General features: G+C 39.7%; 1 protein-coding gene across 2 annotated transcripts; it reads right to left on the reverse strand.

Moving 5' to 3' along the window:
• Nucleotides 1-33,702: 33,702 nt before the first annotated feature.
• Nucleotides 33,703-110,766, reverse strand: MAGED1 (MAGE family member D1). 2 transcript variants are annotated; one of them, XM_043895146.1, is made up of 13 exons: nucleotides 110,691-110,766; nucleotides 39,758-39,831; nucleotides 38,311-39,039; nucleotides 36,997-37,665; nucleotides 36,798-36,861; nucleotides 36,505-36,584; nucleotides 36,217-36,308; nucleotides 35,908-35,987; nucleotides 35,774-35,816; nucleotides 35,430-35,492; nucleotides 34,751-34,865; nucleotides 34,122-34,507; nucleotides 33,703-33,913 (listed from the first exon to the last, which is right to left on the reverse strand). In XM_043895146.1, exons 2-12 carry the CDS (start codon nucleotides 39,800-39,802, stop codon nucleotides 34,130-34,132), a joined length of 2,358 nt encoding a protein of 785 aa, XP_043751081.1. In that variant the 5' UTR covers nucleotides 39,803-39,831; nucleotides 110,691-110,766; the 3' UTR covers nucleotides 33,703-33,913; nucleotides 34,122-34,129. The 2 variants fall into 2 exon arrangements, with proteins under 2 accessions (XP_043751081.1, XP_043751080.1); XM_043895145.1 differs by lacking the exon at nucleotides 110,691-110,766 and adding an exon at nucleotides 40,354-40,568.
• Between the last annotated feature and the right edge of the window lie 11,130 nt (nucleotides 110,767-121,896).

Below are 121,896 nucleotides of genomic sequence, written 5' to 3' on the forward strand. Positions count from 1 at the left end.
CTTTTCCAGCCTGGATTCCTTTCATTTCTTTTTCTTCTCTGATTGCTGTGGCTAAGAGCCCCAAAACTATGTTGAATAAAACTGGTGAGAGTGATCCTCAATCTCATTCTACAAGGCCAACATCACCCTGATAACAAATCAGAAAAAGATGCCCCCAAAACCCAGAAAATTACAGGCCAACATCACTGATGAACATAGATGCAAAAATCCTCAACAAAATTCCAACTAACAGAATCCAACAACACAATAAAAGGATCATCCACCATGATCAAGTGGGGTTTATCCTGAGGATGCAAGGATTCTTCAATATATGAAAATCAATCAATATGATACATCATATTAACAAATTTAAATATAAAAACCATATGATCACTTCAAAGATTCAGAGAAAGCTTTTGACAAAATTAATACCCATTTATAATAAAAATCTCTCTATAAAGTAGGCATAGAAGGAATCTACCTCAACACAATAAAAGCCATACATGACAAATCCCCATCAAACATTATTCTCAATGGAGAAAAACTGAAAGCATTTCCTCTAAGATCAGGAACAAGACAACGGTGCCCACTCTCACTACTATTCAACATAGTTTTGGAAGTCCTAGCCACAGCAATTAGAGAAGAAAAAAGAAATGAAATGAATTCAGATTGGAAAAGAAGTAAAACTCTCACTGTTTGCAGATGACATGGTACTATACATAGAAAACCCTAAAGATGCCACAGAAAATTACTAGAGCTAATCAATGAATATAGTAATGTCACAGAATATAAAATTAATACAGAGAAATCCCTCACGTTCCTATACACTAACAATGAAAAAAAATCAGAGAAATTAAGGAAACAACCCCATTCACCATTGCAACAGAGAAATTAAGGAAACAACCCCATTCACCATTGCAACAAAGAGAATAAATACCTAGGAATAAACCTACCTAAAGTGACAAAAGACCTGTATACAGAAAACCATAAGAAACTGATGAAAGAAATCAAAGATGACACAAAGAGATGTAGAGATAATATTCTTGGACTGGAAGAATCAATACTGTGAAAATGACTACACTACACAGGGCAAAGGCTAACAGAGTTTTGCCAAGAGAACCCACTGGTAATAGCAAACACCTTCTTCCAACAACATAAGGGATGGCTCTACGCATGGATATCACCAAATGGTCAATATTGAAATCACACTGATTACATTTTTTGCAGCCGAAGATGGAGAAGCTCTTTATAGACAGCAAAAACAAGACCAGGGGCTGACTGTGGCTCAGATAATGACATCTTTGTTGCAAAATTAAGACCTAAATTGAAGAAAGTAGGGAAAAACACTAGGTGATTCAGGTACAATCAAAATCAAATCCCTTACGATTATACAGTGGAAGTGACAAATAGATTCAAGGGATTAGATCTGATAGAATCATTTAAGAGCTATGGATGGAGGCTTGTAACATTGTATAAGAGGTGGTAATCAAAACCTTCCCCAAGGAAAAAAAAAGTACAAGAAGGCAAATGGTTGTCTGAGGAAACCTTACAAAATAGCTGAGAAAAGAAGAGAAGCAAAAGGCAAAGAAAAAAGGAAAGATATACACTTCTGAATGCAGAGTTCCAAAGAATAGCAAGGAGAGATAAGAAAGCCTACTTAAGTGAACAATGCAGAAATAGAGGAAGACAATAGAATGGGAAAGACTAGAGATTGCTTCAAGAAAATTAAGAGATGCCAAGGGAACATTTCATGCAAAGATGGGCTCAATAAAGGACAGAAATAGTATGGACCTAACAGAAGCAGAAGATATTAAGAAGAGGTGACAAGAATACACAGAAGAACTGTACCAAAAAAGATCTTAATAACCCAGATAACCATGATGATCTGATCACTCACCTAGAGTCAGATATCCTGGAATGTGAAGTCAAGTGGGCCTTAGGAAGCATCACTATGAACAAAGCTAGTGGAGGTGATAGGATTCCAGTTGAGCTATTTCAAATGCAAAAAGGTGATGCTGTCAAAGTGCTCTACTCAATACACCAGCACATTTAGAAAACTAAGCAGTGGCCACAGGACTCAAAAAGATCACTTTTCATTCCAGTCTCCAAGAAAAGCAATACCAAAGAACGTTCAAACTACCATACAATTGCACTGATTTCACATGCTAGCAAAGTAATGCTCAAAATTCTCCAAGCTAGTCTTCAACAATACATAAACTGTGAATTCCCAGACATTCAAGCTGGATTTAGAAAAGGCAGAGGAACCAGAGATCAAATTGCCAACAGCCATTGGATCATTGAAAAAGCAAGAGAATTTCAGAAAAAAAAAAATCTCCTTCTGCTTCATTGACTAAGCCAAAGCCTTTGACTGTATGGATCACAACAAACTGTGGAAAATTCTTAAAGAGATGGAAATACCAGACCACCTTACCTGCCTCCTGAAAAACCTGTATGCAGGTCAAGAAGCAACAGTTAGAATCAGACATGGAAGAATGGACTGGTTCCAAATCAGGAAAGGAGTACATCAATGCTGTATATTGTCACCTTGCTTATTTAACTTATATGCAGAGTATATCATGGAAAATACTGTGCTGGATGAAGCACAAGCTGGAATCAAGATTGCTGGGAGAAATGTCAAAAATCTCAGATATGCAAATGACATCAACCTTATGGCAGAAAGTGAAGAGGAACTCAAGAGCCTCCTGATGAATTTGAAAAGGAGAGTGAAAAAAACTGGCTTAAAACTCAACATTAAAAAAACTAAGATCATGAATATAGTAAAGTTGCAGGATATAAAATTAACACACAGAAATCCCTTGCATTCCTATATACTAACAATGAAAAAACAGAAAGAGAAATTAAAGAAACAATACCATTCACCATTGCAACAAAAAGAATAAGATACTTAGGAGTATATCTACCTAAAGAAACAAAAGACCTATACATAGAAAACTATAAAACACTGATGAAAGAAATCAAAGAGGACACAAACAGATGGAGAAACATACCATGCTCATGGATTGGAAGAATCAATATTGTCAAAATGGCTATTCTACCCAAAGCAATCTATAGATTCAATGCAATCCCTATCAAGCTACCAATGGTATTTTTCACAGAACTAGAACAAATAATTTCACAATTTGTATGGAAATACAAAAAACCTCGAATAGCCAAAGTAATCTTGAGAAAGAAGAATGGAACTGGAGGAATCAACCTGCCTGACTTCAGACTCCACTACAAAGCCACAGTCATCAAGACAGTATGGTACTGGCACAAAGACAGAAATATAGATCAATGGAACAGAATAGAAAGCCCAGAGATAAATCCACGAACTTATGGACACCTTATCTTTGACAAAGGAGGCAAGGATATACAATGGAAAAAAGACAACCTCTTTAACAAGTGGTGCTGGGAAAGCTGGTCAACCACTTGTAAAAGAATGAAACTAGAACACTTTCTAACACCATACACAAAAATAAACTCAAAATGGATTAAAGATCTAAATGTAAGACCAGAAACTATAAAACTCCTAGAGGAGAACATAGGCAAAACACTCTCCGACATAAATCACAGCAAGATCCTCTATGACCCACCTCCCAGAATATTGGAAATAAAAGCAAAAATAAACAAATGGGACCTAATGAAACTTAAAAGCTTTTGCACAACAAAGGAAACTATAAGCAAGGTGAAAAGACAGCTTTCTGAATGGGAGAAAATAATAGCAAATGAAGCAACAGACAAAGGATTAATCTCAAAAATATACAAGCAACTCTTGAAGCTCAATTCCAGAAAAATAAATGACCCAATCAAAAAATGGGCTAAAGAACTAAACAGACATTTCTCCAAAGAAGACATACAGATGGCTAACAAACACATGAAAAGATGCTCAACATCACTCATTATCAGAGAAATGCAAATCAAAACCACAATGAGGTACCATTACACACCAGTCAGGATGGCTGCTACCCAAAAGTCTACAAGCAATAAATGCTGGAGAGGGTGTGGAGAAAAGGGAACCCTCTTACACTGTTGGTGGGAATGCAAGCTAGTACAGCCACTATGGAAAACAGTGTGGCGATTCCTTAAAAAACTGGAAATAGAACTGCCATATGACCCAGCAATCCCACTTCTGGGCATACACACTGAGGAAACCAGATCTGAAAGAGACACATGCACCCCAATGTTCATCGCAGCACTGTTTATAATAGCCAGGACATGGAAGCAACCTAGATGCCCATCAGCAGATGAATGGATAAGGAAGCTGTGGTACATATACACCATGGAATATTACTCATCCATTAAAAAGAATTCATTTGAACCAGTTCTAATGAGATGGATGAAACTGGAGCCCATTATACAGAGTGAAGTAAGCCAGAAAGATAAAGAACATTACAGCATACTAACACATATATATGGAATTTAGAAAGATGGTAATGATAACCCTATATGCAAAACAGAAAACGAGACACAGAAATACAGAACAGACTTTTGAACTCTGTGGGAGAAGGTGAGGGTGGGATGTTTTGAAAGAACAGCATGTATATTATCTATGGTGAAACAGATCACCAGCCCAGGTGGGATGCATGAGACAAGTGCTCGGGCCTGGTGCACTGGGAAGACCCAGAGGAATTGGGTGGAGAGGGAGGTGGGAGGGGGGATCGGGATGGGGAATACGTGTAAATAAAAAAAAAAAAAAAAAACAAAAAACTAAGATCATTGCATCCGATCCCATCACTTCATGGGAAATAGATGGGGAAACAATGGAAACCATGACAGACTTTATTTTCTTGGGCTCCAAAATCACTGCAGATTGTGGCTGCAGCCATGAAATTAAAAGACGCTTGTTCCTTAGAAGAAAAGCTTGATCAACATAGACAGCATATTAAAAAGCAGAGACTTTACTTTGCCAACAAAGTTTCGCCTAGTCAAAGCTATGGTTTTTCCAGTAGTCATGTATGGATGTTAGAGTTGGACCATAAAGAAGCTGAGTGCTAAAGAATTGATGCTTTTGAACTGTGGTTTTGGAGAAGACTCTTGAGAATTCCTTGGACGGCAAGGAAATCAAACCAGTCAATCCTAAAGGAAATCAATCCTAAGTATTCATTGGACGGACGGATGCTGAAGCTGAAGCTCCAAAACTTTGGCCACCTGATGCAAAGAGCCAACTCATTAGAAAAGACCCTGATGCTGGGAAAGATTGTAGGCAGGAGGTAAAGGGATGACATGAATGAGATTTTTGGATGGCATCACTGACTCAATGGACATGAGTTTGAGCAAGCTCCGGGAGATTGTAAAGGACAAGGAAGCCTGGTGTCCATGAGGTTGCAAAGAGTCAGACACAACTGAGCAACTGAACAACAACCCAAAGGAACCTGTGCTTCTCTAGTGACTCAGATGGTAAAGAATCTGCTTGTAATGGGGAAGACCCAAGTTCAATCCCTGGGTCGAGAAGATCCCCTGGTTAAGGGAATTCTTACCCACTCCAGTATTCTTGCTTTGAGAATTCCAATGACAGAGGAGCCTGGCAGGCTACAGTCCTTGAGTTCCAAAGAGTTGGACATGACTGAATGACTAACATACACACACACCCAAAGCAATCTACAGATTCAATGCAATCCCTACCAAAATACCAATAAGATTTTTCACAGAACTAGGGCAAAAATTTTAACAATTTGTATGGAAACACAAAAGACCTTGAATAGCCAAAGTAATTTTGAAAAAGAGAAACAGAACTGGAAGAATTAACCTTCAGGACTTCAGACTATACTACAAAGCTATAGTCGTCAAAACAGTGTAGGACTGGCACAAAAACAGAAATATAGACCAATTGAACAAGATAGAAAGTCCAGAGATAAACCGATGCACCTATGGGAATCTTATCTTTGACAAAGTAGGCAAGAATATACAGTGGGAAAAGACAACCTCTTCAATAAGTGGTACTGGGAAAATTGGACAGCTACATGTAAAGGAATGAAACTAGAACACTTCTTAACACCATACACGAAAAGAACTCAAATGGTTTAAAGATGTAAAGCCAGAAACTATAAAGTTCTTAGAGGAAAATCATAGACAGTACACTGTTTGACATAAATGACAGCAAGATACTCTTTGAGTAATCTCCTAGGGTAGTGGAAATAAAAATAAAGAAATGGGACCTAATGAAACTTAAAAGCTTTTGCACAGCAAAGGAAACAGTAAACAAGATTAAAAGACAGCCTTCAGAATGGGAGAAAATAATTGCATCTGAAACAACTGACAAAGAATTAATCTCTAAAATATGTAAGCAGCTGATATAGGTCAATATCAGAAAAACAAACAGCCCAATCAAAAAATGGGCAGAAAGCCTAAACAGATCTTTCTCCAAAGCAGATATACAGATGGCTAATAAACACATGAAAAGGTGCTCAATATCACTAATTATTAGAAAAATGCTAATCAACACTGGTCAGAATGGCCATCATCAAAAATCTACAAACACTAAATGGTAGAGAGAATGTGGAGAAAAGAGAGCCTTCTTGCACTGTTGGTGGGAATGTAAATTGATACAGTCACTATGGAGAACAGTATGGAGACTCCTTACGAAACTAGGAATAAAACTCCCATATGACACAGCAATCTCACTACTGGGCATATACCCTGAGAAAACCATAATTGAAAAAGACACATGCACCCCAATGTTTATAGCAGCACTATTTTCAATAGCTAGGCCATGGAAGCAACCTAAATGTCCATTGACAAATGAATAGATAGAGAAACTGTGGTACATATTACAATGGAATGTTACTCAGCCACAAAAAAAAGAATAAATTTGTGTCAGTTCTAGTGAGGTGGATGAACCTAGAGCCTTTTATACAGAATGAAGTGAGTAGAAAGAGAAAAATATAGTACGTTAACACATATATATGGAATCTAAAAATATGGTATTGATGAACCTATTTGCCAGGAAGGAATTGACAGGCAGATATAGAGAAGGGACTTCTGGACACAGTGAGAGAAGGAGAGAGTGGGATGAATGGAGAAAGTAGCATCGACATATATACACTACCATGTGTGAAACAGAGAGATGGTGAGAAGTGGCTGTTTAACATGGGGAGCCCAAGCATAATCTCTGTCATGATCTACAGGGATAGGAATGGGGAGCAGAAGGAGGCTCAAGAGAGAGGTGATAAATGTATAATTATGGCTAATTTGCAGTGTCTTACGGGCTTCCCTGATAGCTCAGTTGCTAAAGAATCTGCCTGCAATGTGTGAGACCTGGGTTTAATCCCTGGGTTGGGAAGATCCCGTGGAGAAGGGAAAGGCTACCCACTCCAGTATTCTGGCCTAGAGAATTCCAAGGACTGTATAGTCCATGAGGTTGCAAAAAGTTGGACATGACTGAGTGACTTTCACTTCACTTTCACAGCAGAAACTATCACATTATTATAAAGCAATTTTCTTCCGATCAAAAAATAAATTTTAAAAAAAGAAAAGAAAGCAAAGAAACAAATAATAAGTGGCAAGAGTGTACATCCTTGTCTGATTCCTGACCTTAGAGGAAGTACTTTCATTTTTTCACCATTGAGAATGATGTTTGCTGTGGGTTTGCCATAGATGGCCTTTCTCATATACTTTCATAGATGACTAAACTAAAACACAGAAAGGAGAAAACACTTGCCTCAAATCACACCATTGGTGGAAGCAGAATTAGAGGCTAGGGCTCTCTGACGGCAAAATCTAAGTTCTTTCTACAACATCTTACTATCTCTGCCCTCCTAAAGCTCACACTATCCCAGCCCTTTTCCATGCACTCACACATTTCACCATCTAAGATTTTTATTATAAGCATGGTATGCTGGTAATGGTTAACAACTGGTTCTCAAAATGAAACAAAAAAATATCCCTGATTGGTAGTCCTTGCCACTTTTCAGAGAGTACATAATCCCACCATAACCAATTTCAAGTTACCAGTTTCACTGAATGTAAAGACAGGATGAAGTACACACAGGGGAAAGCTGGCCCCAGCACATTATTGGTCATAAGCAATAGGAAGTTGACTTTATTAGAAAGATGTCAGAGACTCACAGAACTGGAGGAAGATTGGAAAAAGGAATCTGAGAACTGGATGGGGAGCACAAAGCAGAAAAACAGGAATAGTCTGACCAGGATGCTGCTCTGGGGATAAAAATCACATAAACCATTTTTTCACTCTTGTGTCAAGTTAAGCTTCAAGGTCCAAGGGAAAGACATGTGACTGAGCAGAGTACGTTGCATGCCTGCCCCTTTACAATAGCAGGACAGGGAGAGGAAGAATTTGGCTTATGACATTTCAATAGGATGAGACACATATCTGAACATGTCATCCCACAAAGACTATGTATGTTTTCTATTAATGAAAAACAACTGACTACAATTTGAGTTGAAAAATAACATCCATTTATTATCTCATAGTAATTGTAGGTCAGAAGTCCAGGCACAACTTGACTGGGTTCTCTGTTCAGGTAAGCCTGAAATCAAAGTATTAGTAGGCCCACATTCCTTTATGGTGCCTCGAGGGGAAGAATCCAATTCCATGTACATTCAGACTATTGGCAGAACTCCTGTCCTTGTAGTTGTTGGTCTGTGGTCCTTGTTTCTTTCCTGACTATCAGCTGAAGGCTTCATTTAGTTCATAGAGGCCACCCATATTCTTTGCCATATAGCCCCTCAATTTTCAAATCCAGGAATGGATAAATTCCATGCACTAAATCCTTCTCACTCTTCAAATATCTTTTAACAGGAAGAGTACAGGTTCCCCTAAGACCTCATCTGATTAGGGCAGGCCCACTCAGGATGATCTTCCGAATTTAAGATCAACTGATTAGGGACCTTGATTACATGTGGAAAATCTCTTCACATCAGTGTCTAGATTGGTGCTTTATTGAATAACTGGGAGAAGCTGTATGTATACCAGAGGTGGGGATCTTGTGATTCATCCTAGAATCCTAACTACCATAGTTTTGTCTACTACAAAAATGGAAGAACTATAATATTCTAAAAGGAAATTGAGTGCCATTAGGAAGATGAATGGATACCAACAAGACAGATATTCCTTACATTCCATTTGTCCAATATCTATCTACACATACTTTTGCCATCTCATACTTTGGGAAAATGACAACATGAAACTATTCTTCATACAAGCAGAAATGTATTCACTCATCCCCAAAGGGAGCCAAACCTGAGGTATTACCAATCATAGTATCCAGGTCCAAGTTCAGGATCTTCAGATGGCATCAATTCTTCTTCTGGTTCAATACAAATATTGAATCAATATTCTGTAATAAAATGGATAAATAAAAAATAAATCTACCACTAACTCATCATATATAAGTGTTAGTCACTCAGCCATGCCCGACTCTTTGTGACCCCATGGACTGCAGCCCACTAGGCTCCTCTGTCCATGGAATCCCCCAGGTAAGAATACTGGAGTGGGTTAGCATTTCCTTCTCCAGGGGATCTTCCTGAACCGGGATTGAACCTGGATCTCCTGCATTGCAGAAAGATTCTTTATCATCTGAGTCACCAGGGAAACCCTCATCATATATAAAATAGTAGCTAAAAAGAGAATGATAAAGGGGCACGCTAAGAATATATACTTATATGCATATTGTTGTAAAGAATCAAATATGGTTAACTATTGCAGTCTTCATTTCTAAAACTGGTTGCAAGGTCAAAGTTGATATAAACTTTCTTTCTTTACTCTTTATGTCCTATTTCCTCTTATCCAGTGAGCATTTCAGTTGGATGGTTTCTAGATCTAGAAGAATAATTCAAACATTTATTTATGTGGAGTCGGAGAGATTGGTAGCCTTGTCTCTATGGGGCTGCTGTAGTTGTGTAATAACTTTAGCCATGTTGGGACATGATAAGTTACCCTAGAAGATCTCCTAGTCTCCAGACACACTTTTTTCTGCCCCCATTATGTAGGATCAACCTTACTTCCCCTTGAAGATTGAAATCAGTCATCTTAGCACTTGACAACACCATTTGTCACTAATTTTATCCAGTAATTGGGGTGATAATATAAGTTAGCTAAATGATTTTATATAGAGGGAAAACAAACTTCTAATCTCTTTATGACTGAAGGTAGCTGTACAGCTTGGATCCAGGTGCCCACAGATGTTAGACTCCTACCCCTACTTCCCAGAAAATGGGAGTTAGGGGTGCTATCTGCCTTGACATTTGCATTTTAAAGAGATGGGTTCTAGTCTTTGAGAAAGGCATTTCTGGGTTGTAAAGCTGACAAAAGACCTATCTACTTTTTGAAATGATTTGTCTACATTTCAAAGAAATGTAAAGAACTTACTAACAACTTAAAGCTTTCTAAAGCACAGGAAAAAAGAAAGGAGGGAAATCTTTTCCTTTACTTTCTACAGGGAACTCTAAACCTCTTATTTTACATAAAATCCTAACACTCTGAAAAGAAAAAGAAAAGAAATCAATCGTCTAGCTAATTCAAAAGACCCAATTTTTGCCTATTTGTCTACTGGCTCGGAGATTCCAAAATCACCAGGTGGCCATCTAAACTTCCAAATCAATGGAGACATTGTTGAATAATCTGATAGGACTATGCCTTCCTTAGATACTAAAAACTTCTAACCCAGTAGAGTCCAAAGTTTCAGGGAACAAAAACATTTTGTGAATAGGTCTTTAGGAGCAACTCTAACTTCCATTCTTCCATTCTTAGACATAGGAAATCTGGTCGTTGATTGCATTCATGCATGCTCAGTCCAGTCCGACTCTTTGCTACCCCATGGAGTGTAGCCCACCTGGCTCCTCTGTCCATGGGATTCTCCAGGCAAGAGTACTGGAGTGGGTTGCCATTGCCTTCTCCGACTGAGCCACTAGATGACCTCATATATATTTGTGGCTACTTCAAGACATATAGCATATATTGTAGGGCAGCACCTCTAACACACAAGGTGTTGTCTCTCAACTAGTGGCATAACTGTCTTCAATACAGTCATTATTCCATTGGATAAGGACAACTTTTTAATTTCTGAGTGATGGAGTGCATGACAAAAGCAGTGAATTCCACAGGTATAAACCAATCACCACACTCTGGATTTAAAATAATCCCTTGATCAGAAGCAATTCTTCATGAAATTTCACATGGATGAAATTTCTGTAATATGGATGAAATGTTCTGTAAAATCACAGATGGTGGTATTGACAGAAGTACTGCAGGCAGTGAAGGTAAGTCCATGTCTAGAATACTCACTTATTCCAGAGAAATTACAAAGCTAACTAACTCTTCCATGATATAATGAGTTCAAATTAATTAACGTATGCCCTTGGTACCTGACTGACTGGTCCCCTTGAGATTAGTATGTACTAGGAATTCAGTATAGTGTTGACAAGTTGGGTATCAGCCTTTGAGCAGGGAAATCATGTTCCTGAGACCATATATAACCGCAAAGAGTGCAATGGCAAGAAGTGTGTGTAGATGTTGGATAAGTGAACTTGAGTAATATTTGTTAAAAATAAAAATAATTTTTAAATTTTTATTTTAAATAATTTAAGACTTACAAAAAAGTTGCAAGAATAATAAAAAGAATTACCATATATATTTAGCCTACGTCCTCCAATGTTAATATTTTACTATATTTGTATTATCCTCCCTCTATCTCTCACTCTCTACACACACACACACACACACACACACATGAAGACACAAATTTTAAAATATTTTGAGAGTAAGTTGCAGACATTCTCTTACAGAAAACAGTACAATAATCAAACCCAGACCAGTAACATTGATATTAATAGACCTTATTTGGATTTTGTCAGCTGTCCAAATTGCACCAGAATTTTGTGAGCAGAGAAGGGAAAGTATCAAATCTCTTCTGATGTGTGAACAGGGCAGATGGTACACTAAAGCCAGGACTAAGGTGAAATCCACAGAGATGAAGTCAAAGGGGCTTCCACAGGCATTGGGCCTCCTCTGTCAGCTCCAGGACCCAATGGCACCACCTTCCTCTTACTTCAGGCTCCCAAGAACTACCTTGTGGCCTTCCACACCTATGATCCTGCAGTAATAACACTGTTTTGTTTAGTCGTTAAGTCATGTCCTACTCATTTGACCCCATGAACTGCAGCAAACCAGGTTTCCCTGTCCTTTGCTATCTCCAGCAGTTTGCTCAAACTCATGTCACTGAGTCGGTGGGGCCAGCCAACCATCTCATCCTCTGTCACTCCCTTCTCTTCTTGCTCTCGATCTTTCCTGACATCAGGAGCTTTTTCTATGAGTCAGTTCTTCACATCATGTGGGCAAAGTATTAGACCTTCAGTTTCAGTATCAGTCCTTCCAATGAATACTCAGGGTGGATTTCCTTTAGAATTGACAGGTTTGACCTCCTTGCTATCCAAGGAACTGTCAAGAGTCTTCTCCAGTATCACAGTTTGAAAGCATCAATTTTTGGGTCCTCAGCCCTCTTTATTGTCCAACTCTCACATCTATGCATGACTACCAGAAAAACCATAGCTTTGACTATACAGGCCTTTGTTGGCAAAGTAATGTCTCTGCTTTTTAATACACTGTCTAGGTTTGCCATAGCTCTTTCTCCAAGGAGCAAACATCTTTTAATTTCTTGGCTGCAGTCATCATCCACAGTGATTTTAGAACCCAAGAATATAAAACTTGTCACTGTTTCCAATTACCTCCCTCCCCTTCTATTTGCCAAGTAGTGTTGGAACAAGATACCAAGACTTCGTTTTTTGAGGGGACTGGGTGCTACAATGCTCCTTTTTCACCCTCATTCTGAGGCTTTTTACTTCTTCTTTGCTGTCTGCCACTAGAGTGGTATCATGTGCATATCTCAGGTTCTTGAGATTTCTCCTGGCAGTCTTGATTCCAGGTTGTCATCCACCCAGCTTGGCATTTTGCACCATGTACTCTGCATATAACTCAAATAAGCAGGGTGAAAATATATAGCCTTGATGTACTCCTGTCCCAATTTTGAACCAGTCTGTTGCTCCATGTCCTATTCTAACAGTTGCTTCATTGACCTGCATACAGGTTTCTCAGGCGGTAGGTAAGGGGGTCTGGTATTCCCATCTTTTTAAGAATTTTCCAGTTTGTTGTGATGAGAAATCTGTATGCATGTCAAGAAGCAACAGTAGGAACCAGACATGGAACAATGGACAAGTTTCAAATTGGGAAAGGAATACGTCAACACTGTATACTGTCATCCTGCTTATTTAACTTATATGCAGAGTACCTCATGTGAAATGCTGGGCTGGATGAAGCACAAGCTGGAATCAAGATTGCAGAGGGAAATATCAATAACCTCAGATATGCAGATGACACCACCCTTATGGCAGAAAGTGAAAAGGCACTAAAGAGCCTCTTGATGAAAGTGAAAGAGGAAGTGAAAAAGTTGGCTTAAAACTCAACATTCAAAAAACTAAGATCATGGCATCCGGTGTCATTCAGTTCAATTCACTCAGTCGTGTCTTGACTCTTTGCGACCCCATGAACCGCAGCACGCAAGGCCTCACTATCCATCACCAACTGCCAGAGTATGCGCAAACCTATGTCCATTGAGTCGGTGATGCCATCCAATCATCTCATCCTCTGTTTTCCCTTTCTCCTCCTCCCTCAATCTTTCATAGCATCAGGGTCTTTTCAAATAAGTCAGCTCTTCCCATCAGGTGGCCAAAGTACTGGAGTTTCGGCTTCAACATCAGTTCTTCCAATGAACACTCAGGACTGATCTCCCTTAGGATGGACTGGTTGGATCTCCTTGCAGTCCAAGTGACTCTCAAGAGTCTTCTCCAACACCACAGTTCAAAAAAAATCGGGTGGAGAGGGAGGTGGGAGGGGGGATCGGGATGGGGAATAAGTGTAAATCTATGGCTGATTCATATCAATGTATGACAAAACCCACTGAAATGTTGTGAAGTAATTAGCCTCCAACTAATAAAAAAATTAAAAAAAAAAAAAAGCATCGATTCTTTGGTGCTCAAATTTCCTTATAGTCCAACTCTCACATCCATACATGATCACTGGAAAAACCATAGCCTTGACTAGACAGACCTTTGTTGACAAAGTAATGTCTCTGCCTTTTAATATGCTATGTAGGTTGGTCATAGCTTTCCTTTCAAGGAGTAAGTGTCTTTTAATTTCACAACTGCAATCACCATCTGCAGTGATTTTGGAGACCCCCAAAATAAAGTCAGCCACTGTTTCCACTGTTTCCCCATCTAGTTGCCATGAAGTGATGGGACTGGATGCCATGATCTTAGTTTTCTGAGTGTTGAGCTTTAAGCCAACTTCTTTACTCTCCTCTTTCACTTTCATCAAGAGGCTCTTTAGTTCTTCTTCACTTTCTGCCTTAAGGGTGGTGTCATCTACATATCTGAGGTTATTGATATTTCTCATGGCAATCTTGATTCCAGCTTGTGTTTCCTCCAGCCCAGCATTTCTCATGATGTACTCTGCATATAAGTTAAATAAGCAGGGTGACAATATACAAATAAGCAGGGTGACATACTCCTTTTCCTATTTGGAACCAGTCTATTGTTCCATATCCAGTTCTAACTGTTGCTTCCTGACCTGCATACAGGTTTCTCAAGAGGCAGATCAGGTGGTCTGGTATTCCCATCTCCTTCAGAATTTTCCACAGTTTATTGTGATCCACACAGTCAAAGGTTTTGGCATAATCAATAAGGCAGAAGTAGATGATTTTCTGGAACTCTCTTGCTTTTTCGATGATCCAGCAGATGTTGACAATTTTATCTCTGGTTCCTCTGCCTTTTCTAAAACCAGCTTGAACATCTGGAAGTTCATGGTTCATGTATTGCTGAAGCCTGGTTTGCAGAATTTTGACCATCACTTTACTAGCATGTGAGATGAGTGCAATTGTGTGGTTGTTTGAGCATTCTTTGACATGGTCTTTATTTGGGATTGGAATGAAAACTGACCCATTACTTCATGGAAAATAGATGGGGAAACAATGAAAACAGTGAAAGACTTTATTTTGGGGGGCTCCAAAATCACTGCAGATGATGACCACAGCCATTAAATTAAAAGGTGCTTGCTCCTTGGAAGAAAAGCTATGACCAACCTAGACAGCATATTAAAAAGCAGAGACATTACCTTGTCAACAAAGGTCCGTCTAGTCAAGGCTATGGTTTTTCTGGTAGTCATGTATGGAGATTTGGGCCATAAAGAAAGCTGAATGCTGAAGAATTGGTGCTTTTGAACTGTGGTGTTGGAGAAGACTCTTGAGAGTCTCTTGGACTGCAAGGAGATCAATCCAGTCAATCCAAAGGGAAATCATTCCTGGATATTCACTGGAAGGACTGATGCTGAAGCTGAAGCTCTTACACTTTGACCAACTCATGGGAAGGGCTGACTCATTGGAAAAGACCCTGATGCTGGGAAAGATTGAAGGGGAGAGGAGAAGGGGACAACAGAGGATGAGATGGTTGGATGGCATCACTGCCTCAATGGACATGAGTTTGAGCAAGTTCCAGGAGTTGGTGATGGGCAGGGAAGCCTGTTGTGCTGCAGTCCATGGGGTCACAAAGAGTTGGACATCACTGAGTGACTGAACTGAACTGACACAGTCACAGGCTTTAGCATAGTCAGTGAAGCAGAAGTTTTTTAGAATTCCCTTGCTTTTTATATGATCCAGGGGATGTTGGCAATTTGATCTCTGGTCTCTGCATTTTCTAAATCCAGCTTGTACGTCTGAAAGTTTTCAGTTCAAATACTGCTGAAGCCTAGCTTGAAGGATTTTGAACATAATCTTGCAAGCATGTGAAATTAGTGCAATGTATGGTAGTTTGCACAATCTTTACATTGTCTTTCTTTGGGATTGGAATGAAAACTGACCTTTTCCAGTCCTGTGCCCACTGCTGAGTTTTCCAAATTTGCTGGCATATTGAGTGCAACACTTTAACAGTATCATCCTTTAGGATTTGAAATAGCTCAGCTGAGATTCCATCACCTCCACTAGTTTTGTTCATAGTGATGCTTCTTAGGGCCACTTGACTTCACACTCCAGGATGTCTGGTTCTAGGTGAGTGATCATAGCATAGTGGTTATCTGGGTCATTAAGATCTTTTTTCCATAGTTCTTCTGTGTATTCTTACCACCTCTTCTCAATCTCTTCTGCTTCTGTTAGATCCTTGTCATTTCTGTGCTTTATTGTGCCCATCTTTGCATGAAATGTTCCCTTAGTATCTCCAATGTTCTTGAAGAGATCTCTAGTCTTTCCCATTCTATTGTTTTCCTCTATGTCTTTGCATTATTTACTTAAGAAGGCTTTCTCATCTCTTCTTGCTAGTCTTTGGAACTCTGCATTTGGTTAGGTATATCTTTCCCTTTCTGCTTTGCCTTTCACTTCTCTTTTCTCAGCTATTTGTAATACCTCCTTAGACAACCACTTTTCCTTCTTGTGTTTCTGTTTTCTTGGAGATGATTTTGGTCACTGCCTCCTGTACAATGTTAGGACCTCCATCCATAGTTATTCAGGCACTTTGTTTACCAGATCAATCCCTTGAATCTATTCATTACTTTCACTGTATAATCGTAAGGGAAATGATTTAGGTCATACCTGCATGACCTAGTGGTTTTCCCTACTTTCTTCAGTTTGAGCCTGAGTTTTGCAATAAGGAGCTGATGCTCTTTGCCCCAGTTAGCTCCAAGTCTTGTTTTTGCTGACTGTATAGAGCTTCTCTATCTTTGGCTGCAAAGAACATAATCGGTGTGATTTCAGTATTCACCATTTGGTAATGTCCTTGTGTAGAGTCATTTCTTGGGTTGTGGGAACAGGGTGTTTGCTATGACCAGTGTGTTCTCTTGGCAAAACTCTGTTAGCCTTTGCCCTGCTTCATTTTGTACTCCAAGGCCAAACTTGCCTGTTTCTCCAGGTATCTATTGACTTCCTACTTTGCATTCCAGTCCCCTCTGATGAAAAGGACATCTTTTTTGAGTGTTAGTTCTAGAGAAGATCTTGCAGGTCTTGATAGAATCGTTCAACTTTGGCTTCTTCGCCATTAGTGGTTGTGGCAGTCTTGGATTACTCTGATGTTGAATGGTTTGCCTTGGAAACAAACCAAGATCATTCTGTCATTTTTGAGATTGCACCCAAGTACTACATTTCAAACTCTTTTGTTGACTTTGACAGCTACTCCATTTCTTCTAAGGCATTCTTGCCCCCACAAAATGGTCATCTGAATTAAATTCACCAATTCCTGTCCGTTTTAGTTCATTGATTCCTAAAATGTTGATGTTCACTCTTGCAAAAAAAAAAAAAAATTGCTTGACCACTTCCAATTTACCTTGATACATGGACCTAACATTCCAGGTTCCTATACAATGAGAACCTGTTTACAGCACTGGACTTTACTTTCACCACCAGACACATTTATAACTGAGCCAATTTTCCTCTTTGGCCCAGCCTCTTCATTTTTTATGAAGTTGTTTCTTTGCTCTTCCCCAATAGCATATTGGAGGCCTACTGACCTGGGGGGCTCATCTTCTAGTGTCGTTCTTTCTGTCTTTTCATTGAGTTAATGGGGTTCTGAAGGCAAGAATACTGAAGTGGTTTGCCATTTCCTTCTCCAGTGGACCATGTTTTTTGTCCGGCTCTGTCTAGCAGGGACATGCCCTTCAGCTGCTCCACATATCTGGATGACATATATGGTGCCCTGGTTGTCTCACTGCTGGTTCTCACTGACCATGTAAACCTACACCAGCCACCAGGTGTTGGTCAGCATGCCACCTGGGGGCCTGGGCAAAGGCCCTGCTGGAGTCACTGGGAGGTCTGGGGAAGGCTGGAGTCAAGGTTGGAGGACATTCAGACCTTACTGCTGCTTCTGGCTGCCCCAGGGCCAACCTGCTGCCTGCATGGTCTGCCACCAGACAAGCTCTTTGCCTCTATATTACAGGTAGGAAAACTGACTCGAGACTGATATCTTGACCAGTATTGCACTAAGAATAAGTGAAGGCTGGATTCAAATTCAGATCTCACACTAAAGCTAGTTATCTTTCTGCTGCACATTAAAACATATTTATTTTCCAAAGGAGAGTGTGGGAGAGGTAAGAGAAGAATGAAAAGTTCCCCAAGTGCCCTCAGAGGTGGAGAAAGTTCAGAGCCATCTGCACACTGCTGCTCTTCTTGCTGCAGTAATCACATAGTTCTCAAAATATAATTTACCTGGAATTAGTTGTCCAAAGGTAGTGACCCCAAGACTCTTCCAGCACTTCAGCACCTAACACAACTGGGAGGATCCACAGAGCTCCATCCTTATTACACAGATTAGGTTTCTGTCTCACAGACAAGAGCTGGGGATGGGGGAAGAGATAATCTCTTCTCATCTCTCATTTCCATTGACAACTGGGCAAGGGAGGCTCAAAGAACTCTAAGACTATTAGGGGGAGATCCTGCCTCTTAGGCCTGGTGTCATCCTCAGACATCACACAGCTGGTCTAAAGACAAGTTTTATAGCATTGCCAAAAAGCCCAACAGCTCCCCTCCCTAAAGGTCAGCTATAATCTGCACACAAATTGGAGCTGGAGGTGTGGGTGTTGATGGGGAGAGGGAATGACAGCTCAGGGGAGACCTGTGTTTACCCAGGTGGCTTATGGATGGACACGTTGTTCTTTTCTGAGGCTGCAAAGTAGAGTCCATCTACCTGAACGTGGATGCTGTATACACGCATCAGGATAAGCCTGGGGTAGGTGAGGGACTCTGTGGCCGAAGCTGGGATGTGGTGAAAGCACCCTCCCCTGCAGAAAGGCAGCCCCAGTCCAACAGAGCTTGGGTGTTTCCACCAACACGTAGAATAACCAGCACCCAAAAATGTAAGGACATCAATCCAGACCCAAGGTACCATAAGATGCAGGGCTAGAGTAACCTTGCCTGAAAGGCCTCTGGGTGAGGTTTCTGTTGTGGCAGTCCTAAAAGAGGTTGGAAAAGAATTTCCAGATATAGAATACTGCAGATAGGAGTTAGTTTATCAAGAACAAATAGCAGAGATAAAGTGAGCACTGCGAGCACAGCAGGCTGACAACTCCTGACAGACCAGGGACAGTTTTTGTGAGTTAATAGCCAATTTTTATAGCCTCTAGACAAAGAAAATTTCTGCTGAAAGGTTGGCAGTAGGTGATCAGTTGGGGTGCTATAGGATGTTTACTGGAGTGGGTATCTTTGCCTACTTTGGAGTCAGGAAGTTTGTAGGTGAGGATCGGCGGCTTTTGGCAATGTTACAGAGGGGCTCAGTTAGCTTTGGAGGTGTCCTTGGTTCTGGGCTCTGCTTCTGTGGCCTTGGTACAAGGCTTCACACCTGTGGCCTTGGGCAAGACTCTACATTCTCCTCTCTTCTTATCAATGTGCCAAATCTTTGGCCCCTTAACACCCTGCACATGTCTACGTGCTTATTCTCATCTTAGATCATGAGGACCCAGGTCATTGGGAAAGGGGCAGAGACCACTCTGGCTTCTTCCTTCTGGAGAGAGGCATTGTGGGGTCCTGCGTCCCAGTGCCCGCTCTCTGCCAGGGTGCATTTGCAGAGGGAGATGAGAGTCTGCGGAATGATAAAGTGACTTGTTCCACTGCAGTCTGTGTACTAACTGGCTGCTATCCTTGTTGTAGCAACAACTGGAGGTTTATTTATCACATTCTAGATGAAACAAACTCAACAAGAAGGCTAGAGATACATGGCCCAAAGATTAACAGAAGCATTTTCTGTTAAGCTGCCATGGGGCCTAGAAAAGAGGCCAGTCAAGAGAGTCAGGACCAGACATTGGCCCGTGATGTAAGTGTTTCTCTGGGTATGAGGAAGAGGCAAGAATTGGGGCTCATGAAAACCTTTACTTGAAAATATCTATCTGAAGGCCTGTCCTGCCAGTTTCTCCCAGAGCACAGGCTGCCTCATTCCTGAGTTATACCATGAACTCTTTTCAGGGAATGTTCAAAGTCAGCAGTTGCAGCAGCTCCTATTTTAATCTTTGCAGAGGTAGATAGCAAGTGCCAGTTTCCAGTTGGCAGGACCTCTTCATGGTCATTAATTTGACCATGATCTGGGGGTATTTTATGACCATTTTGTCCTATAGTGCTGTGAACACTCATTCCCAGGGCTGGTGAAGATTTTTCTGAAAGGTCACTCAATATGTTGTTACTGGACTAGGCCATGAAAGTAGCAAAAGTCCTGGGTCATATCTGTCTAACTAGTAGTCTCATAGTCCAGAAAAGTATTCCCTCTTGTTGCTTCCCATATATAGAGTTACATTATTACAATCATTAATCTCATATGGAACTATATGTCATCATTTCATTAGAAACTCAGTCACACATTTAGTAATGTGAGAGACAACAATTCTGTAAAACAGGGAATATAGAAAACAATATAGTTAGCACTTATAGAAAGGTCATAAGTAAGAATTTAAGAACTTTCCTTAGGTGCAGCCTTGGAAACAAACAGAGATCATTCTATCATTTTTGAGATAGCACCCCAGTACTGCATTTCAGAATCTTTTGTTGACTATGAAGGCTACTCCATTTCTTCCAAGGGATTCTTGCCCACAGTAGTAGATATAATGGTCATCTGAATTAAATTCACCCATTCCAGTCCATTTTAGTTCACTGATTCCTAAAATGTTGATATTCACATCTCCTGTTTGACCACTTCTAATTTACCTTGAATCATGGACCTAGCATTCCAAGTTCCTATGCAATACTGTTCTTTACAGCATTGGATTTTACTTCCATCACCAGTCACATCCACAACTGGGAGCTATTTTTGTTTTGGCTCTGTCTCTTCATTCTTTCTGGAGTTATTTCTCCACTCTTCTCCTGTAGTATATTTGGCACCTACTGATCTGGGGAGTTTATCTTGCAGTGTCATATCTTTTTGCCTTTTCATACTGTTCATGGGGTTCTCAAGGCAATACTGAAGTGGTTTGCCATTCCCTTCTCCAGTGGACAAAGTTTTGTCATAACTCCCCACCATGACCTGTCCGTCTTGGGTGGCTCTACATGGCATGGCTCATAGTTTCATTGAGTTAAACAAGGCTGTGGTCCATGTGATCAGTTTGATTAGTTTTCTGTGATTGTGGTTTTCATTCTGTCTGCCCTCTGACAGATAAGGATAAGTGGCTTATGGAAGCTTCCTGATGTGTGAGAGTGACTGTGGAGGAAACTGGGTCTTGTTTTCATGGGCAGGGCCATGCTCAGCAAATCTTTAATCCAATTTTCTGTTGATGAGCAGGGCTGTTGCTTGACCTGAGACCAAACTATGGTTAAGGTAATGAAGATAATGGCAACCTCCTTCAAAGGTCACATGCACACACTGCCACACTCAGTGCCCCCGACCCTGAAGCAGGCCACCGCCAACCCACACCTCCACCAGAGACTCCTGGACACTCACTGGCAAGTCTGGGTCAGTCTCTTGTGGGGTCACTGCTCCTTTCTGCTGGGTCCCAGTGTGTACAAGGTTTTGTTTGTGTCCTCCAAGAGTCTGTTTCCCCAGTCCTGTGTAAGTTCTGTAATCAAATCCAACTGGCCTCCAAAGTCAAATTACCTGGGGGTTTTCAGTCCGTTTGCCAGATCCCCAGGTTGGGAAATCTGCTGTGGGTCCTAGAACTTTCTTAACTGTGTGAGAAGTTATTTGGTATAATAGTTCTGTGGTTTGTGGGTCATCTGCTCAGTGGCTCTATGGTGGTTTAATGGTGACCTCCTCCAAGAGGGCATATGGCACAAGCTGTGTGATACAGGTCTGCTGCATACAGAGTCTCTGCCCCTGTGGCAGGCCACTGATGACCCGTACCTCCACAGGAGACACTCAAACACTCAAACGCAGGTCTGGCTCAGTCTCTTTGGGGTCTCTGGGTCCTGGTGCACACAAGGTTTTGTTTGAGCCCTCAAGCATCTCTAGTGGGTATGGGGCTTCATTCGAAATGTGATTTGGCCCCTCCAACAGTCTTTTTTTTTTCTTTTTTGCTGAGCATCACTCAATGCCCAGAACAGCTTCTCATGAAGAATTATTCAGTTGAACATGCAAATAAGAGTGCTAAGGGTAAGAACATTTACCCTCCAACAGTCTTGCTGGGGCTTCTCCTTTGCTCTTAGACATGGGGTATTGTTTTTTGGTGGAATACAACGTTCTCCTATTGATGGTTGTACAGCAGTGAGTTGTAATTTTGTAGTTCAAACAGGAGAAGATGACCGCACATCCTACTACTCTGCCATCTTGATTATATTTACTACTGTGGGAAAAAATCCCTTAGAGTATCCCTCATAGTCAACAAAAGAGTCCTAAAGGCAGTACTTCAGTGCATTCTCAAATATGAAGAATGATCTTTGTTCATTTCCAAAGCAAACCACTCAATAACAGAGTAATCCAAGCCTATGCTCCAACAAGTAATGCTGAAGAAGCTGAAGTTGAATGGTTCTATCAAGACCTACAAGATCTTCTAGAACTAACACCAAAAATGAAGTCCTTTTCATCACAGGGGACTAGAACGCAAAGTAGGAAGTCAAGAGATACATGGAGTAACAGGCAAGTTTGGTCTTGGAGTGCAAAATGAAGCAGGACAAAGGCTAATAGAGTTTTGCCAAGAGAACGCACTGGTCATAGGAAACACCCTCTTCCAACAACACAAGAGAAGACTCTACACATGGACATCACCAGATGGTCAACACCGAAATCAGATTGATTATATTCTTTGCAGCCAAAGATGGAGAAGCTCTATACAGTCAGCAAAAACAAGACCAGGAGCTGACTGTGGCTCACATCATGAACTCCTATTTGCCAAATTTAGACTTAAATTGAAGAAAGTGGGGAAGACCACTAGACCATTCAGGTATGACCTAAATCAAATCCCTTATGACTATACAGTGGAAGTGAGAAATAGATTTAAGGCACTAGATCTGACAGACAGAGTGCCTGATGAACTATGGACGGAGGTTCGTTATTGTACAGGAGACAGGGATCAAGAGCATCCCCAAGAAAAAGAAATGCAAAAAAGCAAAATGGCTGTCTGAGAAGGCCTTACAAATAGCTGTGAAAAGAAAAGAAGTGAAAAGAAAGGAGAAAAGCAAAGATAACCCATTTGAATGCAAAGCTCTAAAGAACAGCAAGGAGAGATCAAAAAAAAAAAAAAGTCTTCTTCAGTGATCAATGAAAAGAAATAGAGGAAAAAATAGAATGGGAAAGACTAGAGATCTCTTCAAGAATATTAGAGATACCGAGGGAATACTTCATGTAAACATGGGCACAATAAAGGACAGAAATGGTACGGAGCTAACAGAAGCAGAAGATATTAAGAAGAGGTGGTAAGAATACACAGAAGAACTGTACAAAAAAGATCTTCATGACCCAGATAACCAAAATGGTGTGATCACTCACCTAGAGCCAGACATCCTGGAATGTGAAGTCAAGTGGACCTTAGAAAGCATCACTATGAACAAAGCTAGTGGAGGTGATGGAATTCCAGTTGAGCTATTTCAAATCCTTAAATACGGTGCTGTGAAAGTGCTGCAGTCAATATGCCAGCAAACTTGTAAAATTCAGCAGTGGCCACAGGACTGGAAAAGGTCAGTTTTAATTACAATCCCAAGGAAAGGCAATGCCAAAGAATGGTCAAACTACCACACAATTGCACTCATCTCACACGCTAGCAAAGCAATGCTCAAAATTCTCCAAGCTAGGCTTCAATATTACGTGAACCATGAACTTCCAGACGTTCAAGTTGGATTTAGAAAGTGCAAAGACCAGAGATCAAATTGGCAACATCTGTTGGATAATAGAAAAATCAAGAGAATTCCAGAAAAACATCTACTTCTGCTTTGTTGACTATGCCAAAGCCTTTGACTATGTGGATCACAACAAACTGTGGAAAATTCTTTAAAAGATGGGAATACCAGACCACCTGATCTGCCTCCTGAGAAACCTGTATGCAGGTCAGGAAGCAACAGTTAGAACCAGATATGGAACAACAGACTGGTTCCAAATTGGAAAAGGAATATGTCAATGCTGTATATTGTCACCCTGCTTATTTAAATTATATGCATAGTATATCATGTGAAATGCTGGACTGGATGAAGCACAAGCTAGAATCAAGATTTCTGAGAGAAATATCAATAACCTCAGATATGCAGATGACACCACCCTTATGGGAGAAAGCAAAGAACTAAAGAGCCTCTTGATGGAAGTGAAAGAGGAGAGTGAAAAAGTTGGCTTAAAACTCAACATTCAGAAAACTAAGATCATGGCATCCAGTCCTATTACTTCATGGCAAATAGATGGGCAAACAGTGGAAACAGTGCCAGACTTTATTTTGGGGGGGCTCCAAAATCACTGCAGATGGTGACTGCAGCCATGAAGTTAAAAGACTCTTGCTCCTTGGAAGAAAAGCTATGACCAACCTAGACAGCATATTAAAAAGAAGAGACAGTACTTTGCCAACAAAGGTCCATCTAGTCAAAGCTATGCTTTTTCCAGTAGTCATGTATGGATGTGAGAGCTGGACTATAAAGAAAGCTGAGCACTGAAGAATTGATGCTTTTGAACTGTGGTGTTGGAGAAGACTCTTGAGAGTCCCTTGGACTGCAAGGAGAACCAACAAGTCAATTCTAAAGGAAATCAGTTCTGAATATTCATTGGAAGGACTGATGCTGAAGCTGAAACTCCAATAATTTGGCTACCTGATGCGAAGAACTGACTCATTGGAAAAGACCCTAATGCTGGGAAAGATTGAAGGCAGGAGGAGAAGGGGACGACAGAGGATGAAATGATTGGATGGCATCACTGACTCAATGGACATGAGTTTGAACAAGCTCCATGAATTGGTGATAGACAGGGAAGCCTGGCATGCTGCAGTCCATGGGGGTCACAAATATCTGGACACGACTAAGCAACTGAACTGAACTAATTAGGTGCAGCCCAGTATATCCCAGATCATCTCATTTAGTTTGTGAAATGACTGTAGCCTGGTGTGACTCTCCTTGTTGTAGATCATGGAGCATTTGATCCTTATCCAAAGACTGATTATGAAGTTAGGCTTCAGAAACAAACTTTGAAGGTCCTCTTATTAACTCAGTTAAATCTTGTAACCGTATAACATAACAGCAAGGAACTAACTGGGAAGTGAGTCTTGATAAACATAGACCTTAATTAACAAAACTAGAATTTAACATTTAGTGAAACATATTTTTTTTACATTACCCCCATTTTTATTAAACACAGCAAAGACCAATTTGTTTTTAAAATAAGTTGGGTCCATTGACTATACATACCATAGACCTGCCATCAGATTTTGCCTTAGTGTGTATTTCCTTCTTCTAGAGGTCCTCATAATAATTTGAGATTCCTGTACATGTCAGGATACAGTCTTTTATTTACCTGATAAGGCTGTTCAGAACCCACGTGTCTCCAATTTCTGGAGGACCTAGGCAGAGAGAAAGGAAAAAAGTTTTAAATTTATCCACATGTGTAAATTACAAAGTTGCTTTGAACCATAAATAGCTTGAGGAGAAGAGCTTCTTTATATCTGAAAACAAAGACTGGAGACTAGTAATACTCAGACAAAAAGTCATGAAAGTTATATCCATATTTAGCAGTTTATTTAATTTCGTGTAATTAAGCATTGTCCTGTTGTCCTTGCCTGATGATTGAGGATGAAAGTGACAGTGATAGTTTTAAGAAGTTTGAAAAGATTTTGTTAAGGCATGTATGATTTGTCAAAGTAAAGTGGGTACCTTGATCACTGGGGATTGTAGAACCTACACCTAAGTGGAAGACACACTTTTAACCATTTTTCTCCATTGTGAGAGCATCAACCCTGTAGCCAGGGTTTATCCCATCAAATAAAAGTGAAGTTTGTCAGGGAGCCAGGAAAAGTCAAATGTCCATCTTATATTTTCCATAGCCCTGACTGATTTATAGCCATTGTTTACCCATTTTAAATTGCTTGATTTAGGAGTAGATGAGGGGTTAATTTTTGTAGAAGCAGAATGAACTTTGTCTACGTGTGCCTCGGTTTCCATAGATCATTGTGAAATAATATTTACTTTATCATAGTAACACTAAGTTTTAAAAACAAATATAGATCTTAAAGGTGAAGAAATCTACATAGTCTTTTTTCAAAAGCTACATTCCAAGAAAACCCTGTTCTTTTAACAGGGAGAAGAAACCAAATTCCAGTTTGGTACCAGCTTACATTTACTGTGAAACCAAAGTTATTTGCTTAGCCAAAGTAACAGGAAAAGATTTCAAATGCAATTTAATTTCTTAAGAAACTTGTACCACAAACAAAGCTCTCTTCTCAGGGTCCAGTTCCCACAAACCTTTTTTCACTTTCTGTATTCATCACTTATTTGCCCATTCAGAGAACAACCACCTGTAAAATCAGACTTACTGCCTTTTCACTTAACAAAGTGTAATTCCATTCCCTGTTCAGTTCAGTTCAGTCACTCAGTCGTGTCTGACTCTTTGCGACCCCATGAACCACAGCATGCCAGGCCTCCCTGCCCATCACCAACTCCCGGAGTCCACACAAACCCATGTCCATTGAGTCGGTGATGCCATCCAGCCATCTCATCCTCTGTCGTCCCCTTCTCCTCCTGCCCTTAATCCTTCCCAGCATCAGGGTCTTTTCAAATGAGTCAGCTTTCCCATTAGGTGGCCAAAGTTCTGGAGTTTCAGCTTCAACATCAGTCCTTCCAATGAACACCCAGGACTGATCTCCGTTAGGATGGACTGCTTGGATCTCCTTGCAGTCCAAGGGACTCTCAAGAGTCTTCTCCAACACCACAGTTCAAAAGCATCGATTCTTCGGTGCTCAGCTTTCTTTATAGTCCAAATCTCACATCCATACACGACTACTGGAAAAAACATAGCCTTGACTAGAAGGACTTTTGTTGACAAAGTAATGTCTCTGCTTTTTAATATGCTGTCTAGATTGGTCATAAATTTCCTTCCAAGGAGTAAGCGTCTTTTAATTTCATGACTGCAATCACCATCTGCAGTGATTTTGGAGACCCCCAAAATAAAGTCTGGCACTGTTTTCACTGTTTCCCCATCTAGTTGCCATGAAGTGATGGGACTGGATGCCATGATCTTAGTTTTCTGAATGTTAAGCTTTAAGCCAACTTTTTCACTCTCCTCTTTCAGGTTTATCAAGAGGCTCTTTAGTTCTTCTTCACTTTCTGCCTTAAGGGTGGTGTCATCTGCATATCTGAGGTTATTGATATTTCTCATGGCAATCTTGATTCCAGCTTGTGCTTCCTCTGGCCCATCGTTTCTCATGATGTACTCTGCATATAAGTTAAATAAGCAGTGTGACAATATACAGCCTTGGCATACTCCTTTTCCTATTTGGAACCAGTCTGTTGTTCCATGTCCAGTTCTAACTGTTGCTTCCTGACCTGCATACAGGTTTCTCAAGAGGCAGGTCAGGTGGTCTGGTATGCCCATTCCTTTCAGAATTTTCCACAGTTTATTGTGATCCACAGAGTCAGAGGCTTTGGCATAGCATAGTCAAAAGAGCAAAAATAAATGTTTTTCTGGAACTCTTGCTTTTTTGATGATCCAGCAGATGTTGGCAATTTGATCTCTGGATCCTCTGCCTTTTCTAAAACCAGCTTGAACATCTGGAAGTTCAGGGTTCACATATTGCTGAAGCCTGGTTTGGAGAATTTTGAGCATTACTTTACTAGTGTGTGAGATGAGTGCAATTGTGGGGTAGTTTGACCATTCTTTGGCATTGCCTTTCTTTGGGATTGGAATGAAAACTGACCTTTTCCAGTCCTGTGGCCACTGCTGAGTTTTCCAAATTTGCTGACATATTGAGTGCAGCACTTTCACAGCACCGTATTTAAGGATTTGAAATAGCTCAACTGGAATTCCATCACCTCCACTAGCTTTCTTCGTAGTGATGCTTCCTAAAGCCCGCTTGACTTCACATTCCAGGATGTCTGGCTCTAGGTAAGTGATAACACCATTGTGGTTATCTGGGTCATGAAGATCTTTTTTGTACAGTTCTTCTGTGTATTCTTGCCACCTCTATTTAGTGTCTTCTGCTTCTGTTAGCTCTGTACCATTTCTGTCCTTTATTGAGCCCATCTTTGCATGAAATGTTTCCTTGGTCCCTTTAATTTCCTTGAAGAGATCTCTAGTCTTTCCCATTCTATTTTCCTCTATTTCTTTGTATTGATCACTGAGGAAGGCTTTTTTTTTTTTTTTTAATCTCTCCTTGCTATTCTTTGGAGCTTTCCACTCAAACGAGTTATCTTTCCTTTTCTCCTTTGCTTTTCACTTCTCTTCTTTTCATCACTATTTTTAAGGCCTCCTCAGACAGCCATTTTGCTTTTTTGCATTTCTTTTTCTTGGGGATGCTCTTGATCCCTGTCTCCTGTACAATGTCATGAACCTCCGTCCATAGTTCATCAGGCACTCTATCAGATCTAGTACCTTAAATCTATTTCTCACTTCCACTGTATAGTCATAAGTGATTTGATTTAGGTCATACCTGAATGGTCTAGTGGTTTTTCCCACTTTCTTCAATTTAAGTCTGAATTTGGCAAATAGGAGTTCATGATGTGAGCCACAGTCAGCTCCTGGTCTTGTTTTTGCTGACTGTATAGAGCTTCTCCATCTTTGGCTGCAAAGAATATAATCAATCTGATTTCGGTGTTGACCATCTGGTGATGTCCATGTGTAGAGTCTTCTCTTGTGTTGTTGGAAGAGGGTGTTTCCTATGACCAGTGCGTTCTCTTGGCAAAACTCTATTAGCCTTTGCCCTGCTTCATTCTGTTCTCCAAGACCAAATTTGCCTTTTGCTCCAGGTGTTTCTTGACTTCCTACTTTTGCATTCAAGTCCCCTATAATGAAAAGGACATCTTTTTTGGGTGTTAGTTCTCAAAGGTCTTGTAGGTCTTCATAGAACCGTTCCACTTCAGCTTCTTCAGCGTTACTGGTCAGGGCATAGACTTGGATTACCATGATATTGAATGGTTTGCCTTGGAAATAAACAGAGGTCATTCTGTCATTTTTGAGATTGCATCCAAGTACTGAATTTCAGACCCTTTTGTTGACCATGATGGCTACTCCATTTCTTCTAAGGGATTCCTGCCCACAGTAGTAGATATAATGGTCATCTGAGTTAAATTCACCCATTCCAGTCCATCTTAGTTCGCTGATTTCTAGAATGTTGATGTTCACTCTTGCCATCTCCTGTTTGACCACTTACAATTTGCCTTGATTCATGGACCTAACATTCCAGGTTCCCATGCAATATTGCTCTTTACAGCATCAGACCTTGCTTCTATCTCCAGTCACATCCACAACTGGGTGTTGTTTTTGCTTTGGCTCCATCCGTTCATTCCCATTCCCTGTAACTTTTTAAAAAAACAAACATACATTTTACTTTACTTCAGCAACCATGAACTGTCCTTTATATCAGCATTCTGTAGATTGGTAAACATAAACCATCAAAGCTCTTATCTCATTTGCATTTTTTTTCTTAAAAGTTTCTTTACAGTGTCTATGTTAATTAGATTAACAAATAAACATTAATATCAGGTATTAGTTTAATAGTAAATATTCTCCAGTTCATGTGAATCTGAAATTCATTTAGTTTAATTTCTTTTGAATTTAGGGTCGTTTGGTTTGTAAGCACTTACTTTTCTTTAGGCCAATTAAGTTAGAGCTTATCTGCAAATTAACCTCAGCAATATTACCCAAAGACAAAGACACACAGTGAGACATACCTATATATCAAGACAGAAAGAGATCTCACAGTTTTCAGCTTGAGATTTAAAGTCACTTTGTCTTTTTTGTTGTTGTTGGCTTGAAGCTATACTAATTTGCCCAAGTGCTGAATTTTCAAGCAGAGTCGGTTGCGTATCTGAAGGACATTGTAAGAGTTAACTTAAGGCTTTTACCCAGGCGTGTTTCTGTTATATTAGGATCAGAGCTCCAAAAAAGTATTTTAACAAGCCAGCTTTTTTAATTGCACATGTGAAAAGAACCAGTTTTGCAGTTTCAAAAAAAATTCATTTTAATCAGTTTTTTCTAGAGTCTAACAATATCCTGGCTATATTGTCTTTTTCTTTTCTGTGGTCATGGTCTCATAGCTAAAAATTTTAAACCAGAGAGTGTTCAGATTGACTCTGATGACAGAGGCAGACTGACTGATAAGATGTTGTCCCAGCAAGTACTGTTTATCTGGGGAGGTGGGGTGTTAGTGTGATAAGAAGAATCTGAAGGAGTAAGGTAACTTGCAGGAGTAGGGGAAGTTTGGTTCTTTTCCCATTTTCTTCTCCTCCCCCCACCCTCCGTTGCCCCAAGAGATAGGAGGAGTTAGAAGGGGATTCTGTAGAATGTTAGAAGAATTTTTCCCAGGCTTTTGATTATATGAGAAAGTCCTGGGTTAAGAGATCTGATGGAAAGGGAGTGACAGAGGGAGTTGAGGAGATGGGGTGGCAACAGAAAGACATATGTGGCATGAGTCCCTCAAGTCCAGATTCTGACTAAATGCCATTAAGGTTTCAGCACAAGAAATGGCAAAAGAAATCAAGTTGGGGATTGTGTTATAATTTAATGTGCCATTAAGAGGCCATTCTTCTTGGTTCTCCAATTTGTACCAGATTCAAGTTTTTCAAGATTTTCAGGGTCAAATTTTTCCAGTTACTGAGAATATAGCCTAGAGGTGAGTCTAGGGAAGGTTCTCAAGATGTACCTGAGTCCATTCTTAGAATGGGAGTGCTGAGAGCTCGCCAGCCACAAAAGGCATCCCAGCTTTCCCAGTGAATCCTCCACGTGTGACAAGGCACCACATGTGACTAATGGCACAAATGGACAACTGTCCCAATAACTGCATCTGACAGTGAGAAGTGACCCCTGAGTGTCTGACAGAGAGTGGCACAAAACCATGCAGTTAGGCCCAAGCCTAGGCACAAACTGTGAAAATGCACCTTGTGGCTAAGGCCAGTAACAACAGAAAGGAGTCTCCTGGAACCAGCTGTGAATGCTTTTTGACGATTCCCTGAAATGTGGAAGGCACTCTTTGGGATGACTCAGAGGCTGCTTTTAGGCTCCTGTAAATTAATCTGGACAGATGGACAAAAAGTGAAAGTAGCAGAGAAGACAGGCTGAGGAATCTGCCTTGTAGCCCTGCTGGGAAGGAGGCGACCTGGGGAGTGGGCTCAGTTTTGCTTGAAGCAGTATGTGCCTGAGAGAGTGCACAAAGTAGACTTGCTGGGGGTAGATGCTCTGATAGCCTGGTCTGTTCTGTGATTCCCCTTATCCTGTCATGGGAGTCTTCAAGCAGCCAGTGCCCTAATGGTTTTTAAGTGCCTGACCCACGCCCACACAATTTTAATTGGCCTGGTCCTCAGCTTAAAGGAGAAGGAGGAGAAAGAGAAAACGAGAGCCCTCATCCACTTGCAGAGAAGGCAATGGCAACCCACTCTAGTACTCTCGCCTGGAAAATCCCGTGGATGGAGGAGCCTGGTAGGCTGCAGCCCATGGGGTCGTGAAGAGTCGGACACGACTGAGCGACTTCACTTTCACTTTTCACTTTCATGCACTGGAGAAGGAAATGGCAACCCACTCTAGTGTTTTTGCCTGGAGAATCCCAGGGACAGGGGAGCCTGGTGGGCTGCCATCTATGGGGTTGCACAGAGTTGGACATGACTGAAGAGACTTAGCAACAGCATCCACTTGGGTGGCAGATACTGGGGCACAGTGGGCAGTGGAGCCTTTGGAACATGCCAGAGAGTAACCCTGGCCAGAGTTCCTCAATTGCTTCCACGGCCACTTGTCTGTTCACAGAGGGTTTGAGAAAAAAATAAGAGAGGAAAGGAGAGTGCGGTAGCGCTCCCTGAGAGTAGTCCCTGTACAGGCCACCAAATGTTAGGCCAGTCTGACCATGAGTTGGAAAAGAATTTCCGAATACAGAGTACCACAGATAGGAGTAAGTTTATCAAGAACAAAGATCAGAGATAAAGTGGGCACTGCAAGTGCAGCAGGCTGACAACTCCTGACAAGCCAGGGAGAGTCAACAGTTTTCATGAGTTAATAGCCAATTTTTATAGCCTCAAGTCAAAGAAAAATCCTGCTGGAAGGTTGGCATTAGGTGATTGGTTGGGGTGCTAATAAGTGTTTACTGGAGTGGGCATCTTTGGATAAGTTGGAGTCAGAAAGCTTGTTAATGATGATCAGGGGCTTTTGGCAACATTACAAAGGGGTTCAGTTAGCTTTGGAGGTGTCCTTGGTTCTCGGCTCTGCTTCTATGGCCTTGGTAAAAGGGGACTGGGGCAGGATTCAACAGTTCCCCCAGGCTTGCCTAAGAAAATGGTCAGGACCCAGGCCTGGCTGAAAGAGGGAAGCCTGGCAGTGAGGACAAAAGTTAGGGAGGGGTGGGGGCTCCAGACTACTGGTTCCTTCCTACTAACACTGGATTCTTCCTCTCAGAATGTGGACATTACCCAGGAACCTGAAAGAAGCCTTGGACACTGTCCTTGCCCACTGCTGAGCCCTTCCCAGGAGGCTAAACTCTTCGCTCTTGCTTTCTTCAGCCCCAAGAGCTCCTACATCTGCCCTTGCCCATATGCTTAGGCACCACTAAGCCTTTGAGGAAGTTATGACCTCAACCTAACTTGATCCTCAGCAAGAGAACTCTGCTTCCAGCAAGACCTCAGCAATTCAAGCCACTCCCATTCAACAGCCAAAAGGCTGACTGGCTCTGCGTGGAACTTCACTTACTTTCTCAATTCTTGTTCCCTAAGCAATAAAGGGGGCTTCCCAGGTGGTGCTAGTGGTAAAGAACCCACCAGCCAGTGCAGTAGATATGAGACCAGGGTTGAATCCCTGGTTGGGAAGACCCCCTGGAGGAGGGCATTACAACCCACTCCAGTATTCTTGCCTGAAGAATTCCTTGGACAGAGGAGCCTGGCAGACTAGTCTGTAGGGTCGGAGTCAGACACAACTTAAGTGACTTAGCATGCGCGCATAAACAATAATTTCCTTTTTCTCCCTGCAGGAGGGGAGAAGCCATTGTGAGGCCTCCTTCACTATGCATAAAATGTTGTCTCTGTGATGAGAGCCTGTTCCTGTGGGGGTGGGGAATTGCAAAGGCTTTCTAGAGGCAGATTCCTGGGCAGCATTTCCAGAGATAGCAGTGGGGGTTGGGGGGGGGGGGTCAATGGGCCCACTCCTTTACAGGCAATGTGATTAGGTATGAGACTTTTCTTCTCACACAGGAAACTTTGGCACCTGGTTCATCATGTTCTCTGCTCCTATTCTTGCCCCGATCATGGAGTTATTTCACTTTCCACATGGATAATATAACCAACATCCTTGAGTCCACAGAACATTATCTCCAGGAACAGCTATATTCCCTTCCCTTCAACCACCCACTCTCTGAATTATTATTACCTGGAGTTCTACCTCCTCTGTCTTCTTAAATGCAACTGTCTGACCACCTACACCCTCTCTCATTATTTCATCTTTCAATGTCACTCCAAAACACCTAGCAGCATATCACATGATTCACTTAAGTGATATTTAATACCATACCTATTTTTAGACCTCTTTAACATTCATGTTCATCAATCATTCTTTTGTTTCCCTATCCACTAGCTAGGGAACTGATCTGCCCTTCAGGCTAGTACTGAGGCCCCATCTCTCCCATACAAACATGGTGATTTCTCATTAAACACAGAAAAAACAGGGAACACATCTAACTTACTTTGCAGTTTCAACGTTTATTTCTGATACCAAAACTTGACAGCACACAAGGGAGGGGGTAAGCAATAGACAAGGAACAGCAAATAAATTTTTTCCTGCATGCCACTTTCAGTCAACAGGATGTGGCTCTCTAGATAGCTGCGTTTAGAAGGATTCTGAGGCTTCATCCTCACTCAGGGGAAAGACAATTGCAATGGATTAGCAGTATCTGTAAACATAAAAAAGAAAAAAGATTAAAAATCAATGCATATACCAAGTAGTAAGGAATATAAATAACAAATACTGCTTCCCCATACTTCCTTCATCTCATCACCATGGGTTTCTTAGAACTCCCAGCTAGAGCACATAAAATACATTCCCATGGACTCTATAACTCCCAGTGACCCTAAGTGCCCAATCCAAAGTGATATACCTACCCAAAATCTCACTCAACCCAGAAGAAACCGATGGCACCAAAGTTGGCAGCAAAGTTGGCACTGGCTGTACCACCAGGGCCAATAATGGGGCCGGCAAAGGTCTGAGGAAATCTGGAGCGAGCATTCTGGTGGTATCTGGCCCAGAAGGTAAATGGGATTCTGGACCAGGGATCTCCAAAATCTCCTTCCTCATCCCACGTCAGCAGCTCAAACTCAATGTCATCCCAGCTCCAGGGCCCAGATACGGCCTCATCTCCAATCCCCATGCGGGTTCTCGCCTCAGCCCGTGCCTCAGCCTCGGCTGCAGCAGCATCCAAAGCATCCAAGGCCTCATCTGCGGCCTCCATGAACTGTGCAGTCCAGTCACGAGGGTCTCTCTTCTGAACCTGAGATGAGGAGTAGAAAATAAAGCCCATGATAGTATTAGTTAATATTTATGAAGCACCCACTATATATTTAGCACCCTACTTTGTGCTACTGTTTACATAGTAACAACAAGAAATGCCACCAATAATGTGGCACCTACCATGTGCAATACCTAAGAAAGATCTCATTCCTGCTCTGGACTTTTCCCAGCCAGTCATACTTCATCCCTTAACCTATCAAGTCTAGAGCTGTTCCTCTATTACCTCTGCAATGAATCGCAGCACTTTCATCTTGCTAGTCTCATGGTAGGATCGGAGGCCCCAGAGGAACTCATATTCAGGAGGGTTGCTGTTGGGTACTCGTCTGTAGTCTAGATACCTTAGAAAAAGGAGAAAGGCCTTTGTTTCTACCCAGCCAAAATGAGAGTCCATCAATGCATAATAATCCGAGATTCTGACACCTCAGATTTCAGGTAGCAACTCCCTCCAGTCTCATTCCTAAACACCGATTATTTACCCTCTAATAATCAGGCCTTCAAATTCCTGTGCTTCTATACCAAACTGTCACCTAGGACTGGAGGATGACTTATGTAGAGTCATAGAAAGGACAACACTTTTTCATCCCCTCTGCCACAGTTCTAACTCCAGGTTCTTACAATCTCGTTACTGAACCACAGATAGGCCCATTGCAAAGCCTCTGCTAAGCCCAGCCTTGGGAATATCTACTGGGGGTGTGGTGGACAAGCTCCACTTGCAAGATAACTATACTGCAGGAAAATTCAGCCACAAGGAATATACTCAGTAAATACTCCTGTGTATATATGTGTGCATATGCATAGGTATAGTTAATATAAGAAATGAGCAGCATGGGAAGGGCTTTCTGAGGCTGACCAGCACACAGAATACACAAGGACAAAGACAAAGCCGCTTAGGCATCACTTACTTTTGTTTTACAAATTCGTAAGTGAGAAGCTTCCTCAGATCTCCAAGGAGGGGATGTCTTACCCTGAAAGCAAAAAAAAAAAAAAAAAACCAAAAAAACAAGAAGATCCAGAATTAGAGACTATGACGTTGCCCAAAGGAAAGAAAAGTTTTCCAGCACAGAAGTCAGAGATAAGAGAAGAGGCAGAGATCAGGACTATTTCCCCATCCACCCAGGTCATATCCTTGGGCTCTGTACCTCCCCAAGCCAATTCCCTTAGACTACCAAGTTGATGCAATCCTGGAACCATCCTCTGTTGCCAAAGGATCATATAACAGGCAAGAGATGAGAGAGCCCAATCATACCCAGGACGCAGTCCCATCTTGCGTAGTGCCTCCCAGAGGACAGCTGCAATGGGAGGCAAGGGGAGACAAGGGATGGAAAATGAGCATGTAAATCAGGTGGTAGCCAACCCCCAGCTGTTGGCCCGGCCACTCACCTTCACTGGCACGGTTGCCATTCATGAAGATGACACCCAAAATCACTAAAAGGAGACCCAGTTTCGGTGTGTCTTTGGTCCTAAAGAAGTAAAAAAAATATATATATATATTTTCAGCAGTCATTTACACAGGCACCCCAGGCAGTTTACCCATCCAGCTTTCCTAGTATTCTCAGCTAGGACACAACTCTACCCCAACTCTGCCCATGACCTGCTATGTGACCCTGAATCCTGAACCCTGATCTACTTGAAACTCTCAGGAATAAACCACCAGAGAATGGCAATGTTTCCCTTCCTTTCCCATCTTACGTTCCCAGTATGCCAGCCAGGGACTCAGGGGTGCTGATGAGAATATACAGGTGTTCTTCCTTGTCAATTTCTTTCAGTTGAATTCCAAATTTCTACAGGGGCAAGAAAACAACTATGAAATTACAGAATCTAGCATAAGCATACCCATATTCACTCCCTGTGATCTGCACCAAACTCCCAATAGGAATCCCATGAATCTTTTAAATCAAGACTTTCTCATAATATCTATCAAAGCCCCTCCCTGCAAACCTTTCCCCATCATACTGTCCTTCAGGGTTGCCTTCTCACCTTTTCCAGGACAAAGCACGCACGTTCAATGATTTCTGGATACACATCAGTGTATTCACGGATGATATCCCTCAGCATTTCTGCAGGTGAGAGGAGGGAGCATCTGAGCTGAGCAGGGGCCACAGAGCTGTGGCTTTGCCACCCCTACCCAGCGGAGCACAGTAAGTGAAAAAGGAAGACTCAACCATGGAAGGAGAGGATTGAAGGGGAGGGAACATAGAAGCACAGAAATATCCACAGAGAATGGGGTGAGGGGAAGGGCAGATCTCTGGAAGAGGTTACTGGATGCCTACCTGAGCGCTTGATGGGCACCTTTGTGTAATCTTTAAGCATCAGGTACTTGACCAACTTATTTGCCTGAGAGAGAAAAAGGAAATCATTAAAGTTACAAGATACTGACAGAACACTTGCTTGAATTATAGATGGAAGTACAACAAAAAAAAAGAAGCGAGGGTGGGTAGGGAGAAACAACTGGGGAGTTACAGTTCTTACTCTTTCCTGAAGAAGGGCCACATCTCGGGGCTGTGAGGCACCCAGGTTCTGTGAGGCACGCGAATTAGGAGAGGGGCGCAGGTTCGGTGAGGGGCGCAGGTTTTGCCAGTCTGGTGGAACTGGCCAATCAGTGGGGATCCAGTCAGGTGGGAGCGGCCAGTCAGTGGGGAGCGGCCAGTCAGGTGGCAGTGGCCAGTCAGGGGGTAGTGGCCAGTCGGGAGGGCCTTGCCAATCTGGAGGACCTTGCCAGCCTGGTGGAGTCTGCCATCCAGGTGGGGTCTGCCACCCAGGTGGATTCTGCCAGGCCAGTGGGTTTGGCCAGACAACCGGACCAGGCCAGACAATGGGGTTCGGCCAGATCACTGGGTTCTGCCAGATCACTGGGTTTGGCCAGATCACGGGGTTCTGCCAAGCAACTGGGTTTTGCCAGGCTGGTGGGGTCTGCCTAGCTGGGGGGCTCTGACGTGCTGGTGGGGTCTGCCTGGTTGGCTGATTTTGCCAGCCTGATGGATTCTGCCAGGCCAATGGGGTCTGCCAGAGCACATTGGGGGGTGCGCCAGGTGGGCTCTGAGTGGTAACTGGAACTGGTGCAGACCTCCAGGTCCCTGGAGCCAGTGGGGCCCGCCTCTGATCCCCACTGCTACTCTCTTCCACATTCAAGTTATTAATCTGCATCATCAAAGAAAAGGAAGGTCAGGGTTACCAAGTGTTTCTATATCCTTACCATATCTATTTCAGGAAGGCCCCCTAAAACCCTCACCTGTAGTGACAGCCTGACCTACTAGCCAATGGTCACCCTGAGTCCTGGGCTTGTCTTTCACTGTCTTCCAGGCAGGAGTTTCATCTCTGAACCAGGCCAGGAGCAACCCAAGGGTGGGGCCTGAGGCTTCTCCTCTTCCTATGTCCATCACTGGCTCTGCTTGAACCACCCTGGACAAATCACTCAAGTCACTTCACCTCTCTGGGACTTAGTTTCCTTCTCTATAAAACTGAAACTATGACCCCTAGCTGGTATGAGGTACCTTGAAGATTTAGTGAGTGAGATAACCTGTGTGAATGTGCCTAGGCCAAGATCTAACACATGGCTACTTTTAAAACAAAAATGAATTACATACGGACTGTATATATTACGTGTCTCATCTCCCCATTAGTCTGTGGACTAACAAGAATCATCATATTTACCTTATCATCCCCTACAACGTAGGTGAATACAGACAATTATATATATTTGTGTTGTCTTGTTTAGAACAAATGAACCACCTCAGAGAAGAAAGGAGAGAGCCCAAAGCAAAGTAGAACTAGCAGGGATCTCACCTTACGGGTCCTCTTGCCCCGAATTATAGTCCTGGACTCCAGATTCTGAGCCTGGGAACCATCTGCAGATGTCTGTGCAGCTGCACCATCAGATTCACAGATACCTGGGCTTGGGTCAGCCTCTATGTCAGCGTGGGAAGTGGCCATCTTGGCTTGGTTAACATTCTGGGTCTGGGTATCAGGAGTTGGGGCCGTAGTGGTGTCATTCCAAGCCTTGAAGGCTGTCTTGGGCTGAGTGTTGACCATCTCACCGGCATTGAGAGACTGAGAGAAATTGTAGGCCGCATTTGGGACCACTTTAGTAGTGGTATTCTGGGCCTTAAAGGCCATCTCCGACTTGTTGGCAGTTAACTCACTGGTAGGGGCTGCCTGGGAAAAATCATAGGCAGTATTTGGGCCCTTTGCGGGGGCATTCTGGGACTTAAAGGGTGCTGTAGGCAGCATGTTGGAAGTCTCCTTGGCATTAAATGCCTGGGAGAAATCATAGGCAGCATTTGGGCCTTTTGTGGTGGCATTCTGGACCTTAAAGGCTGCCTTAGGCTTAGTGGCAGTTGCTAAAGCCTGCGTATCAGCCATCTCACTGACTGCTGGGGGCTGTGAACTCTGAGGGCTAGCATTCGGTGCACTGGCAGCTGCTGTGGCCTGGTTGGTAGGCGGAGCCTCCGAGATCTGGATGGCCTCCATCAGGGTCTGCATAAGCAAGGTGCTGTCTTCTACGGAGGCCTCAGCCTGCAAATAAGGGGTAAAAATTAAATCTCTGGGCTTCCAAAGTGGGGTTGGCAGGGTGAGGTGGGGGGCAGAATGTGTAGGGGAGGTGAGGCTGGTTGGTGCAAAAAGAGAAGGTTGAGTAAGACATCTAGAGGCCTGAGTGGCGTGAAGGGGTAACAAAATATCTGATAGGGGTTGAGTGAAGCAGGGGCTAAACAAGGAGTGGGGCCAAATGAAGAGAGGGGACAAGTGTGGAGGGGGGCTGCTGATCTAGGAGTGAAGTTAGAGCAGAGCAATGCAGCCAGGAGTAGGAGCCGGAACAAGAGTGCCGCCTTGAGGAGTTGAGGAAAATAAGGGGGTCGCAGGGGGTGGGGAATGCAGGAGAAAGGGAAGGTGGAGGCAGGAGGTTGGGGGAGGGGGTGGCAAAGAGCTCCATAAGCGTCAGGACTATGGGGGGCGGGGGGCGGGGGGGGGGGGAAGGTTCCTTACTCAATCGGCATTCTCTGGGCAGATTGCCCTTACTATTAACAGGGTCTCCCCTTTATCTGAAGGGGAACTGATGGCTGAAAAGGGATGACACCCCCCCCCCTCCACACACACCTTAAACCATGGGAATTTGAAAAATGACGGAATCTAGGCATCAAGAAGGCAACATCAGATCCAAGCGTCTGGACAGCCAAAGGAGCCCCGGGGGAACTGTCGGCTAGGGAAACGGTGGGGTGGGGAGTGGAAATCTCACCTGGAAGCCGAGGAGGCCCGCACCACAGTCCATTTTCTGAGACATGATTCTTGTCCCTCTGGCAAGAGCAGAGCCTGGGGGGTGTGGAGGAGGAGTTGGGCGTTATACTAGAGGGCAAACGGGAAGGAACGAATTTGGGGAAATGGTGGTGTTTGAGGTTTGATTGTGGGGGCGGATGAGGGGCTGAATATGAGAGGAATGGGCCAGATTGGAGTGGGAAAAGTGAATGGGTGTCCGGATGGAGGTTCTGAATCCTGAGAAGCTACGAAGAGAAGCTTCAAATCGGGATTCAGATAAGAATTCTGAATCCAGGCAGATTGAGTTGGGATTCGCATTTGGGAAATTGAATGGAGTTTTTGAATAAGGAGAATCGTATAACAGTACAGACCGAAGTCGAGAAATCTGCGGAGGTTTTGAACGATGGGAGGGGTTTAGAGAGCGAACAGGGATTCTGAATAAGGGAGAATCGGGTGAGGGGTGTAAATCGGGGCTTGGGGAGTGGAAGAGGGATAAGAATCCGGGATAAAGGGATCGGGATGAAAAATAGGGGGCCCGCACCAGGGGGCAAGATGCCCTATCTGGGGGCTAAATCTCACCTTGCCTCAGGCCCCAACCCCAACCCCCTCGTAGCCTCCCTTCTTCACGACTCAGAGGATCGGGATTGCAGTTTTCGGCTCTCAGCAGCCGCACCCTCTCCTTGTCCAGGAGAAAATGCCAGCGCGGCAGCTAAGACGACCCCGCCTCTTCTCCTAATATACCACCCACCACCTCAGATAGTTGTACGCATGCGCAAGAACTGATCGACCAAATAAGAGTCCCGCCCGCTTCCCCAACAAAAGCTTCGCCCTGAAGGCTATGCTGAGCATGTGCAGTGGGAGGCAGTCCCGCCCCTTTGCCAACACACCATCCCATCACCAACCAGGTTGACAGTATGCTGCGGCCCCTCCCCCAAACAGATGCGCTGTGCCTCTAGATCCCACCCCTTGCCCCACGCAACGGCCCCCCTACCTTTTCCGCAATGCGTCTCTGTTCTTTCCCTCCCCTCTCGTGGCCCCTCCTGTCAGTCAGCATACATCAACCACCCGCTTGTCTAGCAGCATTTAGGTCACTATTAAAGAGGTCTCTGTGTAGGGTCTCTAATTGCAACAAGTGCCAGGCTCCTGCTAAAAATAATCTCATCCATTTAGGGACCTAGGAAAATGGCCAGAGAGGGATACATTAATGGAGGTAGAAAAAGTCTGTGCCTGCCACGTGACCCTACAAGATCTCCTCCCCACTCAACAGCTTCCAGACTCAAACATTAGCTACTTTCTTGCCCTTTGTGCAGCTCCAGCTGTTTATTTTGTGTGGGGAGGTGGGGAGGGATGGGCACAGCTTGTACTTCACAGCAGGATCTATGCTGGGGCTTGTTTTCCTCTCACAGAAGCCCTGAGAAGTGGATATCAGCATCTCCATTTTACAGATTAAGATAATGAGGTACAGACATATTGCATGAGCTAGACAAGGACAGTCAGTAAACGGAAAATGAAAAATGTGGGCCTGGTTTTCCAGACCCTAAAACCCAATTTGCACCATTGCTGGCTCAGGGACTGAGACACCCTCACTTCTTCAGTTTGAGCAAAGATTAACCCAACCTCCCCTGCTCTGTCAACATCTGTCCCAAACTTGAGCTCATGCTCTGCATCCTGGAGAACACAGGTGGGGCCCCAGCACCCCCTCCCGGCCCCTGCCTGCTCTATGTGGTCCACCCAGGTGAGCGAATTGCTCTTTGGGGTCCACTCTCTGATCCGACTGTCAGGCATCTTTTGCTCTGAGTGGCACAAATGTCCCTGAGGCCTTCTTGGTGCCCTCCAGAGCGGCCAGGACACTCAGGTACTTGTGTGTCTGAATCATGGCAAGCCTTGACTGAGAGTAAAATGTTTGCCCTGGTTCCTTCCGGGGCTGGGCCTCAGTTCCTGGGATGGAGTGTTGGGCCAGTTTGTCACTAGCTGTGTGAGCCCACTCAGGCCACTGGAATTATCTGAGTCTGGCTTCTCAACATGCAAAATGGGAAAGACAATTAGCACTTACTGGGGTCCTATGCAACGACACAAACTGTGCTTCAAGAATAGAGAGGCTCAAAAAGGCAGAAAATGTTATATAGATGTGAAATGACTCAAACTGAACTGATACTTTCCAAAAATCCAAGGTACATCTTTGTACCTTTCACATTTATTCTGGCATCAGCTCCTGCCAGGAGCCAACATACAAAAGGAAGCTAATGATGGGAAGTACTGCAGCATTTGGTCCCCAAGGGCCAACATCAATTCTGCCTGGCTGGATAACTTTCCCCATCTGTTGCATAGCAACCTCCTCTGTCAGCTGCCTGTTTTTTCTCAGCACTTCCTCTGAAAAGTGTCTGCAGTGGGACGTGATCAGACTCAGGAAAGGAGGCCTAAAACACCATTTTATATGCTTTCTGTTCCCATATCTATTATCTCCAATCTTGACTTCTGAATTCTAAATCTGTAATCTGACAACCTACCCCACTCTTGGCAATTGTCTCTGTATTTTCACAATTAACAGGTCCCATATATCCTCCTCCTCACCAACACTGTGTTTGCCCTGTCATGCCCTTCTCTCTCCATTAGAATCCTTTTAGGGAGATGGATTTTTGTTTTATTCATTGCTGTATCCTTAGAACTTAAAATGATGCCTAGTGTATTTTATATGCTCAAAAAATACTTGTTTAATGAATGAATGAATACCACCATCCATTCTGTTGTTTATACAAGAAACCTCAGAGGCATTCTTGTTTCTTTCCTGTAATGAATTCACTTACTTTTCCTCATTACACAAATGTATATCTGTTATTAAAAATTCAAACATTACCTTAGTATTTCAGAAATTAAATAGCCGTCACTCCAGATTTCACCACTTTGAGGTAACTGTTAAGGTTTTGTTGCTAATTTCTCATACAACACTTTATGTACATATATTCTTACATAAATGGGATTACATTATATATGCCATACTTCGAATTGCATTCTTTTATTAATACTTACTGCCTCCCACTTTCTTTTACCTCTACCCTCATCTGAGACATGCATTTTAAAAACCATTTTTTATATTCTATCATGTTCAAAAAGTCCTTTTTTATTGTTTTACAAAAATGAAGATCAAATTATATATATTTTAATCTATCTTATTTATCTCAGTTAATGTTAATCCACCTCTGATTCATTCTTTTGCATTGCTGCATACTATTCCATGATAGGGATGGACCACAATATATTAAATCATTTCCTCATTGATGATAATTCATTTTGGTTTCAGGTGTTTTGGTGTGTGGAGGGAGCACATACTGACAACATTGCAATAAAATACTTTTACATATATCCTTACGTTTAATGCTTAATATTTATTCCTGAGACATCAGATGCCCAGGATCAATACACTCTACAGTGTTTGGTATCATAAGCCTTTTCCAATTTTTTTCCCAACCTGATGTGTGTTTTATTGGTATCTCCTTGTGGTTTTAATTTACATTTCTGTTAAGTAATGGAATACATATTCATATGTCAATGGACCTACTGGATTTCTTTTGTAAAGTGCTTGTGCAAGTCTTTTGCCTATTTTTCTTGTGTTGTCTTTGTCTTAATTATCTTGGAGATTTCTTTGAACAGTCTTACAGATGCTAATTGAAATCCCGTAGGACTAGATATATTGCAAATATTTTTTTCACATTTTGGTAAGGTAATACAGTGTGTATACTCATATTACGTAACAGTTCCAACTGCAAGAGCCACCTTAGCAGCTAAAAAACTGTGACCTAGGATTTACCAATGGTAGGGTCCCGAAAACCACCCTTGCGTTCAATGATTCACTAGAAGCACTCACAGAACTCAGGATAGGTGTTACATTCAAGGCTATAGTTTATTACAATGCAAGGATACCAATTTAAATCCACAAAGCTAAAAGGTGCCTAACTCACATGTCCAGGAGAGAACAGGGGTGAGCTTCCATTTGTTCCCTTTCAGTGGAATTGTATGGCCAGTGCTTAATTCTCCCAGCAAGATGTGTGACAAACCTGATCCCTTGTGCCTGGGATTTACTGGAGTTTAGTCACGTAGGCATGGAACACCTGGGTGGCTAACCTTAGCTACTCAGTCGCCAGCCTGTGCCGAGGTCAAACTAATGCCACAAGGCTCAAGGCCCTACTATAAATCACACTCTTAACATAAACCATCTGTTGACCCAAAGCCCCGGCTGAACAAAAAGATTCTAATCAGGCATAATATGCCAAAGGTTTAGAGGTTATCTCCCAGGAGCTTTTCAAGAGCTGGATCTTTCTTTGGAATGTGCAGACATTTTTTTTGGAATGCTCAGGGTCTGAATACCTCAGACCTGCCGAGTCAAGTCTTCTATTGCACAAACAGTCATAATTCCAACCTAACATTTGAACCTAAAAGGAGGGATTCAAAGATGGAATTCAATGCCATATCCATGATGCTGGGAGCAGGAACTGCAAGAAAATCCAGTTTCTAGGTGCACCATTAGGTAGCAGGGCCAAGGCAGCACCCAAAATCCCGTGTTGAGTGGTGGCAGTAATGGTATCCAAACAGCTAATTTTTATGGCATGATTTTTGAAATACAGCTGGGCCAGCTGCTTTTAGCAAATTACTTTATTTAATTCTATTATTTTAACATATTTAAGAATTTTTAAAAATTAAAATTAATTACAGATATGCAGAAAATTGCAAAGATAGTAGAGAGAGGCCTTTTGCACCCTTCAGCTGCTTCCCCCAGTGGGCACATCTATAATACAGTGGGCACATCTATAATACAGTATCAAAACCAGGAAACTGACATTGGTGTCACGTGTGTATCACTCTATGTTACTTTATCACATGTGGAGGTTTCCATAGTAATCACCATAACTATCAAGATACAGAACTATTCTGTCACCACAAAGATTTCCCTGTACTATACCCCTTTATAGTCACACTTAACCCCATTTCCTCCACTATCCCTAACCCTTGGAAGACATTAACATGTTCTTTCTCCATTTCTATAATTTTCCCGTTTTAGGGAGGTTATAAAATTGAAATCATATGTATCACATTTTGAGTGACTTCTTTGACTCAGCGTAATGCCTGTGAGATATATTCAAGTTGTGTGTCTTTTCCTTTTTATTAGTGAGTACTATTTGGTGGGGCTTCTCAGGTGGCACTAGTGGTAAAGAACCTGCCTGCCAATACAGAAGACATAAGAGATCCAGGTTTGATCCCTGGGCTGGGAAGACACCCTGGAGGAGGGCATGGCAACCCACACCAGTATTCTTGCCTGGAGAATCCTCATGGACAGAGGAGCCTAGAGAACTACAGTTCATAGGGTCGAAAAGAATCAGACATGACTAAAGCTACTTAGCATGCATACATGCACTCAATGGTATAGATGTGCTACAGTTGGTTTAACCATTCACCCGCTTAAGTACATCTAGGTGGTTTCCAGTGTGGGCTATTAGAATAAAGCTGCTGTAAACATCTGTGTACAATTTCTTCTGTGAACATAAGTTCTTATTTCTCTGGGATAAATGCCCAAGAGGGCAATTGTTGGATTGTGTAATGAGAGCATGTTAGGTTTATAAGAATCTTGCCAAACTTTCCCAGTGATTGTATCATTTTACATTCCCAGCATCAATGTGTGAGTGGATCTATTTTCTCCAAATCCTTGCCAGCACCCATTGTATTTTTTTAGGCATTCTGATAGATGTGAAATAATAACTCATTGTGGTTATAACTTACATTTTCCTAATGGTTAATGATGTTGAATATTTTTAACATGCCTATTTTCCATTGATATATCCTTTTTGGTGCAATGTTTCTTCATGTCTTTTACCCAGTTTTCTAATTTAATTGCTTGTGGTTTTTTTTTTTAAGTGTTGAGCCTTGAGAATTTATATATTTTATGTATAAGTCCCCTGTCAGATACATGGTTTGCAAACTGGTTTCTCCCAGTTTGTAACTTTTGTCTTCATCCTCTTTAAGAGAGTCACATGGCACATTTTTTAGAAAGTCCAGTTTATTGATTTTTTTCTCTTCTAAAGATCTGTGTCATTTCTAAGAACTCTTGAACAAGCCCTAAAGATCTGGAGATTTTATCCTGTATTATATTCCAGAAGTCTTGTGGTTTTAACTTTTGTATGGAAGTCTATCTTCCATTTGGATTTAAATTTTGAATGAGATGTGAGGTCTAGGTTGAGTTTTATTTGGGGGGATGGGAGAGGAGGAGCTATAAAAATCCATCTTATCATTCCAGCACAATTTGTTGAAAAGATAATCCTCCCATTGAGTAATTTTTGCACCTCTGTAAAAGCTCAGTTGACCATACTTGTGTAAGGCTATTTCTCAAGTTCTCTATCCTGTTCCATTGGTCTATGTGTCTACTCCTCCATCAATACCGCAATGGTTTTGATTACTGTGGCTATACAATAGTCCTGAAGTTGAACAGAATTTTGTTCTTTTTCAGAATTATTTTATCTGTTATTCTAGTTCTTCTGCTTTCCCATACATTTTGGAATAATTTATATCTACAAAGTATCTTGGGTTCATTCCTTGGGTTGGAAAGATCCCCTGGAGAAGGAAATTTCAACTCGCTCCAGTATTCTTGCCTGTGAAATCCCATGCACAGAGGAGCCTGGTGGGCTACAGTCCATGGGGGTCACAAAGAGTAGGACATGACAGGGCACGCACACACAAAGCATCTTACTGTAATTTTGATAGCAACTGCATTCAACCTGTGGGCATTCTCTCCTTTTATTTTGATTCTCTTTCATTTCTTCATCAGAGTTTTTTTGTTATTCTGCCATTGTTAGGGGGAGTGTTCTATAAATATCGATTAGATCCTGTTGGTTGATGATGTTGGGTCTATCCAATTATGCTTTTTCCCAAACATGGGAAGTTTTCAGACATTTTTCAGCCCCTCCTCCTCTCTTTCTGTGACTATGATGACACCTATGTTAGATCTTTTGCAGTAGTCCAACAAATACTTGAAGCTCTGTTTATTTTTTGTTTTCAGTCTATTTTTCCCTGTCAGATATGATACTTTCTGTCATTCCACCTTAAGTTCACTAATTCATTTTTTTATTTATTCTACTTCTGAGTTCATCTATTATTAGTTAAGTTCATTTATTGGATTTTGGATTTTTCAGTTCCTAAATTTCTTTTTGATTGCTCCTTATACCTTCTATTTCTTTTGGAGATTTTCTACTTCTTTGCTAAGACTTTCTGTATTGTATGAACAGTTGCTCATTGAAACATCTTTATAATGGCTGTTTAAAAACCCTTGGAGATGATTCTAGTATCTGTATCATCTTGATGTTGGTGTGTATTGACTGTCTTCTCTCATTCAAGGTGTGATTATCATATTTCTTGATATGACAAGTGATTTTCAATTGTATCCAAGATATTTTGCATCTTATAAGGATCTGAATCTTATTTAATCTTCTGGCTTATCACATGTGAGCGGAAATTCATGTTCCCACTCAGCCTCCATTGACACCTGGGAGAGAGGGGCTCCTTGTTACTGAGGGATAAATGAGAGTTCCAGCTCCATATTAAGCTTGTAGGCATACTGCCCTGACTGGAAGAGACCTGGGCTCCTAATTACATAGCCAGAGAACTCACACCATGCCATTGTTTGGGATCTAAGCTCCCTAGAAAGCACACCATCTTATCTTCTACTTTCAGGGTGATTTCATGTTTAGATTATATAGAATGCACCCAGGGACAAACATGGAAGAGTACATCTACACCATTTATTCCTTCTTGCTGGAAGTCTAAGTCCCCAATTCAAGTATTTTTTTAAAAATTATAACTATTGAGATCTCTAATGCAAAATCATACTATAAAAATAATTTGATCACTTAATTTACATTAAAAATTACACTACATTTTCCGTAAAGGAAATCAGTCCTGAATATTCATTGGAAGGACTGATGTTGAAGCTGAAACTCCAATACTTTGGCCACCTGATGCCAATAACTGACTCATTTGAAAAGACCCTGATGCTGGGAAAGACTGAAGGCAGGAGGAGAAGGGGATGACAGAGGATGAAATGGCTGGATGGCATCACCAACTCAATGGACATGAGTTTGAGTAAACTCTGGGAGTTGGTGATGGACAGGGAGGCCTGGCATGCTGCAGTCCATGGGGTCACAAAGAGTCGGACATGACTGAGTGACTGAACTGAACTGAATTTACATTATATATTACAGTTATTCTGATGACTTGGTGAAACATCAAAAAAGATATTAAGTAATAATCTCAGTAAGTAATATCCCTTTCTTTTTCTTGAAATGATTTTACCATTTCACTATTTAGAATGTTTGTTGCTTTTTAATAAGTAGTTTTTAAACATCATATTTAGTAGTTTATTCCTCTTATTTTACTTATAGTTTTTCATGTTTCTTTCTGCCTTGTTCCCAAATCCTATTCCTGTTGATTGTACCATTTTAAGTACACCTTGGTTCCATTCTATTCTCTTACTTTTTATCACCTTGTTGTTAGAAGCATGAAGAGAGGGAGGAATGAAGACAGAGAAGTTGAAAAGAGAGGGTATAAGAGAAAGAAAAGGGAGGAAGGAAAAAAGAAAAAGGAAAACTAATAAAAGAAAGAATTAATGACAATAGCAACTGCAAGTAAATGGAATTAAGATAATGAGAAATAAGAGAATGGAGAAACAATGGATACTAAGTTAAAATGGAAAAAGCAGGAAGAGAATAAGGAAGTAGAATGCAGAAGGGAGAAGGGACGTAGGATGGAAGAGTGTGTAAAAGAAATGGAAGGAGATAAAACAGGTTAGGGGTAAATGAAAAAGAAAGGAAAATAAATAAGAGGAAAGAAGAAAAAGAAGAAGAATGTAGAGAAAATAACTAGGGAGAAAAGAGAAGTGTCTGAAGTAAGAGGGAAAAGGTGGAGGAGGAGGAGTGATGTGGAATCACACTTCATTAATGGCAGCTTTCACTCTGCAGAAAGAAGAATGCTTAATATTAGAAGTTCTTTCTTTTTGCTCCTCAAATACCTAGTTCCCTTTATATTTGGTACTCATCAAAGTATCAGGGGTCATTTCTCACATGATGTCACTCTTGCCTGGAGGTAAGACCACTGTGGTTTTCAATCAATAAGAGCCACATGGCCCATGTTTTGAATAGCATAAATTTGTCTGTGATACTCAGCATATATAGGGCTTCCCAGCTGGTGCTAGTAGTAAAGTAACCTCCTGCCAATGCAGGAGACATAGAGAGATATGGGTTTGATCCCTGGGTCAGGAAGATCCCCTGGAGGAGGGCATGGCAACAAAATCCAGTATTCTTGCCTGGAGAATGCGTTGGATAGAGGAGCCTGACAGGCTATATAGTCCATAGGATCACAAAGAATTGGACACAACTGAAGTGACTTAGCATGCATACACTCAGCATTTATCACATACTTTCTGCTGCTGGTTCTTCATCAGGTATGGATATCATCTGACAAATCAGGTATGCAAGAAATGCAAGTTTTTTCTCTGCAGTTTAGCTTGAATTCTGTCAAGTTCCCAATCTACTGAGTGACTGAAACTCAACTCCAGCAATGTGAAGTTCTCCTCACCTCATTTATTGGGGTTGTGTCTAAATTATGGTATCTCAGTGTCAAAACATCAGGATGGGTGATATATGTTGGGTATCATATACACATGCCGGCATGATATGATGTCGTATTTGGTTTGCCATTGTTTGTCCAAGCGGGTAGCTATTGAGTTGAGCCTCAGTTTCTACCACAAAGCCCTGATGGGGTCTCACTCTCTCTGAGGGTGTCATATTCCGCTCATATACATGGGAAATACCCTGCTACTCCTATCATATGCTCAGGATTTTTCATCTCTGTGAGGCTGTCTTTGATGAACATACTCTTCTTATACTTCCATGATATCCTGAGCTGAGAGAAACTATGTGAGGAGACCCAAAGCTCAGAATGCCTACAGACACCACACAACCATTTCTATTTTGTAGTCTTGTTCTCATCCTCTTCCTGGCCTTTCCCAGGAAGTGAGACACAAGGCCACACTGCTAGAGGATCTTACAAACCTATCTGGGGTTTCTTCCCATCACTAGAATACAGGGTCTAGGGTTCTCCTTTTTTTTCAGGAACCCACAATATCAACTGACTCTTTATTTGCATTTCTTCACAAAACAATGATTGTGAGGCTAGAGACAGTCTTGAAAATAAGTGCTAACAACAGAAAAGCTAAACAAACTAACAGTCAATGACTTTTCTTGTACTCAACAGAAAAATGAGGTTTCAGAGCAAATCACCATCCTGAAATACTGAAGAACAGGCAAATCAAGGGTCACAAATAAGATCTGCTTACCTAAGGCAGAAGACACTAGAGCCATAAACTTGTAGGAACTTGTAAATGAAAATGTGACAAACTCCTAGTGGCTGAATGTGGACTAAAACGAGAGTGAGAAACTCTTGGGAGTGGTAGTCCTGTTGGGGAAGCACACTTTCATGGGCTTTATTTCAGGAATCTCACCAGGTTCTCATAGTCAAGATCTGAGAAAGACCCCCCGGCTATGGCCCCAGCAGAAGCAGGGGAAGAGTCTTTGTGATTATACTTGTGAAATATACACAGATCCTTCTCCGTAACAAAGTCCTACTTTTCAAGAGGAAAAACTACCAGAGCCTTGTTCCAGCCCCTCTCTACCTTTCTTGTCTCACCTAAGGTGTGTGTGTGGCAAAGAAGGGGTGGTAGGGGTGGGGGCAGGGGAGGACTAAACAAATAGAAATACTTATAAAGGCCATAGGCCAGAGTCACAGGCCCACTAAAACACTGAAATATAATTGGAATATTACAAAACACTCCCTTTCCCCCATACCATACCATACCTTGGGCTTCACAGGTGGCTCAGTAGTAAAGAATCCACCTGCCAATGCAGGAGATTTAAAAGATGTGGGTTTGATCCCTGGGTTGGGAAGATCCCCTGGAGTAGGAAATGGCACCCCACTCCAGTATTCTTGCCTGGAAAATTCCATGGGCAGAGGACCCTGCCGGGCTACAGTTCATGGGACTGTAAAGAGTTGGACACAACTGTGCAAGAGAGCACCTACCACCATACCAACAGGGCTCAAGTATATTATAATGGATTATATCTGAATGAGCTGCAAGCAGAGACTTTATAAGGAGCCCAAAGTCAAGACGGGAGACAAAATCAAGGACACAAAAGGAATATGAAGCCTCTGCCACCTATTGCTAAACAAACAAAGCCCAACTCCTAGTAAGAGGAACATGAATCTTCACAATAGAGGCCCCCTTCTCTAAGTTACTATTACTTGTCCAGCTTTCAACAAAAGTTACAAGGCACACCAAAAGGCAAGAAGAAAAAGTTTGAAGAGACAAAGCAAGCATCAGACTCAAATATGATAGAACTATTGGAATTACTAGGGAATTTAATACATTATAATTAATATGTCAAAGAAATATCAGTAACCTCAGATATGCAGATGATACCACCCTTATGGCAGAAAGTGAAGAAGAACTAAAGAGCCTCTTGATGAAAGTGGAAGAGGAAAGTGAAAATGTTGGCTTAAAACTCAACATTCAGAAAGCTAAGATCATGGCATCTGGTCCAATCATTTCATGGCAAATGGATGGGGAAACAATGTACACAGTGAGAAACTATTTTTGGGGGCTCCAAAAATCACTGCAGATAGTGACTGCAGCCATGAAATTAAAAGACGCTTGCTCCTTGGATGGAAAGCTATGATCAACCTAGACAGCACATTAAAAAGCAGAAACATTACTTGACCAACAAAGGTCCATCTAGTCAAAGCTATTGTTTTTCCAGTAGTCATGTATGGATGTGAAAGTTGGACTATAAAGTAAGCTGAGTGCCAAAGAACTGATGCTTTTAAACTATGGTGTTGCAGACGACTCTTGAGAGTCCCTTGGACTGCAAGGAGATCCAACCAGTCTATCCTAAAGGAAATCAGTCCTGAATATTCATTGGAAGTACTGATACTGAAGCTGAAACTCCAATACTTTGGCCACCTGATACGAAGAACTGACTCACTAGAAAAGACCCTGATGCTGGGAAAGACTGAAGGCAGGGGAAGGGGACGATAGAGGATGAGGTGGTTGGATGGCATCACTGACTCGATGGACATGAGTTTGAGTAATCTCCAGGAGTTGGTGATGGACAGGGAAGCCTGGCATGCTGCAGTCCATGGGTTTGCAAAGAGTCAGACACGACTGAGCAACTGAACTGAACTGATGGCTAGCGATGCTGAGTAATATCTGAACTCTGGGCAAAAGATCAGCCATGATCACTACATTCATAAGGTTTATTTCTGCTGATGAATTTTCTGGTGTTAGCAATATCTGAGGTCTGGTTAAAGGCTCTTCAATGCTATTTGCACATGTTTTCTCACCATCATGACCTTCTTGGTAACTTATGATCTCCGCAGTTGGACTGAAGCTATAATCATGTGACCCACATCATGGACTCTCTGTCTTATGTATGGATTTATCCTAATGTAAGACAGTGTCTGAGATTAGAGCACAGTTACTCTAACACTTACTATAGTCTTGGAAGCTCTCTGGTTGGGAGCCAATTCTGTATCTATTCCAAGGCTTAAACATCTATCCTTTGACAGGAGGTTAATCTGCCTCTTTAACCTGTCTTTACACTCAGAAGCTCCTTAAATTCAGAGTCATGAAGAGTGACCCTTGAAATATGTGGTCACATTCCCTATGATCCAAAATCTTCCTCCAATCCTTGATTTTGAATAAAGTTCTTTTTCTTGATCAGGCTCTTTCTCTTTATAACACAAATTTTAAAGTACAGCCATCACTTATATCTGATACATGGCAGCAGCGAAGAAATCAACCAGCTTAAAGGAGAAGAGCGGAAGAATAATGAAGAAGAGCAAAAGGAAATGGAAACAAAAATGGAAAGAAAGTAAAGAATTCTTTAACAAGTCTCCTCCACATAGCTTCCTGGGAGGCAAGCTGGAGACTCGATTTACACTCCAACCTGACAAAAACACTTAAAAAGACAGGACCAAAAATGTGAAATATATATATTTTTTAAGACACTAGACATTGGGAAGTGAAAAACAGTGATCCCTAAGAGATAAAGGAAAATGAGGTAAACCTTTACAATTTGGGGGAGTTTCCAGTTTGTGGTACAATGAGGGAGAATGCAGTCAAGCCTCAGAGGATTCTGTTAGGTGACAAGGATAAGACCAGAAAAGACCAAGGTGGTTGGAGTTCAGAGAATACTAAAAAGGAGAAAGCTGCACTTAGGGAGCACTCAAAAAACCTTTAAAGGATTGCCATAAAATATTCAGGAGAGTACTGATTAGTGAATGCACTTAAAGAAATCATACAAGGCTAGGAGAAGAACCACCTGAAAGTATTAGAGGGAACAAGTGTCAGAAGCTCAAACAGGTCTGTGGATCATACCTGTTCCCACCATTCAGAGCAAAAAAACTCATAATTCCTGAGGCATGGGTTATTCAAACAGGTCTTGCTTCAGTACACTGGGATAATTCAGCAAACACTGTCGTGGTCCTGCCTAATCAATCTTAAAAGCATGGCTTGAAAAAGATTTAACTGCTTCGAAGTAACTGCTTCTTGTAATAAAGCTCAAGAAGATGTGTAATAAAACTCAAAATGGATTAAAGACCTAAATGTAAGACCAGAAACTATAAAACTCCTAGAGGAGAACATAGGCAAAACACTCTCCGACATAAATCACAGCAAGATCCTCTATGACCCACCTCCCAGAATATTGGAAATAAAAGCAAAACTAAACAAATAGGATCTAATGAAACTTAAAAGCTTTTGCACTACAAAAGAAACTATAAGTAAGGTGAAAAGACAGCCGTCAGATTGGGAGAAAATAATAGCAAATGAAGAAACAGACAAAGGATTAATCTCAAAAATATACAAGCAACTCCTGCAGCTCAATTCCAGAAAAATAAATGACCCAATCAAAAAATGGGCCAGAGAACTAAACAGACATTTCTCCAAAGAAGACATACAGATGGCTAACAAACACATGAAAAGGTGCTCAACATCACTCATTATTAGAGAAATGCAAATCAAAACCACAATGAGGTACCATTACACACCAGTCAGGATGGCTGCTATCCAAAAGTCTACAAGCAATAAATGCTGGAGAGGCTGTGGAGAAAAGGGAACCCTCTTACACTGTTGGTGGGAATGCAAACTAGTACAGCCACTATGGAGAACAGTGTGGAGATTTCTTAAAAAACTGGAAATAGAACTGCCATATGACCCAGCAGTCCCACTTCTGGGCATACACACTGAGGAAACCAGATCTGAAAGAGACACGTGCACCCCAATGTTCATCGCAGCACTGTTTATAATAGCCAGGACATGGAAGCAACCTAGATGCCCATCAGCAGATGAATGGATAAGGAAGCTGTGGTACATATACACCATGGAATTTTACTCAGCCGTCAAAAAGAATTCATTTGAACTAGTCCTAATGAGATGGATGAAACTGGAGCCCCTTATACAGAGTGAAGTAAGCCAGAAAGATAAAGAACATTACAGCATACTAACACATATATATGGAATTTAGAAAGATGGTAATGATAACCCTATATGCAAAACAGAAAAAGAGACACAGAAATACAGAACAGACTTTTGAACTCTGTGGGAGAAGGTGAGGGTGGGATGTTTCAAAAGAACAGCATGTATACTATCTATGGTGAAACAGATCACCAGCCCAGGTGGGATGCATGAGACAAGTGCTCCGGCCTGGTGCACTGGGAAGACCCAGAGGAATCGGGTGGAGAGGGAGATGGGAGGGGGGATCGGGATGGGGAATAAGTGTAAATCTATGGCTGATTCATATCAATGTATGACAAAACCCACTGAAATGTTGTGAAGTAATTAGCCTCCAACTAATAAAAAAATTAAAAAAAAAAAAAGAAGATGTGTAATAATACAAAAATAGCACCCAAAGATAAACATTTATACCAAAATTTTATCAAAAAGTGGAGCTCATTATGTCTGGCATCCAATTAAAAAAAAATCCAGGCATATGAAGAAACAAAATAACATGATCCATCATGAGGAGAAAAAAAAAATCAATCCAAACTGACGGAGAACTTATATAGATGCTATATTTAGCAGATAACATATATTTTTTCCATATGACCAAAAGGCTAGAGCAAACAATGGTCATGTTAAGTAGAGAAATGATATATAATTAATAAGATGCATATCACAGGTTTAATGGTTAAAACCATAATAACTGAAATTTTAAAATATACTGGGTGATTCATTTCAATGTATGGCAAAAACCACTACAATATTGTAAAGTAATTAGCCTCCAACTAATAAAAGTAAATGGAAAAAAAAAACACTGGATGGAATTAACTAGAAAAAGATTAGTGAACTTGAAGACATAACAATAGCAAATATTCTAAATTAAAGTTAATTTTTTTTAAAAAACAGTGCACAAATGCCCTTGTTTATCCTGTTTCCTCTTTTGGGAACACTTTTCCCCCATCCCAACCATCCATCATCTTTCATCCAGTTAACTCTGACTCTGCCTTCAGATCTCGGCTCAATCATCACTTCCTCTGTCTTTGACCTCCCTGAGTAGATCAGCCTCTCTTTAAACCCATTCACAGAACCACGTACTTCCCCTCCACAGGAGTATCAACTTCACAAAATTTTGGTTTGTGATTAATGTCTGCCTTCTTCACAAGATAGTAAAATTCAATGACGATAGAGAAAACATGTTTATTTTTGCCTACCGCAACATCATCCCAAGCATCTCAAATTATGCCAATTATATAGTACCCTGAATCCTGCATCTCTCACATCTGATATTTTAGTCTATTAATTATACCTTCTCTTCTATATCTTCAACCTCTCTTTGTCTACCGGCTGTATCCTACCCAACATCTTTTCTTATTTAGATAAAACCTTTTTTACTATGGGTGATAATGTTCCCAATGCTAAACTTATATTTCCCAGACAACCTTGCAGATACTGTTGGTCATGTGTCACAGATCTGTCCACTGGACACTGGATGTAGGTGGAAATTGTTGGGTAGGATTTGGGGGAAAGCTTTGTATAAAGGAGAATAACTCTACTGACAAGATGTTTTGCCTTCTCCTCTTCCTCATCTTCCTACCTGGAACATAGAGTTGCAGCAGTCATTGGGCAACTATGATGGGAACAACATGCTAAGTAAAGGTCATGGAACAACAAACAATAAAATATGTGGTAGCTAAGATATTGATGAAAACCATGGAAATCTTGGACTTTATACCACTGGATTTGTTTTGGGTAAGATAAAGCTATCCCCTATAAGCAACTTATTTTTCAGGTCACTGTTACTCATACCCAAATGCAGTTTCAAATGCCTATCACAAAATATGAAATCTCTCTCTGACAAACATACACAGTCTTTAACATACTATCTCATCCATACATTATTCCTTCTATGACTTATATGATAATGACTGTAATTTATGATCTCCATATACTATCCCAATTCTCTAAACTCTCATACTAACACACAACTGTCATTACTACTCCCATTTCTGCACATACATTGTTCTGTCCTGTGTTATCATACACACAAGAGTCCATACAGTATCACAATACCCACTGTCAAATACGACTACCTCTAATCAATTTACATTATCACACACACCATCTCCATCACTCACAGTCACATCTACCATTACTCAATCCCTACACTATCACACAGTGCCTATCCACACCTACTATCACACATACAGTCCACATCCCCACTATAAAACCTCCATCATCCTCCAAAACTCCTTTCCCACATGCTCATGTCATCTCCATATCACACACTCACAATGAATATCCACATCACCTCCGTCCTCACACACATACTTGTGCCATTCCTCACTGACAGTCAGAAACTGCATTTTCCCAACATACACTTTATTCAACAACCCCACTCAGACACTCATGATTTCCATGCTCCAAATGATCATGTTATCATTCTCCGCTGTCAGGCATGCTCACTATCTGCCCCCACAAATCGGTAACACTTCTCATTACCCCCAGCATCACATACAAGCATACAAATGCCCTAACCGTATCATTTCCACCATGTACCTATCTTCTACCATCACACTACATTTTCCCCATTCCATCCACTGTCTACATCCTCTTATTATTGCTTGAAATGCGCCATCCACATTTTCAAACACACAAAGGTCTCAATGTCTCATTAACTTCATGTCCTTTCTCACTATTGTCTCTCCTACCCTACTCTTTCACACATCCATTCACATGCACAATTCTCATCTTCCACAGTATGACATACACTGTGTCCCTAACTATCATTATCACATACATTCTGATCTTGTCCTGTCACTATCATTCACATTGCCCAACTTCATTTCCAGTGATTTCATACCATCCTCCACTATTCACATTGTCCCCACTGCCACCATGATCACACAAACCCTGGCGCTGCACCACCACACTACCCCACTGTCACTCAATACTTTTCCCATTTCTGCATCAAATACATAGCTCAGATCATCCACAATTTTATACATGGTGCCAATCCACTGCAAACTTTCTCATTTCTTCTTTTTTCCCCTTCCTTTCTCTTCTCTCCTGCCCCTATACCACAGCTCTCCCAATATGAGGATATTACATGAATGCAAATATAATAGGGAAATTTCTTACTTGAAGCCTCATTTCAGAGCTTTAGTAACCAGAAGAACATATCTTGCTCAAAAGGTAAAATATTTAGAGTTCCAACTTGATAGTTAGTTGTGAATGGATTTCTTTCAGTACATTTGCCTTTAAGAAGCATTTCTTCATGTTTTGTTACTGCATTTAGATGAAGTTTTGAAATGTTCCATTGACATGACTTTAATATGATACTATGCAATTATTTGCACTATACTTTAGTCTTCCCAAAATATCCCAATAGCTTTTTTTGTGTGAACCTAAAAGCAAAATTGTGATATTTTTGGTACTGAAGAGGATAGACAGTTTCAAGTAAATGGCAATACTGAATATATCACTGAGCTATGTTAGATGGGACACTTAACCTTTACTTCTCATGTTTCCATGTGGAAGAACTTCAACTAGACTAACACTCCTGCTTTTCTGCCCATGGGAGGAGAAATGAGTTATATGTCTAGTGTGTTTAGGAGAAATATCTGAGTAGATTTGCCTTCGGCCCTTGTTCTCTGCTTCCCTTTTAGTAATCTGTGTGTCTACAGTGAACATGCATTCTGACTGGCTCCTTGCCGTGCAAGAAGGGGATTACTTTTGGCCTGGAGTCTTGTGGTTTTGCAGTTGTCTAAGTCTGCCTAACTCTGGGGTCCACACTAATTGGAAGTTCACACTAAAACCACCTTCTCCAAGCAGCTTTACGAGTAATGAAGATAATGTTTTGATCTCCATCTATGTGATTCTTACATTTATCTTTCAATTGATTCTGAACCTGGGCAAAGGATACAAGTGTTATTTACTTCAGTTCAGTTCAGTTGCTCAATCATGTCCAACTCTTTGTGACTCTATAGCTGCAGCACGTCAGGCCTCCCTGTCCATCACCAACTCACGGAGTTTACTCAAACTCATGTCCATCAAGTTGGTGATGACATCCAACCATCTCATCCTCTGTCATCCCCTTCTCCTCCTGACTTCAATCTTTCCCAGCATCAGGGTTTTCTTCAAATGAATTAGCTCTTCACATCAGGTGGCCAAGGTATTGGAGTTTCAGCTTCAACATCAGTCCTTCCAATGAATATTCAGGACTGATTTCCTTTAGGATGGACTGGCTGAATCTCCCTGCAGTCCAAGGGACTCTCAAGAGTCTTCTCCAACACCACAGTTCAAAAGCATCAATTCTTTGGCACTCAACTTTCTTTATAGTCCAACTTTTACATCCATACATGACTACTGGAAAAAACATAGCCTTGACTAGACAGACCTTTGTTGGCAAAGTGATGTCTCTGCTTTTTAATATGCTGTCTAGGTTGATCATAACTTTCCTTCCAAGGAGTAAGCGTCTTTTAATTTCATGGCTGCAGTCACCACCTGCAGTGATTTTGGAGCCCAAAAAAATAAAGTCTGTCACTGTTTCTCCATCTATTTGCCATAAAGTGATGGGACTGGATGCCATGTACTGATCCCTTACAATTCCTACATGATGCAGACCACTGAAATCACATAAATTCTCTTTACTGGCTTTATCCATCTTTTAACATGAACAAGTTTCTAGGTGCAGTTTGTTTTTTATTAGCACTTAAGACAAATACTTGGCAGCAATTAAAGGTCTGTCTAGTCAAGAGAATGGTTTATCCAGTGGTCATGTATAGATGTGAGAGTTGGACTATAAAGAAAGCTGAGTGCCGAAGAATTGATGCTTTTGAACTGTGGTGTTGGAGAAGACCCTTGAGAGTCCCTTGGACTGCAGGGAGATTCAGCCAGTCCATCCTAAAGGAGATCAGTCCTGGGTGTTCATTGGAAGGACTGATGTTGAAGCTGAAACTCCAATACTTTGGCCACCTGATGCGAAGAGCTGACTCATTTGAAAAGACCCTGATGCTGGGAAGGATTAAGGGCAGGAGGAGAAGGGGACGACAGAGGATGAGATGGCTGGATGGCATCACCGACTCAATGGACATGGGTTTGTGTGGACTCTGGGAGTTGGTGATGGGCAGGGAGGCCTGGAGTGCTGCGTTCATGGGGTCGCAAAGAGTCGGACATGACTGAGCGACTGAACTGAACTGAACTGAAGATTAAATCTAAACATGAAACTTTACGTCCACCACCACTAGACTTCCAATTGCCCTGGACTAGGGAGTTCAAATTCTTAAGGGATAGAGATATTATAGTACAGTAGGTGTTACTTAATTAATCAGGATGGTGGGAACTAAGCACCAACTGGATCTATGTTCCTTGGCCACACTGATAAGTCTTACTAGAGCATAACCAAAATAACTCTTTCCTGGGATAGGATGACAAACCTTTATGTGAGATATTAGAAATAAAGTTAATATTCATCTAAATGTATGGAAGCCTTGTTAAAGTAAGACAGATTATACATCAGTGAATCATTTCTTAAGGTGTAAAAAAACCTTTTAATAAACAACTAGAATTTACTCTGATAGGATGTTCTTGTTAACAAGTTCTCTGGAAATTCAGACCTAACAGTCATTTTGGCTATTTTTTCCCCTTTTGCTAGCTAGCTAGCTTTGTGTTAGCTTTCAAGCCCTTGCATACAAACTTAAATACTGTGCTTGTCTTCTATTACTGAAACAACACCATTTCAGAGTACAATTTGTGTCCAAGGTAAGTAGGGCCAAATAATGGAATTTTCACAGTTTTTGCCCTAGGACAATTTGTGTTGTAAAGAACTGTTCTCTGGAAATAAAGCAGACTGGACTTTACATGTGATCTCCTTTGCATAGGAACATTTTTCATACTTGTACATAGCTGGGTGCTCTAGTGGTACTGACCTAAATATACCCTCTACAGCCTACATTGGAGCCAATAGTGATCATAAAAACAAATACACATATAAAATATGCCTCAGCAAACAAAGAAAAATAAAACAAAACTGCTGAACAAGATATGTGAAAACCTAACTGAAGAGTAATAAGAATACCTAAGGAAAGTCAAGCACAGCACATATACCAAAACCTTTCTGAAGCTCAAAGCTTAAAAAAATTCCAATTATATAATAAAATGACAGTCACTGATGAGCCCTGAAATGAGTAAAATACTTAGGAATAAACATAACTATGAAAGTGAAAGACCTATACTCTAAACTAGAAAGCACTATGGCTTTGAGATGGTGGAGTAGAAGGATGTGTGCTTATCTTCTGTGAAAGCACCAAAATCTCAACTAGCTGTTGAACTACCATTGATGAGAAGACAATGGAACCCACCAAAAAGATACCCCACGTCCAAAGACAAAGAAGAAGCCTCAACAAGATGGTTGGAGGGGCACAATCATGATATAATCAAATTCTGTACCTACCAGGTGGCAACCCACAAACTGGAGAATAATAATACCAAAGTAGTTCTCCCATTGTTGTGAAAGTTCTGAGCCCCAAGTCAGGTTTCCCAGACTGGAGATCCAGAAAAGGGGCTGGGAATTCCCAGGGAATCTGACTTTGAAGGCCAGTGGGATTTGATTACAGGACTTCCACAGGATTGGAGAACAAAAGACTCCACTCTTAGAGGGCACAAACAAAATCTTGTATGCACTAAGACCCAAGGGAAAGGAGCAATGATCCCACAGGGGACTGAACCAGACTTACCTGCTAGTGTTGGAGGGTCTTCTGTGGAAGCATAGGTCGGTAGTGTCTCACTGTGGGGATGGGAAAACTGGCAGCAGCAGTCCTAGAAGGTGTCCCTTGGTGTAATCCCTCTTGGATGTCACCATGAACCCAACCATAGAGCCCTGGACCCAGGGCTGGGTCACCTCAAGCCAAACAACTAACAGGGAGGGAACACAATTCAATCCATCATCAAATAATTGGATTATAGTTTTACTGAGCATGCCATCAGAGCAAGACCCAGTTTTTTCCACTGCCAGTCCCTCCCATTAAGAAGCTTACATAAGAATCTTAGCCTCATCCACCAGAAGGCAGACAGAAGAAGCAAGAACTATATTCCTGCAGCTGTTAGAATTAAAACCACATCAAAGAAAGCTAATCAGAATGAAAAGCAGAGGGTTATGTCCCAGCTCAAGGGACAAAAGATAAAGTCCCAGAAAAACAACTAAAAAAGTGGAGAGAGGCAACTTTCCAGAAATATGATTCAAAGTAATGATAGTGAAGATCCAGGATCTTGGAAAAAGAATGGAGAAAGTGCAAGAAACATTTATCAAAGACCTAGAAGAACTAAAGAACAAGCAAACAGATGAGCAACACGCCAGAAGGAATCAATAGCAGAATAACTGAGGCAGAAGAATGGATAAGTGACCTGGAAGACGGAATGGTGGAAATCACAGCCTGGAAGACATAATGGTAGAAATCACTGCTGAAGAACAGAATACAGCAAAAAGAATGAAAGAAAATGAAGACAGCCTAAGAGATCTCTGGTACAACATTATTACACCAACAATAGATTTTAGGGGTCCCAGAAGGAGAAGAAAGAAAGAAAGGACTCAAGAACATATTTGAAGAGATAATAGCTGAAAACTTGCCTAACATGGGAAGAAATGGTCAACCAAGTCCAGGAGGCACAGAGTCCCAGACAGGATAAATCCAAGGAGGAACACACCAAGACACATAGTAATCAAACTAATGAAAAGTAAAGACAAAAATTAAACACTAAAAGCAACAAGGGAAAAACAACAAATAACCTACAAGGGAACTTCCATAAGGTTATCAGCTGATTTCTCAACAGAAACTATACAGAAGGGAATGGCATGATATATTTCAAGTGATGAAAGAGAAGAACCTACAACCAGAATACTCTACCCAGCAAGACTCTCCTTCAGATTTGACAGAGAAATCAAAAGCTTTCCAGACAAGCAAAAGTTAAGAGAATTCAGCATCATCAAACCAGCTTTACAACAAATGCTAAAGGAACTTCTCTAGGCAGGAAACACAAGAGAAGGAAAAGACCAACACAAAATAAACCCAAAATAATAAAGTGGTAATAGGATCATGTGTATATAAAATTACCTTAAATGTGCATGGATTAAATGCATCAACCAAAAGACAAAGACAGGCTGAGTAGATGAAAACAGGCGCATGTATGTACTTCCACTCATCACATCACTTAACCCACCAAATTGTATATAATTATTTTATATTCATGCATGCTAAGTTGCTTCAGTCTTGACTCTGTGTGACCCTATGGACTGTAGCCTGCCAGGCTCCTCTGTCCACGGGATGTTAGTTTAATCATATCTCCATTATGACTTGCAATTATAATTATCTTTTATTTTTTGTCTGGCTATTGAATGTGAAAGTTGATAAACATCTTTTACTATTGTAATTATGTAAGTATTATTTGCTAAATACCATTGTATCATGATTGGTCAACAGAAAATAATATAATTCTATATCATTTAAACCACCATTTAATAGAAAAGCCCATAATCACTTTTTAAATTCCAGATGTATATCAAAATTATCTTGGAAATTTCTGAAAAACACAAATGCCCAGGTATTGCTTTTTTCTCCAAAGCGCCAAATGTGTTTTTAATGAGCAGCCATGTTTAAAAACAATTAGTCTATATGATGATCTTTTACTTCGAATTTTTTAACTTTTTCTATTTCTTATTCAGTGCTCCCATTTCACCTAGTTTATGTTTTCCAGTTTCTCCATCTTTGTTGTTCTCAAGCCCTTCTTTAAAAAAAATTATTTATTTTAATTGGAGTATAATTACTTTACAATATTGAATATTGTAGTGGTTTTTGCCACACAATGACATGAATCAGCCCTGGGTGTACATGTGTTCGCCATCCTGAACCCCTCTCCCACCTCCCTCCCCATCCCATCCCTCAGGGTCATCCCAGTGCACCAGCCCTGAGGACCCTGTCTCATGCATCAAACCTGGACTGGTGATCTATTTCATATATGATAATATACATGTTTCAATGCCATTCTCCCAAATCATCCCACCCTCGCATTCTCCCACAGAGTCCAAAAGTCTGTTCTTTACATCTGTGTCTCTTTTGCTGTCTCGCTTACAGGGTCATCATGACCATCTTTCTAAATTCCATACATATGCGTTAATATACCGTGTTGGTGTTTTTCTTTCTGACTTACTTCACTCTGTATAATAGGCTCCAGTTTCATCCACCTCATCAGAACTGATTCAAATGCATTCTTCTTAATAGCTGAGTAATATCTTATTGTGTATATGTACCACAGCTTTCCTATCCATTCGTCTGCTGATGGTCATCTAGGTTGCTTCCATGTCCTGGCTATTATAAATAGTGCTGTGATGAACATTGGGGTACATGTGTCTCTTTCAATTCTGGTTTCCTCGGTGTGTATTCCCAGCAGTAGGATTGCTGAGTCGTATGGCAGTTCTATTTCCAGTTTTCTAAGGAATCTCCACACTGTTCTCCATTGTGGCTGTACTAGTTTGCATTCCCACCAACAGTGTAAGAGGGTTCCCTTTTCTCCACACCCTCTCCAGCATTTATTGTTTGTAGACTTTTTGATTACAGCCATCCTGACTGGCGTGTGATGGTATCTCATTGAGGTTTTGATTTGCATTTCTCTGATAATGAGTGATGTTGAACATCTTTTCATGTGTTTGTTAGCCATCTATGTATGTCTTCTTTGAAGAAATGTCTGTTTAGTTGTTTGGCCCATTTTTTGATTGGGTCGTTTATTTTTCTGGGATTGAGCTACAGAAGCTGCTTCTCAAGCCCTTTTTAAGCATAGTAGAAAAGCTTTTGTATACACACACACACACACACATATATATAGCATGTATAATATATATTTTAGAAAACTCATTAATTTTTGCCTAGCTAAAAAGTTTATGACATCTTGATTCCACTTGTTTGAATTAATATGAATAGAATGCTAAATCCGTAATTTATATTCACTCAAAACTTTGATATAGTACCATGTACTTTGGCATCTAGTATTACAGCTAAATGTCTAGAAAGTTTATTACCTTAGTGATTAAAAAAATTTGTTAATGAGGCTTGAAATTTCTAATTCAATTCTGAGAATATAAATAAATACTATATTGTTTTAAAAAAACAAAATTAACATGTGATACCATATTATTAACTAAAGTGCAGATTTTGTTCAAACTTCACAAAATTTTATGCTAGTGTCCACTATTTTCTTTCATACCTCATTCCAGATACCACATTGTATTTAGTTGCACTGAGCAGTTTCAGCTGCCTGCAACAAATTCTGGTAAATTCTCTCTTCATTTTTATTCTGTTACAAGTATTTTCTAATTTCCCTTGTTATGGCTTCTTCACACCCATCATTTAAAAGTGGACAGTTAATTTCAAAATACATGAGGTTTTAAAAAAATCTCTGATATTAATTTCTCATTTCCTCTTTGCAATCACCCTCTGTGTGTTTTCAGTCTTCTAATTTTATTGAGGCTTTCAGTGGCTAAGTCAAAGATCTCTCTTGGTAAATGTCACATTGCACTTGAAAATATGTGGGCTATTTTCAAATATCTTTTGATATTGGTTTCTAAAATAATTCCACAGTGATAAAGGCACAGACTCTGTAGGACTTCAACACATTTAGACCATGAAACTTTTGCAGCTTGTTTTATGTCCCTGGATATGTTCCAGTGTCTCCTAACTTACAGTCTATGGGAACTTGAAAAGAATTTGTATTCTACTGTTGTGTGAAAATTGTATAAATATTAATTATGTAAAAAATGAAAACTATGAAACACTGATGAAAGAAATTGGAGATGATACCAAAAAAGGGAAAGATATTCCCTGCTTTTGGATTAGAAGAATTAATCTGTTGAAATGGCTGTTCTATCCAAAGCAATTTATAGATTTAATGCAATTCCTATCAAAATACCCATGACATATTTCATACTACTGGAACAAATAATCCTAAATTTTACATGGAACCACAAAAGACCCCAAACTGTCAAACAAATCTTGAGAAAAAAAGAGTACTGCAGGTATCATCCTCTAAGACTTCAGACTATACTACAAATCTATAGTAATCAAAACAGTATGGTACTGGCATGGATCAATGGAACAGATAGAAAGCCCAGACACAAACCCAAGCATCCATCTTCAATTATTCTATGACAAAAGAGACCAGAATATACATTGGAGAATAGATAGTCTCATCAACAAGTAGTATTGGGAACACTAGACACCTACATGTAAAATAATGAGATCAGAACATTTTCTCACACCATAGACAAAAGTAAACTCAAAATGGATTAAAAACCTAAAGGTAAGACCTGAAACCAAAAAACTCCTGGAAGAGAACATAGAACATTCTTTGATATAAATCATAAATAATGTTTTCTTGGATCTGTCTCCTAAAGAAAAAAGAAAAAGCAAAAATAAACAAATGGGACCTAATTAACTTAAAAGCTTTTGCACAGCAAAGGAAACCATAAATGAAACCAAAAGAAAACCTACAGAACCCGAGAAAATATTTGCAAATGACTCAACCAACAAGGAGTTAATATCCAAACTATAAAAAGCTCGTACAACTCAGTATCAAAAACAAACAACTCAATAAAAAACAGGCTGAAGACCTGAACAGGCATTCTTCTGAAGAAGACATACAGGTGGCCAACAGGCCCATGAAAATATGTTCAGCACTGCTAATCACCAGAGAAATGCAAATCAAAACTACAATGAGATATCACAATGAGGTCTATCACCTCACACCTGTCAGAACAGCTATCATGAAAAAGAATACAAGTAAAAAATGTAGGTGAAGATGTAGAGAAAAGGGAAGCTTCTCACACTGTTGGTGGAAATGTATATTGGTGCAGTCACTATGGAAAACACTATGGAAGCGCCTCAAAAAAAACTAAACCTAAGAACTACCATGTGATTCAGCAACTCTATTCCTGTGTACATATCCAAAGAAAATGGAAACATTCATTCAAAAAGGTACATGGACCTCAATGTTCATAGCAGCATTATTTATTTTTATTAATTTTTTCAATTTATTTTTATTGAAGTATAGTTAATTTACAATGTTAATTTCTGCTGTACAAAAAGTGATTCAGTTATAAAATATAAACATTCTTTTAAAAATATTTTCTTCCATTGTGGTTTATCACAAGATATTGAACATAGTTCCCTGTGCTATACAGTAGGACCTTGTTGTTATTCATTCTATATATAATAGTTTTTATCCATAGCAGTATTATTTACAATTACCAAAATATAGAAGCAACCTAAGTGTCCATCAGCAAAGAAGTTTTATATATATATATATATATACACACACACACACATATATACACACACACACATATATATAAATATTCATATATATATATATACATATATTCAACAGAATACTACTCAGTCAAAGAAAAGCATGAAACCTTGCCATTTGCAGCAACATGGATAGACTTGGTGTATACTGTGCTAAGTGAAGTTAGAAAGAAAAATACTCTATGATATCACTTATACATGGAATCTAAAAGATAAAACAAACTTGTGACTGTAGCAAAAAAGAAACAAACTCACAGATATAGAGAACAAACCAGTGATTACTGGTGGGGAGAGGGAAAGGGGAGGGGCAAGATAGAGGTAGGGATTTAAGAGGTTGAAACTAACCCTAAAGTGAATAAGCTACAAGGATATATTGTAAAACACAGAGAATACAGCAAAGGGTAACAGAGTTTTGTCAAGAGAATATGCTGGTCACAGCAAAGACTTTTCCAACAACACTTTTCCAACTTTTCCAAAAGATGACTCTATACATGGGTGGTCAATACTGAAATCAGACTGATTATGTTATTTTCAGTTGAAAATGGAGAAGCTCTATACAGTCAGCAAAAACAAGACCTGGAGTGACTGTGGCTCAGTTCATGAGTTCCTTATTATTCAGGCTTAAATTGAAGAATTTAGGGAATACCATTAGGCCATTCAGGTATGACCTAAATCAAATGCAGAAGAGATTAAGAAGAGGTGGCAAGAATACACAGAAGAACTATACAAGAAAAGTCTTAACGACCTGGATAACCACGATAGTGTGGTCACTCACCTAGAGCTGGACAGTAGACATTCTGGAGTGTGAAGTGGGCGTTAGGAAGCATTACTACAAACAAAGCTAGTCGAGTTGACAGCTGAGCTATTTCCTAAAAGATGATGCTGTTAAAGTGCTACTCTCAATATGTCAATAAATTTGGAAAACTCAGCAGTGGCCACAGGACTGGAAAAAGTCAGTTTTCATTCCAATCCCAAAAAAGGACAATGCCAAAAAATGTTCAAACTACTGTACAATTGCACTCATTTCACATGTTAGCAAGTTATGCTCAAAATACTTCAAGATAGGCTTCAGCAGTACGTGAACCAAGAACTTCCAGATGTACAAGCTGGGTTTTGAAGAGCAGAGGAAACAAAGATCAATTGCCAACATTTGTTGGATCACGGAGAAAGCAAAGGAGTTCCAGAAAAACATTTACTTATGCTTCATTGACTACTTGAAAGCCTTTGACGGTGTGGATCACAACAAACCGTGGAAAATTCTTAAACAGATAGACTACCTTTCCTGTCTCTTGAGAAACCTGTACGTGGGCCAAGCAGCAAAAGTTAGAACCGGACACGGAACAATGGACTGGTTCCAAATTGGGAAAGGAGTACGTCAAGGCTGTATACTGTCACCCTGCTTATTTAACTTCTATGTAGACTACATCATGGGAAATGCCAGGCTAGATGAATCACAAGGTGAACCACCACATGACTTGGTAGCCCCAGTCACAGATAGAGTGGAGCTGGAAATTACTGGTCCAAAACCGTCAGGGACAGAGGAGACTGAAGACAGGAGAGGGGAAATTTATTCTGAGAGAGAAACTCATACCGCCACAAGAGGGCACAACAAGAATGCAGTATTTCCCCTGGTTCCCCGCCATCTTTCCTGCTGCTCATCTTTTTTGCCCCCATCCTTCACCCTCACATGTGTGTATTTCTGAGATTCTGTCCTGCTCCCCCTTCTCACTCCACATATTCTCCTGGGGCAGTCTCACTCATGCCTTAATTAAAACCACCACCTCTGCACTTGATGACCTCCAAAACTATCTAACCCTACTTTCTTCACAGCAGCAGAATAAAATTGCTGGTTGCTTATCGAGTAATTCCTCTTGGACATTCCAAAGGTGCTTCAGATTTCAACTGTTCAAAATCGAACTCATCATTTTCCCCCTCAAACCTGTTCCTCATTCTGAGTTCCCCAGCTCAGGGAATGGCTTTTAAATCTCAACCACCCAAGGCAGTAAGAAAACTGAGGATCATCCTAGATTCCTTCTTCTCATCAGCCTTCATATATCCTTCAGTCAGGCACCAAGTTCTTAATTCCTTATATACATGTATTCTAATTTCATTCCCACTGCCTTAACTCAGGCATCGACATCTCTCCTCTTTTGTAATAGCCTCTGAAATGGTTTCCCTGTACCCAGTTCTGTCTTCTTCAGAGTATCCATCGCAATCTCATCCACTGGATATTTCTAAATTGCAAATCCTATCCTGTTAATTCTTTGACTGAAATCCCCAAATAGCTTCCCACTGTTCTTAGCATAGCATTCAAGGTTCTCCATGATCCAGCCACTCTCTCCTTCTCATTAAATACCCTCTCACTCTCTATGTTCCAAGTATACTAATGATCTTGAACATATCACAAATATACTGTAAACACTGAATTATTTCATATAATGTGTCTTTGCTCATACCACCACTGCTTGAAATGACTCTTTATTTCTCAGATCCAACAGTTAAAACTGACAACACACCTTTCAAGATGTATGCATAAATTTTTTTCTGGAACCCTCTCCCACCCAGCAGAATTAACTATTTCTTCCTTTGTGTCTCTAATGTATTCTATATAGACTTTTTATCAAGCATCTGTGATATGTTGCTGTGTAGATTTGTTTACATGTCTCTTTTTACTAATATCAGTTTCTCTATGACCAGGAACATATCTTTTTCTTATCTCTATCAAACTATATATCAGAGTGCCTGGTATAGAGAAGAAACTTAAAATATTTCTTTAAAAAATCATCAGGATGTAGTATATGAGGCCAGCCTGATGCCAGTCTCCAATCTCTGGCAAATATCAGTAATCTACCAAACAACTGCCCCCTTGCACCTCAGAATCACTGTCAAGACAGCACAGTATGAAAATTTATTTCAATCAGTTGGAATAGGCACAAGACATTTATTTCTTATCTTGGAATGCAGGCTGTCACAATGGAGTGCCTAAGCAATAAGTGGAGTTGATCTAAGAGAACTAACATGGGAGAAGTAACATAAATAATGGCAGAGCATCTCCTAAATACTCTTTCAACAGTATGTTGTAACAAAAATTGGCATCGGGAGGTCAATTCTGTCCATATGCATCCAGCACTGCCCACTGAAGAAACAGAAACATCTTGTCATCAGAAGAAACAAAACCCCATATATTGGTATTCTGATTTATACTTCAATTTTGTCTCAACTCATTCAGAAAATACTCCTCTCTGACCAAGGACCAGAAATCTGACAAGCAAAGTGCTGCACCTGAGCTAACAGGCATATCACACCTGGAAAAACAATGGATTGACATATCTTCATTCCTTCTGCATCCAGGACCTCTGGGAAAAGTACAGAAAAGGGTAAAAGCTCTTTTCTTAAACAGAACAACAATTTATTGGAGCACTGTTTCCAAATCTTAAGACCATAACACATATATAAAATGATGACATGTATAGACACAGGGCTATATTGGACAAGACTTTTCATGGCCAGAAGTAACTGGCCTGGAACCTCCAGGCAAACTGGGCTACCTGTACAGTGTATTAGTTTCCTATCGTCAGTACAAATTACCACAAACTTAGTGGCTTAAAGCAGCATTACATTTATTCTTTTATAATTCTAGAAGTTGAAAGTCTAAAATGAGTTCACAAGGTTGCATTCCTTCTGGAAGTTCTAGGGGAGAATCCATTTTCTTGCTTTTTCCAGCTTCCAGAGAGTCTATACATTTCTTAGTTCATGACCCTTTTATTCATTATCAAAGCCAGCAACTTAGTATCTTCTTTCCTCCCTGCAGCCCATGGGGTGGAGGAGTCAGACATGACTTAGCAACTGAAAAACAACAACAAAACTGTCTTTGCCAATTTCAGAGTCTACACCATGAGAAGTGGTTATGGAGAACATCTGAGAAGAGAATCAGGCTATTAATGAAATCTTTCAAAATTGGAGGTGATCCCTATTCAAAGGAGTTATAGGATAAACTCTTTATAACCTTTACTCCATTTTTTGGAGCCCAGTGTGCAGTTTCTAGGAGTATTTACCAGATCCCAAAATCGACTGAATGCTACAAAAACTCACTGCACTGAAGAATGAATTGTGATTTCTGGAATGAATCCCATAATGATAAATAAAGGCTAACACATCTCTGAAGATTTGCACATTGCCATTATAAACTCAGAAGAATTAAACTCTCTGGGATTCAAATCCTAGCTCTTCCAGTGATAGCTCTGTGACCTTGGGGAAATTCTTTCATCTCTTTTTCTCAGTTTCTTCATGTGCAAAAAAAGAATCAGAGTTCCTCCATTATGACTGCTGCAAGAATTAAATGATTAAACAAACTATGTAAAGTTCTTATAGTGCTTAGCACATGGCTGTTGTTCAGTTGCTAAGTTATATCCAACTCTTTATGACCTCATGTACGGCAGCAAGCCAGGCTTCCCTGTACTTGACCATCTCCCAGAGTTTCTCAAACTCATGTCCATTGAGTCAGTGATACCATCCAACCATCTCATCCTCTGTTGCCCCCTTTTCCTCTGCCTTCAATCTTTCCCAGCATCAGGGTCTTTTCCAAAGAGTTGGCTCTTCGCATAAGGTGGCCAAATTACTGGAGCTTCAGCTTCAGCATCAGTCCTTCCAATGAATATTCAGGGTTTATTTCCTTTAGGATTGACTGGTTTGATCTCCCTGCAGTCCAAGGGATTCTCAAGAGTCTTCTCCAGCACCACAGTTCGAAAGTATCAATTCTTTGGTGCTCAGTCTGCTTCACATGGTCCAACTCTCACACGTGGTAGGTACATAATTATATGCAATAAGTGGAAAGTATTTTAATTAACTTTTATTATAAACCTTCTTTTCATCTCTACAAAAATTTGATTTTTCTCACAAAGACCTTTCCACAACATTACATTAATATGATTCCTGTATTGTCTAATGCTGAGTAAAATTACACTTCAAACTGAAGGCCTTGCTACATTTACTGCAATGTGAACTCACTGATATCAAATAAGGCTAAATCCTGCTGAAAGCATACTTATAATTTTTATTTACACAGAGGGTCTTGCCTTTATGAATCATTTAATGATAGATAAGACAGCCTCTAATTTAAGCCTTCTTCATTCTAGTAGTTTCTTTTCACCAGGAATTTGCCGATGATAAAGAAGGATCTCTTTCCATCTCCACTATGAATTTTCTGATGTTCCATAGGGCTGATATCAGCAAAATCTCTTTTCCACATTCATTACATGCATGAGGTTTCTTTGCACCATGAATTCTTCCATGCTTAGTAAGGTCTGAACTGGATCTGAAAAGCTTTCCACACAGGCATTACAAGCATGGAGGATTTTTTTTTTTCCCATCGGATTTTCTCTTCTCTCTCTCATGTTTCAAAAGAAAATCTCTGAGCTTGTCCTAAAGTCTTTTCCAGTTAATACATTCACAGGGTTTCTTTTCACTGTGCTTCTTCATATGCTGGAAAAAGCTTGATTATTCACTGCAATTTCTTTCACATTGGGAATGTTTCCCCACCCTATGAAATTTCTGGTGTTGAAAGAGAATTGAGCTCTGCCTGAAGGCCTTCCCACATTTTTACAGTCATATGAATGAATAAGTTCTCAGGAGTGAATCCTCAGATGTCAAATAAAACCAACCTCAATGACTAAAAGTTACTTTATATTCATTACCTTCATAGGATTTCTCTCTACTAGAGTATTCTGAGGCATCAACCATGAACACTAATAACAACATCAAAAAGCTTTCAGACACTAATCATAAACGTAGTATTTCTGTGCATCAAAATTTCTCAATGTCTCACACATTCTAAAAATTTTGCAGAGTGATAGTCCTAGGAACTGTAACTCTATGCTCTTTCTTCTAGGCGTTTTCCTCATATAGCAGACATCTAGCTCAGCCTATTCTCAGCCATCGCACTCTCAGCCTTTCTCTTCAGTAGGATTATCTTTATAAGTGGCAGGCAGTGTTGTGCCTGCAACAGACCTCCCTGGAAAAGGGAACATGTTAGATTCTTTCCTACCAAGCTTTCTTGAAGCCTATGTCATCACATGCTAGTCTTCTCCACAAAAGAGACTCTAACCAATTGGTCTTGGATTCTGGATCCATACTATTCTCTGAAATTTGGCTTTTTCTGAAATTTCCCTCTTTCGAGTAGATCGTACTCTTAGTTATAAATGATAGATCCTCAAACATAAATGGGTAAAACATATGTGTAAACCATTCACAAAAAGGAAATACAGATAATAAACACAAGATATATTTCACCTTAATAGTCATCAATAACTAAATTGAAACAACCATGTGAGGTTAACTGTTCTTCTTTCATTCTCACCAAGCAGTTTATATGAGTGCATGTTTGACTGTTGTCTTTGCTGGTATGAATGTAAACTGGTCCCAGTTTCTAGAAAACAACTTCCCAGTGTGTAATTATGAGTCAGAAAGTAGTTGTACCTTTTGAGCCACTCTTTAGAAAATCTATCCAACAGAATGGTCAGATATGCAAATAAAAATTCACGTACAAAATGACTCATTGAAGCATTAATATTAGTGAAAAAAATGGGAACACAAAATATCCAAAAACATGGAAACTGCAGTATATTCAACAAATTGCAGTATACTCTTCTGATGGGATATTATGCAGACATCAAAAATGTTGCCAAAAATTGTTACTGACAAGGGATATTCTCATGAGATAATTTTTAAAGAAAGCAGGTTTTAGAGGACAAAGCATGAGCTGATTGCATCCCTTCAAAATTCTCATGTTGAAGTCCTAACTTCCAATACCTCAGAATGTGACTATCTGGATATAGGACCTTTAAAGAGGTAATTTAGTTAAAATGAGGTCATTAGGGCAGGCCTTTATCCAATATGACTGGTGTCCTTACAAGAATAAGTTAGAACACAGAGACACGTAGCAGGAAGAACATGTAAAGACATGACACAGAGGAAAAGATAGCTATCTACAAGTCAAGGATAGAGGACTGAGAAGAAACCAACCCTATCAACATCCTGTATTTCATTACGGCAGTACTGGCAAACTAATACAGCAGGATACAAAACTGTATATACTGAAAGAAAATATATCAATTAGTTAATAGGATTTATAGCTGGGTAATGAAATGATCAAGTTTATTTCCTTCCTTATAAAGTTTTATTAGTCTCCAAAACTCCTCATGATGAGCATATCTCTACCTTAATAATACAAAATATGTTAAAAAGGTAAAGATATCCATAAGCAAACAATTAAAAAAGGACAGAAAAAATCATATAACTTTTACTTGATGAAGCTGCCAAAATGAGGTAGAAAGAAAATTGGTCAGAAAAGTTAAGACCAAGGAACTTCTTGCCTTTGTCTCATTTTTAGGTGGCTGCTCAACTCAGGAAGGCTTGGAGAAGCAAAGTAATGTCAGGATGACTGGTTTGTTTGGAAGATAGTGGCAGAGACAGTGAAGGAGATTCACCTGAGTAGAGAAATAAGATGACCTGAACAAAGGAGGTGCTAAGAGTGAAAAGCAAGGATTTGGAAGAAGGGAGACAGCAAGAGATTCATTTTCAGGGTACTGAAAAAGGGGAAGCAATAGAGAAGTAAGAAGTAACTGGGCATGCTAACAAAAAGGTAGCCACAGAGAAAATAAGAAAAGATTCTCCTTTGCCTGATCTTGTGGCAACCACCAGATGGAGAGTTTGAGAGGGGTACAGGGGTTCAGAATGTCACCCCAAAATATGCCATGTTGGCATATTGATTATTTTGAATTATTTTGAATTAAAGGTACATGAGAAACAGCTGGTACAAGGATACTCTGGACCTCCTTTGTCTCCCTGAAAGCAGGAGAAAAGTTTCTCAAGGGAAAGATATCTTCCCTGTACCAGAAGGGTAGAAGGCATCGTTATCACAAGAGACAGGTAATTTAGAGCCCAAGAAGGCTGGACAAAAAACCTTATTAATTCTTTACTATTTACTACTTCTAGCCCCAAACCTTCTATGCCTTGTTGATACTTCATAAATTTATTGGGTTTTGTTTTGTCTAAAAGGTATAACAGCTCTGCTCTGGTCACTTGAGTTTCACATTTTTGTAGGATTCCTGTATATACAAAATTAAATTAGCTTTTCTGATTTGAGAGAATAGCACTGAAACATGTACATCACCATATGTAAAACACATGACCAGTGCAAATTCGGTGCATGAAGCAGGGTGCTCAAAGCTGGTGCTCTGGGACAACCCAGAGGGATAGGGTGGGGGGAAGGTAGGAGGGGGATTCAGGATGGGGGAACACATGTGTATCTGTGGCTGATTCATATTGATATATGGCAAAAACATCACAATATGTGAAGTAATCATCCTCCAATTAAAATAAATTAATTAAAAAAAATTAAACTAGTTTTTCTCCTGTTAATCGGTCACATGTCAATTATTAGATCAGTCAAAGAACCTAGAAAGGAAGAAGGAAAAAATCTCCCACCCCTACAGTTGCAACAATAAACATAACAAAAGCACAAGCACTTCACTGAAAGGCTGTACTTCACATGGAAAACCTTGAGAGATAGATATTAGTATTTCAAATGTATAGATGAAGAAACTGATGGTCAGAGAGGGGAACTGACTTCAGTATTTTAGAATTAGTAAGTATGGGAACTGACAGCCAATTCAAGTATGCCAGGCTCTTAACCTGTGTTTTCCCACCATGCGAAGGGGCCTGTGGGCATTCACCAACCAAAATTCCAAAACTACCCTAACACTATCTAATAAAGGTATAAGTTCACAAGCCCCTTCCTGCCTCAGTTTCCTTTCTGTGCTCACCTAAGAGGACTTCTTTCTGGGTTTCTTTGTCCTCAGCTCTTTCCTAGCTCCTTTCTCAGCTCTTTCCAAATTCAGCTGGGAATTTATTTTGGTCTTTTGATGTGGAAAATCCTGCAGTTGAAAAGGAAACAAAACTTCGTGGTTAGAACTGGGGTACTTTATGTCCCTAAATTCAGTTCTGAAAGGTATAGGGAGGGCGATGGAAGGGGGTTTCTTACTCAGGAGGTTTCAGAGCCAGGCAAAGGTCTTACGAAAGAGGCATAGAAATGGCTGTGTTTCCAAGGGCCAGGGAGAGGGTACTGACCTTGATCGATTAAAAACCTGATAAAAAAAAAAATGTCATTTACTCTTCATGGATTTGTTCCATAATCCACAAACAAAAAACATTGGAATCCAAAGGTTAGAGTGCACTGAACTGGTTAAGCACACAGTCTTCAGGGTTAAACAGAGCAAGGCTAAAATCCCAATGTTGTTTCTTCCTTGCTATTGGACCTTGGGCAAGTATCTTTACTTTTTTGAGCACTGGGTGTGTGGAAACAGAATGTTGCCAGCCATTCCAGTAAACAACAAATGCTGCCCACCATCAAGTCAACAACCACTGGAGCCGCCCCCGCCCCCTCCAGGTGGTTCATTCTGAAGGGAATTCACTATAGAGAAAAACAGGAAGCATTCTATGCTGGGGATACTTGCTCTAGATAGTCATAAGATGCATATGTAAGAAATAAATTGATCCCAGACTCTTGCATCTTCCCAAACATAAACACTAAAATCATTAACTAGAGATGTATATCTTTGTGATCAGCAATAATATTTTGATGTTTGAGTACATTTTTTTCCTAGAAAAAAAAAAAAAACCTCCTGTCTCCTCCCTCAGTAAGGTTCCCGAATCAAACTTAACTCCCAACTTTTAGGTTGCACATTTTAATTCAGCCAACAGATCTTTCCTTTCTAAAATGAAGAAAATAAAACCCAAAAGGTAATGAAACATCCTGAGCCTAAATCTTATCTCAAAAAAAGAAAGGTAGGAAAGAGTTCAAGGAAAATTTTCCAGTTCTGGTAATTGCCCCCCAGCTTGTTTGGACAAATTTTCATAATAAGACAACTGAAAAAAATCTTGGTAAAAAAGAAGTAACAACTACCTGAAAACAACAAAAACGGCAATAAAAATATGGCAACAGAGCAACACCATGAGAAAAGGGGAACCTAGAGAAGTAAATATAAGCAGAGGCAATTTCTGCCCTGAGGGCAATCCCCACAAATTTAACTTCTATTTCAGCTATCTTGAAAGGCAAAGGAAACAGATTAAAGCCCACAACTACTTAGAGTAGGAAAACTATCAGGAGACCCTCCCTACAACCAGCTGGATAGATGAGAAGGAGGTCATTTTGCAGCTCAAGTTGAACTACAGGACTTGCCCTGGGATCCATGAACCTTGAATTAGACAAAGAAGCAAATCAACAGGATCAGCTGATAACAGAAAAGATTTCAAACACTGGGATTAGTGAACACAAGCCATAAAATAAGTATTTTTTCACAGATAAATAACAAACTTAAAGATATTTCCAAGCAACAGGAAATTACAACTAGTATATCATAATTAAACCTAATCAAACTTAAAAAAAAATACAATACCCCAAATGAAAAGCTCAAGGAATAGCTTCAGTTGGGAGACTAGGAAAATAATTTGTGAAAATTTAAGTCAGAGGAAATTAGTAAGACTCAAAAGGTGGAAAGAAGAACGTAAGTATAGGTGTGTGCACACTAAATCACTTCACTCATGTCTGATTCTGTGCAACCCTATGGACTGTGGCCTGCCAGGCTCCTTTGTCCATGTAACTTTCCAGCAAGAATACTGGAGTAGGTTGCTATTTCCCCCTCCAGGGGATCTTCCTGACCCAGGGATTGAACCTGTGTTTCTTACAACTCCTATATTATTGGCAGGTGGGTTCTTTACCACTAGCGCCAGAAGACTGTAAAAGACTCAAATTGCTCTTACTCACCAAGCAGGTATAAGAACTTTGCAAAAGTGATCACACTAAATCTTAACAACTACTTGATGACACAAAATAAATCTTAACAACTATTTTATGAGACACAAAATACAGAATTTCATTGATAATAAATAAAATCCTTTTCATATCTTTTTTCCATTTCTAAAAGCAAAATTGGGTTCCAGACCTGCTTTTTCTTTAAAATATAGCTAGTAAAAGTCCAGAACTTAATTTTACAAATGCAAATGTTCACAATCAACAAAAGGAAACTAAAAAAGAGACGTGGGCTCTGTACTCACTCCCCTACAGCCTTGGAGGGGTGGAAATCATTTTGCTTCACAATTATTTCAAATATTCTAAATTTGAAAGGTGTTAAATTGAGAATTTTAATAAGATGTCAATCTTGTGCTCTTTTACAATACGAAGACTTATGAATATTCATAACTTCTACCAACTAATTCTATTCTCTGTTAATACAAATCTTTCCTTAAAAGTATTAAAGAAAGGGATAAGACTTCTACAACTTAAGAAATTGATGTTTTGTTCTATGAAAATAACCCACAAAAGACATGTATAATTCTTACTTGGTAATTCATTAACCTGGTATGGTAGACAGAATAATGGCCTTCCCAAGATGTCTACATCCTGATCCTGTGAATTTGTCACCTTACATAGCAAATGGAACTTTGCATTTGTGATTAAGGATCTTGAGATGAAGAGATTATCCTGAATTATCCTGGTGGACTCAATGTAATTACAAGAGTCTTTATAAGGAAGCAGGAGGATCAGAGTCAGAGAAGGAACTATGAACATGAAAGTAGAAGGTCAGACTCAGAGAGATGAAGATGATATACAGGTAGATCTGAAGATGGAGAAAAAGACTATGAACCAAGGGAATGCTGGCAGCCTCTAAGAAGCTGGAAAAAGCAAGGAAAAAGATTTCCCCTCAGAACCTTGGGCGGGAGCTCAACTCTGATAATACATTGATTTTAGGACTGCTGACCTCTAGAACTGCAAGACAGTAAATTTATGCTTATTAAATTTGTGTTTATTATCTATGCCACAATTTTTTTTACAGCAGCGATAGGTAACTAATACATCTGGTGATAAAGTTGAGATTGCCATCTCTCCATTTAAAAACAGATTAATACTTCTAAGATCATTCTGACAATTTGGGTATGGATCATTGGCACTTTCTTCTCTACCCATAGGCATCGGTAAACAAACATAAAGCCACGATTCTAGTGGACTCACTATGTAAGAAATACTTTGAGAGGATATATTTGTAATGATTTCTATTTCATCAGTGAGAAAAATGAAACATCTAAGGTCAGTACACAAAGAGCTAGGATTCAAATCCTTATCTACTGGCTACAAAGTCCAATATTTTTTCACTACATCTTGCTGCCTCTCAAACTACTTGGGATGTGATGAAGAGAGGTAAAACATCTAAATGTATTCCTCAGACAAACCACAGCTGCACAAAAACCTCCATGTTTGTGAGATACTATATTTTCTTTAATTCCATGCTTATAATGAGCAACATGATGTTTTCTTAGTTTGACTTTCCAAGTACCCCAAATGACATGCCCTAGAGAGAGGACCTGAGTATTCTGGCTATCAGAAAGAATATATTAGTGTAAGACGGGTGCTTTTCTCTCTGTATCTATCTTAGTCTCAGTAAATTAATTTGTATTTGTTTATTACCAAGTTTCTTTTTTTTTCACTTTAGCATTTCACAAATGCTAAAGACCAAATCCTGGATGTGCGTGTGTGCTGTCACTTCAGTCGTGTCTGACTCCACAACTCCATGGACTGTAGCCTGCCAGGCTCCTCTGTTCATGGGATTCTCCAGGCAAGAATACTGGAGTGGGTTGCCATGCCCTCCCTCCAGGGGATCTTCCTGACCCAAGGATGGAACTCAGGTCTCTTACATCTCCTGCATTGGCAGGTGGGTTCTTTACCACTAGCACCACCCAGATAGTAGTCACTTAACTGAAATACTACCACCTGGTGGCTCAGTGGTAAAGAATTTACCTGCAATGTGTGAGATGTGGTTTGATTCCTGGGTTGAGAAGATATCCTGGAGAAGGAAATGGCAACTCACTCCAGTATTCTTGCCTGGGAAATCCCACGGTCAGAAGAGCCTGGCAGGCTATAGCCCATGGGGTCGCAGAGTCAGACACAACTTAGCAACTAAACAACAACAGGGTTTTTTTTATTTAGTACTGGTAAAATTTCCAAATAAAGGTAATTTCCTTTCTTTGATGAATTTTGCAGTATTTACACATCAAACACAGCTCGTTAGAGCAGGAAGCCTCAGAGATGCTCAAGTGAAACTGTTTCACAAAAGAATTAATTAAAAAAAAAGAATTCTACTTTACTTTATCTACAATGACATCAACTTACAGAGGTATAAGGACTGAATGGGAAAAACAATTGCAGTTATTCACAAATTACATTAACAAACCAAAAACACTTTGTAATGATTGAACTGTATAATTCATGTATAAAACACACTTCTAAGTATGTTTTATATAAATGTTATGTAAAAACTCAATAAAATTTGCAAATGAACAATTGGGCCTGGAGAAAGGTTAGTAAGGTGAATGGATCTAAAAACCATACACTAGAAACAAGCATTCCCATACTCTAGTCACAACAAATTACAAAGTATAATTTAAAAATATTAACTACAGCAACAAAAACTATCAGTGCAAAGAAACAAAACAGGTATGAGACCCTTACAGAGAAAATTATAAAACTTTTTTCAAAGACATTAAAATACCTAGATAAAAGAGATAAACTACATTCTTTGTTGTAAAGATGCCATTTCTGTATCTATAATCTATAACCAAAATGTAGTTCTAATCAAAATTTCGGTTTCTTAGAGACCATATTAACCTTATCTCAAAATTCACATGAAAAGGTAAACAGCAAAGAACATACTTATGAGGGAGAGGAATAAGGAAGGGGTCTTTCCCTATCAAATATCAGATACATTATGTAACTACAGTAATTAACAGTGTAATACTAGTATAGAAGAGACAAATAGGCCAGTAGAACAGAACAGAAAATCTAAAAACAGATACACAAATATATACATACATAACAACTTGGTATATTATAGAGATAGCATTATAAATCTGTGGAGAAAGAACAGACAACACAGTAAACAGTCCTTGAACTACCGATTAATCATTCAGAAAAAAATTAAGATCTCTACATAATACAATACATAAAAATGAATTCAAAGTGAGTCATAAATCTAATTCTGAAGATTACAAAAATTTTATAGGAAGATATACTAGAACACCTTTATGAGATCAAGATGAGGGCATATAGAGAAACTGATAATTTCATAGGGAAATGGAAGTGGCTGCTCTTCCATGAAGGCTGAGGTGATCAATCAGTTCAGTTCAGTTGCTTAGTCGTGTCCTCTTTGCAACCCCATGAACCACAGCACACCAGGCCTCCCTATCCATCACCAACTGCCAGAGTCTACCCAAACCTATGTCCATTGAGTCAGTGATGCCATCCAACCATCTTATCCTCTGTTGTCCCCTTCTCCTCCTGCCCTCAATCTTTCCCAGCATCAGGGTCTTTTCAAATAAGTCAGCTCTTCGAATCAAGTGGCCAAAGTACTGGAGTTTCAGCTTCAACATCAGTCCTTCCAAGGAACACCCAGGACTGATCTCCTTTAGGATGGACTAGTTGGATCTCCTTGAAGTCCAAGGGACTCTCAAGAGTCTTCTCCAACACCACAGTTCAAAAGCATCAGTTCTTTGGTGCTCAGCTTTCTTTATAGTCCAACTCTCACATCCATACATGACTACTAGAAAAACCACAGCCTTGACTAGACGGAACTTTGTTGACAAAGTAATGTCTCTGCTTTTTAAGGTGATCAATGTAGCATAAATTAAACCATTTATGAAACTATTTCTATTTGCCCTGCTTTTCTAGTTCTTCTAGACCAGAGTGGCCTCCAACTCTTCATTTCTTCAGGCAGTTGCCAAGCTCAAGACTAGATGACCTACATGGTCTAGATGACCACCTGCTTTCTGGTCCCAACACCCAGAGGATTCTCATCCACTGCCAGGTTAACTGCTACTTCTATAGAAAATTAAGTTCTTCCCATGGGCCGTTCCAGGAGGTCTTCTCTGAGCCTTGCCCCAGGATGGGTTAGAGATACCCTCCTCCGTATTGCTACTGAAAGTATCACACCCTGGTCTCACCATCAGAATATTCCCTGTTGTAATGTCTGTGTCTATCTCACCCACCAGACTCAGTAGAAAATACATCTAATTCAACTACACCTGCTTATTTGGCAGCAAAGAGTCTATTTATATCACTACATTTTTACTTATTTTCTTTATTGATTAATTTAATTAACAGTTTCTAGCTAACTTTTCTAAGGTTTGCAATCAACTGATCTTCTCCACTGGTATCCTAGCACTTCTGACATTCTCAGACTATGTATGCTTTCCTCTCTCACCTACTATGACTTCCCCCTTTGTTCACTCACGTTTTTTGTCTACCAGGACCTTGGGAAAATATTTTTCTAATAACCAAGAAAACAAATAGAGGTAATGAAAAGTAGAAAGGCATGCTCATTGCCACCTGAAGTTACCTGTTGACTATTTTCCTTCCCACATAGAATCTCTCCTTTGTGACCTCCAGGATCCCCTCCTCCTTGAAAAATAAGTTCAAAACACCCTTCAGTGATGTATAGAACACACCCTTCATCTCCAAGCCATAAACGGAGCCTGAGCCTGCTGGATCTCCCACATCCCTGGTCACAAAATTCCAAACTGGTAAACCACGCACACTGGTATGTGAAACCTCTGCATAACATACTACTCAAGCAATATCTGTCAGATGGACATTCTCAGGTGGCTTGCCCTGTGATATAGAGCAAAGCCCAATGTGTTGTACTGTAGGACTACACTGTAGTGTACAACTGGTAATAAATAGGATGTTTTCTAGATAACAGAATAATAAAAGTTATTCTAGAATACCTTTTCCATGTGAGTATGTATGAAAATGCAGCCAGAGCATTAAACAGACTGACACAAATAGAAGCCAAAGGATGAAAGGACATCAAGTGGAGAACCACAATAAATATGCCACCGCTTTCAATATCTTCAAAATTCTAATTCTCAACATGCACAGAGAAAACAAAAATAATAACAATAGTAAAAAGTAAAGAAACAGTGAACTAAAATATGAAATAAGCACCTCCTAATTTTAAATATTCTCTCAGGATCTTCCCGACCCAGGGATTGAACCTGTGTCTCTTACATCTCCTACACTGTCAAGTGAGTTCTTTACCACTAGTGGAACCTGGGAAGCCCAATTTTAAATATGCTGTAATATTAGTGAAATAACTTATATATAGTCAGATCCAAGAAGTATATTAAATACTAATTTTAATTAAGGTTTAGAACTATTTATTATTCTATTATTGGTTTTAAGATTTAAAAAATCAATAATACAGATGCATAATATTTCACATCTTCATATAAAACATTCTGTCAATTTTCTGAAAGTCGATAAACTCAAACAATTTTTGACCACTATAAGTGTATCTCCACTAAATTCAGGTAATTAAAGGTGTGCCATAAACAAACAAGCATAAAAAATGAGACTCTGGACAGGAGGACCTGACCAGTGGAAAAGAATATATAGAGCCATGCAAAACTCAGTAGAACAAAGAAACTAGGGGGGAAAATAGGAGTATTAGTAGGAGTGGACCTACCCTCGGTGGGTGGGGGAACTGAAGCAGGGATCCGATCCCCACAGTGAAACAACTGTCTGAGTCAGAGAGAAAACATTTAAGGCTGAGAGTGAAACAGCTGATCTGTGGCAGCCTAAATGGAATGAGAATCAGACAGTCCTTGCCTCAGCCATACATATACTGGGCAGGAATGCGGGTCTCCTGGAAGTGGCAGCAGCTGGGAGCTGGAGTTTAGGGATTGTGGAGCAATCCCAGGGCGAGGGCTGCTGTTGACTGCAAGACAGATCAAGGGGATGTGAGGGTGGAGGCCATGGTGGGAAATGCCTGTGGAGGAAAGCCAGGCAGCCATCGAAGCAAGGTGATACTGCTGAGTCACGCGGAGCCTCTCTCTCTCCACACACCAGCATCAGCAGCTGAATAATAGAGAGGCTGGCTGATCAAACGCTTGACACACTGAACTAGAGTAGGACCCCAGCCAGAGTGATCCTTTAAGTGACTGATGTGCTGAACTACAGAGTAGGACCCCAGTCAGGGGGGCCCCTCTATGTGCCTGATGTGCTGAACAACAAAGAAGGACCCCAGACAAGGGGTCCCTTTAAGTGCCTGAACAGGTAGAACTACTGAGAAAGACTGGCCAAAGAGGCCTTCTGATTGCCAGCTACAAGAGGCTCGAAAAAAGACTCTGATAGGGCCATAACTCCTGCTGTGGAGACAATTTGTGTCCCTGAACACTTGGCTCCGCCAGGGTCCCTGCAAGCCAAGCAGCTGTACCACCCTCATGCTCAACTCTCACTGGGGCAGAGCTGCCACTGGCAAAAAAAAAAAAAAAAAATCTTGTGTTTAGGTGCTCAGGGTCGCTTCAGTCTTGTCTGACTCTTTGTAGACTGTGGCCTGCCAGGCTTCTCTGTCAGAGAAGGGGTTCTCCAGGCAAGAATACTGGAGCGTTTTGGCAAACACTGGGTGTCATACTCTTCTTGAGCATGGTATTTCCTGCTGCCCTAGCCGCCAATGCCCCTGAGTACCTGGTGCTGCCAGAGCCCCTGTGACCCAAGCAGCTGCACCACTTCCACACCTGGCCCTGCAAGGGACAAACTCAAGCCCTTTAGGGCAGCCTCAGGAGCTAAACCCCAGTGGACGACCCACATGTAGAAGTGGAAATAAAACTACAATTGAAACGCAGGGGCAGTGTGGCTAAGGAAGAAGACCCAAAAGCTTTCCACCAGCTATGCAAGCTGCAGATTAAATCCACATGATCAACTAAGCAGACTCTGTGTCTATGGAATATATAAAAGGCCATTGAGAGCTCCCACAAAAGAAAACGCACTAGCTCTGATAGCTGTGGACGTTGGAGGCAAGAACATACAGGAGTAGGACCAGATTAGAATCTGAACAGTCTCGACAGCAGGTCCAGAGATCAGTACACAATTGGAGGGCATCCTAGGGAGGTAAAGTGGATGGTGATTCCCAGTGCAGGAAAGGACTCTGACAGTAAAGACTCAAAACAACATTTGTTATTCTTATTTTTTGACTTGTTCTGTAGATTCTTTTGGAATAAGCATACAGAGACAAACAAAACAGAACTACTGAAATTAAAAATACTCTAGAAGGAATCAATAGCAGAATATCTGAAGCAAAAGAACAAATCAGTGAGCTGGAAGATAAAATGGTGGAAATAACTTCCGAAGAGCAGAATAAAGTAAAAAGAATGAAAAGAGCTAAGGGCAGTCTCAGAGACCTCTGGGACCATATCAAATGCACCAACATATGAGTTATACAAGTCCCAGAAGAAGAGAAAAAGAAAAGAAAAAAATGAGAAAAAAATTTTTTTCATTGATTTTTATTAGTTGGAGGCTAATTACTTCACAACATTGCAGTGGGTTTTGTGAGAAAATTTTTGAAGAGATTATACTTGAAAATTGCCCCAACATGGAAAAGGAAAGAGTCAATCAAGTCCAAGAGGCACAAAGAGTCCCATACAGGATAAACCCAAGGAGAAACAGGCCAAGACACATACTAATCAAACTAACAAAGACTAAACACAAAGAAAGAGTATTAAAAACAGCAAGGGAGAAGCAACAAGTAACATACAAGAGAAACCCCATATGCTTAACAGCTGATTTTTCAGCAGAAACTCTGCAGGCCAGAAGAGAATGGCAGGATATATTTAAAGTATTGAAACGGAAAAATCTACGACCAAGATTACTGTACCCAGCAAGGATCTCATTCAAAATTGATGGAGAAATAAAAAGCTTTTCAGACAAGCAAAAGTTAAGACAATTCAGTACCACCAAACTGGCTTCACAACAAATGTTAAACGGACTTATATAGTCAAGAAATACAACAGAAGAAAAAAGATCTACAAAATCAACCCCAAACAATTAGAAAATGGCAACAGGAACATATACATCAATAATTACTTTAAATGTAAATGGATTAAATGCTCTGACTAAAAGACACAGACTTGCTGAATGGATACAAAAACAAGACCCAATACATGCTGTCTACAAGAAACCCACTTCAGACCACAAGACACATATAGACTGAAAGTGAGAGGATGGAAAAGTAGATTCCATGCAAATGGGAAGCAAAAGAAAGCTGGAGCAGCAATCCTCATATCAGACAAAATAGGCCTTAAAATAAAGATTACAAGAAATAAGGAAGGACACTACATAATGATCAAGGGATCAATCCAAGAGAAGACATAACAATTGTAAATATCTATGCACCCAACATAGGAGCACCTCAATACCTAAGACAAACACTAAAAGACACAAAAGGAGAAATTGACAGTAACACAATAAAAATAGGACACTTTAACACCCCACTCACACCAATGGACAGATCATCAAAACAGAAAATTAATAAGGAAACAAAAGTCTTAAATGATACATTACATGAGATGGATCTCACGGATATCTTCAGGACATTCCATCCAAATGCAGAAGAATACACCTTCTTCTCAAGGGCACATGGAACATTCTCTAGGATAGACTACATCTTGGCTCACAAATCATAAGTGAAGTGAAGTGAAGTCGCTCAGTCATGTTCAACTCTTTGCAACCCCATGGACTGTAGCCTACCAGGATCCTCAGTCCATGGGATTTTCCAGGCAAGAATACTGGAGTGGGTTGCCATTTCCTTCTCCAGAGGATCTTCCTGACCCAGGGATCGAACCCAGGTCTCTGGCATTGTATGCAGACACTTTACCGTCTGAGCTACCAGGGAAGCCCCAAATCAAAGCTCAGTAAGTTTAAGAAAACTGAAATTGTATCAAGCATTTTCTCCGACCACAGTGCTATGAAACTAGATATCAATTACAAGACAAAAACTGTAAAAAACCAAACACGTGGAGATTAAACAACACGTTTCTAAATAACCAACAGGTTACTGTAGAAATCGAAATGGAAATCAAAAAATTTCTAGAAACAAATGACAATGAATACATGACAACTCAAAACCAATGGGATGCAGCAAAAGCAGTTCTAACAGGGAAGTTTATAGCAATACAATCCTACCTCAAGAAACAAGAAAAACATTGAATAGACAACCTAACTTTACACCTAAAGCAACTGGAAAAAGAATAAGAAAAAGCCCCAAAATTAGTAGAAGGAAAGAAATCATAAAGATCTGAGCAGAAATAAAAGAAAAAGAAATGAAAGAAAAAACAGTAAAAATTAATAAAACTAAAAGCTGGCTCTTTGAGAAAATTAACAAAATTAACAAACCCTTAGCCAGACTCATCAAGAAAGAAAGAGAGAAAATCAAATCAACAAAATTAGAAATGAAAAAGGGGAGGTTACAGCAACAATGCAGAAACACAAAGGACTAAAAGAGACTATTATGAACAACTATATGGCAATAAAATGGATAACCTGGAAGAAATAGAAATTATGAACAACCCAATAACAAGCACTGAAATTGAGGCTGTGATCCAAAATCTCCCAAAAATCAAAAGCCCAGGACCAGATGGCTTCACAGGAGAATTCTATCAAACATTTACAGAAGAGCTAATGCCTATCCTTCTAAAACTCTTTCAAAAAATGGCAGAGGAAGGATCACTTCCAAATTCATTCTACGAGGCCACCATCACCCTGATACCAAAACCAGACAAAGACAACACAGAAAAAGAAAACTAAAGGCCAATATCACTGATGAACATAGATGCAAAAATCCTGAACAAAATTTCAGCAAACAGAATTCAGCAACACATCAAAAAGCTCACACACCATGATCAAGTTGGGTTTATTCCAGGGATGCAAGGATTCTTCAATATATGGAAATCAATCAATGTGATACACCATATTAAAAAATTGAAAGATAAAAACCATATGATCATCTCAATAGATGCAGAAGAAGTCTTTGACAAAATTCAGCACCCATTTATGATTAACACTCTTCAAAAATGAGCGTAGAAGGAACCTAACTCAACATAGTGAAGACCATATATGATAAGCCTACAGCAAACATTATTCTCAATGGTGAAAAACTGAAAGCATTCCCCCTAAGATCAGGAACAAGACAAGGGTGTCCACTTTCGCCACTATTATTCAACATAGTTTTGGAAGTCCTAGTTTCAGCAATCAGAGAAGAAAAAGAAATAAAAGGAATCCATATCAGAAAAGAAGTAAAGCTCTCACTGTTTGCAGATGACATCACTTGCATTTCTATATACTAACAATGAAAAATCAGAAAGAGAAATTAAGGAATCAATCCCACTCACTACTGCAAAAAAAAAAAAAAAAAAGAATTAAATATCTAAGAATAAACTTACCTAAGGAGACAAAAGAACTGTACACAGAAAATTATAAAACACTAAAGAAAGAAATCAAAGAGGACATAAACAGATGGAGAGAGATTCCATGTTCCTGGGTAGGAAGAATCAATATTGTGAAAATGACTATACTACCAAAAGCAATCTACAGATTTAATGCAATCCCTATCAAATTACCAGTGGCATTTTTCATAGAACTAGAATAAAAAATTTCACAGTTCATATGGAAACACAAAAGATCCCGAATAGCCAAAGCAGTCTTGAGAAAGAAGAATGGAGCCAGAAGAATCAAGCTTCCTGACTTCAGGTTATACTACAAAGCTACAGTCATCAAGATAGTATGGCACTGGCACAAATACAGAAATATAGACCAATGGAATAAGATAGAAAGCCCAGAAATAAACCCATACACTTATGGGCACCTTATTTCTGAAAATGGAGGCAAGACTATGCAATGGGGCAAAGACAGCCTCTTCAATAAATGGTGCTGGGAAAAAATGGACAGCTACATGTAAAAGAATGAAATTAGAACACTTCCTAACACCATACACAAAGATAAACTCAAAATGGATTAAAGACCTACATGTAAGATCAGAAACTATAAAACTCTTAGAGGAAAACATAGGCAGACCACTCAATGAAATAAATCAAAGCAAGATCCTCTATGACCCACCTCCTAGAGTAATGAAAATAAAAACAAAAGTAAAGAAGTGGGACCTAATTAAACTTAAAAGCATTTACACAGCAAAGGAAACTATAAGCAAGGTGAAAAGACAACCCTCAGAGTGGGAGAAAATATTAGCAAATGAAACAACTGACAAAGGATTCATTCCCAAAATATACAAGCAGCTCATACAACTCAATACCAGGAAAACAAACAACCCAATTAAAAACTGGGGCAAAGACCTAAACACACAATTCTCCAAAGAAGACATACAGATGGCTAACAAACACATGAAAAAATGCTCAACATCCCTCATAATTAGAGAAATGCAAATCAAAACTACAATGAGATATCACCTCACACCAGTCAGAATGGCCATCATCAAAAAGTCTACAAACAATAAATGCTGGAAAGGGTGTGGAGAAAAGGGAACACTCTTGCACTCTTGGTGGGAATGTAAACTGATAACAGCCACTATGCAAGACAGTATGGAGATTCCTTTAAAAACTAGGAAGAAAACAACCATATAACCCAGGATCCCACTCCTAGGCATATACCCTGAGGAAACCAAAATTGAAAGACATATGTATCCAATTGTTCATTGCAGCACTCTTTACAATAGCTAGAACATGGAAGCAACCTAGATATACATCGACAGATGAATGGATAAAGAAGTTGTGGTATATATACACAATGGAATATTACTCAGCCATAAAAAATGCATTTTAGTCAGTTCTAATGAGGTGGATGAACCTAGAATCTATTATACAGAGTGAAGTGAGTCAGAAAGAGAAATATACATACCGTATTCTAACACATATATATGGAATCTAAAAAAATGGAACTGAAGAATTTACTTACAGGGCAACAATGGAGAAACAGACAAAGAGAATTGACTTATGGACATGGGGAGAGGGGAGAAGAGGGTGAGATGTATGGAAAGAGTAACATGGAAACTTACATTACCGTATGTAAAATAGATAGCCAACAGGAATTTGCTGTATGGCTCAGGAAACTCAAACAGGGGCTCTGTATCAACCTAGAGGGCTGGGATGGGGAGGGTGATGGGAGGGAGCTTCAAAAGGGAAGGGATATATGTATACCTATGGCTGATTCATGTTGAGGTTTGACAGAAGACAGCAAAATTCTATAAAGCAATTATCCTTCAATAAAAAATAAATTAATTAAAAATGTAATAAGTTTTAAAAATAAATAAAAATTTAAAAGCAACTTTCTAGACCCCGAGACAATTTATAATACAATACCTTCCCCAGTATTAGAAATGTAAAGCATTTTAAAGCTGAATATGCATCCTCCAGAGAGTTTGGTTTCTGTTGAGCATGACTGTATGAAAAGATCAAGCCCCAAATAAATAAGAGAGAAAACGGAAAAAAAAAAAAATGAGACTCTGGTAAGCAGACATTATAAGCAATCCAAATGCTTACCCAGCCAGCTTCACTTCACACTGGCCACAGAAATAAACCAACCAAGGTTCTCAACAGTTGAGACTTTGGGAAAGAAACAAGCCATGGCCCTCCCTAAGGAAAAGATTCCCTAAGGGATAGACTATGGGAAAGAAAGGAAAAAGCCAGCTCCCTCCTTGAAGTTGCTAAAGATGGTTATTAAAGGATCCTCCAAAGACACAGGGTCATCTAAGTCTTTATATCCTGCTATCCACAGATGCTAATTATCTCTGATCACTTCCTGGTTTCAGTTCTTGAGCCCTGAGTATGAGGAAGAGTTAACTGAGTTAGAGTCCACACACAGAACCTCTGGCTAATTGCTAAGATCACTGTTTGAACCATCCAAGAAAGAGGAGCATTGTAGGATGGTAACCCAGGTTATCTTCATTCTCAAATGGCCTCAAAGGCTGAGCAACCACACTGAATTCTAGGGCCCAATTCTTGGGCCTTGAAATTCTGGGAAAGGTAGGACCAAATCAAGGTTCTCTACTGAAGCAGTTAAGGGCAACTGTTCCAGAAGAAAGGTGAGACTGTAATCAAGTCCCCCATATTCACAGCAAATCACGAGTCCTTGGCTATCTCTGATCACCTCCAAGCCATAGTATTCTGGCCTCAAAACTAGGGGAGAAAAGAACCAAAGTATGAATCCTCATATACTTTTAGTGGGAGTCAAAACTGGTGCAATCCTTTTGAAAATAAATTTTCCATTATCTTTTAATTATCTGTTAAAGTTATCTTTTAAAGTTAAAAAGCAATGACATCACTTTGCCGACAAAGGTCCATATAGTCAAAATTATGGTTTTTCTAGTAGTCATGTACAGATGTGAGAGTTGGACCATAAAGAAGGCTGAGCACAGAAGAAGTGATGTTTTTGAACTGTGGTATTGGAGAAGACTCTTGAGAGTCCCTCGGACAGCAAGGAGATCAAACCAGTCAATCCTAAAGGAAATCAACCCTGAATATTCATTGGAAGGACTGATGCTGAAGCTTTGGCCACCTGATGCAAAGAGCCAACTCATTGGAAAAGACCCTGATGCTGGGAAAGACTGAGGGTAGGAGGAGAAGGGGGAAAAAGATGAGATGGTTAGATAGTATCACCAACTCAATGGACATGAGTTTGAGCAAACTCTGGGAGATAATGAAGGACAGGGAAGCCTGGCTTGCTGCAGTCCATGGGGTTACAAGGAGTCAGACATGACTGAGCAACTGAAGAACAACAACAAAGTAAAGTTGAAAATATGCATAAACTATTACTAGCAAATCCCTCTCCCAGATATGTATCTCAAGCACATGTGGAACAGGAGCAGCACTGTTCGCAACAGCCAAAAACTGAAAGCAATCCCAATGTTCATAAGTAGTAGAATGGACAAGTAGGTGTGCATGTGCACATGTGTCTATATACACATATGAAGAAATGATTACCATAAAAGGCAAGTCAGGATAAATGGTTACCTCTGGGAGAGAACCATTACCTCTGGGAGAGAATTGAGGCTTCTAGATAACTTGCAATGTTCTATATTTGGTGTTGGAAGGTTCTTTTATGGGTGTTTACTTTATAATTATTCATTTCAGTGTACTTTTACACTTTATGCAACTTTTGGTATTTTTATTATATTACACAATTTGAAAAACATTGAAAAAAAGAATCCAGGGCCTTCATATGGAACTCCTTTAAAGCATCCCCTAAGAGTATGTGTTCTCAAACTTCTGAGATAAGGGATGATAATAAAAAGCATCCACCCCTTTGTGAAAGCTATAAGCACTGGTTATCCACATTCATTTATAATAGGATTCTTGAAATGGGAAGCCCGGGCAGGCTAGGGTCCTACCAGCAGTGCCATTTCCCTGAAAGTTGCTAAGGGCAGTTGTTCAAGTCCCTCCAAGCACAGGATATCAGTGAACAGAATGATATCTTAGCTTCCCTTCAAGATTTTACCACCAGTTCTTTCCTAGTCCTGGTTTTTGGCCAAAAGAAAAAGTTTGTGAAGCAAAGACAAAGTTGAAACAAAGCCAGGACCATCCAAGGGATCTGGTGCAAAGCTGCTTCCATTCCCTAACTCCTCCTCCCTTCTGTAAAAATCTCCATTCCTATCAAAGGATAGGAATGTCCTATCCTTTGTCCAATCAATGTCCAATCCATGTCATATCCAATGTCCAATCAATGTCATACCATGTGCTTCTCAGCCACACTCACCCCTTCTTCTACAAAATAGACCATCTTTCTCACCTTCCTCTCCACTCTTAAACCCTGTATCTTTTCCCATCTTTGATGATCCCATGGCTAGCTTGTTCATTCCCCAGTTTCACAGTTCCTTGACCTCCTCCACTCCAATTCACCCACCCACAGAACCTTCTCATCATTCAGAACTACTTTTCCTCTGAAGTCTTAAACTCCAATATCCTACTATGACCACAATTTCTTATTTGCTGTTCCACCTTTTAAACATCCACTCTTTGAGCTTTGAAGTCGCCATACAGCTTCACCGACAGCCACCCACCTATCTACCCAGCTTCTCTACAGAATCCTACTGAGAATACACTCTTTCCTGATGAGGCTAGACCCCATGGTCTATAACCTAAACAAATCTCATCAGTAACCTCAACAACCCACTTAGCCCTTCAAACTTCCCACCACCCAAAATCATCATCATACATTCACAAGTCTAAAATCAAATCCAATGTTTGCCTTCCTTGCTCCCACTTTTTGGCAGCTGAATACACCTGGAAAAAAGGACAAGACTAAAATCACTTTATTTCCAGCTCAGATATGCATTTATTACTTACTGCCCAACAATCTTCTCTCATTCCCCAGAGAAGGGTGCAACCTTACTCCTCCTCCCCCTGGCCCCTGTTCATCCCCTCTCACACTCCAGAAAGCCCTTACTACCTTATCACAGAGAATGTATCAGGGCAAGAAAGCAACACTCTGTCTCTTGCCTCTCCACAACCTCACAAACAAGCCTTTCTGACCCTCTAACTCTGATATTAGAAGTGATGCCCCTTCTCTTGCTTATGGCCAGTTCCTCCACATATTCACTATACCACATCTTTTCCACACCTGTTTCTCCAGTTAGCCCATTTCTCTCCTCTATTTTCAACAACCTCTTTGACTTTATTAGCTCATCCACTACAGAACATATAAACATGCTCAAATTTCTCATCCTAAAAATATACATATACCACTTGTTATCTATTCTAGTTTTCACAGACAATAGTCTACATTCATTTCATCAACGCCTTTGCTAACTACATTATTGGTCCTCCGTGCCTTCACCAATACAGATCCATACACACTCACTGCCCTGGCTTCCCCTAAATCCTTAACCTAACAGAACCATCTCAAGTCTGTATCTTATATATCCATGTAGATGAATTTCACATTATATACTTTTAAAAGTTTAAGATAGTAGTTTTAAAAGAGAAGTGCAATACACATTCTTTAGTATACAACAATACCTGGCACAGAGAAACATATAAAAGGAGATAAGCATCTTCAATCATCATTTCACTCTCCCAGAGATAACTGTTAGAGTGACATACTAACCTCTGGGAGAAGCTGAAAAAAAATGACCTCACTCCCTCCCTCTCCATACCCTTAAATCCCAAAGAGAGGAGGAAGAGGAATTCTCAAGATTACTCAAGGATACACAACTGGGCCTCAGTGCCAACTGGTGGAACTTTAAAGAGGAAAAGCACAATAAGCCCAAGTTTTGGTGTGGCCTGTTAAATAAAAAATCATTCTGACACTTGTTAAAATGGTAAGAAAGACTTTATTAAAGACTACTGTGATAGATGTCAAGACTACTGCAATACAGGGGAGAGATTGGACTCAACTATGAATACAGTTAAAGACACAGCTGGGGATCTACAGGCATGGAGCTATAGAAAATTACTAAATGGAGACATCAAGACTAAGTTGATCCTTGCTAAATTGACTTGGAATTCTCGCTGAAGGCAGACCAAGAGTGCTAAAATATCAAGCAAGGGTGGGGGGGATTCTTGCTAAACTGACTTGGCAGGATTCTTTCTAAAACTGAGCTAAGTAGGCGAAGACAATGCCCAGGGATAAAGTTTAGTTGAAAAAAGGGCTCAAAGGAGCATGGCTAAAGTTAGGTCAAGGAGAATCTTTATTGTGGTTTCCCACCCCTCTGCCTTCCTTGGGAAATGTTTCTCCACTGAAATATTCTAAAGTCTAGATCCATGGCAATGAGACAGTCCCTGGATATAGATACACATACAGAATTATAAACATATAGCACTACATCCATGTGTGTATGCACAGATCTATTTTATATATATATTATTCTATATATATGTGTGGTGTGTGGGACAGTCATGTGTGTGTATGCATATACATTATATATTAAACATTTTATATATACCTGTTGTATATAGTTCTATATGTAATATGTATAACTTATTGTGTGTATATATAATCTATAGTATATATATAACCTATTGTAATGTACACACACTTCTCCCACATACTACACACATACCTGAGGTGCACTGTAACATGACATTCTTTCTCTTCTGTTTCTCCTCTTTACTACTATCTTACTGCCCCATTCCTCCCCACCCAGCCAGTGCATCATCAGTACATCACAGGGGTGATTATATATCTCATCTGCTTAAGACAATTTCATTACTTCTCCTTCATAGCCTTCAGAGTGAAATCTCAGTTCTCTGATCTGACTTTTGGGATTCTCAACATCTTGGACCCCATCCATGTCTCCAATTTTGTCTCTCCTCCCCTACATAAAACTTATGTTTCAGTTATGACCAACTGTACACATACTTTTCCTTGAATACATCAAGATCCCTCTGCCTCTTTCAGTTTCCTCTGACTGAAACCCTTCATAGCTCCTCTACCTTCATACTTCTTCAACTCATCCAGTATCAAGCATTATCTCCTCTTTCCAAGGCATTTTCAGATGCCCATTCTGTGCTGCCACAGACTGTCAATCCCACTTGCCTATGCCCACCAGAGTACTGATCATACTCTTTAGTCACTGCTTGTTTATTCATATTACCACTATAATGAAACTTCATCAAGGACAGGAAACTAGTCAGATTTACCTTCACATCTCCTATACCAAACATAACACCGTATATATCGTTGTAAGGGAATTTTTGCTGAATGAATGAAAGACTACATAAATAAAGTCATTCAAATGTATTCAAAATAGAGAGGAAAAGAGCACAACAAAAGGTCAGGTAGCATGACAAAAAAAAAAATCTCCTGAGCATTCACATATTGTTTTCTTTTTTTTTTTCACATCTTGTTTTCTAAGTACCAATCCTTACTGAAAAAATACACAATTCCTTGCAAAATGACTGATTCCAGTACTGGGGCAGACAGTGTACATGATGAGCCTAAAATGTATCACAGAGCAGTGAAGTCAAGATCTAATGAAATCTTGTCAAATGATACAGGAAACAAATGAAAACTACTTCTGATTTCTAAAATGGCACAATTTGAGCATCAAAAAAAAAACACAAAAAATCACAATACTACAAATAATAGATGCTAGATAGGGTATGGAGAAAAGGGAACCCTCCTACACGATTGGGTGGGAATGTAAACTAGTACAGGAACTATGGAACAGTATGGAGATTTCTTTAAAAGCTATTAATAAAAATAGACTACCCTAAGATTGAGCAATCCCATTCCTGGTCATAGATCCAAAAGACAAAAACTAATTTGAAAAAATATATGCATCCCAATGTTCATATCAGCACTATTTACAACAGCCAAGACATAGAAGCAACCCAAGTGCCCATCAACAGACTACTGGCTAAAGAGATATGGTATTTATATACAATGGAATAATACTCAGCCATAAAAAATAACAAAGTATTGCCTTTGCAGCAATATGGACTGACCTAGAGAATATTGTGCTTAGTTAAACAAGACAGAGAAAGACAAATAGTATCACATATCACTTATATGTGGAATCTAAAAACTAATGCAAATGAACCTATTTACAAAACAGAAACAGACTTACAGATATAGAAAACAAAGGGGGAGTTACCAAAGGGGGAGTATGGGTTTAATGGGGATTATTCAAGACGGTGGAGTTGAAGGACGAAGAACTCCAAAACTTCAACTCATTGCTGAACAACCATTGACAGGAGAATGTTGGATCCCACCAAAAAAGATACCCCATGTCCAGGGGCAAAGGAAAAGCCCCAACAAGGCAGTGGGGAGGCAAAATCACGTTTAGAATCACACCCCACATCCGCCAGAGATGCTCAGAGGGATCAAACAAAACCTGTGTGCACCAGGACCCAGAGGCCCCACAGAGACTGAGCCAGACCTGCCTTAGAGTGTTTGAATGTCTCCTGAGGAGGAACGGGTCAGCAGTGGCCTGCCACGGGGCAATAAGCCTCTTATCTTCATTCATCAGAGGGCAGAGAGAATTAAAACCACAATCACAGCAAAGTAAACAAACTGATCACATGGACCACAGCCTTGTCTAACTCAATGAAACTATGAGCCATGTTGTGTACGGCCACCCAAGACAGACGGGTCATGGTGGAGAGTTCTGACAAAACGTGGTCCACTGAAGAAGGCAATGGCAAACTACTTCAGTATTCCTGCCTTGAGAATCCCATGAACAGTATGAAAAGGCAAAAAGATAGGACACTGAAAGATGAGCCCCCCAGGTCGGCAGGTGCCCAATATGCTATTGGCAAAGAGTAGAGAAGTAACTCCAGAATGAAGACATGGAGCCAAAGCACAAACAAAGGCCAGGTGTAGATTTGATTGATGATGGAAATAAAAGTCCAATGTTATAAGAACAATATTGCATAGGAACCTGGAATGTTAGGTCCATGAATCAAGGTAAATGGGAAGTGGTCAAACGAGATGGCAACAGTGAACAGTGACATTTTAGGAATCACTGAACTAAAATGGACTGGAATGGGCGAATTTAATTCAGGAGACCATTGTATCTACTACTGTGGGCAAGAATTGCTTAGAAGAAATGGATTAGCCATCATATTCAACAAAGGAGTCCAAAATGCAGTATTTGGGTACAATGTCAAAAATGACAGAGTGATCTCTGTTCGTTTCCAAGGCAAAACATTCAATACCACAGTAATGCAAGTCTATGCCCCAACCACTAATGCCAAATAAGCTGAAGTTGAACAGTTCTATGATGAGCTACAAGACCTTCTAGAACTAACACCAAAAAAAAGATGTCCTTTTCATCATAGGACTGGAATGCAAAACCAGGAAGTCAAGAGATATCTAGAGTAACAGGCAAGTTTGGCCTTGGAGTACAAAATGAAGCAGGGCAAAGACTAACAGATGGGCAGATTGCACCACCCTTATGGCAGAAAGCAAAGAACTGAAGAAACTCTTTATGAAAGTGAAAGAGGAGAGTGAAAAAGTTGGCTTAAAACTCAACATTCAGAAAACCAAGTTCATGGCATCTGGACTCATTAATTCATGGCAAATAGATGGGGAAACAATGGAAACAGTGAGACACTTTATTTTGGGGGACTCAAAAATCACTGCAGATGCAAACTACACTGCAGACTACAGCACTGAAATTAAGACACTCGCTGCTTGGAAGAAAAGCTATGACCAACCTAGACAACATATTAAAAAGCAGAGACATTACTTTGCCAACAAAGGTCTGTCTAGTCAAAGCCATGGTTTTTCCAGTAGTCATGTGAGAGTTGGACTATAAAGAAAGCTGAGCACCGAAGAATTGATGCTTTTGAGCTGGGGTGTTAGAGAAGACTCTTGAGAGTCCCTTGGACTGCAAGGAGATCCAACCAGTCCATCCTAAAGGAAATCAGTGCTAAGTATTCATTGGAAGGACTGATGCTGAAGCTACAATATTTTGGCCACCTGATGTGAAGAACTGACTCATTAGAAAAGATCCTGATGCTGGGAAAGATTGAAGGGGACAGGAGAAGGGGATGACAGAGGATGAGATGGTTGGATGGCATCACCAACTTGATGGTCATGAGTTTGAGTAAGCTCTGGGAGTTGGTGATGGACAGGGAGGCCTGGTGTGCTGCAGTCCACGGGGTTGCAGAGAGTCAGACACAACTGAGTGACTGAACTGAACTGAAAGGCTAACAGAGTTTTGCCAATGGACGCAGTGGTCATAGCAAACACCCACACCCAACAACACAAGACTCAACTCTACACATGGACATCACCAGATGGTCAATAATGAAATCAGACTGATTATATTATTTGCAACTGAAGATGGAGAAGATGTATACAGTCAGCAAAAACAAGACCTGGCACTGAATGTGGCTTAGATCATGAACTCCTTATTGGAAAATTCAGACTTAAATTGAAAAAAGTAGGGAAAACCACTAGACCATTCAGGTATGACCTACATCAAATCCATTACAATTATACAGTGGAAATGACAAATAGATTCAAGGGATTAGATCTCATAGACAGAGTGCCTGAAGAACCATGGATAGAGGTTCATGACATTGTACAGGAGGCAGTGATCAAGACCATCCCCAAGAAAAAGAAATGCAAAAAGGCAAAATGGTTGTCTGAGGAGGCCTTACAAATAGCTGAGAAAAGAAGAGAAGAGAAAGGCAAAGGAGAAAAGGAAAGTTATACCCATCTGAATACAGAGTTACAAAGAATAGCAAGAAGAGATAAGAAAGTCTTCCTAAGTGATCAATGCAAAGAAATAGAGCAAAGCAATAGAATGTGAAAGACTAGAGATCACTTCAAGAAAATTAGAGATACCAAGGGAAAATTTCATGCAAAGATGGGCACAATTAAGGACAGAAATGGTATGGAGCTAACAGAAGCAGAAGATATTAAGAAGAGGTGGTCAGAATACACAGAAGAACTATGCATAAAAGATATTCATGACCCTGATAACCACGATGGTGTGATCACTCACCTAGAGCCAGACATCCTCGAGTGTGAAGTCAAGTAGGCCTTAGGAAGTATCACTATGAACAAAGCTAGTGGAGGTGATGGAATTCCAGTTGAGTTATTTCAAGTCCTAAAGAAAGATCCTGTTAAAGTGCTGCATTCAAAATACCAACAAATTTGGAAAACTCAACAGTGGCCACAGGACTGAAAAAGGTCAGTTTTCATTCCAATCCCAAAGAAAGGCAATGCCAAAGAATGTTTAAACTTCCGCACAACTACACTCATCTTACATGCTAGCAAAGCAAAGTTCAAAATTCTCCAAGCTAGGCTTCAACAATATGTGAACTGCGAAATTCCAGATGTTCAAGCTGGATTTAGAAAAGGCAGAGGAACCAGAGATCAAATTGCCAACATCTGTAGGATCATCGAAAAAGCAAGAGAGTTCCAGAAAAACATCTACTTCTGCTTTATTGACTACGCCAAAGCCTTTGACTGGGTGGATCACAACAAACTCTGGAAAATTCCCAAAGAGATGGGAATATCAGACCACCTGACTTGCCTCCTCACAGATCTGTATGCAGGTCAAGAAGCAACAGTTAGAACTGGACATGGAACAACAGACTGGTTCCAAACTGGGAAAGGAAGTAAATCAAGGCTGTATATTTCACTCTGCTTATTTAGTTTATATGCAGAGTACATCATGCAATATGCCGGGCTGGATGATGCACAAGCTGGAATCAAGATTGCCGGGAGAAATATCAATTACCTCAGATATGCAGATGACACCACCCTTATGGCAGAAAGCAAAGAAGAACTGAGGACTCTCTTGATTAAAGTGAAAGAGGAGAGTGAAAAACTTGGCTTAAAACTCAACATTCAGAAAACTAAGATCATGGCATCCGGTCCCATCACTTCATGGCAAATAGATGGGGAAACAATGGAAACAGTGCCAGACTTTATTTTCTTGGTCTCCAAAATCACTGCAGACCATGACTGAAGCTGTGAAATTAAAAGACGCTTGCTCCTTGGAAGAAAAGCTATGACCAACCTAGACAGCATATTAAAAAGCAGAGACATTTCCTTGCCAAGAAAGGTCCGTCTAGTCAAAACTATGGTTTTTCCAGTAGTCACGTATGGATGTGAGAGCTGGACCATAAAGAAGGCTGAGTGCCAAAAATTGATGCTTTTGAACTGTGGTGTTGGAGAAGACTCTTGAGAGTCCCTTGGACTGCAAGGAGATCAAACCAGTGAATCCTAAAGGAAATCAGTCCAGAATATTCATTGGAAGGACTGATGCTGAAGCTTAAGCTCCAATACTTTATTCACCTGATGGGAAGAACTGACTCACTGGAAAAGACCCTGATGCTGGGAAAGACTGAAGGCAGGAGAAGAAGGGGATGACAGAGGATGAGATGTTTGGATGGCATCACTAATTCGATAGACATGAGTTGCAGCAGGCTCCGGGAGTTGGTGATGTACCAGGAAGCCTGGCGTGCTGCAGTCCATGGCGTCACAAAGTGTCATACATGAATGAGTGACTGAACCAAACTGAACTGATGGGTTTAATAGATACACACTACTATACATATAAAATAGATAAGTAACAAGGATTTACTGTATAGCATAGGATACTATATTCAATATCTTATAATAACCTCTAATGGAAAATAATCAGAATATATATATGTCTGTAACTGAATCACTTTGCTGTAGACCTGAAACTAAGAAAGCATTGTAAACAAACTATACCTCAGTGAAAAATTTTAATCACCATGGATACACATTAAATACATAAAAATCCATGAATTCTTAATGATATTAAACAATAAAGGTCTCTAGGAAATCAATTCTGAAAACTGATATATGGGGGGGGAAAGCATTTACCCTTTCTGTTTTAAATACAGTTAATTTATAATGTCATGTTAGTTTCAAGTGTATGGTAAAGTGACTCAGTTATACACACATATGTGTATGTATACATAGTTTTTCACATTCTTTTCTATTATAGGTTATTATGAGATATTGAGCACAGTTCCCGGTACTATAAAATAGGGTCTTGCTGTTTATCTGTTTTATAAATAATAGTGTATATTTTAACTCCAAACTTCTAATTTATCTCTCCCTCCCCTAATCCTACTATCCCATTTGGTAAATGCCAGTTTGTTTTCCATGTCTGTGAGTCTTTTTCTGTTCATAAATCCTGAGTTTCAAAACATAAATTAGAACAAAAAACGTAGCTGGCAAGGAAAAGGTCTCCTTTATAAAATAATCCCAGCTAATAAATACAGAATAACTGGTAGAATTCTACCACTACTTTACAGTCACTATTGAAATATTGAATTTAGACAGTTATCTCCAATGGCTGTGAAAATCAACAGGAGAAAGGTTCGGAGGAAACGCTACAATGGAGGGATCAGGCTGAGATCACCTGAAAACACAAATAAACCCCAGCATCAGTTAAAAAGATAAAACCACCCATGAGGTAATGCAATAAAAAGTGCATTACACTGCCTGAGATGATTCTTACCTTTAAAAAGTAATTAAACCAAAGCTAATCAAGCCTGTAGCTCTAAATTCCAGTGAAGAGGAAATATAGGAAGGAGAATACAATAAAAACCATGTCAAAGAAGCAATCATCTAAATCCATTTGTCAATCAGACAAATGACTTAGTTTCTCCAATAAATCAACAGTCTTTAAAATTGGCAGGGCATGGGGGTGGGGGCTTTAGAGGATTTACAGGAAAAGAGGCTCAAGAGAAAAACAGCCAGTAGCAATAAATGGTCTTTCTTTGGATATAGATTTAACAAAGCTACTGTAAATAGACATTTTTCCAACACTCATGGAAATCTGAATATGAACTGAGTATTAGATGATATAAAGAATTACTGTTAATCTTATTAAGTATAATGGCCTGAAGTGAAGTTGCTCAGTCGTGTCCGACTCTTTGCAACCCCGTGGATTGTAGGCTACTAGGCTCCTTCATCCGCGGGATTTTCAAGGCAAGAATGCTGGAGTGGGTTACCATTTCCTTCTCCAGGGGATCTTCTCAACCCAGGGATCAAACCCAGGTCTCATGCATTGTAGGCAGATGCTTTACCGTCTGAGCCACCAGGGAAATGTTCATAATGGCCGAGTGGTTCCTTATTTAACACACCTATGACTTAGGGATCCATTATGAGTTATTTATCTGTGCAATGACACAATGGCTGAGTGCCATTTTCTCAAATGTCCCAGTGAGAAGAGTGGGTGAGGAGGAAAAAATCAAACGAAATTGATTAAATGGTATTAATTGTTGAAGCTTGGGAAAGGATTTATGCATGGTTATGTGTGTGTGTGTGTGTTTACTACTTTCTTCTTTAAAACTATTTGAAAATTTCAGGAATAAAAGGAAAAAAACAGAAACCAATGTGAAGGAGTTTCATATAGTTACTTCCAAACTGGACAGTTTGAGCAACAGAAGTAATGACTTGAAAAGTACTAGATATATAACAAGTTTAATAAAATATAGAAAATAACAATAAAATCTTAAGAAATATAAAAACACATTAGGTTGGATAACAGTTTTAAATAAAAGACTTGTTTGAAAAAAATCTGAAAATGCAGTAGGTAGGTATATGATATTAGGGAATTACTGTTAAGTTTTCTTAGAAAGATAATGGCAATTAAATTATTTACAAAATGCTCCTAATATTAGGAGATGAACACTGAGATATTTATGGGGAAAGTATCAAATTGATCTATTAAAGTGGTATCTGAATCAAAATCTCAAGAAGGATTTTTGTGAAAACTGACAAGCTGATTCTAAAATGTGTGCATGCTAAGTCACTTCTGGTGTGTCCAACTCTTGGTGACCCTAGAGACCACAGCCCTCCAGTCTCCCCTGTCCATGGGATTCTCCAGGCATGAATACTGAAGTGGGTTGCCATGCCCTCCTCCAGTGGATGTTCCTGATGGATCAAACCCACATCTCTTAAGTCTTCTGCATTGGCAGGCGGGTTCTTTACCACTAGTGCCACGTGGGAAGCCCTCTAAAAAAATGTATATGGGTGAAAATGAGTATAATACCCATAGCAATCTATAGATTCAGTGCAATCCCTATCAAGCTACCAATGGTATTTCTCACAGAAGTAGAACAAATAATTTCACAATTTGTATGGAAATACAAAAAACCTTGAATAGCCAAAGCAATCTTGAGAAAGAAGAATGGAACTGGAGGAATCAACCCGCCTGAATTCAGACTATACTACAAAGCTACAGTCATCAACACAGTATGGTACTGGCACAAAGACAGAATTATAGATCAATGGAACAAAATAGAAAGGCCAGACACGAATCCACGAACCTATGGGCACCTTATCTTTGACAAAGGAGGCAAAAATACACAATGGAGAAAAGACAATCTCTTTAACAAGTGGTGCTGGGAAAACTGGTCAACCACCTGTAAAAGAATGAAACTAGAACACTTTCTAACACCATACACAAAAATAAACTCAAAATGGATTAAAGGTCTCAATGTAAGACCTAAACTATAAAACTTCTGGGCATACACACTGAGGAAACCAGATCTGAAAGAGACACGTGCACCCCAATGTTCATTGCAGCACTGTTTATAATAGCCAGGACGTGGAAGAAACCTAGATGCCCATCAGCAGATGAATGGATAAGGAAGCTGTGGTACATATACACCATGGAATATTACTCAGCCATTAAAAAGAATTCATTTGAACCAGTTCTAATGAGATGGATGAAACTGGAACCCATTATACAGAGTGAAGTAAGCCAGAAAGATAAAGACCATTACAGTATACTAACACATGTATATGGAATTTAGAAAGATGGTAACGATAACCCTATATGCAAAACAGAAAAAGAGACACAGATGTACAGAACAGACTTTTGGACTCTGTGGGAGAAGGCGAGGGTGGGATGTTTCGAGAGAACAGCATCAAAACATGTATATTATCAAGGGTGAAACAGATCACCAGCCCAGGTGGGATGCATGAGACAAGTGCTCGGGCCTGGTGCACTGGGAAGACCCAGAGGGATCCGGTAGAGAGGGAGGTGGGAGGGGGGATCGGGATGGGGAACACATTTAAAATCCATGGCTGATTCATGTCAATGTACGACAAAAACCACTACAATATTGTAAAGTAATTAGCCTCCAACTAATAAAAATAAATGGAAAAAAAAAGATGCTCAACATCACTAATTATCAGGGAAATGCAAATCAAAACCACATTGAGGTACCATCTCATGCCAGTCAGAATGGCTGCTATGAAAAAGTCTACAAACAACGCTGGAGAGGGTGTGGAGAAAAGGGAACCCTCTTACACTGCTGGTGGGAATGCAAACTAGTACAGCCATTATGGAAAACAGTGTGGAGATTCCTTTAAAAACTGGAAATAAAACTGCCATTTGACCTAGCAATCCCACTGCTGGGCATACACACCAAGGAAACCAGAACTGAAGGAGACATGTGTACCCCACTGTTCATGACAGCACTGTTTACTATAGCTAGGACATGGAAGCAACCTAGAAGTCCATCGGCAGACGAATGGATAAGAAAGCTGTGGTACATATACACAATGGGATATTACTCAGTTATTAAAAAGAATGCATTTGAATCAGTTCTAATGAGGTGGATGAAACTGGAGCCTATTATACAGAATGAAGTAAGTCAGAAAGAAAAACACTAATATAGTATATTAATACATATATATGGAATTTAGAAAGATGGCAACAATGACCCTATATGTGAGACAGCAAAGAGACACAGATATAAAGAACAGACTTTTGGACTCGGTGGGAGAAGGTGAGAGTGGGATGATTTTAGAGAATAGCATTGAAACATGTATATTACCATATGTGAAACAGATCACCAGTCCAAGTTTGATGCATGAAGCAGGGCACTCAAAGACAATGCACTGGGACAACCCAGAGGGCTCTGATGGGGAGGGAGGTGGGAGGGGGCTCGGGATGAAGGACACATGTACACCTGTGGCTGATTCATGTCAATGTATGGCAAAAACCACTACAATATTGCAGAGTAATTAGCCTCCAATTAAAATAATACATTAATTAATTTTTTAAATGTATATGGGAATTCAAAAGGCCAAGAATAACCAAAGCATTATTAAAGAAAAAAGAGCAAAATTGTAGGACTAACTGACCATATATAAGGTACATTATAAAGTTACATTAATTATGACAGTGGTACTCATATAAGAATAGAAAAACCAAGATGAAAAGAATCCAGAAACAAACCCACATATATAACCTAATCATCTGATTTATGAAAAAGATGATGACACTAGAGGGAAAGGATGATCTTTCCAATAAATGGTATTGAATTGCTGGATGTCTGTTTCAAAACAACAACAAAACAATGGGCCTTTATCCATATCTCATGCTGGCAACATACAATAAAATCAGTATCAAATGAATTGGAAATATAAATGAGATTAAACAATAACATCACATAGAAAAATATCTCCATGACTTTGAGAAAGGCAAAGATTTCTTAACCAGGACAAACAAGCACTACCCATATAGAGGAAAAATTATGAACACAACAATATTAAAATTGAGATACAAGCATATCTTGTTTTACTGCACTTCACAAATACTGCATTTTTTACAAATAAAAGGTCTGTGGCAACCCTGTGTGATGATGGCTAACACTGGTGCACTGGGAAGACCCAGAGGGATTGGGTAGAGAGGGAGGTGGGAGGGGGGATCGGGATGGGGAATACATGTAAATCCATGGCTGATTCATGTCAGTGTATGACAAGACCCACTGCGGTACTGTAAAGTGATTAGCCTCCGACTAATAAAAATAAATGAAAAAAATAGAAATAAAGTAATTTTTAATTAAGTTACATTCTTTGTTTTTTAGACAGTGCTACTGCACACTTGGGAGTTTCCCAGGTGGCCAATGCAGGAGACACAGGTTTGGGTTGGGAAGATCCCCTGGAGGAAGAAACAGCAACCCACTCCAGTAGCTTTGCCTGAAATCTGGCAGATTACATTCCATGGGGTCGCAAAGAGTTGGACAAGACTTAACGACTGAGCACGCATGCATTGCACACTTACTTGACTACAGCATAGTGCAAAATTAACTTTTAAATGCACTTGAAACCAAAAAATTTGTATGACTTGTTTCATTGTGATATTCACTTTACTGCAATGGTAGAAGCAAACCTGCAATATCTCCAAAATGTGGCTGTATTCAGTTCATCAAAAGACACCATTAAGAGTTTGAAAGTGCAAGCAATTGAAATTTGCAATAAACAGATCTAACAAAGTATTCACATCCTTACTAAAGAAAGATCTTCTACAGAACAAAAGGATAGTCCAGGAGAAAAAGTGGTCAAAAGACTTGAACAGGCACCTTGAAAAAAAGATATCCAGGCCAACAAACAGGAAAAGATGCACATTTATCAGCAGAGATATGCAAACTAAAACCACAAGATACCATTAATAGCCACTAGAATGGTTACATATTTTTTCCTTAAAAAGACAACACAGTAAGTGTTGGTAATATTCTAGAACACTGGAACTCTTAAAATTTTCTATTAGGAGTTTCTTTAGTACAACTGCTTTGGAAAACTGGTTGGCAACACTTACTAAAGCTAATTTTATCCATAACCTATGAACTCATCAACTCTACTCTTAGGTATATGTTCAACAGAAATCTGTATACATATCACCAAAAGACATGTTCTAGAATGTTTATAGTACTATTTGCAGACCAAAGATGTAAACAACCAAAATGCCTATCAGTTGTGGCATATTCACACAATGGAATACAGAGCTATAAGAATGAAGGAATTACTACTACACTCGATAACTTGGATCAGTATCAAAAACAAAATCTTAAGCCAAAGTCAAACACACCCCAAAACATACTATACTATATTTTTATAAAGTCCCAAAACGGGAAAATTATTATACAGTGATAGAAGCCAAGATGTGGTTAATTTGGGATTTAGATTGTAACTGGTAGGGAAATATATTCAAGGGATTTCAGATACTGATAATTTTTTTTAATGAAGTATGCTGTTGTTTAGTCATTAAGTCATGTCCCACTCTTTTGCAATCTCCTCTATCCATCCATAGGATTTTCCAGGCAAGAATACTGAAGCGAGGTGCCATTCCCTTCTCCAGGGGATCTTCCAGGACCAAGCATCGAATCTGCATTTCCTGCACTGGCAGGCAGATTCTTTAACAATGAGCCACCAGGGAAGCCCAACATGAATTTACAGTTGATTTACAATATTATATTAGTTTCAGGTGTATAGCATGGTGACTCAGTGTTTTTACAGATTATATTCCATTAAAAATTATTATAAGATAATGGCTATAAATCCATGTGCTATACAATATATCCTTATTGCTTATCTATTTTATACATAGTAGTTTGTATCTCTTAATCCCATACTGCTATTTGCCCCTCTCTCTGCTGGTAACCACTAGTTTGTTTTCTATATCACCCAAGTCTGTTCCTGTTTTGCTATATATATTCATTTGTATTATTTTTTAGATTCCAAATATAAGTGATACCATAAAGTATTTGTATTTCTGTTTCACTAAGCATAATATTCTCTAGGTCCATACAACACTGCTACAAATGGCAGAATTTCATTCTTTTTTATGGCTGAGTAATTGCGAGGCTTCCCTGCTGGCTCAGTGGTAAAGAATCTGCCTGCCAATGTAGGAGATGCGAGTTGGATCCCTGGGTCAGGAAGATCCGCTTGAGAAGGAAATGGCAACCTACTCCAGTATTCTTGCTGGGAAATTCCACAGACTGAGGAGCCTGGCGAGCTACAGTACAGGGGGTAGCAAAAGAGTCGGACATGACTTAGCGACTAACCAGCAATATTCCATTGTACATATACACCATATCTTTATCCATTCATCTGCTGATGGACACTTGGGTAGTTTCCATATCCTGGCCATTGTAAATAGTGCTGCTAAGAACATTGGAGTGCACACATCTTTTCAAATTAGTGTTTTCACTTTTTCCAGATATATGCCATGAGTGGAATTGCTGGATCATGTGGTAGGTTACATAGTGGTGACAATGCTTTCAGCTGTACCCTTATGAATTCATACCCCAATAAAAATTAAAAAGGAAAAAAAGAAAGTTTGAAAATGGGAAAAAAATCAGGTAAAATGTCATCACACTTTTCAGCTCTTAACATTTATAACTAGGAAGTAAATCAAGTATCTGATATAATCAGACTTGTGAAAGAAAGCTTACAAAATCAAATTTTTATATCCAGACTATGTCTAATAAAATATTGTGCATTTTCTACTTCTCATTAATAAGCAGAGACAGAGAGAGAGAAAGAGATGATCAGGCCAGGACTGAGTATCTGACAGACTTGAACTCCTTAACTCCACTACCATTTAGCAAGTTACTACCCACCTGAGTCTGGGTTTTGTCATCAGGCAAATGACAATGATGATACTGACTTTAAACAGTGGTTCTGAACATTAACTAGGGAGCCAACTACATTAAAAAGGTATATAAAAGACAGGCACTAAATTCATTTCAATTTACCACACCAAACATTTATGGACAACATTATGAACAGGCAGTGAAAAGAGCAGTGAAAGAGGAAAGCAAATATGCTGTAGGATAGCATAGAATGCACCACAAATAAACACATTGAGGAAGAGGTGAGGATAGAGGCAGATGTGTCTTCCCAGAGGGGCTGGTAACTGACAATTCACCTAAATGGTAACAAGAAGCTAGCCAGGAAAAAGACAATATGGGGAACTTACATGGACAGATTAGATCATTCCAGTAGGCAGAGTGGTGCATTAATGCTATGCAGGCTAGTGACCACAGGCAGAGGAGAGAAGAGGGAATGTTGGAAGCAAAGTGACCAACAAATGCAAAGCCACTGGCATAAATATATCCCAGCTTCCCACTCATATCTGTATAGTCTGTGCCCTCTTTTCCTTTAGATTTCTGCTCAAATGTCACAATACCAGGGAGGCCTTCCTGCCTTTCCTATTTAACACAGTACAACCCTCTCTATCACAACCTATTATATATTTATTATATACTCACTCATTGTCTCTCAACTATACTTAATCATCCCCTATTTTGGCAAGTCTAACACATTACAGAAGAGGGAATAAGTTGCTTGTTCAAGGAGACTGCTAGTTAAATTCCTCTTTATAACCTGAAATACCCCCTCACCCTCATTATAAATTTAATTATCTCTCTCTTGGAATTGAAATAATAAATTGTGATAATTAATGGTCTTGCAAGACAGATTACACATGATAAATGGTGCAAAAACATAATTTCACATTGCAACAAATGAAAAAGACAAAATTCATATTTCACCAAATAGGTAATACATGCATAGCTCCAAAAAAAAATCTTTGTCTGAAAAATGTCAACTTGTTCTTCAATGTTGCTACATTAAATAGACAATACATGTATAACTCCTAAAAAAAACTTTGTCTGAAAAATCTGTCAACTTGCTCTTCAATGTTGCTACTGAACACCAGGTAAAGATTTACATAATAAATCCAATTCATATGAATTAATAAATTTGTGATTGGATGTCATATCTGTCAACCATTTCTGCCCTGTGAGAAATTCTAAAGGAGATGGGAAAGTTTCCACCCTCTAAAGCTGACACCAAGTTATAAGCAAAAATCACTATGTTTGTCATTCAAAATTTGGAGATTCAGTTGTATACCAAATTTTTTTTATGTCATGGGCTGAAACCAGTGCAATATCTGATATGTGATTTCATTTAGGGTAATAAATAAATACAAGTACATAATCTGCACAAGTTCCTACGTCTCTGAGAGCTCTAAAAAACTTCTGCTCCTTTGCTTATTTTTAAAAACAACAAAAACAGCCTTGCCCTTGAAATTGAAGTCACACCTGATTTTATAAAGTATTAACAAATAATTCACTGTCCTCTGCAGAAGTAGGGCCAAAGAGAATCATAAGTCTTTAGGGGGAGTAAAATACTGGGGTCGAAAGGGGAAAAAGGGAAGAATGTAGGCTCAGACTGGGGGAAAGAAAGAAAGAGAAGTCTCTCAGTCGTTTCCAACTCTTTGCGACCCCATGGACTGTAGCCTACCAGGTTCCTCCGTCCATGGCATATTCCAGGCAAGAGTACAGGAGTGGGTTGCCATTTCCTTCTCCAGGGGATCTTCCCGACTTAGGGATCGAACCTAGGTCTCCCGCATTGCAGGTAGACGCTTTACCGTCTAAGCCACCAGGGAAGCCAGAGTCGGGGAAGAGGGTAACAAAAGTTCTGAAGCTAAGAGGAGGGCGGGGTGGAAGGTGGGAGTAAGAGGTAGGAAAGAAATCGATGGTACAGGGAATGATCCAAATTCAGAAAGACCGGGAAGAGGATTCGAGATAAAGAGGTGAAGTGAAGAATAATCAGGGATAAAAGGACCATGAGAGTCAGAAGGAGGAGGGGATATCGGCCAGCCATCTCCCGAGGAGTGAGAGAGTGGAGCTAGAGATCAGAACCACAAGCGTCAGAAACATCCTTCAATGCACCCTGGAGATGAATTCTTTCCACCTCGAGGAGAAACAAAGAGGAAAGCGTTCCTGAAGTGTTTGGGGACTCACTTGTGGAAATTATCAGTCCCTTTCCTTTCACTCACCTTGGTGAAGAACGCCGCGACAAGATGAAGGCGTGGCCGGAAGTGCCAATTTCTTTTGTTTGGCGGAAGCTTTTACCCAGGACGCCACACCCTCACCCCCGCCCCCCACTCCCCGCCCCCACCTCCGCCTTCACTCCAGACAACTTCCTGTGCCTCTCTAGCAAGCTTTTGAAATATTGTATCTCAATGGCTCTCTCACCAGATGCGCACCTGGATAGTGACGTAGAATGTCTGGAAGAAGGATCAGTAACTTTTTACAAATCCTACTAGCCCTAGTCATCCCAGGAACTGCAGCATCTCTGCCAAACTCTATGTATCCTATTTGTCACCTCGCCTTGCTGATTCAGACTTTCAAGTACTGTTACTTCCTTAACTTTCAGATGTCTACAGTAACATATTTATCATACTGATTAACTGCTTTCTGGAATTAAAAAATAAGTTCATTTTAATTACTGGTATAAAAATTTCAAGATCTTTAAAAAGTCTTAAATCAGAATCATTTCTGTCTTGGAATGGTATCCAGAGAGTAACATTCCATACTCAAATTTGCAAATGAAAGTGAGCTCATTTAGAAAGCATTCTTGTGTACTTGTATACCCCCCACCCAAACGAAGACGATGATAATTGACAAAAAGTTTCAATAATAAGAATAAGCCTTACTTTGGTTAAAAGTTCAATATTGAGTTACCTATTGCTACTACCTCCAGAAAACTCTAGGGCCAAAATCTGTACCCCAGTTCTTCTCTTTTGTGGTTATTTTCAGCCAGTTCGCTAGTGTACCAAATACCATGCTAGACCCAGAGACATGGCACTAGAAGCCCACAGCGTAGGGGCTAAGGTAACATTTAAACACATAAGAGTCTAGCATAAAATAGGTGATTATAGATGCTTGTGGAGTGAATAAATGACCAAAATGTGGTCAGGGCAATGACAAGGGCTAGCACAAGGTCTTTACTTTTGCTAGTATTTGTATAGTTCATTTCAGCATTTGACTCATGTTTTGTCACTCAACCAACAGATTTTGAACAACCACTCGGTGTAAGGTTCTGTTCCTGATATTATCCATATGAAGAAGATTAAGATATAATCCTGGATTTCAAGACCCTCCAACCAGTGAGGGAAATGAACACATAAACAACTAGTAGCACTATAATGTGACAATAATAATAGGTGAAGAGAAGACAGTGTTGAAACTATGGCTACTCCATCAACTGGTGAATAATTAAAATCTAAAATACTCCTTATATCCTAGAGGGTGCTCAATGAAGGCTTGTTTAATGTTGAATAAATGATGGAATGGATGAATGGAAAGGAAGAAAGATAGTAGATTTGAAGTACAGTGTGAAAGAAGCAGTGATGAGAGATGAAGGCTGAATGTAAGAGACCAGACAAGGAAGAACCTTGCATGCCATTTTATGGAGTTTGAGCTTAATTATGAGGAAAACAGAAAATCAAAGACAATTTTAAGCAAGAAAAAATGTAGTAATGTTTCAAATCAAAATATAGAAAATGAGTTGTACCAGTGCAACCTTGTTGAAAATTGGGAAAGGAGTACATCAAGGCTGTATATTGTCACCCTGTTTATTTAATTTATATGAAGAGTACATCATGGGAAATGCAAGGCTGGATTAGCTCAAGCTCGAATCACCATTGCCTGGAGAGATATCAATAACCTCAGATAGGCAGATCACACCACCCTAATGGCAGAAAGTGAAGAGGAACTAAAAAGCCTCTTGATGAAGGTGAAAGAGGAGTGTGAAAAAGCTGGCTTAAAACTTTACATTCAAAAAGCTAAGATCATGGCATCTGGTCCCATAACTTCATGGCAAATAGATGGGGAGAAAAATGGAAACACTGACAGACTTTATTTTCTTGCGCTCCAGAATCACTGCAGATGGTGACTGCAGCCATGAAATTAAGACAGTTGCTCCTTGGAAGAAAAGCTATAACTTACCTAGACAGCATGTTAAAAGCAAAGACATCACTTTGCTGACAAAAACATCTGTCTGGTTTTTCCAGTAGTCATATATGGATGGGAGAGTTGAACCATAAAGAAGGTTGAGCACTGAAGAATTGATACTTTCAAGCTTTGGTGCTGGAGAAGACTTTTAAGAGTCCCTTGGACAGCAAAGAGATCAAACCAGTCAATCCTAAGGGACAACCCCAAATATTCATTGGAAGGACTGATGTTGAGGCTGAAGCTCCAATAATTCAGCCACGTGATGCGAAGAGCCGACTCACTGGAAAAGACCCTGGTGCTGGGAAAAATTGAAGGCATGAGGAGATGGGGATGACAGAGAAAGAGATGGTTGGATGGCATCACTGACTCAATGGACCTGAATTTGAGTAAACTCTGATAGTGAAGGACAAGGAAGCCTGGCATGCTGCAGTACATGGGTTGCAAAGAGTAGGACATGACTGAGTGGCTGAACAGCAACAAGTGCAACCTTGAGGCAGAGAGGTTGGTTTAGAGACTATTGTGGTGATCAGTGACCAAATACAGAAAACGAGGGGGTTTATGATATTAAGATTAATTGTGTTTGGAATTGAGTTGGAAAGAAAAAAAACAATGGATTATTATAAATGCAGAGGCAGTGAAACCTGAGCATTTTCCTTGGTGACCTCCACAATCAAAATTTTGATTATTTCATGCAAAAAAATATTTACTTAATATGCACCAGGCCCTGATGACAGAACTGTGACTAAAATGGGCAAAGTTTCTGCTCTAACAGAAGTTTCATTCTTGTGTCATGAATAATAAAATATTTTAGAAAATACATGCTAAAAGGTGACAAGTACTGTATAGAAATAAACCAAGTAAGTGGAATAGTGGGGCTTCCCTGGTGGCTCAGTAGTAAAGAACCCTGCCTGCCAATGCAGGAGATGAGGGTTTGATTCCTGGGTTGGGAAGATCCCCTGAAGAAGGAAATGGCAACCTTCTCCAATATTTTTTCCTGGGAAATCCCATGGACAGAGGAGCCTGGAAGGCTACAGTTCATGGGGGTCACAAAAGAGACAGACACTCAACAACAATAAAGTGAGATAGAAATGTACTATCGGGGTTACATTACATAGTGAAGAGGAAGAAGGTTGCCATTATAGAAGAACTCACTGAACATTTATAGACTTCATCCACTTCTCATTTATCAGGATCACTTAGCTCAGACCTTCCATGTTTCTCCCCCAAATGCTAACCATGATATACAAAAGTCTTGACAAAAAAAAGAAGTCTTGACAGTCTGACTCTCTCTCACTCCATCTCTCATCACACAGCATCTCCCTAAATCCAAGTCTCATGCAGCTGCTTATAATTTGGAAAGTGCACGAAGATCTCAGTTCTCTGTGCTTTCGCACTCTGCTAACTCATATTCATCTTTCAAAGGTCAGCTCAAAACCTTGCTTTGTTTCACTCCTTAAACAGAACCAGACAACTGCTCCCCTTCTCTGCTTCTGCCATGTATACTATTAGTACTTTCATTCACTCAACAAACATTTGATGGTCAACTTTCATGTGATTGCCACTGTTCCAGGCAGTAGAGATAAAAGCATAAATAAAGGAGTGGGGAAAAGTCCTTTCACTGTTGTAATTTACATTTTAGTGAGGAGTGCAAGCAATAAACAATGTAAGTATGAACTTTATAAAGCAGTAGTTCTCAACTCAGGATGCCCACTAAAATAACTAGGAGAGCTTTCATCTTTCTTCTTTTTTAAATGCCAATCCCTGATCCCCATCCCAGCTAGTGTTAATCTGAAGCTTAGGAGTGAGGTCAGGCATTTATGTATATTTTTAAAGCTCCTTAAAGTGTTTCTGATGGACAGAGAAGATAGAAAACTACCACACTTCAGGATATGGAAAATGATACCAGAAGGACAGTCTAAAAAGCTAAAAGGAATTAAGAGTAAATAACATGATAAACATGTATGTCAATTTAAAAAACATGGTGTGTATTAAAAACATAATCGTACTGAGTGGTAGATTGAAAAAATGGTGGTTCAAAGATTCTAAACAAAAATATACAACTCAGGAAGGGATAGAGATCAGAATAAAATTGCTTGGTAGAGAAGTTAATATATTTTTGAAGTTCAGACATTGTTAAGTTAAACAATTAAGAAATATTCAGAAGTTACCACTAAAATAACAGCACAGTGAGAGTAAAAAGTACAATAAGGAAAAATGCATACATTTAAATTTGTAGAGGAATAAAATGGAATAGTTAATTCAGTTGCTCAGTCTTTGAGACCCCATGGACTGCAGCATGCCAGGCTTCCCTGTCCTTTACCGTCTCCCAGAGCTTGCTCAAACTCATGTCTGTTGAGTGGGGGATGCCACCCAACCATTTTGTCCTCTGTCATCCCCTTCTTCTCCTGCCTTCAATCTTTCCCAGTATCGGGGTCTTTTCTAATGAGTCAGCTCTTTGCATCAGGTGGCCAAAGTTTTGGAGCTTCAGCATCAGTCCTTCCAATTAATATTTAGGATTGATGGACTGGTTTGATCTCCTTGCAGTCCAAGAGACTCTTTGTCTTCACCAATACCACAGCTCAAAAACATCAATTCTTTGACGCTCAGCCTTCTTTATGGTCCAACTCTCACATCCATACATGACCACTGGAAAAAACCATAGCTTTAACTATCCAGACCTTTATGGGCAAAGTAATGTTTCTGCCTTTTAATACTCTGTCTAGATTTATCATAGCTTTTCTTCCACGGAGCAAGTGTCTTTTAATTTCATGGCTGCAGTCACCATCTGCAGTGATTTTGGAGCCCCCAAAAATAAAGTCTCTTACTGTTTCCATTGTTTCCCCATCTATTTACCATGAAGTGATGGGAACAGATGCCATGATCTTAGCTTTTTGAACGTTGAGTTTTTTTTTTTTTTTTAATTTTTTTATTAGTTGGAGGCTAATTACTTCACAACATTTCAGTGGGTTTTGTCATACATTGATATGAATCAGCCATAGATTTACACTTATTCTCCATCCCGATCCCCCCTCCCATCTCCCTCTCCACCCGATTCCTCTGGGTCTTCCCAGTGCACCAGGCCGGAGCACTTGTCTCATGCATCCCACCTGGGCTGGTGATCTGTTTCACCATAGATAGTATACATGCTGTTCTTTTGAAACATCCCACCCTCACCTTCTCCCACAGAGTTCAAAAGTCTGTTCTGTATTTCTGTGTCTCTTTTTCTGTTTCGCATATAGGGTTATCGTTACCATCTTTCTAAGTTCCATATATATGTGTTAGTATGCTGTAATGTTCTTTATCTTTCTGGCTTACTTCACTCTGTATAAGGGGCTCCAGTTTCATCCATCTCATTAGGACTGGTTCAAATGAATTCTTTTTGACGGCTGAGTAAAATTCCATGGTGTATATGTACCACAGCTTCCTTATCCATTCATCTGCTGATGGGCATCTAGGTTGCTTCCATGTCCTGGCTATTATAAACAGTGCTGCGATGAACATTGGGGTGCATGTGTCTCTTTCAGATCTGGTTTCCTCAGTGTGTATGCCCAGAAGTGGTATTGCTGGGTCATATGGCAGTTCTATTTCCAGTTTTTTAAGGAATCTCCACACTGTTTTCCATAGTGGCTGTACTAGTTTGCATTCCCACCAACAGTGTAAGAGGGTTCCCTTTTCTCCACAGCCTCTCCAGCATTTATTGCTTGTAGACTTTTGGATAGCAGCCATCCTGACTGGTGTGTAATGGTACCTCATTGTGGTTTTGATTTGCATTTCTCTAATAATGAGTGATGTTGAGCACCTTTTCATGTGTTTGTTAGCCATCTGTATGTCTTCTTTGGAGAAATGTCTGTTTAAGCCAACTTTTTCACTCTCCTCTTTCACCTTCATCAAGAGGCTCTTTAGTTCCTCTTCACTCTCTGCCATAAGAGTGGTGTCATCTGTGTATCTGAGGTTATTGATATTTCTCCCGGCAATCTTGATTCCAGCTTGTGCTTCATCAAGCCTGGCATTTCGCATGATGTACTCTGCATAAAAGTTAAATAAGCAGAGTGACAATATACAGCCTTGACATACTCCTTTCCCAATTTGGAACCAGTCTGTTGTTCCATGTCCGGTTCTAACTGTTGCTTCTTGACCTATATACAGATTTCTCAGGAGGCAGCTAAGGTGGTCTAGTAGTTCCATTTCTTAAAGAATTTTCCACAGTTTGTTGTGATCCACACAGTCAAAGGCTTTAGTCTAGTCCATGAAGCAGAAGTAGATGTTTTTCTGGAATTCTCTTGTTTTTTCAATGCTCCCACGAATGTGGGAGCCGTGGCAGCCATGGCAATTTGATCTCCGGTTACTCTGCCTTTTCTAAATCCAGCTTGAACATCTGGAAGTTCTCAGTTCACGTACTGTTGAAGCCTAGCTTGGAGAATTTTAAGCATTACTTTGTTAGTGTGTGAAATGAGTGCAATTGTGTGATAGTTTGAAACATTTTTGGCATTACCTTTCTTTTGGATTGGAATGAAAACTGACCTTTTCCAATCCCGTGGCCATTGCTGAGTTTTCCAAATTTGCTGTCAAATTGAGTGCAACACTTTAACAGCATCATCTTTGAGGATTTGAAATAGCTCATCCGGAATTCCATCACCTCCACTAGCTTTGTTGGTAGTGATGCTTCCTAAGGCCCACTTGACTTCACACTCCAGGATGTCTGGCTGTAGGTGAGTGATCACACCATCGTGGTTATCTGGGTCATTAAGATCTTTTTTGCATAGTTCTTCTGTGTATTCTTGCCACCTTTTCTTAATATCTTCTGCTTCTGTTAGGTCCATACTGTTTCGGTCCTTTATTGTGCCATCTTTGCATGAAATGTTCCCTTGCTGTCTCTAAGTTTCTTGAGATCTCTAGTCTTCCCCATTCTATTGTTTAGAATGAGAACTATATTAGATGCACTATTTTCTATATATCACATATTTTAATAAAGATATAAAGAATAATTTTAAATTGCCATAAAAGAGACAAAATGATATGTGATAAAAAAAAACTCTCCATCTATTTATTTATTTAAATTTGACTGCACTAGGTCTTCATTGCTGTGCATGGGCTTTCTCTAGTTGTACACAGTGGGCTTCTCATTGTGGTGGCTCCTCTTGTTGTGGAGCATGGGCTTCAGTAGATGCAACACATGGGCTCAGTAGTTGTGGCTTGTGGGTTCTAGTCTTCCAGACTCATGGTTGTGGCAATTGGGCTTTGTTGCCCTGTGGCATGTGGCATCTTCCCAGACCAGGAATCTAACTCATGTCCCCTGTATCAATAGGCTGTTTCTTTACCACTGAACCACCAGAGAAGTCCAACTCTCCATCTTATACCTGGCCCTTAGCTACCTAGTGAATTTCTTAATTATTCTTCCAAAGATATGTTATACATATGCAAATAAACACACACACACATATATATTTACGTTTTTACCAAACAACACATGTGATACAATGTATTTTGCACCATGATTGTTTCACTTAACTATATTTCATGGGCATTAATTTCACCTTGGTACATAGACAATTGTCATTTTAAAAAATTACATATAGTAGGCTGAGTCCCTTCATTGTTCTGCTGAAACCATCACACCATTGTTTGTTATTCAGCTATACTCCAAAACAAAATTAAAAGGTTTTTTTAATTACATATAGTAAATTACTTTTTATGGTATGTACAGCATAGATCATGTAACCAAATCACAGTCAGGATACAGAATAATCCCATAACTCCCAAAATTTCCTATGATACCCTAAGTCACACAGCCTTCCCACTCCTAATGTTCTCTTTCAATCTAGTTTATTCTTTTCTAAAATATCATCAAAATGGAAGTATAGAATATGTAACCTTTTGAGACAGGCTTTTTTTTTTTTACTTCAGATAACACCTTTGAGATTCATCCAAGTGGATGCATATATCAACCATTCATTAGTCTTTATTTATGAAGGTCATTTCATCATATGGATGTATTGCTAATTGTTTACCTATTCACCAATTGAAAAATATTTGGGTAGTTTCCACTTTTGAAGATGATGAATTAAGCAGCTATAACAGTCATATCAGTCTTTTGGGTGAACATAAATTTTAATTTCTCAAAAAAAAATGCCTAGGAATAGGATTGCTTATAAATGGTCATGATATATAGATGTTTATAAGAAACTGCCAAAATGTTTTCCAAAGTGATTACAATATTTTGTGTTCCCACCAGCAATGTGTGAGAGTTATAATTGCTCTACATCTTTGCCAGCACTTGGTATTGTTTATACTACTTTTATGTTAGCCATTCTAATAGATATGTAGTAGAATCTCTTAGTGATTTTAGTATGCATATCATTTGTTAAAAGGACAATTATTTCTCCATTGAATCTGCATCTTCGCTTTAAAAATCAATTCATTGTATTTGTATTGGTCTATTTCTGAATGCTCTATTCTTTTTCACTGATCTGTGTGTTACTCCTTCACCAGTATCATACTGTCCTGATAACTATGCATGTGTGCTTAGTCACTTAGTTGTGTCCAACTCTTTTCAACCCCATGGACTGTGGCCTGCCAGGCTCCTTTGTCCATGGGATTTTCCAGGCAAGAATACTGGAGTGGATTGCCATTTCCTCCTCCAGGGGATCTTCCTGACCAAGGGATCAAACCCAAGTTTCCTGCATCTTCTGCATTGGCGGGCAGATTCTTTAACACTGAGCCACCTGGGAAGTCCCCCTAATAACTGTAGTTTTAAAGTAAATCTTAATGGCTGATTCATGTCAATGTATGGCAAAAACCACTACAATATTGTAAAGTAATTAACCTCCAACTAATAAAAATAAATGAAAAAAAATAAAGTAAATCTTAATTTCAAGTAGTGTGATTTCTCCAAATATATTTTTCATTTTCAAAATTGGTTTGATGATTCTAATTGCTTTGACTTTCCCTATAAATTATGGAATCAGCTTTTCTATAACTACCAATAATCCTGTTGTGATTTTGATTGAAGTTATGTTAAATCTATAGATTAACTTGGGATAATTGTTATCTTATTAATAGGACTCTACAAATCTATGAGCACTAGATCATCTCCATTTCTTTATATCTTCTTAGTTTCCTTTAATCAGTGTGCTATAGTTTTCAACTTTCAGATCCAGATTTGGTTTATTTTGTTGTTGTTGTTAAATTCACACCTAACTGTTTTCCTTCCTGAGTTATCATAAATTGTATTGTTTCTTCAATTTTGCTTAAATGTTGGAGCTAGTACAATTTTTAAAAATTTCACTATTTTGTGCTGACCTATATCCTGAGTTTTTGTTAAACTCACTTGATACTTCTAGGGGTTTTGGTTTTGTAGATTCCTGGCAACTTTTCTAGACAATATGTTTTCTGAAAATAAGGAATCTTTTTATTCCCCTTTCCAATTGATGTAAATTTTATTTCTTTTTCATGCATAATTGCACTGTTTAGGACTTACAATACAATATTGAATAGAAGTGGTGAGAATAGCCTCTTTGCAGAAATTAGGGAGAAAGCATTCAGCTTTTCACTATTAAGTATAAAAGCTGGAGTGGCTACAATAATATTAGAAAAAATAGACTTTAAAACAAAAATGTTTACTATGCATAAAGAAAAACATTTAAAATGAAAAAAGAGTATTTCTGTAAGATATTAAATTTGTAAATATATATGCACTCCAAAGCAGAGCATTAAATGAAAGAAGGAGAAAGTTGTAGAATTGAAGAGAGTTATGGAGAAAGACAGGGAAGCCTGGCATGCTGCAGTCCATGGGATCACAAAGAGTCATATGTGACTGAGTGACTGAACTGAACTGATGGAGAATTCAACAGTAATAACTGAACTGATGGAGAATTCAACACTCTACTTTCAGGATATTCAGAACAATAAAGCAGAAGATCAACAAGGAATTAGAAGACTTGAACAACACTATAAAGAACATAAATTTAATAAACATCTATAGAACACTCCACTTAAAAAGACAGAATAGATATTCTTGACAAGTACACACAGAACATTCTCCAGGTTAGACAATTATGCTAGGCCATAAAACAACAAATTGAAAATCAAGAGAACAAAAAAAATCAATTCTCTGAAAAGACCAACAAAATTCATAACTCTTTAGCTAGAAGGACCAAGAGAATAAAGGCAGAAAACTCAAATTACTAAAGTAAGGGATGAGAGAGTGGGTGTTACTACTGACAGTAAAGAAACAAGAAAGTATATGAGAATGCTATGAGCAACTGTTGCCAATAAATTATAATACTTAGATGAAATGGAAAATTCCTAGAAAGAATCAAACTATCGAAACTAATTCAAGAAGTGGAGAATCAAAATAAACCTATAACAACTATAGAGATTGAATTTTTAATTTAAAAAGCTTCCTACAAGAAAAAGTACACATTCAGATTCACTGACAAATTCTACCAAACTTTTAAGTGATTAATTAGAATCAATAATAATTCTTTTCAAACTGTTACAGAAAATAGAAAAAGAGAAATATTTCCCAAATTCTACAAGGCCAATATTTTCCTACTAACAAAAGCAGACAAAGGAATGACAAGAAAAGAAAACTACAGGTTTTTACACAAAAATCTTCAAAAAATATATACTACTACCAAACCAAACCTACCAGCATATATAAGGGATCATATTATGACCAATTAGAATATATCCTATAAATGTAAAATTGGTACAAAATCATAAAATCTATTAAAATAAGTCACCATATCAATAGGATAAAAGACAAAAACCATGACTTATTTGAATAGACACAGAAAGAGCATTTGACAAAATCCAATCCTCCTTCAAGATTTTTTTTTTTAAATAGGCCAAACTAGAAATTGAGCAGAACTTCCTCAATCATATAAAGGTCTTCTGTGAGAAATGCACAGTTATTATCATACTTAATAATTAAAGAATGCGTGCTTTCTCCCTAAGATAAACAATAAGGCAATGATAGACATGTCCACATTTTTTAAACACTGTACTAGAGCATTGTGCTAGAGGTTCTAGAGAGGGCAGTTAGGCAACAAGATTAAAAAAGCAAATCTTGATTGAAAAGAATAGGTAAAACTATCTCTATTTGCAGAAGACATGATCTTATTTAGGGAAAATCCTAAGAAACCCTATTAAATCCAAAAGAAACCCTATGAAAACTAATAAATGAGTTTAATAAATTTGTAAAGTACAAGACCAATATACAAAACTCAAATTATATTTTTATAC

The sequence above is a fragment of the Cervus elaphus genome, chromosome X (genome assembly GCF_910594005.1).
Source record: "Cervus elaphus chromosome X, mCerEla1.1, whole genome shotgun sequence".
Lineage (NCBI taxonomy): Eukaryota > Metazoa > Chordata > Mammalia > Artiodactyla > Cervidae > Cervus > Cervus elaphus.

Excerpts from the sequence above, each read along its gene's own strand:
- MAGED1 (XM_043895146.1), bottom strand. The coding sequence starts at position 39,802 with ATGTCTCAGAAAATGGACTGTGGTGCGGGCCTCCTCGGCTTCCAG. Across the intron at positions 37,666-38,310 it reads GGGGCAAGAGGACCCGTAAG|ATTAATAACTTGAATGTGGA; the intron begins GTGAGATCCCTG and ends TTGATGATGCAG. Across the intron at positions 35,988-36,216 it reads CTGGCTGGCATACTGGGAAC|GACCAAAGACACACCGAAAC; the intron begins GTAAGATGGGAA and ends TTACTTCTTTAG.